This window comes from Toxotes jaculatrix, chromosome 23 (assembly GCF_017976425.1).
Source record: "Toxotes jaculatrix isolate fToxJac2 chromosome 23, fToxJac2.pri, whole genome shotgun sequence".
Classification (NCBI taxonomy): Eukaryota; Metazoa; Chordata; class Actinopteri; family Toxotidae; genus Toxotes; species Toxotes jaculatrix.
In genome coordinates, this window is record NC_054416.1 from 14,143,061 (window position 1) to 14,287,239 (window position 144,179).

At 43.2% G+C, this 144,179-nt stretch overlaps 2 protein-coding genes across 5 annotated transcripts; one reads left to right on the forward strand and one right to left on the reverse strand.

The window, feature by feature from the left end:
• Positions 1-12,744: 12,744 nt before the first annotated feature.
• adam19a (ADAM metallopeptidase domain 19a) lies at positions 12,745-116,239 on the reverse strand. 2 transcript variants are annotated; one of them, XM_041031213.1, is made up of 23 exons: positions 116,061-116,239; positions 99,408-99,487; positions 65,182-65,258; positions 47,862-47,943; positions 45,676-45,752; positions 40,240-40,423; positions 36,692-36,757; positions 36,010-36,081; positions 35,466-35,632; positions 34,181-34,265; positions 31,621-31,763; positions 31,312-31,489; positions 29,401-29,490; positions 28,373-28,568; positions 27,919-28,027; positions 26,618-26,822; positions 23,035-23,112; positions 20,330-20,438; positions 19,802-19,943; positions 17,781-17,883; positions 17,024-17,275; positions 16,195-16,403; positions 12,745-13,638 (listed from the first exon to the last, which is right to left on the reverse strand). In XM_041031213.1, the coding sequence occupies exons 1-23, from the start codon at positions 116,188-116,190 to the stop codon at positions 13,587-13,589; spliced, it is 2,886 nt and encodes a 961-aa protein (XP_040887147.1). In that variant the 5' UTR covers positions 116,191-116,239; the 3' UTR covers positions 12,745-13,586. The 2 variants fall into 2 exon arrangements, with proteins under 2 accessions (XP_040887147.1, XP_040887146.1); XM_041031212.1 differs by having other exon boundaries at positions 17,772-17,883.
• Positions 116,240-127,316: 11,077 nt separating this feature from the next.
• On the forward strand, positions 127,317-130,537 carry rwdd (RWD domain containing 4). Of its 3 annotated transcripts, none has more exons than XM_041031191.1 (8): positions 127,317-127,496; positions 128,210-128,290; positions 128,430-128,539; positions 128,675-128,825; positions 129,041-129,152; positions 129,588-129,637; positions 129,764-129,766; positions 129,847-130,537. In XM_041031191.1, the coding sequence occupies exons 1-8, from the start codon at positions 127,473-127,475 to the stop codon at positions 129,877-129,879; spliced, it is 564 nt and encodes a 187-aa protein (XP_040887125.1). In that variant the 5' UTR covers positions 127,317-127,472; the 3' UTR covers positions 129,880-130,537. The 3 variants fall into 3 exon arrangements, with proteins under 3 accessions (XP_040887125.1, XP_040887126.1, XP_040887127.1); XM_041031192.1 differs by having other exon boundaries at positions 129,044-129,152; XM_041031193.1 differs by lacking the exon at positions 129,764-129,766.
• Positions 130,538-144,179: the final 13,642 nt, after the last annotated feature.

Below are 144,179 nucleotides of genomic sequence, written 5' to 3' on the forward strand. Positions count from 1 at the left end.
TAATATGCCTTTACATAACTACGTCTATTCGCAAATGTTTGGAGATACTGAAAATATGAAAACGTGGACAGTTGTTTTTTTAAGCTTCATTGAGCAATAATGCAAAAATGACGTCCACATGAAATCAGACTGTGACAGGCTTCTTTTATATAAAAACAAATCAGCTGTCATCACAGGGTTGCTGCAACAAAGCAGAGCCTGTCTTCTCCACTGAGATGCTGCAGACTTCACACACAGGGAGTGACACAACTACACCTGAGCGACCAATAAAACGGGGGACTCTGTCTGTGTGTAGGGACACTGAAATGAGAAGAGCTGGACCACCTTTGGGACAAACATGCTTACACGCCTATTAGCCCTGTAGCCCCGATTTGGTAGGTAGCTTATCAGAAAGCACTAGAGCACAAATTCAAAGGATTCCTGAGTCAGTTCCTGTTTGTCTGTTTCCCTTGTATCAAGTTAGCTAGCTTCCTGTTTTATTTTGAAATCACTAACCCTTTGTCTCATTGCAGATTCACTTCCTGCCCTCCTGTGTTTCCTGCCTGTGTGATTCAGTTCCTGCCTCCTTGTGTATTTAAGTCTTGTCCTCCCCTTCTGTCCCAGATTGTCTTCAGTGTTCTAGCCTTTGTTCCCTAGGATAGATCGCTGTGTAATCTGACCTGGTTTTTCCTCCTTGTGGTTGTTGCCGATTTTGCCGACAGGTGTTCCTAATATTTTGTCCCATTTAATGAATTAAGGCTGACAACATATTTGGGACACCTCTCAGCTCATGTGCTTTTGAATCAGAATGAATAGCAAAGGAAGCAGGATCAGGTGAGCTATGATGTCTGATTAACTGACACAACCTAAAACCATAATACAAACTGAATGTTCTCTTCTGAATCTCACACTGACGGCAACCAGCGGCTGAAACTGTCCACATGCAGAGACTTCTGAGCTCCCTTAAACACCCTGTTACAAGAAGATATATATCTATACATAATGTTAAGGTAGGAAAGACATGGAAATGAAAAATGAAATACAAAGCTCAGCGAGTAGCTCCTGAAAAAAAAAAAAAAAAAACCCCACTGAATAACTTTTGATCTTTGGCTTCCTTTTGGTACAGACATCACAGACGGCCAAGTGTTCGCTCCATCCCCAGCTTCAGCTCGAGCTCAGTCAGGCTGAAGCAGGAGTGTGCAAAGCATGCCTCAGTGGTTTGTGCTGGAGAAATGGGAAGTTCGCCGAGGCAGCCCGCAGACGACTGTCCTGCTCAAACCTGGTGTAATGAGGTGAGACGGTGCTTGTTCACACTTCACTGAGGGGGGGGGGGGGGGGGGGGGGGGGCGGGGTATCTTCCTGTTTCCTAACGTTTCCAGCTCCTTTCTTTGTCCTTAGAGGACGGGGTATTTTAAGGCAGTGGTTCTTCAGCTGAGCGGAACTACGTTATGGTCCCAAAGTCCATTTTGGATCAGACTGGGTGATGAGGGGCTGGTCCTGCTTTCCTGACTTTGAGGTAGAAATGAATAAGTAATGCTTTTTTTTTTCCGAGAAGCGTTCACAGATTCTGCTCTGATACCCTGAAGCTGTTTGAATCAAAGCTTCATCACTTCAAACCATCAATATCACAATAAATTAATTAAATAAAATCAACTGATAAACAATATCTTAGCAAATACACTCGCGCACAAGGTGGTGCTCTTATTAATTCTTCCTACTGAAAATAAGCAGCATCATGAATTTGCTAAACAGGAAAATCAAAGTAATCAGTAATATTAAAAGAAGAAATGAATAACTTTAACATCATACTGACACGACTGATATTAGGTTTTGGTTAGAGAGTCATAATGTTGGTTTAGGTTATTGAATTAACCAACACAGAGCAACCAAGCAACACAGAATCAAGACTGAGGGAGATTCAGGATATAACAGAAGGCGAATTAAAAACTGCAATTAGTAGGCTTGAATCAGGCAAATCGCCAGGATCGGATGGCTATATAGCAGAGTGGTATAAGGAATTCAAGAATGAGTTAATTCCTATTTTACTTCCAACATTGAATTGGACCTTAAAGAAGGCACAAACCCCACCTAGCTGGAAGGAGGCGATAATCTCTGCTATACCTAAAGAAGGAAAGGATAAGATGGAATGTGGCTCATATAGACCAATATCTGTTCTTAATATTGACTACAGATTATTTACTTCTATCATGGCCAGACGATTAGAGGAATTCCTACCTACACTGATACATAATGATCAGACCGGTTTCATACGACAACGCCAAACGCAGGACAATATACGAAGGACATTACACATCATGGACCATATACAAAAAAATAAAACTGAGGCAATAAGAATGAGTGTGGATGCTGAAAAAGCATTTGACTCTGTAGATTAGATTTTTCTCTATAAAGTCTTACATACATTTGGTTTACATGAGACCGTTATTAAAACTATACGGGCACTATATGATAGTCCCACTGCCAGAATCAAAATCAACGGATATTTATCAAACATCAATCAAACAATCTGTTAAAATGAATATACTGCCCAGATTGTTATATTTATTTCAGACTTTACCAACAGAGATTAATCAAAACCACTTTAATGAATGGGATAAGATGCTATCAAGGTATATATGGCAAAGTAAGAGACCGAGGGTTCGCCTTAAAACGTTGCAGTTAGCTAAAGAAAAGGGGGGATGGGGCCTACCTTCTCTTAGAGACTATTACTTGGTAGCACAGATGAGAGCAGTAATATGCTGGTGTGATCCAATGTACAGTGCCCAGTGGAAAAACATGGAAGAGGAAATGTTTTCCACTCCTATACAAGCAATTATAGCTGATAGTAATTTACAAAATTATATCAACTCTATAGACAACCCATGGGTGAAATCGACTCTTAAAATATGGGAAATGATTGTTAAAGAATATGAAAAGGAATAACAGCTCTATGCAGGGTGATGAAAGGGAAAACACTGGTTTAGTTTTGAAACGCTTAAAAGGAAGCATCTTCTAGAAAAACAAGATTTCTATCGGTATTATGTGTGATATGAGAATGAAAAATGTAACCAAAGAATGTGAAGATCTAATAGAAATGTTTAGAAAAGTGTATAACTCAAACACTTGTGGCAGAATCATGTCTGTACAAGGGTCTGTTGAATCTTAAAACACACTCATCATCAAATGTTAAAACAAAGCGGGAGAAGGAAGGAGGGATAATTATATCTGAGGAAGAATGGACAACAATATGGAGACACCAGTGGAAATGTACCAGCTCACAGAGATGGAGAGAATTTGGCTGGAAGAGCCTAATAAGATACTTTATTACACCACACCAGAAATCTCACTATGCCAACAATTCCCCTGTCTGTTGGAGAAGCTGTGGAAACCAAAATGCAAACCACTACCATATCCTTTGGGATTGCCCCATTATTAAAGACTATTGGAGGGATATACACACTGCCTTACAGGACATTTTGAAACGTGAAATACCCCTGGAGAGCAGGTTTTTGTTTTTTGGATGTATTCCTCAGGACTGGTCGAAAAGAGACAGTTAGTCAATATTTTGCTGGTAGCCAGTAAAAAGACTCTGACCAGGAAATGGCTGACGCAGGAGAGCCCGAGTCTAAATGTATGGATGGAGATTACAATGGACATTTATCAAATGGAGAAGATAACAGCATTTATCAATCAGAAACTGGAACAATTTGTCTCCTACTGGGAAAACTGGATTAACTATGTAACGCCCCTTAGACCGGACTTTATTTTTACAAATTAATATCTATATTAGTAAAGAAAGATCACTCCCTGCTTGTACATAGTTCAGAGACACAGGAATTTGGGGTGAAAGAGAGAGAAAAAAAAAAAAGTATAAAGCTGACATGGATATGTATGTGCGTTTAAACTACCTGCTTTAATTTAATCATTTTATTTATCTATAAACCCGTTTCTCTTTTTTTTCTTCTTTTTTCTCTTTTTTTTCATTTAATTTTGAATTCTTAATATTTTTTATATTTATTTATTTATTTATTTTTTCTGTTTTTCAAGATGGCAGCTCATACGCTATGTACAATGGATGTCGAATATGCTCTGTAAAAGAAAACCCAATAAAAAATGAATTATAAAAAAAAAAGACTGAGGGAGAAAGCAAATTTCTATCCAGAAAAGTGAACCCTCACTGCAGCCTTCTATTTCCCACTTCCACAGGTAACTTCTCCAGCCAGTGTAAAGGTAAAGCCACACTAACCATGCTTCTCTTAAGGGTACAGGTAAGTTTAAACTCTCCATTTACCAGTTACAGTTTCCAGGTATGAGAATAAGATGTAAAACTACTATTTACCATTTGTTTTAAGAATATACTGTAGCACCAGTGAGCCCTGAGCTCTCAGTGAGAACTACATTTTTATTCTGTGCTTGGTTTTTTTTTTTCCTGACTTTTTTTTTTGCAGCTGCTGGCATCTTGTTCAAAAACAGAGGACATCCTTGTCACTGGACTGAAAATTATATGGCTTTTTGAAAAATAAAAACTATTTTGGCCGTGAATACAGTAGTTAATAGTCCTCGTCTGATCTGTGGACAGTTTTCAGAGTTTTCTCACATGAGATGTGAAAACTTTCTACTGAAACCTGGGGCGATAATATTAATGTCATCCTACAGACAGCCGCTGTGGTATTGATCGCCTGTACTACAGTAAATATGGAGTCGATAAAGTGCGTTGCACTAGAGGTGACACCAGTTGTCGGATTGAACCATGAGCCATTTGAAATAAAAAGACCAATTACAATAACATGCTCTGCACACAGTATATATATCTCTCTGACACCTGTGTGTGTGTGTGTGTACTGACCTTGTCCTGGAAGGGAGACGGGGTGAGGCAGCTTCACTCCCCTGGTGTCGATGGGGCGGTGCGTCCCAGTGGATGCTGTCAGGCATGTGGTGCTGCAGGTTAAGGTGGAAGCAGAACCGCAGGTCGAGGACGTCATTGGCCAGTCCGCCGCTGTAGAAGTCGGCTTCAATGATGTCGTACTGACAGTTCACTTCCTGAAAATACATTAACTGAGATTAAGCTAGGTTATAGCACTAAAGCAGCTTTGATGAGCATCTGCTTGTTAAGAAGCGCTAGAGGACCGTGCTCCATCCGCTTCTCTTTGGTTTGCTAAGCAGCGCTACATAGATTGTAATTTGCATTTTGGAAGTTTGTGGTTTGCATACAAAACAATAGTCTTCCAGGCCATTTTAAGAAAAGGTTAACACGTCACTCAGCAGCCGAAAAACTGATTAATGCAGCCGACACTGAACGTCTGGCGTTATCCGGACAGATTAGAAACTCAACACCTCTAAAACCCACAGTTCTGTGAGAAAGAAGCGAACAAAGGTAATCTAATGAGTCTCTCAGATAAAGATCAAAAGCTTCAATCCAATGTGAGAATGGGACAGAAAGTTAGGAAACTTACGAGAAGCTAATTTCACGGTTCTCTACATGAAGGGGTTCTAATAAGTGACATCAACTGCTGCTCTTCTGTTTGATTGAAATCAAAACCTGCAGGCCCGTGGCTGAGAGATACTCACTTCGGGTACCAAGAATCCACCCTTGATCTTCCTGCCAAGCGGCAACGCCAGAGTCCACACGATGAGGCAGTCCTGGCAAACCATGGTTTCAATCTGGCCAAAAGAACTTGTGGAGGTTCTCTTTGTACTGCTGGAAACACTGCAGACCTGCCGTACAAGACAATCAGAAAACCAGGTAAGAGGAAATGAAGCTACTATACCTAGCTAATATCTTACTAAGATCTGTGTAAGTAAGTGGACGAGTCTTCATGACTCATTCCTCATCCACGTTACACACATTTCTAATAATTATTATTTCATCTTAAACATAAATAATGTTCCAGTCATGAGCGCTGCTGCTATTCCTGCTCCCACAGGTCATTTGTACAGTCGACACAGCACAGCAGTGAGGCAATATTATTCATCTTTGCAGTAAAAAGGCATTTCCATAGCAGTCTACTGCTTCCGCAGTCCCACCAGATCAACTGCAGTGACCAGTCAATAAACGGTCAATAAACCCTATTGATGGGGTGTAACCATCCAGTAAAAGACGTCCTCATAGGATACGTCTATAACATCATGGATCTTGGCTGACTTTGGGTCAGAGGCCACCAGCTTTTCTTTTCACCTCATCATCGATTTGCTGTCATATCGTGTTGGTGTTTTAGGTGGAACTCCACTGATTTTCCACATCAGTGTGTGTTTCCAGATGTTGGGGAGGACTGCTGAATATGTGAACACATGTGATCCTTTTTTTTTTTTTTTTTTAAACTGTCCATCTTGAGTCCTGCAATCTGCAATCTTAGGGATTGCAGTGCTAGAACAAGAACATTTGGTAAGGAAGGAACTGAGGTGTGTAAAAGAAAAAAAAAACACAACACAAAGTATTTGTGTTGTGTTTTTTTTTGTAGTCTTTAGATCTTGTTGTCCTGTCTTGTTAAATGCATCTAATGACTGCCCTTTGGATTGTATTGTTTCAGGAATGATACTGTTGTTCTGATTGTTAGTGCTTAAAGTGCAACACATTTTCCCATCAGAACATGATGCATCCAGCCTCATGTCTGGATGTATTACTGACAGCCCAGGTACCCTCTCTGAATATTTGAAAAAGCAGTCTTCCTTATCATACAACCTGTCAAGTGTGGCCAACTTTTAATACCAGCAGCAGCTGGATTGTAGATGCCCTCAGGAGTTTCCTGGTAAACAAATGTTTACGTTCAGCGTTTTTTTCATCAAACCACACCGTGTGTCTCCCTGAGGTCCGACAAACTTCCTTCTTCATCAAACCTTAGCCCATTATTTTAAACCCACCATTGTTTACATCCATGTTTACTAGCTTGCAGTCTTCTTCACTGCCTTTGCTGGTGCATTGTAGCACATCTGGGTGCACCACCTCCTCCTATTTAGAGGAATAGTGTGAAACAATTGACAGAAGTGTGTGTCCAAAACTCTACAGGGGACCTTTAATTAACCAATTATCAAAATAGTTATAACAAAATAGTTATAATAGCAAGTTAATTTACAAAACCTTTTACTAAAATTGACTAAAAATAAGAGGATGGCCAAATGTGACTAAAATTTAAAGGGAATTTTGTTCTAAAATGAAGAGAAAATCTAAAAATCCATAACAAAATGAACACTATACCAACATGACTTCCTTCATCACTTCTGTATCATTTACCACCTGGTTGGATATATTAAGAGTTTTCAGAATAAAATCTGTTTTTCCCAGTTGTGATTAAAACTCGGATGTTGGACGTGAATTCCGTCAGAAGTGCCAATTATGCTAACTCCCACAGGAAATGAATGAGGCATTAAGTTCATCACAGTAGCCAGTGAATGAAGTAAAAGAGCTTTGACTTCATTCAGCTCTTAGTCTGTCATGACACATGTGTACACACACCGTGACGCTGTGCTCCGGCGCCTGACATGTAGTCGAACATTTCCTCCTCCTCTGGAGCAGAAATGTTTCTTATGACACGAGAACAACAGGATGGAGCTGCTGCTTTTCTCCCTGCAGTGGCTGATTGAGCGACTTTGTTCAGTCTCTGTACATAATTAATCACACGAGCTCGTCTCCCTCTCATTCTGCCTGAGCCCGAATAAGGCTCAACTTTAATGAAATTCACACCAAACAAACGACTGGCGGAGTAGGATGTGCAGTGGCAGACAGGCGCTCCAGCGAGCAAGAAAAAAAAAAATAATAAAAATCTTGTTTCATCATGGTTAACTTATGAAACATACCACTCAAGAGAACACTGTCATTTTCAATACAGACCCTGTACAACATTTTTTTTTATACTCGAGTGTAGTTTGTGTGGAGGCTGAAGCAGTCAGACAAGTGACAGCTCAAGGTGATACACTGTTTAAAGAGCCTGTCTGGAACCATAAGAGGACAGGGGATGAATGGCCTATAGGTAAGAGACTTTTACAGCACATGGTGCGGCACAAACTTCATTATATTATTTTGCAGAGTAAAATAATAAGTAAGAGCTTCACCTTACTGGTGGCACATGCCTGAGAGCACAGCATAGGTTAGAACACCTACAGGATCATTTTTCCAAAAAAGCATTAAAAAAAAAAAAAAGGCTCATGAGCTGAAATGAACACGGAACACCAGCTAATTCTAGGAACAAAGGGAATTTTCACGACTAAGGAAAAAGCTGAGCTCATGCCTCTCCTGCCACTGTAGCTAACTCCTACATGGAACTAATCACTACAGATCCTCCTAGTTCAGATAGTTATCAGATAGTTAAAAAAAAAAAAAAAAAAAAAAAAAAAAGCCTTGGGATGGACTGAAATCTGAATTATCAAACCACCTCCTGGACACATTCTAACCACATGCTGAAAAGGTGTAAATGCATTTTAATGTCTAGGACACACATACATATATATATATATATATATATATATGTATATATGTATGTATGTATGTGTGTGTATATATATATATATATATATATATATATATATATATATGTTATATTATATGTTATATATATATATAACCCTCAAGGGCAAAACACACATCATACCCACGCTCATTGATTTCTCTGTCAGCCTGTACAGGTGGTGATTTGATGAGTGGCATCACTCCCCCCCCCCCCCCCCCCCCCCCCCATACTTCCACCTGGACAAGTGCAGTTCCACCTGAACTTGCACATATTGGTCCTCAGTTTAGAATAATGTACAGGTAATGAATAGAACAGGAGCTAGGTTACCTCGTGATGATAATGACGTGTCAGCTTTGAGTCCTCACTGAAAGTCCTCCAGGATGCTCTCCATCTGTGCCAGGAAGTAGAACTGCAGCAGGTGGTGGTCGGAGCGGTACTGTCGGACCTGTAGTCGGTGCCATTAGTCATGGGACCCAATTAGCCTTCTTCCACCAGGATGTCCTGCTCAAAGGAGAACTCCCCCTGGACCACAGAGAGAAAGGGATAAAATCCCAGGACGTTTTATTTCTACATCCAAGACAAAGGCTCATTTCATTGTTAATATATTAGCTTTCACTGCCTCTTAAGATGAAAGTTCACCTGTCCCCTTGTTGTATGTTAGTTGTATGTAGATAATGGACATTTCATGAACAGGTAACTATTTGCCATATGACGATCATCATCTTGAAGGCAGTTTAGCCTCCATTTTAACTGCCACTTCATCACAGCGCACAGCAAACTATTAAATCCTGCCCTGGCAGCTTTGGCTTCTCTTTGGAAGCAATTTATTTCCAATTGATAAAGACAGAATGAGGAATGAAGTCAGACTGAGATGAGGCTTGGCAAAAAGAGAACGTGTAACTACAGGTATGTTAACGCTGTTTCATGTGAATGAAAAGCTTGCAGAAAGATTTACTTTGGACTCGAGCTGAGGCAGAGTCAAGATCCGATCCCTCGGAAGCAGCAGAACCAGGTCTTTGTACATGGAGCGCCACACTGAAATCAAAGAACAAATGCAAACTGGCTTCACTCACATCAAGTAGTAGAAACACCTCAAAGATTTCAATCAGTTAAGATGGAAAAAAAAAAGAGCTCGAAAAAGAACAGAAGAATCTTAGAATCACAAGAATCTGGCATGTTGCCCAGCGGGCAGTGTCTCTCTTAAAGTATCCTAAAATATATCAGGAAATAGTTTAGGATTAAGAAAATAGAGAGGCTATGATTTTGATTAAAATAAAAAAAAAAATGTGACAAGTGCAAAATGATCTTCACACTCTATTACAAAATTTGCGCCATTATAATGATATAATAAGCTTATTGATAATTCACCAACTAGTAAGTTCATTTAAAATATAGATACAGATTATCTACACTGTGTTTTGGAAGTTTGTGCGACAATACAACCCAAACTCCATTCAAAAATATGTCAGTTGAAAGACACAACATACGGCCTTAGTTAATAGTAGTTACCTGAAAAAACACGTTGTTAATGTATTATTGTTGTTGCATCAATGCCTCTCAGTTTTCAAACTTTTAACTTTTTTTTTTTTTTTTTTGGAAGGAAGTTCGTCAGTGACAAACCAAACCTGCTCTTAATGCACTCTGTCGGAAATGAGATACCTGCGAGAGGCAGCTCTCCTTTTCGCGTTGCGCCATCTGTCCTAACATAATGTACAGGCGACGAACATGATAATGTACCAAAGGACAGGTCCAAAACCTGTCGAATATTGTGTTTTTATTTTACACTTTAACATATATCAGCTTTTACTCTGCTCACTGCCGTTAATTGCTCCTGCTTGTTAATTGAAGAATGTTTGTTCGACGTCAGCTCAACCCAAACTCCGTTACAAAATAGGTCAATTTAAGTTTGTCAAGGTCAACTGAACCAACGGTTTAAAGCGTTTTGAATTAAGTACTTCACATTGTTTAACTGCGCCGAACTGACGGACTACTTAGTGGCTGATATTAATTTACCAAAGTAGTCGAAATTATGTTTTCTTTATTAGGTTTTGCTAATTTTAAATTACGCAGTAAAATACAAACATCTTACCGTCGCAGCGGAAGGCGGGGCATTCTACTGTAACTGGCTCGTGCACTGCTCGCGCCCTGATTACGCACACCTGATGCGTGAGTTCATTAAGAGGCTGATGTTTAGCTAATCTGTCCCAGTCCTTCCTGTTTTACGTTCAGCTATAACGTAAAGTAGTGCACGTCCTGTGTTGAAACTCGGGGTCATATTTATAATTATAATAATAATAATAACTATTATTATTACACTATTATTATTACACGCTAAATCGTGCTGGGTAAATAATTACTTATGTGTTGGTCTAAAATGACAGGAATTAGCCAAGGAATAGTTGGTGGTGACACTGCAGGCTGCATCCTTGTAGCAAAGGAGATGAAAAAGTCTGTAGCAGTTAGTTTTGTCTTTAGTTTGATCTGTAGCTCTGAAGCAGAAACAGAACAACTGTGTGTTTCAATGGACTCTCTGTTTGGAACGCGCCATCTTTCATTGCTCACAAGGCCTCCTGCGTGACAGCCGAGTTTGTTAGCTGAACTCATTTCCGTCTGAGGCGTACATAAAAGCCATTAGTCAGCTGAGTCAATGAGGGATTACACCATTAACACCAGTTATGCAAGAGAGGCTCCAACATACCCACAGTGATATAAAAGAGCACAAAGATTCCTCACAGAATAATGGAGCACACACTGAATAACGTTATACTGAGATACTGAAGCAAAAAAAAAAAATGGCAAATGGTGCAGCTGGTCTCCTTGCAAAAAAAGCTTGACTCTCTGTGGATGACATGAAGTCCCCCTGCTTATTCTTGACATTTACAGGCCAAATTTCTCTGAGATGTGCGGTGGATATATTCATGCCCCACAGATGATGAAGGTTCCTGATGACCTTGGACCTTTTCATTTTGTGCTTTTATCGGACCGAAATGTCCGTCTCCGCGCAGGAAATATTTTCATGACATTTTACGGAACACATTCATGTTCCTGAGAGGATAAAACCCTCCTCTTCGGACGCTTCATGAACTTTCCTTTGGTGCCACCCTCTGAACATATTGACCTTGACCACACGATATTGCATTCGCATACTTCAAAACCACGCTTTAACTTCCATTTCAATTCATTCCAAAGACCAAAGGAAGAAACTGCAATGGGCCTTGCTTGAAGAAGCTTTCGTGAAGAGGCTAGCAAAACAGCGGACGAGCCCAAAGTCACTGCCTCAGTATTGCTGAACATAGATTTTGTCACACAACATAAGAACATCACCTGGTGGTGGTGTGTATATAGGGTTACAACTAAGTAACTGAGTGACTGGTGTTTTTATAAACCCCTCACTTTATTTTTTGTGGCTCACCGACTGAAGGCTAGCCCGAGGAAAGACATTAGCGTGTTTATTCTCCTCCCTCGGGCCCCGGGGCTGCACAGGACTTGATTTATAGACACTGGTTCAGGAAAAAACTCAAGCTCTTTTAATGTAGATCACGTCTGCTGTCTGGCGCAGAATCCACCCCAACAGGTTTGTTTGGGCGCCGGGGCGCCCTGCTAATGGGCTAGGAAAACGTCTACATCGATATATATCTCCCCACGAGGCCATTCCTCCTCACTGTCCGATAGCGTTCCACTCGAACCGTGGACTCTCCAAATGCATTAGTCTCCAGGGAGAAGAGAGCTGCCTCTCGCAGATATCTCATTTCCAACAGAGTGGAATCCATTTAGAGCAGGTGAGAGTGGAGACTACCCATGATGCAAAGCCTTCATACTTGCTCATCAGCAGAGAAGTATAAGATCGTCATGGCAATGCTGTGAGATGAAATGATTCGGATTCTTTGTTTTGCAAAGGAACACTAGCAGTAAGACATGAGGAAGGACTGACTTGATTGTACAACTATGTTCATATATTTACCATTGCCTCTATACAAAGGGAGTGCAGCTGAACCCTGTTTGCAGAGGCAGGGTATTTGACAGGCAGTTACCACCAGACACTTGACCTCTGTGTAGTGCATGTGCAGAAGCCGGGGGCAGGTGTTGCTCAGTGCTCACACATCATGGACAAACCTCCTGAATTTCAGCCTGAGGCAGAAACACCAGTTATTGTGTACAAAACCAAAGCTGACATTCTGTGCATAAAAAAAAAAACATAAAACCTTGGCACAAAGCACTCTGTAGTCTCAAAAAATTTGGGGACTCAAACGAAACAGATAAAAAAAAACAAAAAACAAAAGGGATGAAGACATTGGGATGAAAAAAAATGTGTGGACAGTTTTGTAAAAATCTTTTTATGTAACAATTTAAAAGTCATAACGCACAGCAAAAGACATTCAAATCAACATGGGCGACTGGGGTGTGTCCTGCAAGCCCCAAGCATCGAGTCCTCCGCCATGTAAACAGTGTTGAAAAGAAGCTGCTATGTGATTGGCTCTCCTTCCTCCTGATAGGCCTCTGCATTGCCAGGTTGTATTATAGACATTCCTCATACAACACAATAAATTAGAAAAACCTACAGATACGGAGGAGCTGACGTGGTAAACTTATCATAAGGAGATTTTCAAGCGTTTGGGACACACCCCATGAAGAAACCTCTTTGGCACATAACACAAATCATAAAACGTGACGTCAAACAAACTGTAAACAAAACAGCAGTCATTACAAAATGCATTTTTTTTTTATACATAGATTTAACATTTAAAAAAAACAAACAAACAAACAAACAAAAAAAAGCAATCTTTAAAAAAAACAAAACTGATTTGGCAAATGTGACCGTCCTCCAGCGATGACACTTGTCTCAGTCTGCAAGGCCTCCGTGCAAAACCGCGTCATTGGGGTTAATGTTAGGGCGCCGGGAGGAGGAGGAGGGTGGAGGGTCAAAATTGAAAGGGTGGGGTGGTGTTGGGGTAAGGTTTCATTTTGAAGTCTAAACTGGTATGAGTCCTGTTTGTTCTTTCGTGTCTCTGGTTTTTTCGCTTTGTGGTCCGTCCCTCCTCCTCCTCCGCTGTGTGCGACAGCTCTGTGGTTTACCAGCCAAAGTCTCTTTAGTGCAAATAGGCTGTCAGTCGCTGCCTCCTCAGAGGGTGCAGAGGGGGGCGGGTGGATGGGGTGGAGAGGAGAAGGTCATTTTCGCGGTGGAGGCGAGGCTGTGTTTGGTTTGGCACCTGGGACCGGTCTGGAAGGAGAAGGGTGGGAGAAGCAAAGCAGAGATTCAAGCTTAAGGTTAAACTCATGCAGCATACTGAAGAAAAAGACTGGAAATATTCTATATTTCTCTGAATGTCAACAAATCCCATGTGCAGAGCCAAACCAACAATCAGTGGCTAACAACTAATGTGTGTGTGTGTGTGTGTGTATATCTTCTTCCACTGAGCTCCATTGTTGTCCAAAAGCTATTAGAGAGCCACACTGATGCACTGTTCCTTCATCTCTTTGAACACACACACACCAAACAACAACATGACATGATGCTAAATCAAGATGGTGAACATGGTGAAGCAGTTTTGAAAATTAGCATGCTGACGTTTGTTAATGAACACCCCAAAAAAAAAGTCTAGAATCTCAGTAATGAAGGCTGCACTGACTGACTTCTGCTGCAGCTGGTTCTTTGATATGAACGTTTCATTTTATTTTAATGAGTCAAACATTTCTGTTTGTCAGATGAACTGGCATTCATTCTTTGTGAGCTTTGACTACAAACAAATATGACTATATTAAATGGACAGGATTTGTAATTACATAACATTTTAGTGACAGTGACTGACAGGTCTGTAGGCTGTAGGTCTGAAGAAACTTTACAGAGTAAGGTCAAGACTTTACGATATTACAGAGAGAAACCCAACAGTTCCTAATAATATGAATTCTCATTGTTGACAGTAGGTAATGTGGAGTAATATAATACTGAGGTGTCTGTCTGTGCTGCCTCAGACGTCCCACCCCGCTCAGAATAAAAACCACGCAGGAGTTTCTTGGCATAAAAGTAGCTTCTATCATGAGAACGGGTTTTTTTTTTTTTTATCAGCAGCACAGATACTGACTTTGAGCCTGTTCTGCTGCACAGTTCCTCACACAGCTGAACCCTCCTTTGAACACAGAGACAGCTCGGGCTCTGTAAAAGTCTGATCCAGACCCCTCGCTCTCTCCCCCCCAGCCAGAGCCCTGCCACTAAGTGTGAGATCTGACGCGGGGGAATCTGCTCTTGGTATTGATGGATTGACGGATACTGGATGTAGAGTAAATGTTTTGATCCGTGTGCCAGATTTACAGGAGGAGAGGAACCGCGGAACCTGAAGAACAACCACCGCGAGGTTTTTCCGAAAGCACGGCGTCTGCGTCTGAAGGAATGAAGAGTGACTGCTGATGAAGAACTGGGCCAGAAAACAGCAGGAAATTGAAAGGTAGGAACATTGTGAGGCCGTATTTCTCACTTTCTTTTATAGGTGGGTCATAAAAAAAAAAAACGGGGTGGGGGGGGGGGGGGGGGGGGGGGGGCCTTTCAAACTGGGCCGGGATCTCAAGATGCCGGCACAACTACAAACAATGGCTCGCTTTTTTTTTTTTTTTTTGGAACACAACATTTCTCATTAGACGTCGCTTAGATCGTATCAAAGTAACATTCCCTCTGAGGTCAGTCTAAAGTCAGAGCCGTAACAAAGAGAGCTGAGTGATGCTTTTCCAGCAGAAAACGCTGTGCTGTGGTTTACACCTACAGAACATGGAGCTGTAAAGCACAGCGTTCACTGCAGTACGTACAGTAGCAGTGACCTTGTGGGGGTGGAGGATGTGATGCTGTTGGCTTGTGTGTGTACGTGCATGTGTGTGTGTGTGTGTGTATATAAAATCAAAATCTCAAAGGAAAGAACGTTTAGTCCTAAATCAAGACTGAGGACAGGATTTATCAGATCGACAAATCCACACAAGACACTCTCCATGCTGCTCTCTACAGTAATTATTATAATTATTCCATCACATTTTCCACTGCTTCTCGGCTGAATATAAAAATAATACCTAATGATATAATCCATTAAATGAATGCGACCTGGAGCCAGATAAGCAGCAGAAAATGGACCGTGAGCCTCCGGAGATTGTGTAGCTGCAGCAGCGTCTGATGGTGTCCACCAAAATGTGGCACCTGCAACGGCATGGGTGGGCGTAGTGTGGTTGCAGGGCTGCTGCAGGACTGTAATATTTTCTAAGCCCCACATCCACCTGCAGGCTCTGAATCTAAGTTTTTTTAATGCTTTTTTTTGATAGTTCACAGTAGAGAGATAACAGGAAGTGAAAAGAGAGATACCACCACGAGTGGGGGGGGGGGGGGTGGGCTCACTTTTAGTTTGGAGTTTTTTATTGATCTCTTATTTTTGATCTCTAATTAAATCCGTCGTCTTGACCGCGACAATAGATTGAATCAAATTTAGTTTGGAGTCCAGACTGAGGGGCACAGTGGACACAGTCCCCTCGTAGACTTTATTGAAGATTTGGGGAAGAAAAAAAAAAAAAAATCCATTTAAAGTTTTCAATTTAGATGAAGTTGAGGCATCATATCAGTCAATTACTGGACCATTTGTCAAGCCTCGAGGAGCTGAACTAATTCATCCTACGCTTTTGTAAGAAAATACCCACAGTACAGGAGACACTGTGTATCTTGTCTTATGTGAATAATCAGTGCAGCAGCTAAGACCACACCACAGTATGTCCTCTCTTATGTCAGTGCCAGTGTGCGTTTGCTCACCTGAGAGCTCTGAGAGGGGGAATGGCTGAGACTTTGCCCACAGGTTTGGGTCCCACCGCTGGGGGCATCATGACCAGCAGGCCCGAGGAGGGTTTGGAAACCGCGGTCAGGGCTGGACTCACCGTTGGGGAGGCTCCTCTGGCCGGACTGAGAGGCAGAGGCCTCTGAGGAGGGAAGGGGGACGGTCTGGGCTGCAGCTCAGACACCAACTTAAAAAAAGAAATGCAAAAAAAGACAGTTATCCCTCATCTTTCAATGTGGGAACACAACACTAAATCCCTGGCACATGGACACAGCAGGGAGGAGTCAGTCTGGACTGGATCCAGGATGTCTCCTGAATCTGTTCAGCTAGCTGATAAGAGGATCTCCTGTCCCCCTGTCTCCACACACGTAGTAGATTAAATGTATTACCGCTACAGCACAGCATGAAATATTGGGATATTTGACACAAGAAAAAAAAAACTTGATCTAATTTAAAGGCATTTTACACTTCACAGAGATGCACTGATGAGAGCCGTTTCAGAGGATTAATCAATAAAAAAGCAATCAGATAAAAAAAAACAAAAAAAAAACATAGTGCTAGTTTTATTTATTATTTCTTCCGAGTTGAGAAGAAATCTCTGTAATTCATATTAGAAGCCCTCTGACGCCGAGTCCAACCGTTTTCTCATTAGCTCTGTGTGTTTGGCAATCACATTTACAAATGATGCATTTCGCTGCAGTCGTGCAGCTGAGTGAAGTTCTCTCAGAGCCAAATGTGGTATAACTTTTAGGCTACAGCCATGTTTCATTACAGCTCACAAAAGGGCGGGTCACACCAGGACCTTACCAGTGGCGATCGTGTTGGGTTGAGGGGCAGAGGCTTCTTGGGCGGGCTGAGTCTCTGTGGCGTGGCGGGGGATTTGGGCGGGCCCGTCGGGGGTTTGCTGGCCGGCAGGGGCGGCCGGGCCGCCCTGACGTCCCGGGGACCGCCCTGGGGAGACGGCGCGGGTCTCAGAGGTCGCACAATGTTGACGGGGTGGGTGCCGTTGGACGCTAGGCCTGGTCTGAGAGGCAGCACCTCTTTGCTGGTGTGAGGAAGCTGAGATCGGAACAAAGACAAACAACAACTTAAACAGTCCCTCAAAATAACTGAACACTGAGCTACATTTCGTGTATGGAAGATGCTTTATGAATGATATTTATTAGATTTATTCTGTGATTCTCTTCCCCTTTGCCTTCCTCTCTTGCTCCCTCTGTATCTCTTCTGTGACAAACGTTCCCTAACCCTGAGCTTCCGACCCGTCCGATGAAATAAATATGCCATAAAAAGGAGGAAATAACAGCATGATGAAGTGATGCTGAAGGCACCGTGAAGCGGTGCGGATGAGTGCTGTGGACGTGGGAGAGGAGGCCGACTCTTAAGTGGTCACAAAAAAATATAACAAGCTGCTGTAAAATGAGGTCATTTCGTATGAAGGTCAACCTCACGGATGGTCCATTATTCACTAAAACAAAGCAAGAGAAACAGTCGCCGCCCTCCCCTCCCGTTTCCTCCCTCACTTCCCTTTTTCCCTTTCTCTACCACGCACACTAACCCCGCTCACCCCCTTGTGGCCGCCGGCTTTGTTGATCGGTCCGACCACCTTCAGGTGAAAGGCGGGATTCAGATGGCCGTTCTTCCCTTTCTCCGCCGACGACGCCTCCGTCCTGAGCAGAGAAACGAGGACAGACAGAAAATAAAAAGCGGAGCCAGAGAGACACCTTAAAGCTGTCCTGCTCCATCACTCTTCTCAATCTGGCATTGATTTTTTTTTTTTTTTTTTTTGGCCCCCAGGTGGGAAAAGATAGAGGAAGAAAAGTCAACGCGAGGCTTCTTATCCAGCATGATGTGTGAGAGGAAACGAGGAGGTGAAGGATCAACCAAATGTTTCAGCCCCGTGTACGGGGAGCTGATGTCTGATGGGGCTGTCAAGTTGAGCTGAAAGGACTACGCTCTCAGCAGCTCTTTACACACTTACACACACACACACACTGGCGAGCATATAACTGTATCAGCTAATAAGCATTGAGTGCTAACCACTCAGTGTTCTGCTGTTTATATATGAGCCTTTACTCACCCTCAAGTTAAACCTTAAAGCCCCATATTTTTTAATACGCATTATAAATGAACACGTCACACATCACACATTGCTGTATTTCTGGAAGTGAAACCAAAAAAATTGAGCTAAAAGAAGCTAAAAAGCACATTTCACATTAGCTACACGTTATTATTATTTGATCCCATATAGATGTAAAAATATGGACTAGCGCAGCTTTAAAAGTTGGTAGGGTAACTTTAAGTTGGGTCCTGTATGTTCCATCCTTCGTACATTTTGCAGACACATGCAACAGCATGCTAACTACAGTCTCAGAGGATTGAATTAGACCGCAGAGCTGTACTTCTAAACTCAGCGTATGTACATACTGCAGCCTCTTAGCTGATTAGAAGCCTTTCCAGGCTCTCTGGATGTATATATATATATGCTTAGAAAGGCCTTAGAAAGCCGCCTGCCATCCTGCTGTTGAACTGTAAATGAACTCAGACCATTGGCCACGGAACAAAAACCAAAGAAGCAGAGGGGTTTGTGTTGCAGCTGCTGCCTTTAAGAGTCTTTTTAATCATTGTAGCTGCTCAATTTTCCATGTCGTTAGCCGTTCATTCGGTCGTCTCCCCACAGCAGTTACCGTAAAATCCTGCTGAGGCCCAATATCACTCGTATTTAGCCTTTCTCTCCGTCTTCATTCGGAAGGTCGGGGGCCTTTAAAACGCTGCCGTAATGCTGGATCCTCTCCAGACACATTTCTATCCTGTAAATCACCGTGGAAAACCGGAGTGGAGTATTTTCGGAGGCACTAACTCAGCCGGCGTTATGACGAGGCCGTCTCTGCGGGTGAGGTATACGGCGGAGCTCATAAAGGAGGCTCTGGAGGTTTATGAGGACATGCATTTTGTTTGGTTGTGATGGAGGCGTGCTGCCGCGCGAAACGCAGCCATTTATGCTGATGTAGAAAGTTGGGGTGCACGCATCGATCTGCTGGCAGACACGCCAATGTGCACTTCCTTCCTTTCTTCTTTCCTCCCTCCCTTTTATTTCTTTATTTCTTCCTCCATTCAAGACATTTTTTATTAGTTCATCTTGCTGCCACATTTTTCCTGCTTCCTTCTTTTCCCACGCCTTGCTTCCTTCCTTGCTTTTCCTGAATGACTTCCTTCCTTCTATGCATGATTCATTTCCTAGCTTCCTACCCCTTTGGTCTCCTTTCCTTCTCACACAGTGTGATGAGTGAAGTCTCTGCTCCATTGCACATGTGAGAAGTGGGAACCAGTGATTTAATTAATTTATTTTTTTTTTTTTGGGTGGGGGTATTTTTGCTTGAATAATGAGTGAAGCTATTAACTGATCATCAAAGTTGTTGCAGCTTCAGCTCTACTTTTTTGTGTTTTGCATTATTTTGTAGCTCAAACTTCTCATGGACAGAATAAAGCAAACATAGGAGGTTTTGGGGTCAGGGTCTTGGCTTAAATTGTTAGCAGACAGAGAGACAAACAGATAGACAAACGGATGGACAGGACATGGCACAGTACTTGTTGTTCTTGTTCTTCTCTCTCTGGGAAAGCCACTTATGGTAATAGGATGTCTTGACCCTGTAGCAGCAGAAGAGCAGCAGCACTGCAGGCAGGAGCACCAGGAAGGCAAACAGCAGGCCCACCACAAGCCCAACCTGACCTGTGGACACACACACACACACACACACTGAGCACAGTTACCTGTACAATGAGTCACATCCTGTTTATCCCTGCGCTGGGGATGTGATGTGTTTACACGAGTCGTTGTTGGTTTCTAACCAGTGTCTGGCCCCGTCCATGTCCCACTCACTTCGTTCTTACTTCTACACACTAATGCCAGTAATATGAACTCCACAGATGCAGATTACAGTCAATTACAGCTGCCTGGAACCTGCTGCATTACATCCAACCGTCTGTTGGATGCATTAGCTGGTCAGTCAATAACTAGCAATGCAATGCTATGCTACTCTAGTCGAAGACGTGCCTGTGAAACATGGAGATGAAGGGACTGTGTGTGTGTGTGTGTGTGTGTGTGACTGAACTCACTATCGTACTGGACAGGTCCACTGTCCACACTGCCGCCGAGTCCCGGCTTCTCACAGAAGGGTGGGGCCCAGCCTCGATTACAGTGGCAGTTCCCGTTGCTGTTACACACCTGCGTGCGCACATACACAAACACACACACACACACACACAAACAAGGCATTTGTTAATGTGATTCGCTGTATAATCTTGTGTGCATGTGCCTGGAGGTGTAGCAGTCAAATTAGAAGCGCTAACGTCTTGTTTACTACCGACCGGTGCGGCGTGTGTTTTAATGAGATTTTCCCCTCCTCTCCCTTTTTAGATATTCACCTTAGAAACGGAGCAGACTGCAAAAACACGGAGATATCTCAAATCTGCAAAGGTGTTTCCATGATCTGTGCATCTTTCTACATCTGATTTTACTTCTTACCATTATTTTGTTTCTGAATGTTTAAGTGATGGTATATATCTCTGTGTGTGTGTACTTCCTTCCTTTTAGAGTCAAAGACCTTCCAGTGACTTCTCTACGCTTGGAGGTAAATTACCTTTAAAAGTTTTTAATTGACTTGTCTTAAATTTGTGAAAAAAAACTTTTTATCTAGAGATTAGCATTTAAACTTGATTAATATCTCCAGACATCTTGTGTAATTCACCAACTCCAAATGGTGGAGAAAATACTGCCATGCTCCAATTACATCCAGATGTAATTATCCCATCGGTGATTAACATGCCTATTTACCCCATTAGCGCTCGGTCGACATGAAGGGCGCTCTGGGTTTGTTTGCAGATTCTTATCGTCTACCTTTATTTCAGACTCAGGAGGCCCAGCGTGGTTTCTCTGCTGTTTGTGAAGAGTATATTTAAAAGGGCATTTCTACATCATATAAAGATAAGAAGGGAAAAGCTGTATGAAATGAAACGCCACGACCCGGATTTAAAACGCTCCGTTATTGATATATAACATATCCTTCAGCCTGATATGTTTCCAGGATCTCTGATATGTTTTAAGCTTCTTTAATAAAAAATCTCCTGTCTACTTTTTGTAAAAGATGCAGACCAGTTGCTCCCTCAGAAGTGAGCGATACTTCCCTTTGTTATTATTCCTGTTTATATGCATGAACATCCCATGCTCTCCAGAACCAGGAGGATCAGAAAAATGAATGAATGAAATGATGACGCTAAATTAAAATAAATAAATAAACTAATACAGGAGGAGACTCTAAGCTGGAGGAAGGGAAAACTGTCTATTTAGAATAATCCTGACTCAAAGCCATTTCCATTATCCATCCACTGTTACACTGAGAGGAGGGAACCCAAAAAAAAAAAAAAAAAAAAAAAGGGACAAGCGGCATAAAACAACAAAGTGAAGAGAAGAAGGAGAAGGGGATTAAAGGAGGAGAGGATATGTCTGGTGTTTTTTTTGTTTTTTTTTCCCCCCTCTCACTCATAATATTTCAAATCCTAATCAAATAGCAATGCCTAGCGAGCGGTAAGCCCCGTTCCCTGTGCAGTAGATGGGGTAAACAGACTGACTCTTCTAAAGGTGTGAAATTTCAGTTGAGGGCAGGGTTTGCTTCAGATGCTCGGGGGACAAAGCAGAGAGGTTCAGAACACGTGAACCAGGCCATGCCGGCTGGGGGTCATATCGTATGGATGAAAACTGTGTAGTTCACTGGAACTACACTGTCCAACCCCTGGGACACTTTGGCCTTGTTAGCGTCATCACAAATTATTACAGATCATAAGATCGTTTGAAAGCTCCTCACCACAAGGTTCCAGTGAACGACATGCACCCAAGCCTTAGCAACAATAAACATGCTGCCATGGACAAAAAGCCCCCCCCCCCCCCCTGAAGTCAGTCTGCAGTGTTTATCCCAGAGGATGTTAAAGGAGGCCAAAGCTGTAAAACACTGGTAAGGTCCAGCTCCCTCTGGATGGACTGCTCTTTAGGAGACAGTTTGTATTTCACTGCTAATGGAGGAGACATTACTTCATGTTCCGAGATTAAATTTCCCGTCACTGACCAAATCAATATGTGAATTTCATTTTCGAGTCAGATAGCCAGGGCGGGATACTTTTCACAGCAGTGAATATTTTAGGCTTCTATCCACACATTAATCCTCTCCTGTTTGGCTCATCCAGCTCAGATTCTCTGGGATCATTTAAATAGTTTTCACAAACAAGTCTCGCTCAGAGCTGTTTTAAGACCTGATACGATTTCAAACCCTGATGGTAAATCACTGTGGCTTCCTCATATTTATGTTTGATGATCAACACCAGATCAATACACACTGTCTCAATTTCAGACACTCCAGAGGTCAGAGTTCCCAGATGAACGACCCCTATCTACATCCACATCTCCTCTTAAGGTAACAAGTGTTAAAGCCCCCAACCGCTCCACTCCAGAGTTCGGTTACTGACTCATAAACTATGTATGATTCTTGCTTTATCTGCCTCAGGCTTGCTTGTACTGCTCCAATAAATAGTTCATCACTTCAGTTGCTGTTGCATTCCAGCCATCTATTTTCCTGCCTTTTTTCCGACAGGGCTTGGTGACACTGCTGCAAAGCGCTACCTTTCGCCCAAGGACACAGTGTGACAATAAGATTAGGGAGCCGTGCCCGGCAGCTAAGTGAGTCGAGTCTGTTGCATGACTCTGTATGCTCACGAGTGTGTGTGTGTGTGTGTGTGTGTGTGTATGTGTGTGTGTGTGTGTGTGTGAATACCCCGTGGCCGTGACAGCGTGCGATGCAGGTCTCCAGCTCGGTAAAAGAGGCATTTTGGCATCTGCGGTCTCTGCACACCTGTGGCAACACAAGCAGAATGATCACATACTGTGTTAAAGATTACAGTGCACGCTCACACACACACACATATGCGGATTTTGATCGGACCTTCTGCCAGTGCCCTTGGGCTTTGGAACAACCTGGCTGCCTGAGGAGACTGGCCAAGCAGCATCACTATCCTGTTTTAAATCACTTCTGAAATCACTACTTTTATAGACTGGTTTTACAGCTTGTAATGATGTTTTATTGAGCTGCTTTTACCAAACAGGTTTGGTCTTGACCGCTGCTCTAATGCTCATTTTAATAACCATTTACATTAATGCTCCAGTGATGTGTCTCTTCATAAGGAGCTTTGTGTGTCATGTAACTCATCTACCCTTATAGTATAGCAAGTATAGGCAGTCTGGGAACAGGTAGGAGTAGAGTCAGTGGTGTATAGGGTGGGTCACTTACACTGATCTGGGACCAGAGACATTTCAGCTGTGTGAGAGATGGAGAGTTCAAAACTTGCTGAACTCAAAGTCTAAGTTTGTTTGCAGCCTTTTCTTAAACATGATGCAATGCAATGGAAAAAATAGTTTCATAATGCAATTACCCAGACAAGCTATGTGCTAATTAGCGAGCTTCAGAGATAAGGTGTATCTCTGCTAGCTGTTTTGTCCTAAGTCTAACTTAGCATAAAGACTGGAAGCAGTCTTGCTTGCTAAGCTAGGCTTGCTTGCTTGCTTTATTGATTGCTGCTGCATGTCAAAATAATCAATTACAAATCATTGGTATGTAGCACCTATTAACATTACATTAAAATGTATCTTTTAAATTATTGTTGAAGGCTTGCAAACTGTAGGTCATTATTCTTTTATGTAGCACTCTAGCGCTGAGCTGTATTAGTGCTAATATTAGCATTTGCATTCATATGCAAATGCTAATATTTTTTGCATTCCCCCCCCCCCCCGTTGTGGTTGCTTTGCTATTGTTAGCCAGGGAATCAATTTAGCGGAGGTGAACGGCGTGACTGTGCGATTAGGAGGCTGCAGCTTTGTGCTACGTGTGCGTTTTATTGCCGAGAAAAAGGCCAGTTCAATATGATGACTCAAAATTCATCAGGCTGGATGTGCAGACAATATTCTCTGCTGCTTATTTATAATATATTACTCATGCAGCACTATTCAGTCCTTTCAGCGCGGGCCCCGCACAATAGCTGAAATGGAATTCAAGCAGCTGGAATGTGGCTGCAGAGGGAAAGCAATATAGACAGATAGAGAAATAGAATTTTACTGGTGGAATGGAGAGGGGCTGCAAATATTACTTGACGTGTGTGCATTTATATATATATATATATATATATATAATGTTATTTTTTTCACATGCATAATTCAGCTGTTATTTTGTGTGTGTGTGTGTGTGTCTGCTGGTGGATTTAGCGTCTGAATCCCAGCCCAGTAAGAGTATCAGGAAAAGGTGACTCAAACAAACACCTGACACAGAATAAACCACCTCCCACTGACATTTAGTTTTGTGTGAAGTGGGCTGATATAAACCCTGATCATTTACTCAGCAGGAGGATATTAATGACAAATAGCACTGGGAAAAGTGACAACTAACTACTATCTTTAGATGGAATAAAATCTAAGAGCCAGTATAGGAGAGATCTGAGGGTGATACCACGTGATGGCAAGTTGTAGTTGTTGCCGTGAGGCTAATGTCTGAATCCACAATGCTGTTGGGGAAACAAAGCTCATTTTCAGAACCAGATCCTTTCCAATCCTGTTGAATCCACATAGATTAATCTTGCAACATTTTTAATTAACTTATATATAAAGTCATTTAAAGATTGTTTTTTTTTATTAAGGGCAGCAAAGGTCCACCTCCTGAATATTATGTGCCATATTTTTGTCTAAAAAATATCTGGTTCTTTAGCTGCTAAATGTTCCATTAATATCACCAGCTAGTCTCTAATGGTGTCTGTCTGCTGTTTGCTCCTGGGCAGGTAGCGGACAGTGAGTTTATCAGAGTTTTTTTTTGTTTTTTTTCTGACTTAAAACAGCAGCCTAATGCAGCTGGAAATGGAACCCAAGCATAAAAATTGCACAATGTAAAAAAAAAAAACCAAAACAAGAGGATAAAGAAGGCTTTGTAAGAGCTGAGGGGAACTGCAGAGTGTGTAGCTGTGGGTTTATCTACGAGCAGAACATTTCCCGCGACGTGCTGCTGTTTTATCCACTGTTAAACCAAAATTGATTAAAGCAGCTTTAACAAACACCACTTCAATTTTAAAGAGCGAGTTTAGATTAGTCATCAGCGGATAGCTAAGAAGGCAGAACCACTTTAGAGAGGCAGCTGAATAAATGTTTACAGCCTGCAGCTGTAACCTGAAAAAACGAGATGAACAACACTCATCGAATCTAACGAACTTATTTACAGCTCGTGTTTCACAGGCTACTTGACCCAAAATATTGGTGGTCCTGATTTAGAACCCTTACGCTGAAAAGCTGAAACACTTCCATAATAGGTCTAAAAGATGAACTGGGAGATTCATCCAACTGCAGAGTGCAGGGTTCTCTTCTTTACCAAGTTCTCTTCGGTCTAGTGCAGACAGCTGCTTGCAGAAAACACGTCTGCTCGACATTAGCCGATTCTTATTATTTTGGCAAGTTAAGATGGGGAACGCACATTTTAACAAATTCTGCAGTTATATATTTGTTGGGTGTCTGTACCAGTCCTGGTCTGCTGCTGCTGACAGCAGGGAGATTAAATCAAACTGTGGGGTGGCGAAGGATTTTAACTTTATTCATTTCCCTTTTCCATGATGCAAGAATCCACTGAGTTTTTGTCATTTGTCTGGCGACCTCCCCGCAGGCTTACATGTGACGAGGGTGTGATGTTTGTGTATTCACTCATTCATTCAGTAGCTGCTTGTTTTTAACTGCTAAAACTAGAAACTCATTGCACCACCCAGATATCCTGGCACACCTGGAACCGTAGCCCCAGCTTCTATTTGTCTCCTCACCCGTGAGCTATGGTACAAACAGCAACCACCGTAAAAAAGAAAAACAAAATAGTTACGCCAACAAAGTGAAGCAAAGATCCAAAAGAAGAACGCTAAGTACTACATCGGTGTTCAGACAGAAGGGTAGAAACCCTGCTCCGGTCTGGTGTTTGTTTTCTGGCTCTAGAACACGGATTTAAATCCTTTGTGACTTAAAAACTGTTGCACCGTCAGTTTCCTTCTCCCTGCACCTCGTTCTGTTGCAGGTCAGCTCTAAACACCAGGCAGGCAGGTGTGCATGTTCTCGGCAGGTGGCCAGATACATTTGTTGAGAGTCGGTGTTCAAAAAGCCCTGTTTAACCTTATGGACACTCCATAAATAATAAAAGTCCAAGTTTCCTCACTTAGAAAAACAGGGCCTCTGTGCTAACACACTAACTAAAGTCCAGTTCATATAGATGGGTGGACTATTAAATTAAATTTTGGAATTAGGTCATGAAAATTAAATTAATCAATGACATCTCTTAACAGACCAACCTTGCCCTCTCCACACTTGGTGCCGGTCATGACGAGGCCGGGGTCGGGCAGGTCGCCCTGCCCATCCTGGGTGCTGTAGACGTAGGTGCCGCGGCACTTCACCTCGATGCTGTCCGTCTTGATGGTGGTGTCGATGGACACGGCATTGGTGCCTTTGGGCTTCTTGGCAGCACTGTGGCACTGGATCTTACCACACTTGGCATCGCTGGGAAGAGACAGAAGCAAACACACACAGACACATTTAGCCTTTACGTTCGAAGGACAAGTCAACAGATGCTAAAACGGATGGGATTAGGGACGAGCCAGAGTTTGACTTCTGTCTGTGAATCAGTTGTGATTTACCAGCTGATACCTCTGCTGCAAAGATGACTGTAAGTCAACAAACCTGATCTTGGTGTTGGGTGGTGCGGTGTGTGACTGCAGAGATTCATGCAGTTTAGAGAGAGGTGTTTTTTTTTTACTAATTCAAAAGTTTCTAGATAATTACAGCATAAGGGATTTAATCACTTTTATTAACAAGTCCTGAATTGTCTTTTTTGAAATTTCCCCCCGATGATGTAGCAAAAATAATTCATTGCATATAAAATCTCAGTATCCACATAGGTCCATCCTTAGTTGAGAGACTTTTGGATGCTGCAGGAGGAAAGAGTCGTTCTTTATTTTTATTTTGTCAGCGTCTACGTCTTCCTCATTAATATGCAGATTCAAATGGATAAACACACACACACACACACACACACACACTCACACAGTGTGCCATGAGGAAAAAAACAAGTGAGGAGGATTACAGAGTGATGGGCAGATAGCGGCTGGTGTGTAGATTATTCTGCGTCTTTAAAAACAGGCAGACAGAGCATTTCCATATCCTCTAATCAGCTCTGTGACTCACTGTGGCCAGAAAACACTCTAATGACTCCTGTGGGACTTCATAATGGATTTGGGCAGTGGTGGATCATACAAGGCCGCCGTCAGCCACCTTAATCCACGAGCTCATTTACATAGCTAAGTCGCTAATTTAAATCCATTAATTAGCTCTGGCACTGTTGCATGGAAACTGTCTCTGAGAGGTGTGTGGTGACAGTGTACAGAGGGCCTGGCTCTGTGAGAGTGTGTGAGTGTGTGAACTGTATCAGGAACATGTATCTGCTGTCTAGAATCCTTATCACCTGCACTACAGCCCACGTATCTACCCTATAGTAGTAACGGCTACTCAATGCTCATGGGTTGGAGGGTCAGCTTGTTGACAGGCTGCTGTGATGGTCCTGAGTTGATGTCTGTTGTGATTTGTCAGCATCTCTCACCTTTTCTCACACTTCATGTAGTTGCCGTGTTCGTCTTTCCCGCAGTTTCCAAAAGCGTTTCCCGCTGCGTTGACGTCTTGGAAGCAGGCATCGTGGGCCGGTCGAGCTCCTGAAAGCACAACATATTCCCATCAGGCCCTCTGGACTCGACCTGTTTACTTGTATTACTGCTGCTAAACCATGTTAGCAATGATCTCCTCCACAGACAGCGAATTGGTATTGTTCCTGCCTCACGAAGCGCTTGGCAACAGGTACAGTTAATGCCAGTCTCAGCCACCTGTTTGTCCACTGCAGAGATGATGAGGGGAGAGGACAGTGCTCAGCTGACAGACCCTCAGAGATGTGTGGCTAATATCAGATTTTAAGAACGTTTAACCTCGAGCGTAACACTGATCTGAGCGAGTGGGTTCAGATTAAGGTTGTGTGCGTTTTGCGGTCGTAGACTTTTCATTACCGTAGCCCCAGAGCTGCAGGCACTGCTGTTCGTGGGTGAGGCACATGCCGTTGTAGCAGTAGGCCAGCCCGTACTGACAGGACGAGCCGTCCAGCAGGTAGACGTTGGCGGGACAGTAAGGAGAGGCCCCGGTGCAGTACTCCGGCAGGTCGCACGCCCCCGCTGGCCCCCGGCACATGGTACCTGCCTGCTTCAGCTGGCACAGACAGGAAACAAGCAAGGAGAGGGATAGAGGGAGAGGAGACCACAAGACATCTGAAACAACATGACCATCACTAATGTGGTAAAGCTCAGAGGGAAGACGCAGAGTGAACCCTGTCTTGTAGGCAGACTAACTGAAACCAACTTAAAGCTGAATAATAGATGCTTTGTTTCCACTTGGGAACAGCAGAACAGGAGGAAAACCCAACATCTGGTGTTGTAAAATTGTAATTGGGTGCATCCAGCAGCATTAGCATTCTTTAGGAGTCGCGTTTGTTTCCCCCCCCGATCCATTTAAGTCCAATATTCACTCTCCTTTTAGCTCTGCTTTGGTCTCCACCGACTCCTGAGAGAAATCTTCAGCTCTTTATCTGCTAAATGCTCCACTATGTTCACCCTCTGGTCTCTCACTGTGTTTGCTGCTGAGCAGGTAGTGGACAGTGGCTTTTATCAGAGCAGTTGTAGCTGTTCTTGTACAGACAGTACATAAGTCTTCGCCATCTTCAGCCTTTGTCTGTGCCGTCAGGCTAAAGCTCCGCAGAGTTCGGGTTCACGCTGCTGTGTGTGTGTGTGTGTTACAATGGGATGTCAGGATCTGAACAGCGAGATGAGAGCAGAGATTAAAAGTGTTGGTGTGATGTGAAGGCGACGAGCCCCCCCCGCCCGCTGTGATGGGAGCTGACACGCTGAGGGTACAGTGTGCCAACACCCTGACATGATGACTGACACTGAACTAACGATACTGAGATACTACTGCAAACGAGGTGAGCTGCCTCCTACGCCGCCCTGCCTGCACGTGTGTGTGTGTGTGTGTGTGTGTTTCTTACTTTGCAGCCCTCGCAGCACACTCCATGGGCACACTGTGCATCCTCCTTCAAGGTGCAGTTATTGGCATTGCAGCAGTCATTGGTGCATTCCTGCAAAGACACAAACTCGATATATCAACTCAGTCATGGGCCTAAACCTACACACCCACAGTCCCAGCCCTCAGTCCTCAGACCTCAGTCCCAGTCCACCTATAGCCCAAAATCCACTGCTTTCTGATAAGTCACCATTTAACAAGGGTTAATAAATTGTTGGGTTGCCAGTTTGTGAAAATCTATCCCCCTTTTGAGTCGTTAAGTCATTTAAGAGTCAAGAGAAGAGAGAAAAAAAAACCTCCCACTTTCTAATAAGCCATTACTAAGTCATTAATAAAGCGTAAGAAACTCAAGTTGGCATTAAAAGGTTTATAAGACAGTATAAAAGGCTAACACACACTGTGTCAGCAGTTTGTAGTGAGCCATCAGCATGATTCAGCGAGGCATCTGTAATCACACGCACTTAGGAATGTTAATAAGTAAGTCCTCAAATCGAAGACGGGGTGTGAACTCCCCCAGGTGCAACTCATTTTTTTCCTTTCAAAGTGTCCTGTAAATAAACATTAACATTTCTTCTCATCAGACACTCGTGAGTCGCGGTTCCAAAAGCGACAGATGACTGACAAGTCACCATTTCAACAGATGCTGGCAGGAAAATAAAGAAATAAAAGTCCATATATATATATATATATATATATATATATATATATATATATATATGCGACTTTGCCGCCGTTCTTGTATCACACGAGTGACAACATCTCCCGTTGCCATGGCACCCTTCTCTGAGCCACGGTTACGGTCAAAACAAATGTGGGAGTTGACTCAAGCTAGAGGTATAAAAAAAAAAACAAAACAAAACAAAAACTGCCAATTATACTGGCAGGAAAGAACGGAGAGGGGATTATGGGTGAACACAACAACAACAACAACAACAACAAAAAGCACTGACTTGTTTGTAGTGTGATGTTCATTTGAACATCAAGACGGAGCCTGTGCTTTAATTCTAAAACTGAAATGTCATGTTCCACACTCCCATTTTCTCTATAACGCTGTCTTATTCTTTTCAAAATAAAACCTTTGTCCTTCCTGAATGTACTGTAAGACACTGGTGCTTGTAAAAGATTTGATTTTGAAATAATTCTGACTGATTCTTTCTCCTAACAAAAAAAAAAAAAGAGGATTGCCCTTAGTTTGCCAATCAGGAACTCCACATCCATGTTTGTTATGTCTGTCACACATCTGTCTCCGGTGTGTGTGTGTGTGTGTGGGGGGGGGGGGGGGGGCAGTCCATGATGAGTCCATTAAGCATCATTCTGCAGCTCGTCTCATTTGCAATGCTAAGACCAAGTGGCTCGTCGGCAGCCGGAGCTCTGACTTGTCAGCCCGGCTCTGAGTGGGAGTCATAACAAACAGCCCCGTCAGCGGCGCTGCTGCTGTCAGCTACCAATTTGCTTCCTCTGTTTTCAATTTGCTCTGCTGCTTGAACCAGAGGAGGTTTACTTAACCTCTGGGTCTATTGAGCGCAAACACTTCATTCTGATTCGAGGGAAACTTTCAGCCGCGTTGCACGAACGTGACGCACAGCGCATTAATGATGAGGCCGCGACGATGCTTTTCCCTCAGTGACATCAATATAGATCGAATTTTATATATATATGTATACACACACACACACACACACACAAAGCTGGATGAGGAGATTGATATCAGTGTCTCACAGTTCGAGGTTATGAGCGTGAGACAAAACCAAAACCTCTGATCAGCATCCATCAGGCAACCTGAGACATTGCACAGGAGTGCTGGGTGGATGGATACACTGTTGTTTGTCAAGAAATAGTTCCAGGAAGTAACAAATTATTAAGAACAAATACTCACGTCAGGTTCTCCGCAGTCGCACTCTTCACCCTCCTCCACGAAGCCGTTACCGCACTTCTTGCCCCCCACCAGGTCCTTCATGTTGGGCATGTTGTAGAGACACATGCCCCCTCCCTTCTGGAAGTAGCTGTCCAGGTCCCGTTTACTGCAGCGACTGAAGACTCGCGGGAATGGATGCCTGCACGCAGACATTTTCATACCATAATAAGAAGCTTGTGTTTTTTTTTTTTTTTTATATATATAACATCTCAATTTGAGCAGGTTGACGCTGAAGCCTGTGGCGCAGCAGCAGCAGCAGCAGAGGCTCACCCAGTTGCGGCAGCCATCACGCAGCCTCCCTGCTCGGCGGTGGCCTCCACACAGCAGCCCTCGTGGTCGTGGCTCATGCCGAAGTTGTGGCCGATCTCGTGGGCCATGGTGGCGGCGGCGCCGATGGACAGCTCGGAGTGGTCCTGTGGTGGGGCAGTGAATCAGATGATGATGATGACTGAAAGGTATGGCTGATAAAGATTATCTAATACCGCAGCTGTCACCTTAAGACCCCCTGTGGTGTACTGTATTTTTTAGCTGGATGCGTGTCACGGTCTGCAGGTCATTTAGGTCCATTTCATTTACAAAGTGTGTTATCGCATTTGCATTTAAGGGAGGATCACACAGGTTAATTAGACGAAAGCATGTTGACCGATGCTGATTACGTGTTGCCTGAGGTCATGCAATTTGAAGGAGGGCCGTAGCAACAATAAGGACGGTTGACATCCCATAATAGAAGCTGCACCACAGAGACATCCAAGGAAAAAAATAATCCTGTAAAGTTTGGAGAGGTATCATGTTTTCCTTGTTCACCATCTTAAATTAACATGCTAATATTTGCTAACTAGGACTAAACAGAGGGTTAAGTTAATCCTGAATGTTAGCAGAACACATTTCATGGGAATTCATACAACACTTCATCCTCAGGGGACCATGACTGACCTTACAAAACCTCACAGCTGTCCATTCGATACTTATTTATCCTTTGCTACTTATTTGTAACATGTGGATAAAGTGTGTGTGTCAGTATGTGTTTTCGATGAGGTGAGATGATGTCAGGTTTAAAGCTTGTGAAGTAAGAAACAGCTACAGTGTCCTAGTTCCAAAGGTAAAAAAGTCAGACTCACAGGATAGAGCTACACACACACACACACACACACTGCGCAGTAACAGTATTCAGATGTATTTAGCTCCTCTAGCTCCTCTTTGATCCGCTGAAAGCTGTCATTCACTCTTAGCTCTGCCTCTGAATTATGCATACTGTATAAAATAGGAATGTGTTCACTGTCTGGAAATGCTGATGCTCTGCACTGAAATCCTTCCCGTGTCATTTAGCGCGCCGGAGGGGGGGCCAAACCACGGAGGTAACGCGGGGTGAGGTGGTGATGTGCGGCTCGGTCAGCCACAGGACATTTGGATTCTACAGAGGCCACGTCTGGCCCCGCAGGAAGGCTGACAGCCTATTAGAAGCAAATCAAGCATTGAAAGGCTATCGATCTCTGCGGCCGCATCCATTCACGTACATGAAGCCATACAGTTGCACAGGCTGAATAATACCACAGAGTGGGTGTTTTACAGCTGCAGGAAGCCAGGCAAGATTTGAATGTTAATATTCTAAACTACCAAGAGGGGCTGCAGGAGAGGGAAGTACTGCACCAGGACTCTGGTGCTCTACTAAGTGGGTTCAACTGTCCTGATTTAAAAAAAAAAAAACTTTCAAAACTAAGGTGGAAGAAAAACTAGACTGCAAAAGGAGCAATTAAAGAAAGTCAATAATCTTATTTTAGAATAATAGATTTTTTTTTTTTCCAAATAATGTTCTTGCATTAGATAACACTAGATATAAATCTGATATAACTGGCAGGTAAGACAAGGTAACTGGAATTGATTTATCTTATTTAATCTGTGGCTGTAACACTGATGATCCCAAAGAATATTAAGAGTTTCAGACTAGTCTCAAAACCAAAACTGAACAGCGCAGTGAGCTTCTTTTTTTTAAAAAGTTCTGCCCAGACTCCAGCAGGACCAGGAGTCGTGAACTGTGGAGTCCATGGCTCAATTCAATTTTTTTTTTTCCCCCTCCTCTATTATTTCAGCTTCTTTACCATCCCATCCACCAGGAAACTGCCTGCAATCTGAGATGTGAATAAGAAAAATGAAACTGAATATTAAAATAAACACTCTGAAGCATCACATGGGACCAAATTAGACACAGCGAGCTCTGCTGCTCTCAGTAAATGATCCTTACCCCCTGTGTCACATGCAGTGTGGGAGCACAACACACGTTAGCGGATGTGTGATGCACACATGCAGTGTTCAGGTTGTGTTGATTTTAAATGTCAGCCATTTCTCCCATAACATCAAATATTCATAACTACTCATGACTTTCAGGAAACTTTAACATACTGACTGTAGCCTGCAGCCTTATACAGGTGTTAGCATAGCTGCACGCTATGCTAAAATGTTAAAATCTGTCTTATAATTGGTATTTAGTGTGTGATGAAGATCGCGCCCATTGTCAGAATTATTAATCAAATTATTAATCATGTGTTCCTCCCACCCCAGTGTTTCTGGACAGTGTACAAAGCTACAGCGCCACCAGTGGAGTCCAATGAAGCTGCTTTTTCATCGGCATCGCAGGATTTTTACATCCTGTAAGTATATAACTTGCTTATTTAAGTTTGTAGAAGCGATGATCTGATTTCTATATTTTTGGAGGACGCTCTGCATACAAAGGCCGGGCAATCAATAAGAGATGGATTCAAGCTGGGAGAAGGGACGGAGTTCTTACGACTGAGAACAAAACAGAGCTGAGGAGGGGAAATGTATTCCCACATACCACGTTGATGCCTCCAGAGTTTTCCAGGCTGCACATCCCCTCCAGCGGTGCCATCCCGATAGTCGTCCCCTTGAAAATCACACCGCTGTCACAAACAAACACATAAAAGAGAAATCACTTAACCTTAATCTCCTCCCTGTTCACTTCACTCCGCAAGTGGATGCACATTGATTGCAGATGCCGTGCGCAGCGGCAGAGGCGAATAAGCCTGTCTAAGATGCGGGAGAGGAACTTCAATCCACCACGCGGTCTCTCTGCGGTTGTCACACATCCAAAAACAAAAAAAAATCAAGCCCTGTCTGATGGATCGAAACAAAATAGGCCCTGTGGTATCAGCACAACTAATTATAGAGCGAGAGGGGCCAACAATTTACTGCTTACAGATGAATCTACATATGTGTGTGTGTGCTGTGTGCCGGCATGCGGAGTCGTTGGGGCCAATTACAACCCAAGATCTTCAGCTTAATAAAATCCCTGTTCAACTAATCATTTGTCAATTTATACATGAAATACGAAAAATTATCTGACCCAAAGCTGGGAGTGTGTGTGTGTGTGTGTGTGTGTGTGTGTGTCAGCGGAGCCACACAGAGGCTCCTCAGGGGAGAGGAGGTTGCACGTAGGAGGGTGTGGAGCTAATCAGCTTTTCTTATTAGCTGAGGTACGACGATGATTAGGAACCCGTGCGTTAACATCAGGAGGGCGGAGGAGTCTGCAGTTTCCTCTCACCAAACTGAAACCAAACCACTGATTGGCTCCTCCTGAGGTGAGGGTGGAGAACGACTCTCCCGAGCTTATCGAAAAAAGAGGGAACGGACACTTAAAGGTGGTCTTATATGCACGGTTTTGGAGATCGTTCCTTCAGGTAATATAACGGCAAATAATAATAATAATAAGCAACAATCCATCAGACAGGCTGTCAACAAGCCTCCTGTGGGAGAAATACACTCTTTTCCCGTGTAATGAGGGATCATCAGTGACATTTCAGCTGGTTTCACTTCCAGCTCCACCTCCTGATGAAGTGCTTTAGCTAATCTGGGTAATCTTCCGCATATCTCATAATGTTTTACTACAAAATAAAAGCATATCGGTCATAAATCAGCTATTTATTGTTATGTTGCAGCTGAAATGCAAACCTCTGCGATGATGTGACGAGCTAAAACCTAGCACAGGTTACATTAGCCACCATAAGCTAATAGTCATATCAGACCTAAGTCTCACGCTCGTTCACATGTTTCTGTCGCAACACGTCTGCAAACGCATGCGTGCACATGTGTCTGTCGCTCACGTGAGCAGCTGTGCGTTGTCATGCTTCTTGCGCGATTTCAGCTTCTGTCTCCACTGCAGGAAGGACCAGAGGGTGGCGTTGGGCTCCTCTGTGACGATGCACTGGTCCCTGTCGGTCCAAACCTCCAGGCCAATCAGAGGCACGCGGATGTTCAAAGCCCTGTAGAACTGAACACACAGAAAACAAATATGTTTCTGCACACACACACACACTCAGGTTTGTCCACAGTCTTGTCATCATAAGCTCCTGTAACACAGTCTGGTCACACAAGGCAATTTTTCTCCCCCCCCCTCAAAGGACTGTTGAAGGACAGTATTGATTAAATCCTGATGAGGCTTCAACAGCAGACATTCGCGTGCGCTTTTCATTCACCAATCATTTATTTTGGGACATCAAAGACAACAAACTTCAAATTACATTAGTAATAGATGACATCAAGATATGTGGTGACTGTACAACAATACGTATCCCTTTTGCCGAATGGAGCTGTTTTGATCTCTGGGGAGTAATTGCAGTCGGCAGCAGGAGAATCCATCAGCCTTACCTTATCCACGTAATTGGCAATTTCCATTATCCTCGCCTTGGTCTTTTCATAGTCCTTATTCTGCCGTTTAAACTGCAGGACAGGGGGGGAGAAGGGGAGATAGGGAGATTTGTGGGGTTGTGGGGGGGAGGAGGGGGGTAGAGGGGGTGTATTAGTGGCATGGATGTGATCTGCAGTCAGAAAAAAGTAAATAAAATGCTGGGGAGCAGTTCTTTCTAAAGTTCCCTGCTGATGACTAATGACCCATGAAAAACAACACCATAGCCCAACCAGCCCTGCTTTACCACTCCTACCACGGCCCATTGTCATAATTATACCAATTACAAAAAAGGGAAAAGACCAGACTCTTCATATTGGTCACCGTGTGCTGTTGCTGTTAGCGTTAATGTAGCAGGCAGAGCCCTAAAGTGACTTTTATGAAGACATAGCATCTCATCACTGCAGCTTAGTGTCTATTTAAAAGCCCTTCCACCTTTAGATTCCACCTAAATACACTCCCTCATTAAGCAGACAAATCCTTCTGGCTCATCTCCACAGGCCTGTTGCCTTTTTTTTTTTTTTTTTTTTGGTCAGCTCTGAGCGCTGAGTATGAGAGAGCTCCATTAACTGGGGTGAGATAATAGTTTAAGATGTGGACAGGACTATAGGGTGGAGTAGGTTGGAGAGCGACCAGTCAGCTTACCAGTGTGTTGTCAGCCACGATGTACAGCTCCATGTACTTGGTTGTACCCCACGTGTTCCTTTTAACCTGGCAAAGGGCAAAGGAGAAGAGAAAGACGGCTGTCAATGCTTCCTCCGTCGTTTCTGGTTTACCCTACGTTTCTGAAGCCTGCCCCGTGAAGTTCTGGCATTTCTACTTTGTAAGTATTTGAGAAAGTAAAATACCCGTACATGTCAGTGGAGTTACAGAGGTTAAAAAAAAAAAAAAAAGGAAACCATAACTGATTTTATGACCTAAGAAAATAGGCTGAAAGCTTGTAACTGCACAGACTGAAAGTGCTCCATAAAGAGGTGAAAGGCCTAATATGCATGAGCAGCCTCCAAGCCATCCACGCTGCTGGGTTTACCAGGTTTTATGATTCCTTATATCCCTCCATCATTAAGTCTCCACCCTCCTAATACTTGATTACAGCCATTAGGGAAAGACTCTGCTGTAATTAAATCTCATTGATTTATGTGTGTGTGTGTGTGTGTGTGTGTGTGTGTGTGTGTGTGTGTGTGTGTGTGTGTGTGTGTGTGTGTGGCTTGGCCCGGACCAAGAGTTTGGAGAGTAGGTGGGTGGGTGGGTGAGTGGGTGGGGGGGATCTGTGGTGCTGTGTGATGACAGCCCGTGGAATCTCAGCACACACACACACACACACACACACACGTAATGCATTCACACGTCGCATCATTCATTTGGGAAGCAAACAGTGGCAAAAGCCTTGGGGCTGGTCTGGGGTCTGCTGTGGCAGGCATTTCTGCATAACTACCCAGGATTAATAGGGAGGAGTGGCTGCGGTGGGAAGCGGGAGAGCCAAGGGCTACAGTGCAGGAGGGAGGAAGATAAAGGAGTAAAGTGGGAGACGGGGGGCAAAGAAAGATGAAAACAGTTTAAAGTGATTGAGAAGGTAAAGTAATAAATATGGGAATAAATATGAGAAGGAAAAAGCAAAGGAGTGAGAGTCAGTCCCTGCAGCAGAGACAGATGAAGGCAGAGGGGCCTGCTGAGGAGTATCATCCATAACTGCACTGTTTAGTTCTACTCCTTTATAAAGGCACAGGAAATTGACTCATAGCCATGGGCTTCAGAGACGCCCCCCCCCCCCCTCCCCCCCCAATACACACACATACACCCCACCAAATATTTCATTTATGTGAAATAAAGGTCAGTGCGCTAGCATCTGCAAACTCTTGTTTATTTTCCCAATGCAAATCGTATTCATTCAACTTAGATTCACTCCATATTGGTCATCCAACCCCCCACCCCCCTCTTCCCCCCCGCCTCCCACCCCTCTGCAGTGGCTCTATGCCACCCCCCCCCCCCCCCCCCCTCCCCCCAGGAGGGCACAGTTTGAGAACCACTGGCCTAAACCAGCCTGAAAAGCTGAGTCAAAGCCATAATTCCCTTCATTTCCAGTCAACGCGAAACCTAAATTGGCACCGAGAACTGTTCAGCATTGCGTATCGGTTTTTTCCCTGCAGAGCCAAAATGGTCTCTTGTGATTGGTGATTTCATTTTGCAACCAAAAAGAAAATGATGACTCAGTCCATCGAGCTAAAGGAAGTAAAGGAATCATTTTTTTTTTTGTCTTTAAAACTAAAAACAAAACAACAACACAGTTGTTGAAAGGTACCTCAGAAAGGTAAGCTTAGTACGTTCTAATTCAGTCGGCCAGCTTACACGTGAATAAAGAGCATCTGATGACTTTATGGGAAAGTACAATCTCAACCAGGAGGTGGATGCTGGTGTAAAGGCTTTATTCCAGGATGTTTTCTTTCTAACTTTAACCTTTCTAAGTTTTTTTTTTTTTTAGTTCTGGGGTTCTGGGTTTATCTTATCTCACTGGTTTAAATAGTGGTGTAGTGGTCCATGGAGAAGTGGGTATACTCAATTTTCACATTTTTTTTTTCAAAAGTAGTCTAAAAAAAAGCCGTTTTAGAAAACAGTGACATGTAAGACTACTCTATTAAGTTTACCCCAAAATCCGTCATTTCTACTTGCTCACTATTATAAAATGATCATGACTTGATTAGGAGCAGTTTGTAGTTACTACTGGTCACACAAGCAGCCTGGATGAATGTAAAATGTATTTATCATGAGGTAAACATGGTGTTTCTGTTATTTTTGAACATTTATTTAAATAACATACTTCAAATCTGAAGTTGACAATGCATCCTTGTTCATATTTCATCTTAAATAAAACACACAAATCATTCTCTTCCAAACATCAAAACCAATCAGATAAACTCAAAAGTGCACTGCCAGAAAACTGAAATAAATTATTTGGTTTTCAATAGCTGAACACTATTTTAGCAATGTCTCCCTTTCTTTTCATTGTTATCTGTCCCTTTACAAAATAAGACAGCCTGATCAGACCTCAATATTGTTTTAGGCCGAATCTTAAACTATTTGTCCCAATTCTTGTTTTTAACTTACTTAAAAATCAACTACCAGCCTAGCTACTTTAAAATTAAACTAGATCATGTAGGTTAGTTAGGGCTAAGTAACTTGGCTAACGTTATAATTTAGACCTTTACGATAACAAACGAGCTTCATAGACATTGAGATAATCGGTTTCATCTAACATTACAGTCTGGTATGAAATTCTTGCAAACTGGGTTGATTAAACACTTACTGAAAACCAACAATGGCGCGGTTCCCCCTCATTATCCCAATTTAGCTAGCTTCAGACTAATGTTAGGATAACGTTTGCCTTTCATAACGTTAGCCGACTCGACAGTTTAACTATTGGCGACAAAATCTCTTCTCCTCTAAATGTGCAGTCATATTGCCAGTAAAACAATGATTCGTTTGGAAACCACCTTAAAACTTACCTCAGAATATCTTCCATTAACTGGGGTGGAACACCGCCGCCTGTTGTCTGCCTGAGGTGTTAGCGACCCTACTCTGCCTCTAATTGGCCCATCAGTCCTCATGTCTAAAGTTAACCAATCTAATCAGTGAAGGCAGCGAGTACCAGCCAATTAGAGGCAGAGGAGGGTGGGTCATGACTTCACCATCCTTGAGTAAAAAATGGGCAACCTGGCTCACAGATATTATTGAATGGTGCGCATCAGGGGGATTTAGAAGGGGGTATACGCAATGCTGACTGAAAGATAAGTAGATATACGCCGTGTACCGGCGTATACCCTGGACTACACCACTGGGTTTAAAGTGGGACAGTCTAAGTTCTGGAAAAGCAGATAACATTTTCTTTTTACAAAGTGAAGGTTGAATTCATAAACTCCAGGGCTTTCACTGCTCCGTCCTTACGTTGTCTGAGCAGTAGCCCGTGTTTTAGAATTCACTGAGTGGTTATTAAAAATCACTGCTGTTTCTTCTTGCTGTGGTATTGCAGTTGGAAATCATTTTTCATATGTTTGGGGAAAAAACAGTTTGGGAAATATACTTGCTTGTCTTTGGACCCGCAGAATGAAATTGTTATTGATTTTCTCATCTGTAAGTGGATTTCCTAACCTGGTCTTATTTAAAAAAAAAAAAAAAAAAAAGCTGTGTGGAAGACTCACCCTGAAGTGAAACGGTCTGAGCAGGTCAGAGATGTGGTTGGACTGTGTGGTGTGGTGGCCGTGGGCGCAGTTTCCACCTTTAATTGGCAGTTCCTCAGCGTTCAGCAGTGAGTGGTGAAGAGGATCCACGCCGCTGATTGGCTCCAGGTAGTAGGTGTCACTAGAATTCAAGGATATCAGGCCCCTGTGTAGAGAGAGAAAAGAAAAGGATAAGCTTCTGAAGCCACCAGGATTGGTATGACATATTTCTATAATCATATTATATCATTTTTAATAATATTAAAGCTAAATGATACTTTTGTCAATATTCTTCTTCTTCTTATGTCTTTTTCCTAAAGCCCCATTGCAGGATGCAGCGAGTGAACTACCTCTGCAGAGCCCAGGGAGATGAAGATTACAGCTCATCCCTCTTCCACTGGTCTCACACTCCCCCCACTGACCCCACTGATGGACCGAGGTCTGTGTACTGTGCGTTTCCCATAGAACACACCGGTAAACCGTAAACACTGCTGAAATACATCTTTTAGACTCCACGAAAGCTGTTTGCTTTCATTTCACTGAAAACTCTAAAGATCCTCTTCCTGCGGTATCAAACCGCCCCGTCAAACACGTACAGATGATCCTTTCCTCTCCTGCGGAAAAAGCCGCGATGATGAACAGTGGAGCCTGAAGACTTTTGCTGTCCCAGACAACACCCAACAGTAAAAAAAAAAAAAAATTTAAAGCAAAGAGAGTCATTGTGCTACAGCGACTGTCTGGGGGGTGGGGTGAGTGGATGTGGCAGAGACGGAGGCAGAGATGGAGCCTCTCTCGTTTCATCCAGACAGACTCTCAGACACATACTTGTCCCTCTGTTCTTATGAGGATCTACTGACTACAGTTCCACTGTCTCACAGTATCACAGCTGACTTGCAGCTCTTCGCTTTCACTCCAAAAAACTCCAGAGACTCATTGGATCGTGACCTCTGACCCCCAACTCCGGTTTAGCTAGTCAACCTACGAGAATCCACAAGAAATGTCTGAGCTCCTCTAGAAAGTGATGTCCATTACATCGTCCGTCCTCCAGAGGACAAGTTTTATCTTCTCAGGGTTAAATGCTCAGTGCATACATTCATCTTATGTGTTCATATTAAAGAACTGATTGATATCTGTCTCAAAAATCCGAATATTATCAGTCTAAGCATTTTATAATTGGTAAATCTACTACAAACTTTAAAACTACATCGAAAGGACATTTGCATAATTCATCTGTAAATGCTTCATTATATTTCAAAATAGCAGAGAGCAGTCATGAGGACATCTTTTACTGTCTTTTCTATTCCTACTTAAATCATAAAATAAAGTGCTACCACCGAGGCAAACTAATTCGAAAGGAATCTATCTGTCCATCTCCGTCCTGACCCTGGGAAATAACGATTCACGCAGGCTCTGCTCGCCGTGGTTCAATATGCATTTGAAGTCTGTATGAAAACTATTTCACCTTGTCTGTGAACGTTTTGTCGCCGTTGCTATTTATTTCACACACACAATAGGCACAAAGAGAATCCAATTGGGTTTTTTTTTTTTTGTGTGTGTGAAAGGAGTTGTGCTGGTTATTCTGCTCATCCTGCGCCGCATGACCATATGAGCACAGCTGAGCTCTGAGCCATGCTTTGTGAGAAAATAGAGTTTTTTTTAAGTAATTATACGTCCAAGGCTGTTTAACAATATACCCTAAAACCATGTAATTCATCCTGAGTCAATACAAAATAGCTCGTTACGGCATGAAAGTTGCCGACAGGAAAAAAAAAAATGAGCTGGGGGGGTTGGGGGGTGAAAATGAAAACACGCAGGACTGCTGGAGGACTGGAGATAAGAACAGAGAAGGTCAATGCTAAAACCTCCACAAAAAAAAGTTCTGATCCCCAAACTTTGTTATCCTGTGCAGTGGAGGCCTCCGGTTAACTGCACATTTTTTTTTATTTTGCAATCACAAGATTTTTCTTTTGCATTATCATCAGTTCGTGCAGGATCGGCCAATTACAAGGAAAAGCCTCAAACTCCACAGAGTAAAATGATGGGTGGGTGTTTCATCCAGCACTGCAGCTGGAGCGCAGCAAATAGCCTTATCAAGGTACGTCCTCAGCTCCTTTATCCTTATGCACAAATCCCACCAGAAAACAGTGTCATTTTCTCAACCCCCTTCATTAAAACGCAGGAAATAGTCTGTGCCATAATCAGGATCATCTAATGAGAGCAATGGGGGACAGACAGAGGAGTCAATGTCTTTCACTGTTTGCGAAAGACATTGTTGATTCATAGTTTATGACAGCGCTGTTGCCTAGCAGAGAAAACATCCGTGCTGACCTATGACAGGACGCTTTCATTCTGGCTCGAGAGAAAACAACAAGCGTCACACATTCCTCTTTCCCTGCTTAATCACACCAAATCCCTGTCATTTTTCCTGCTGATTTTATTTGTCTCCTGCCACACCTCTGTGACATTCTCATTTCATGTTCAGGGTGGCCGTTCCTCTGCCTGCTAAAATAACATTTCCGTTGGTAAGAGATTTAGCGGAGGCTTTTGTCCGGGACTGATTTATGAGGAGGGATAATAGCAGAGTAAACACTGTTTCTGTGTGATCATCAGAAATTACAAGGAAAGCAAAGGTCAGCTAGCACTTTAAAATGACTCTGTTCATCCTTTATGAGTCTGTGAAGAACACACAGAATGAGACGAGAGGCAGAACAGATGATTTTGCTCTTTCTAGAACAAACTGAGGGAGCTGTTTAGTGGGAGAAGAACAGCAAGAGTCTTACTGTCGTAGGATTTAAAGCTTATTCTACTGTTGATGTTAATGAAAGATTAATCTCCCAAACTCTAACTTGTATTTTGGGCTTAGTGATTTGGACTCTCAATCAAAAGCATGTGGGATTTATCAGTGTAAGGCTGAATATCATTACAAAGCTAATAAACATTACAAAAGTAGCATGTGCAGTGCTAATATCCAGACGTTTTTGAACGTCCTCTAACAGCTTAGAGTACTTTTTCTTACTGCTTTCTGTTCTAGGAAATCTGACTTTGAGCATGAAAGTTTATTTTGGACCTCAGGAACTTTAGTTTGCCTCCGGAGGGCGCTGTGTGAACTCACATAAACGTCCTCAACTGATGTCACTCAAGTCATTGTGGGTTTGAGTCCGACTACAAGTCTGACCAGACCTCTGTAGCGCGCTACAGGCTACATTAGCATGCTACTAGCATGACCCCACCGCAATCTTGGACTGAATTAGCCGCAGTCACGTTGCACTGCATTTTGGACCTCAGGAACTTTAGTTTGCCTCCAGAGGGCGCTGCGTGAACTCAGATAAACGTCCTCAACTGATGTCACTCAAGTCATTGTGGGTTGAGTCTGACCACAAGTCTGACCAGACCTCTGTAGCACGCTACAGGCTACATTAGCATGCTACTAGCATGACCCCACTGCAATCTTGGACTGAATTAGCCGCAGTCACGTTGCACTGTGGGTAATGTAGGCCAGATTTTGACAAAGAAGAGGACGATCCCTGTGGATGTGCTGCATCGGTTTTAATCCTCCCACTAAATTAGTGTTGTCTTTTAGCTCAGTGTTTACTTACGGGCCTGTTCCAGAGCTTTCTATCGCATCACCGTATCTGAAAAGCAAGCTAAGACATGAAACCAAGGGAATCAGGTTTCCATTTCTCTTTAAACATCTGTGTTTTATTCACGCAGAGTTTTTGTAAGGCTGCGTGACCATAACACAGCCGTACATAAAGAAACAGAATGGCTTAATACAGTGTAATCACTGTTTGTTTTTCAGTCCACGAACATAACTGGCATCAGTCGGCCCACGTTTGGGCGGCTCTCTGAATGACTGGACATTTAGAAAGCATTTACATTCTGCTGGCTTCCAGATCTCTCTATTCTCCACCCCCCCCACCCCACGTCTGCTCTGTTCTCATCAAAGCTGCTGTCAACAGGCAGCATCTGGCTACCTTCCCAGATCAGGACAGAGGGACTTGACGAGTGCTGACAGACGTGTCAGCACCGAAGCAGCCACAATCCGAAAAGAGAAATATAAAGATTTTCTTCCAACTTAATGCAAAACTTCCTCAAACTCTTTATCTGTTTAGATTTACTGAACGGGCGTTTGAATTAATTCCTACTAAAGCCCCCACTGAGCTGTAATTTGATGTCTCTTTTATTGGATCAAATTCATGACTATATATCTACATAAATATATATATATATTTTTTGAGAAGCACATCCTGCCAGGAGAAAGCTTCAGTCTGAGTCTCTGTCTGAGGGTTTTAAGACTTTTAAAAACCGCTGCCTGGATCCCCCCCCCCCCCGAAGAGGATCAGATCACTCAGTTTTGTGACAACCTGAAGAAGAGGGAAAAGAAGGAGAGCTGTAACAGAGCAGGCTCAACTTTCTGTGTTTGTGTTCAAAACGTGTTAAGGGGCGAACTCCAGGCTCAGTGGCAAACATTAAAGCTGTGCAGTGAGACTTTCAGAATCCCTGAATCCAGGTGAGCCAGGTGAGGGGCTGCGGTTAAGTAAACGAAGACTGCAGCAGCTAAAACACGTGAGCGTTCCTCCAACGGTATTTCCACACGGTGTGTGTCAGTTTTGCAATCATGTTGATTGAACACACATTTGTTTCAGGATGTGCACTATGGGCAGCAGTGGTTAGCACCGTCTCCCCACAGCAAGAAGGTTCTGGGGTCGAAATCCACCGGCCTGGGTGTTAGTGGTCCAGCCCCCCCCCCTCCCCCCTTTCAGTCCAAAGACCATGCGGATTAGGTTCACTGTACTTCCCCCACCCAGTGTTTCAGTTTATCTCCAATCCCATTAATTTGCAATTAATTAATCAAATTACCACAAAGAAGTAATTACAACCACAAAATAGGGTCTTGGGCCCTGAGGACAGTTGCCCTCTTTGCTCAGTAGGTAATCCAGCCTTGATTAGTATGGACTTTTTACTTAGACCGTATCCACAGTTTTTTTTTTTGGTCCTTTCAGTGCAGAGAGCAGTGCATGTAAACAAGCTGCTGATTATCATCCATGTTTGTTATGGTGCATGTGACAGTTCATTACTTACCAGTGGTTCAGTGTGTTTTCTTGTGTATTTACACATTGATAAGGTTTATGCTCCTTCCTGACTTTGTTCCAGGCGTAACCAGTAATGGTAGCTGGCAGCTCTGGAGCTAGCCGAATCCAAAAGGACTGTATTTCTTAATAACTTTGTTATGGATGATAGTGCATTCATCAAACGTGTGCATTCATATTCATGAGACATCAGCGAGGCTTTGCCCGCAATAACAGTAAAACACTTTGAATCTGAATGACCTCAGTAAACCTGCTGTAATTTGTCTGGGTCAAATTAGAGCAGCTTTACTCAAACTGAACCCCCCCAAAAAAATACTGCTGACTGTACCTGACCCCTGAGCATGTGCTGAGAGCTACCCAGGACTCTGGATGTCCTTTCACACGGCCGTGGTAGAAGCAGTGATCCTGAAAGAGAAAAGAGTCGACATCATTACTTGATATTTCATCTGGGGAGGGGGGGAAGCTTTAAAAAGCCATGTGGACGTTTGCGCCTCCGGCGCATCCCGACGATGAATCGATCCGCTGGATCGACTCCGTGGTGTAAGCATCACCTAAAGCGAGCCAGGTGCTCCTGTTTCACGACCACAGCCGCCGGTAGAAATCAGCGCCTCTCTGCATCTCAACAACGAGCGTGAGGAATCAATAAAGAATGAAGCGTTCGAACGAAGGCTAGAACTGAGCCGCTCCAACATCCTGATGATGAGGACTGGACATGAATTTATCAGACTTGTAACAAAAAAAAAAGAAAAAAAAAAAGAAGAAGAAGCATAATTTGAAGAACTTTAATAAGAGGGAGACAGGCTGCCTGAGGGGGGTGACGGACACGTGGAATCAGAGCTGGAGTGACTCACTGCCTGAGTCTTGTTATCATTACAGAGCCAATGTTTCCACACTGCCCTGATAAGCAACATCAACATGTTAAAGGAGTGAGACACGCTGCTGTCTTTATGAGAGATGAGGAATATTTAACTTCTACTCTCTTCTTTTGGAGCCACATTACAACAAAATAAAAGAGGCCAGCTTACACTACCATATACAGTAATCCCCACGGTCTTTCATTGCACTAACCACAAAGACCTCCTGCACACACTGTTGAAACATCAGTGTTGAATTGGTTCTGATTAGGTTGATATCAGCATGTGTGGAGCAGAAATTCAAAAGTGTTGCCACCTAAAAAGTTGTGGGACACCTGCTGTCTGTTAGCTAAGCCATGCTAGTTAGAGTTAGCTCTAAAGCTGACTCATCTGACTCACTCTGCTCATTGCAGTTACAAATGTTAAAAAAAAAAAGACGAGAAAAAGAAAAAGACGCCAAGACAAGACATAAGAAATTAACAAGTTCAACTCAACCTTTCAAGAGCAAAGGTACCGCACCTTTCATGATTTCCAAAAGCAGCTCTGCGCGTCGAGCCTAAAGACCGACTGCTGATGCCGAGAAGGGATTTATCAGCACACGGTTTGAATTATGCCCCGCATGTCGATTTGGGACTATTCAAAAGTCGCTGTCAGCTCATCAGAGCGTGAAATGAGCTCTTTCATTTGAACAGCGGCAGCAGGAGAAGCGAGTGCTCCGTTGAAGCCGACGTACAAATCGACCGTCAGCGAGAACGCTCCACAAACCCCCCCACCCACCCACCCCGCCAGCTCCCAGCAATTAGTCTGGTCACATGGATGGGGATGTGACGTGGAGAGATCGGGGGCCCCCAGTTAGGGTCTCGTTTCAGGTGAGGGCCCCACAGTGTCTCACCTCCAAGTTCTATATTTGATACATACAAACAAACTCGGAGGTCTGGTCTCCATCCAGTGTCTCAATAGAAATGTAGTCAAATGTCAAATGTTTCAAAAATCAAATAGGAATCAAACCTGGATTAGAAGTGGATTAGACTTCACACTAAACCCAGTGTCTTTAACCTCTGGGGGGGATAAAAGCTTGTGGAAAGCATGTTCGATAAAGAAGCTACCTCTGAGAACCTGGACCAGAACCTAAGATTCTTTTAAACGTGTCCTTCAGCTGTGAGTGTTACACAGAGGCAGGCAGTGAGTCAGTGTGTAGGTAGAGACTGACAGGGAACTGGCATGAGTGTATTGTGGTCAAACATAGAGTGGTTATAAAGATCCTTGATTCCTTTAGTCAACTTTTTTTTAAAATGAGGCCATAATTGAAAACAGCTGCCACAACATCTGGAGGAAGGACTTTAGTCAGTTTACTTTTTTTTTTTAAATCTATTTGATTATCAACTTTAAGCTTTTTTTTTCCTTCCTTTTTTTATCAGTTTGAAAAAGTTACACAAGCGTACATAATGAGGCACACAGCCGAAGTCCACTGAGGACAAAAGGATGATTTGATCGTTGAATGTATTAGATTTGGGGATTTTTCTTTGTGACCCTTACTGATGTTACTTCCATCTTTCAGTATTTACACACACATAGGTTAAGGTATACTGTAATTTAGAATATTTTAGAATAAAGACATTGGTTTTATAGTTTAGAAATCAACCTGTCGCTTTGTACTTACAGTGTAATTGTGATTGGTCACAGTCACGGGCTGTCCATCTTCCGTGTAGTAGGTCTCTGTGAAGTCTGGACCTAAAAGCTCGCTGGGAAAGGGAAAAAAAAACAGAAGAGAGGGGAGAAAACGGCGGTGAGGTGAGATAAGAGTTCACTTTGTAATTATACCTGTGGAATTTAGGTCTGAGCAGCAGCAGGTAGAAACAGAACAGAACACATTTTAGCCATTTCAGGACTGAAGTTAGACGTTAACGTTTCTGCTCTGCCTTGTTTTGTCATCAGATAAAGTCGAGGTCTAATAAACAGCGTCGGGGCTGGGAGTGACTTGGCAAAACAGTAGGTTTGCTCTCCTTTAGTCAGCTAATGATGTTAGCTGATGACATTAGCTGAATGTCATTAGCTCAGCTAGCTAAGTGACTGACAGCAGCTGACTGCGGGGTTGCTTGGCAATAACAAAGATGGTTTCCTGAATCTTTGTATGCAGAACTCGAATAATCAACACTGATTGCATCATGGGAAATGTAGGCTCCAGATCAGATCAGAGGCTAAGAGTCTGTACATCTTGGCCCCTGCTGCTGCTGTCAGAATGTCAGCAGCTGGTTGAATCTCTGAGATGGAAACACATAAACCAACGAAACACAAATATGATTATAAGAGTGTTCTGCCTCGCTTGCTGATGGATGACGCGACGGAGAAAAAAATCAACAACCACTTGGGTTCAAGAACCTTCGTTCTCGCGTAGAACAAACAGGCAACACGCGGAGAGAGCGGCAACCTCCGCCGTCGCTGCCATGCGAGCTCAGAGTAACAACGGCGACTGTCTGATGTGCCAGACTTCACTCTGTCTCCTACTACAACTACGCCTGCCGGATTCTGTGCTTTGAAGAAAATGCAAAGTCAGACAAAGCTTCAGAAATATTCATAGCCTCTTCCTTTGCTTGCTGATGCCCCCCCCCCCCCCCCCCCCCCCCCCCCCACCGGTATCATTTTCAGACATCGCCAAGCTTGATTGCAAAAAAAGCATAATCTCCTCCAAATTAACTGTCGGATCAGCAGGACCGGAGTCTTTCATGTTGAAAGAGTTGGGTGTTGATAACAAAAAGAGACAGAGAAGGAGAAAAAAATAAAATAAAACATATATATATATATATATATATATATATATATATATCCAAATGCCTTCAATGCACTGAATTTGATTAATCTGTTAGTTACTTATCTCGTGCAAATTCTTATCTTGTGGAGCTAAACTTGTCTTTGCTGCTCTGCCGAGAGAAAGCTTGTGGAGTGCTGCTCAAGATAAAGAAAAGAGACTATTGTTTGATGTCTTTGTTATGTTCTGCCCAGCTCCTGCTCTTACAGCTTGCTTTGAAATTGTCAGTTTTTTTTCCTGGGCTTCCTGTTTTATTTTGAATTTGTTTTTAATGCGTGTTTACGGTTGCTTTTACTTCCTGGCCTTGCGATTGCCTGCCCCGCCCTGATTAGTTTTACCTGTCCCCAATTATCCTTGCCTTTGTTGAGTATTTAATCTCTGTGTTCCCCCTCACTGTTTGTGCGTCTTCAACAGTCTTCTGTTGTTTGTTGTTTTGTTGTCTGTTCCTGTTTTTCTTGCCTCTCTTTGCTCCTCATCCGCCTGGTTCCCCACCTCCTACCCGTAAACCTGGTTTTTCATTATTAAAGTATGTCCACTGCATCAGCCTGTCTCTGTGTCCCCTTCCCCCTGTCTCCTAAAAGGTCACCTCACAACAAAAATGCATTGGCTCCATATTAGCCTGCTGGGGGGGAAAAAAAAAATTTGTCATGTCTGGGAATGAAGGAGTTGGTTGTCAAATGCCAAGACGTCCCTGGACAAACGCTTCAGTGTCACAGATGTATGGATCAGTACCACGAGGATGCCTGGCCTTATTGGGCTGAATCACTGACCAGGCAGGAGAAGCACACTACAGCAGCAGATCCCTGAGTGCACAAATGGGCAAATGGAAGAGAGGGACATAAAAAAGATGTGCCCAGTCTCCATTTGGTCCCCGGGGGGCCCTATTGTATTATTCATTGAGGGGGGATCGTAATGGAACATAATCCAGCTTTTTACTCCAGACAATTTGCTCTGCTATATAAAAAAGACTGTCTTCCGTGGCAGTCTGCTAAAGTTAATTCGATTGAAGCCCGTCCACAGACAGTCGTGTGAGAAATTCAGCTCCATCTTATCCGAGCCAGTATTTACACAGCATTTTCATTAAAAGGCAGAAGGAAGAAAAAGCTGATTGCTTTTCATGGCGGGTCACTGTTTTGGGTTTTTTTTCCAAGCTGTCAGGATGGCGGTAGAAACGGCAGATCACAGTCAAATATCTCCTATGGCTTAATTAAAAAGCCGGCAAAGAGGGGGCGATTAACTCCTCCGTGAAACCTTGAGGCTTCATGAACGCAGGATGAAATGTGCACCCGCGGCGATCACCTGCTCGCGTGACAAACGACCTTTTGCGCTGAGGCAAAACAACGCAGCGCCGATCGGTGCGTGTGAAATGTGTAGCAACCGAGCTTGATTGAAGCTGTCAGGCTGTCAGGTTATGGTCAGGCCAGTTTTCAGTACTGTAGCTGGGGCTCAGCTGCAGGACTAAAGCCTTATACGTATAAATAAACATAAACATGAAACATTACTATTGCAATTTATCATCCAGCCACTTATTAAATAGCAAACCGTGTTTCCATGATTGAAATTCATGGAAACAGAGGAGGAAATTGTTGTCTGACAAAGACTTATTGTTCTAATCAATAAAGGATGTGTGATGCTTGGTGACAGTTGGATTTCCATTGTTTATGTATTGTTATTACAGCTTGGATTGTATTTTTGTGGCTCTAGCCGTTTGCTCCATCAGTTGTGATAGCACTGTATAATTACTTCGGCAAGTACAATATAATCATCGCCATCGTTTGAACTGACCAAAGGTCCAAAGTAAAACCGGACTTGTAATAAACCGATTTCTTTTAATATTTACAGTCCTTCACTTGTGACCTGATGCGTTACTGTACGAGGGGGGGGGGGGGGGCGACTGATACAGAAGATGACCAGTCCAAGATTGTGACCCATGATTATTTAGCCTGGAGGGTACCGGTGCTGTACTCTGAGGAAGAGCTGGGAGAAATGGTGAACAAAGGCCTCAGTGCTGAAACATTTTCTTTTTTCTTGTGCTGTTTTTTCTGAGCTGCTGTTGCAGTTTTATATACATCACTGCCTGAGTTTCTCCGTATTTCATTTTGGGAAATGAAATACAGAGAGAACAAAAGTGACAAAACCAAAATGAAACTGATATTGTGTATTGATGTGTTGATGTTATTTCTGGGGCAACACAACAAACTATTCCTCAAGTCCACATCGCAGAGTCCTAACACACCTGGAAGAACTCGCTTCTCCTTGAGCGAGCTGACTTTCACAGCCGCTCTCCAGAAAATGCGAGGGCTTGAATTGATTTTGGTGGTGAATTCCTCTTTGTTTTCTCTTCTAGATTCCAACTCCGACCTCTGTAAGAGTGGCTGCGTGGATTAATCGTCTACCGTGAAAAGAGTGAGTGGATGCGGAACAACTCATCAGCAGCCTGATGCTGAATAATTACGCAAACACACCTATCTTTATTCCTCTCCCTCAGAGTGTAGTTGGGGGTCAAACCGCTGGCGCTACTTCCAAGAATAAAAGTAATGGGCTCTTTTCCAGGCAAAAGGAAAGCAGACGAGCAGCCTGACTTTGGTGTGTTGATATAATTTGCTCTAATGAGCAGGCTGAGAGGATCAGCAGCAGGACACAGATATGTGTGTGTGTATGCCTGGATGTTACTGTAGAGGTTCTGGGTTTTTATAGTTACACATGATCTTTTCTCCTTTTGGCTTCCGGTTGGTTAGCAAAGCTTCTATTATCTTGGTTAAACAAGCTATCAGAGAAAGCACAAGGCGAGGAGGAGAAGAGAAGTAAATACAAGTGATAGAGGTATAATGAGTGAAAGGAGGGATGTCACTGTCAGAGGTAAGGAATAAAGCAACAGGGAGCTTGTTTGTCAGATCTCATGCTGCTGCAGAAAGCCCCCCCTACCCTTCCCACATGGTGATAAGATGTTGTTTGTGTGTGTGTGATCCTTCAAGGAAAATACTGTTTTCAAACAAGAACCGCAACTACAGACACCTGTATGGTAAAGGTTCAGTCAGGTTTTGGTATTCTTGCTTAAAAAGAGACTTTAAGTGAGACTACACAACTTGTGAAACCAGTAAAAACACAGTCGTCCTCTTATGAATGAACTCAGAAGCAATAAAGTAGCCGGTTAAAACATGAACACACGACGATAACGTTCAATGTAACAAACCCCACCAGTGAGGAAGACGGCACGAGCAATTTATGACCTTTAAGACCTGTTGAGAGCGAAACAGGTTCTGAGAAATACGTCTTTGGATGCTACGCCCACAATCAAACTCCCGATCCGATTTCATCGGTTTACACAGCGGCACGGAGCTTGTTGCCAGTAGTTACCAACAGTCAATTGTTAAAAAGGATTTAAATATTAGAGATAGCTGTTTGGCAAATACTTGTAAACTCTGATTCTGAGTCCAGCAGGTCGTCCTCTGGGGAAGAGCTGTATAGTCCATATTTGGAAATGAAGTTGGTATTGTGAGACACGGTAACTATGGATAAAAACTGCAAAAATAAAAATGGAGGTTGTTTATAAAAACAGTTTTTCTTCAGCGTTACCTGCTGACCCAGCATCCCTTGCTCTATTAAAAGCCGCTGCCTGTGGGTTGCGCTCGGGCCTGTTCTCATCAGAAACTGACAGGAAGGGTGGGACGCCACAAATGCTGCAGAAGGTAGACTCAAATGTCAACAGTCAACAGCGCACAGACCTCACCTTTGTCTGTTTCCAAACCCGATATATAAACAGGCTTCTGCCGTGGCCGGATTTTTCGTGAGCAAACACAGCCACATGAAACCAGTGTTTCAGAGCTGCGTAAATAAACTCATCACATGAAAATGACTAAAAGTGAATGACTAGAATATTCTGTTGTCTGAATGTCTGTTATTCAACAGGGGACGCCTGAGGCTGGATGGGACTAATAGGAAAACAGGGAATACCACAGTCAGTGAATGGCTCCATTGAAGTAAAGCTTGTCATTATTGTACTGAGCGAGCAGAATGGAACTATTTTAAATATAGTAAACGCTCGAAGGTGTAGCTGCTCTCAAATGAAGCTTTCTGGATGGTTACAAATAACAGTATCATGCTTTAAAGGTGTAAAAGTTGCTTGTGTTGCCTGGCTTCAGCCTGAAAGGTGTCTTCGTCCGGGGGGGGGGGGGGGGGGGGGGGGCATGTGCTGACTTTTGCCTCCTTATCTGTACGGTTGCACACCGATGCTCTTTATAGCTCCGGAGAGAATGGATTTTAAAGGATGGAGAAGGAGGATGTGTGTCTTTGATAGTATCCATGGTGATATCCCGGGGATCAGGCTACATTTTCCGGTTCGCCGATAAACGCACGCGAAGATCGGTTAAACATTCACGGCTGAACAGCAGAGATCACAATCTCCAGGGAGGCATCAATTATCGCTGCTGTCAGGTGGAAACCGTGTTTTGCTTTTCAGTAACGAAGGCTTCATGTTCAGCGTCATGATAAAGTGTTTCTAGCTTAATTCATATCATTGCGCGGAAAGGGTTGTAGAAATTTCAACTGAGAAAGGGCCAAATTCATTATGGAACTGTCTCTCAAATGACGACCTGGTGGCTCAATCACACTTGTGTTGATTTCCTTATTGTTTTCTCCTCCGCTCGATTTGTCGTAGTCACATTTCTCCTTTCTGATTCTCTGATGTTCACTAACTTTTATGAGGAGCCAGGACTTTAATAAGAAAAATGATGCGTGGAAACATGTTGCTAGGGAACTGAAATACTTGGTCGAGTGCCAATGTAGTGGAAATGTGAGGGGGAGAAAAAAAAAAAATGTGTAAGTGTAAATGACCTAGAGTCGTCTTAAAAGTTTCCTCTGTCAAGGACACACCCATAAAAAAGGGAGTTTAAAAAAAAAAAGTATCCTATGAAATTAACATATACAGAAGAGCATAATTACTATGCATGAGACACTACAGTGCACACAGTGACTCATGCCAGAGGATAACACAAGGTTGTTTGCCACAATCCACATTCAACAAGGACAAATTATACAAAACATATAAAAACAAGTCAAGACACACGAGACAAGTCAAGGCAGTCCCAAAGATCTACAGGGTGGTAGCTGAAAGACGTCCCCGTGTCCGTCCTCTGTATGCACATAGGTACAGAATAAACCACTTTGTCTACTGTAATGAAGGCAAAATATTTGTAACACACCTCCTAAGGCAGCTGGACACGTGTGTGTCTGTCAACAGGTGAAGCTTACAGACCTTAAAAAAGACGATAGCAACACACACACACACACACAAAGAATCAGGGTCGGGAGTACTATGAAAAACATATAGACATGACACCCCTGACATTTACAGTTTCGTTTTTTTTTTTTTTTTTTTGGTGGAGTGAAAGTACTTGCTCTTGAATGTCAACATATGGCGAGAGAAAAAGAGCAGGAGGGAGAGAGCTTGGATGAATTGACAGAGCAGGAAGTAGGAAGCAGCACACAAGCATCTGCAATGTTCAGTGTTTTTGCTGTCCTTCATGCTGCACTGAGACCACACAGTGTTTCTCTCCATCAAGACGGGCACTGTGTCAGATAAGGTTCTGGCAGAGCCGTGGCTTGGCTGAGACGCTAAACAGGAACATGTCAAATTAAGCGGGAGTAGGAAAAAAGAAACGCTGACACACCAGTGTTTCCGATGGGACGGTCATTAAGTGATGCTTGTGATGCACAACAAATGCATCACTCCTCCAGAATAAGCAGTTGGAGGATGGGATTTGCCAATCCTGGCTACGAAATATATAAATATAAAATCCTCATGGCAGTCCATCCAGTAATTTCTGAGATTTTCCATTACCAGTGCTTAAATGAAGATTTCTTGCTCTGGACCAACCAGACCTTTCTGTCCTTATGCTTCGGTTTATCATCAGGTGGGATGGAAGGTAGCGACTGGAAAGATTCCCAGGTTTAGAATGGGCCAGCGAACAACTCACGATGCGCAGATGCCAGTTTTAAAGTGCTGCATTTCTCTGATGACTGGACTCATCAAGGTTATTTACTGTAAGCCTACAGTTAGAGGCCCCACAGTGGCTTTGGTTCACCAGGATTTCCACCCATTACCCAGTTCGCCACCGCAAGCACCACTGATTTTCAAGGAATTTCATCTACTTAATCATCACCACCCTTAGCCCCAATTCAAATACATAAAAAAAAACCCCAAATGCACATAAACACACACAATAGATTTGATGAGGTCATTCTCACTTAATCTATATTTGAGATTAGATCTAGAAGCGCACCAGATTCATAAGAGACGGCTTGAACGGGAACAGATGTTTTCAGCGAACCACAGAATCACAAAGGAAGTGAGAACTGAAGGGCGTTGTTCCTTCTTTTCATCAAAAACGGATTTTCACTTGCAGCTGAGTTGAATCCGCCTTGCTTATTTGCAGGAAGTGTCAACGTGCATTCTCCTTGCACACGTTATAGAACATCATCTTTATCATCCTGTGCTTCAGGGACCAGCCTGAGAAGTAATGCCTGACTTCTCTGAAACACAGCCGTTGTGTCAGTCTGGTGAAGGTGTGACAGTATCTCAGCAGGGGTGAGGTTTACCACGAACCCTGACTTAGTTTCGGAGGCCTGTAGTGTAACCTGGTGTCGAGCTGTGATTGGCTGAGACACATGAAGCGGTTACAATATACCTTTGACCTTTTTGTTTATTAAAGCACAAACAGAAAATTACTGCTTCTATCCTCATGTGCATTGAGAGTGTCACTAAGCAACAGGTTTATTTTGTATAAAAGGCTGACAAACATTTAATGATGACTTTTAATACAACAAGTGATAACAGACTATATATATATGTGTGTGCATGTGTGAAAATAAGTGAACACATCATGTATTTATGAGCACTGCTTCTTGTAAATTTAGAGGATGTAGTTTGTGGTGCTGTTGAACTGTGTTGCATTTATACAGAGAGGTGTTGCTGTTGTTTAGCCGTTGTTTAGCATCATAGCCGTCATGAAGGAGGCTTTATCATAGGACTATTGGATTAAACTGGACTTTTGATGTTCCAATATCAATGCTAATGTCAGCATGCTAACATGCTAACATGCTGATGTTTATCAGATATAATGTTCACCAAGCCTGCCATCCTACTTTAGCATGTTAGCATTCTAACATTTTATAATTAGCATTAAACACATAGCACAGCTCTTTAGGTGTGCAGGTATTTGGTCATAAACCAAAGCACTGGACTAATTAAAAGTTGGACCAGATAATTGCATAGGAGGAATAATTAGGGTTTATTATATGACTTATTTAATTTTGCTGTCAACTGTTGCAGCAAACACAAGCTTCAGGTACTAATGGTGATAATGAAGCATACCTTAGCACAGCTCAGGCTGCTGCTAAAAATAATTGTCCTCTTTTTCTTTGCGGTTGTCATGAGTAGAGTTAGTCACGATGGCTGTTCAATCACTATGCTGCTTTCTGCAGAGCTGAGGACTGTATCAGTCTGAGGTGTCAGTTTACCCTGACAGTGCTCTGAAATTAAGAGCTATGCATTTAGCATTTATGAGGAGAAAAGGGATGGAGCTATGTCACGGCCTAGCATCTTCTTGAGGGGGACGAAGCCACAGAGGGAGAAAGACTTAAAGCTTCAGGAAGAATGTATTCACGCCTTCTCTAGCTCTTCCTGTTGATGTCTGTCCTTCGGGCTGAGTGTTTCGGATTTTCTTCTTCCTCCCGTTTTCGAAGTGATCCTGTACTTTTCAGTGCAGCTGAGGTTTCACAACAACTTTAAGTCATGATGACGGCTGACAGGATTTTTATGGTGTACTTTGGAGCTGCAGATTACAGTTGTGGGGAGAGGACAGTTTGTCTTTTCCTGCTGTGTCCTTTGTTTGGGCCTTAGGGATTGAGGGGGAAGGAAGACGTACAGCAATGGGTTTTTCAAATGGTTTTAGACGCACCCCGTATTTTCTGAACATTTTTTTCTTTCTAAACCAAAACTCACTTTGAAAACCTTTAGGTCGACCCATCTGACAGTATATTATTATGCTGAGTGAGTGCTCCATAGTCATTGCTACATTATTACATGGGTACTCAGTTTCATGACTGCATCTTGCACATTCGTGACGCTATCATGGCGACAAAAAACTGTCCACGGACAGACATATAAACACCTGCCAAAGAAATCAAAGCCACTTCTGTGGTACTTCCTGCTACAGTAGGTGTCTCAGTAGGACCATATTTTGCCATAATGACACACACACAGACTCACAAGGTGAAAACAATACCAGCCAGTGCTGTCGCGGCTGGTAATCATCAGCAGGGCATCCAGACGGTGTCTGGAATGCACATAAACGCCAAGTGGCGCAACCCGTGAGCCGTTCTTGCACTCCATTCCACACTGCACGCGCTCTGTGACACGTTATTCGGGGTAAAATGACAGAATCGTGGAAATATTTCATGTAATTGTTGGGACAGTATGATGATATGTCGTTTTTTCTCATTGTGCGGCTCGGAAAATCTCTCAGGCCCGTGTAAAACCACCTAGAGGTGGCTGATGGCGTGTGAGAGTTTCCACTTCTGCAGTGAAATACAAGCTTTTCTTGTATTTGTATTTTCCGTCTTTATTCCGAATTTGCAGCCCTTGCAGTTTTCTCCAATAAGGACATATTTTTTGCTGCCGTCCTCGTGTTTTCAGGGGACGCCCAGACAAGGCTGTCTGCATATAGGAATCTTTTTTTTTTTTTTTTTTTTTTTTCTTGGTCCCCCTACAGTGGGTCCTGGTGATGCAGACAGCCCCAGAGTTATTGCTGCCAACCCATTAATATAAATGTTAAACTATGTGCAGCTCAGACAGCATCCTTTCCTTTGCTGTTTGAAGAACAAGCCCCTTTTGTCAAACAGCAGCAAATGCTTCATTATTAGCGTTTAGCATTTTTAGTATTTAGGGATTTATTGTAGTTCAGAAAGTATTCTGGCATTTCAGATGTTGCTTATGACAGATTAGAGGTGTGCAGCCGCTCGGGTTCATGTCGTCACGATTTTCTATATTAAGTGTTTGATGCTTTTCTTCTACACGTCTGGAAAGGAGCCTATATTTGCATCACCTTCATTATCAATGTGAATATTTTATATACTGGCAAAACATCTGCAGTATACCTGATCCGCGCTTCGCAGTAGTTGTCTCTTATTCAAGCATTTCTTGGGCAAACCACTTCTCTTTGGCTTCCACTGAATTTTTCTTTTTTTTTTTTTTTCACTTTGATGACTTGTGAGACCTGATTCTCTGAATCTGAACAGGAAGTTGTAAATCATGTTCTCTGTTTCTATGGTATTTAAGGCAGATTCATAACTTTGCGGGGCCCCTGTTTCAGTCAGCAAGTCCAACTATAAGTTCATCCCTGATGCTAAAACCTATCCATATGATTACAATCTTTAATTAGGACACGCTTTAAATGGGCACCTGCAGATTATACACCCACAAACTGGTCATAGAGTGAGCTAAATCTCACCCAAAGGTGATCACAAGCAGCAGATGTCAGTTTACACAATGCGACCCATCCCCACTTCCAGCGTAGACAGGAAGTTAAGACAAAATTAAGAGTAGGAGCATTTGTAAGCTCAGTAACAATGTACTTGTGTCTTTGGATCTGAGTGACCACAGCAATTCTCTGCACCACCACAAGAGGTCGCCTGTCAGGAAAATACGATAATATACACACAATGTATGTGATAATGTACCTGTGTTGGACAGAGGTTCAATAGAGCAGGTTTGGTATGGTCTAAAAACGTAATGGTACAGTCCACAACACTCTACCTTAATGTTAAACTGTAGGCAAACAGAGACTTTTGAGAATCACCAAAAATTTGCTGTATATAACAGCAAAGTTTTACATTGTGTGTGAATGGAAATGTGTCAGTGTGATTGCTCTCCCCTTAATGTCTTTTTGCTCCGCTGCAGAAACAGAGTATTTATCGGCCAGCTGAAACAACACGACAAGCCCCCGAGAGCCTGGACAGCTGTTAGTTATGTCTACAAATGAACTACTGCCAAGAGCCGGAGCTGGCAGAGAGACATCGGTAGATAACAGGAAGGGGAAAGAGAGAGAGAGAGAGAGAGAAATAGAGACCGAAAAAATGACCCATTGCCCTACTGACAGAAAGAGGACATGAGGAAACGCACAAAAGATGTGTGTCCTCTTCCTGCTCACACTCTTCCTCATGTGCACCCCGACCGAACTAGTTTAAGAACAACCCCTTCCTGAAGACCCCCCTGAAGTCCCACTTCACTGGCTAACCCCCCTCGCCCCCCAATGCCTCTGGGAGCGTTCACAACTCCAGCAGTGTTGAGAAAGGCTGATAAACATCTGACAGACAACAACACATGTCACAGCTACCATGACCTAAATTAAATTAAGGCCAACTATAAATTGTGTTTGTTTTCTTTTTGGCCATGAGGAACCGAAAGACTCAGAACACAGGAGGACAGAGAGGAGACGTACATGCCGTCTGCAGGAAGGGCTGAGGGATGCTGGGAGAAGACGACTGTAGCAGGCAGGTTTCCAGGTGCTACAGCTGCATCAGTACTAACACCGCTAGCCCTTTTATTCTGCACTGTGTGGCAAACATAAATACTTTCATCATAATTCCAGTTTTCACAGGCCTGAGTTTGAGTTAAACTAAGTTAATGGAGGGGAGGGGGAAAAAAAATCAATGGAAGATATGCGGTTAATGTAATTATGCAGCTCTCCCTGGTCCTCCAGGATACATCTGGAAAAACAAGAGCCGGCATCTGAGGCCGCGATGAGGGGCCCACGATTAAACACCACAGCAGACAGCTTAACTCGATCAATGAAACACATGACTGCTATTATACAGGAGGCGAGTGGCAGAGAGGAACGCTAAATGTTCTCTCATTCCGTGTATTGGTGTGATGGTGTACTGTATCTGTTTATTAAAGCTGCACTAAGTCAATCATTTCTATAGTAACAATAGATCAAATAACTATGAGTCATGTTTAAGTTGTTTCTCACTCAGCTCTCCAAAGATTTTAGGCTCTTTTAGCTCATAGTTTTGGTTTTTACGGCGCAATTCTTTTGTTTGTTTGTTTGGAAATCCACATCGTAGCTACAGTGGAACTACCGCTATCGGCTTGCTTCAGGTGTCCGTGTGGCTTAACGAGGACAGTGAAACCGGCGTTAAGGGGCAATGTGACGCTTCACGGATAACCTCAACCTGACAACACAACAGCGGTCACGTTGATTCGGCTCTGACAACCAGGAACCTTTGTGTTCGCCACACCGGCTCTAATTGGCCCCCGGTGCCCGTTCATGGGCCCCCATCTGTGAAGGGTGCTGTCGGCTCCCAGAGCCCCTCTCACCGGATCAAGGTCAATTGTTTCTTTTGAAGACTAAATGACAGCTTGGGGAAAATATATATATATATATATATATATATGTTTGAACCAAGGGCCAAGTGTGAGCCTTTTTGTACCTCGTTGTGCGACCGTGGATGAGGACTTTCACGTTTGGCATGTTTTATTTCAAATAAAAATAACACCGTTCACAACAGTGATCAATCAGACGCGTGTGCAAAGTGCATACTGCAAACACCGTACAATATATACAACATACAACAGTGCAAATGAGCAGGTAGCAGCACTGTGCAGGAACAGGTCTTACTGAGGACTCTGTAAAAAAAAAAAAAAAACAGAGACAACCCCTTTAAGCTGGTGAGAGCAGGCCTTAAGTACCCTTTCTCTTAGACCGTCAGGCCCAGGCCCAGGGGCTTTGTTGGATAATGGGTTCAGAGTCCAAAAGAAGGCCAGCTAAGATCCACACAGGATTTCTCAAATCGAAACAAGAGACACTCGTGCAGGAACTTGATCTAAGAAATGCCACGCAGTGATATTTCAAAAGCCGAAAATATCAGATAAGAGAGACATCAGCTGAATGTGGCTCACACTTTCTAGTCTCAGTTCAAACACACTCAAGGTTATTTTCATGGTAACAATTAGCCTAAAATGCTGGGGGTGTTTTATGATTCTCCAACTCTGCTAAATGAATGGAATAAACACAGAAAACTCTTAGAGCTAAAGTCATTTCTGCTTCTAATGATTTCAAGAACCTCCTGACAGTGTGTAGTTGTGCTGTGTAGCTTTTGATCTTGCTGTCTGAGGATTGTGGTAAAGGTGTGCGGCGGGTGGTTTGCGTCACCCCATCAGTCATCCTTGGACTTGAGGAGGTGAAGTGAAATGAGAGATGGCAACGAAGCCCTGCAGGACCGAGCCTCGGGCCGTGGTCTGTCTCAGGCGTTCGGTTTCAGAAGGTCACGCTTTGACAGATGAGGCCACGCTGTCTTTAGGGATACAAACACAATGGCGGACAGGACTGTGCCATGTACGCATCAGATGTCAGAGTGTGTGTGTGTGTGTGTATATGTGTGTTTAAGCTACGCAACCATGCAGAAATGTGGAGTAAATATATAATGTTTCAAGGCTGCACAGCTGCTCTAACAGGACTTCCTCAGCACATGCCAAACAGGAAACACTACACAGTCTGCAGGGTATACAGGTCTGGCAGGCTCAGGCGCACATCACCCAACGCCAACCACCTGTTTTCTGTCTCCGCCTCTTCCACATCCCGACTTGCTGCTTGACCTCCAGGACTACCTTTCACTGCAGGTTTACTCTGCTTCCTGTGAGCGAGTGAGCGAGCGTCTCTAACCCTCTGCACCGTCTCTTGTCTTTCCCACACTCCACAGAGTCATCTCACCCCTCCGGCTCCACCACTCACTCCCATCATCCTGCCAGCTGAAGTTGCTCCAAATCTGACCAGTTTTCCTTGGGACTTTCCTTTGCATGAAAAAAAAAGAAAAAAGAAAAGGCGGGCGCAGCTGGCTCGGAGCTGCCACTCATCGTGTGAGCTGACATCCCGAGTTGGATTAGAGCAGATTAACAGAACAAAGCTCATTATTGATTTGAATCACTATTAAAGTGGAGACACTGTGGGGACTGCGGCCAAGCTCGAGCAAACTAGTTCCTGGGGGGGCAGGGGGGGATCGATGAAGGAAGTGGGATGCTAAAAGCTGTTGCCAGGAGAGTGCTTAAAAACTCTTTCTTTGTGAAGTCAGTCCTCTCCGAGGACTCCAGTCCTAATTAACACCTTGTCAGGTCTGCCGCCTGGAGTGCCGCAACGCGTTTAGCTCAACTGGAGGCATTTGAAATGAAAAAAAAAAAAGGGGGGGGGTCCGCCTCATCGTCATGTACAGCCCATTTCATTACGTATATCATCCCGGCGGTTGGCGGCGTAATCAGGGCTTTCATTAACATAAAAGAGAGCTTACACTTCATCTGCTAACCCTCAATGCAAACATTTGCAATTAAAATTTAATGTGGTCTTTAAGTGCAATGCCAACATCCCGCACTGTGTGTGTGAGTGAGAGAGATATACAGAGGCGAGGAGAGAAAGCTGCTGAGCACCACCCCAGCCAATGTAAACTAATTGAATGATATGGCAGATTGTTTTGACGCTATTAATATTTAATATATGATGATTACCCTGTTGGCTCTTCTTTAGTAATGTACATGTTTGTTTAATTCTTTTTCCTTGCTTGTACAAGCTCAATACACACACACACACACACACACACACTGTTGTGTTAGCACAGTTACCTGTAACATCAGCAAGTGTGCAAGTGATTGTTTTGGTGCGTTCTTCACTAGATCCCTTCAAGCAGCGATCCTGACATTTCAGTGATCTTTACCCTCGTGTGGGTTGGAGCTGTTAGCGGAAAGACCTGACTAACAGTGCTGCTGCATGCCCCCCGTTGCCCTGCTCCACACACTGGGATACCACAAGCAAACAAACAAACAAGCAAGCAAGCAAGCAAACCCAGCCCAGAGTCAAGACAGACCAGACGTGATTCACGGCTAAACTGTTTTGGATATTTGAGCGAGGACAGACATGTCCAACTGTGCGTCTGCTGGCATTCCAGGCCCACACACACACACACAGAGGCTTCCCCACTCTCATGCTCAGTCATGATGTGTGTGTCAACCCGCGTAGTCTTTCTCATTCCTCCGCTCTTAGATTCAAAGTCAAGTCAGAAATAGAAGCGAATACAATTCAAACTTATCCAGTCAAATCATTTTTACCTGGGCACAATCTTTTCTCCTCTAACGTTTTATGAAAAGTGACTTCCTGTTATCACAGGAAACAAGTTTCCTGTGATAACAGGAAACTTGTTTTGATAATGAGACCCTGATTTCATTATAACGAGATCTGTTTTTTCTTAATTACTGGCTACTTTGTAGTGATAAACTGATACCAGATGTATTTCCTCCCCCCTTTCATAAGTGTCAAAGCAATGATCTCAGCCTTCAAACGCTGCGCTGTTTCCCTGGCCACGTTCCAGTCCCGTTCCCAGTGGAAGAGGCCCAGTAGATAAAATAAACTCCAGTAACGTTCCCAGTAACTCCTCCTCCAACGGAGCGGCTGCTTCCCCAGAATGTGTCCCTCTTTCTCTGACCTACATTCGCTGGTCCAGACAGAACTTTTGTGCGTGCACTTGAGCTGGAGCTCAACAGCTCGTTTAAAATAAACACAGGCTCCGCCAGCTCGCGGTCCTGTTTCACACACAGTGCGACTCCCCGGCCCCAGACCCAGTGCACCGTCACCGTTCAGCCCTCTATACGTTTCCTCCGTCTCATTCGTCACCAGCTGTCGGTGTTCGCCTTTGCCGCCGTTGTCTCGGGGCTTCTTGTTTCTCCCTAACTGTCTGTGTCAGTTCCTGCGTTTGTTCTCCTCTTACTCCAAGCCATCAATCTGTTTCCAAGCAACTGAAATCCTATGCATCCATTGTGTGTGTGTGTGTGTGTGTGTGTGTGTGTGTGTGTGTGTACGCTTGCCTTTGACTGAAACGCTGAAATGTGCCTGGGCGTGCGCCCCACTGAAGCATCTCACACTCGCTCGTCGCCTCTGAAGTAACACACCTGCAGTGCAACGCCTTCCCGCCTTCCCTCATAACAAACATCATCAGCATCACATTTGAATATAACAGCCATGTGTGTGTGCTTTAAAAACACACACACACACACACACACACAGATGACAGCAGACAGCTGCAAGGGCTGCATTCCTCTTCCAAATGTAGAAATGTATGATCCTAAATTCCGAAGCTTTCATACCAAGAATCTCAGTTCTTCGACTGTATTTATATCAATAACAGACAAACTGACTTGATAAGACAGAGATTTAACATTATGTTAATACTTAAAGTGAATAATAATAAGCTCATCACACAGAGGCGCAAGGCTGTATAAGGAAACTGATGGAAAAAGGTAACGTCGGGCACATTGACTTCAAACTACAAGTGAATTATCTTATGAAATAATTCATAAGTAGACAATCATTCTACTTCAGTTTGATCTTTGTCGACATTTTGGAACAGTCGCCCAAATACTCTAAATAGCAGGTTGTTTCTATGACAACAGGTGAGATGAACCCAGCCGACCCACCCAGGGTGAGAAACAAAACAATCAGCACTTTCCGACGTATGAACTGAAGTGTATCTCAAATACATACAAATTGACAGACACAGGCTACAAGGAGGGGAAACATTTCCTGCTCCCATCACAAAGCAGCAAATAACTAGCTCAAGCTATGACTCACGAGCATGTCACATCTATGTCTCTTGAGGTAAATATGAAAAGCTCCAGCTGCCTTTTGGTTGAAACGGTCACGGTCATGCTGACTGTCACAACCATCTCACTGGAACATAAGCTTTCTCTTTCAGCCACAGTGATTCACAGAGCTTCCTGTACTGACCCCCACAAAACTGAGAGTGTTCCCAGCAAGTTTTTTTTTTTTTTTAAAAGGACTGCTCAAAGCTTTTTAGGATTATTGGGCTAACAACCACAACCACAAGCACGTCCATATCCTAAGGCTAGCCATTCAGTCTTTAATAAGTGTTGAAGGTGTGGAGACATTAAATAACCTTGTGTGGTGAAGCAAACAAACCAAAAATCAAGACAGAAATAAGATTTTTCCTATCTCCTATCTATTATCACGTCACTCTACATCCTGTCTCCTGGTTCATTCTACAGCTCTCGTGGGGGAAGACAGCAAAAGGGTTTTAAAAGGCAGGAAAGATGGCAGACGGCAGAGGGAATACTCACTGATTACGTTCAACTTGTAGCACCATTTGGAGGTCGCTGGATGAGAGCGCTATTTCCCCTCTGACTGGGTAGTCTACCTGTCCGGGGGGGGGGGGAGTTAAGAGGAGAGAACAAATCAGGTGCGTTGCGGCAGAAGAGCTCAACAGGAACACTTTGCTTAAAGTGCATTGTGACAGTCAACAAGTTGCCAGTATATCTGAAGTGACAATGCATATTACATGTTCAAAGTGTAGTTTTATAATTCAGTGCAATGGAAATGTATTTGTAACACAAACACTGTGGCCCAAAGCAAATACTTCAGACTGCATGTCCTTTGTATGTACTCTTATTTACTTTAAGGCTGCAGTGCTCATTATAGGTCACACCATGAAAGATTCTGCAGTCATGCCGGCAGCTCTGACAGCTAAATGCTAAATCATGCTTAGCAGGTATAATGTTTAGTACGTTCATCTCAGTTTAGCAGTGCTGGAGTTTTTTATGTGCTAGGACAGCCTCTTGTTTCACATCTGACCGAGGCTGACGGTAAAAAAGGAAACAACACAGGAGATATCTTTCACTCGAACTTCGTCCGTATGGTTTTCATTACGAGAAACACGTATGAGCTCATGTTTTTTTACGTCTATAAATAAACCTCACACTCATTTCTCTCACTGCTGGCAAGCACCTGTATGTGAAACTGACATACCAGCTAATTCCATGATCTGGTAACTCCGCAGAAAAGAACTGCTTCAGGCAAATAAACAATATTTGTATCATCACATTTTGATTGACTTGAGGGAATCATATCTGAAAGTTGTTGAAATCCCACCAGCAAGGGGCTGAAGACTTTGAATGTACTCTGCGCCGACAGGAAGAGAAATTGCACGCTAAGAGCAATCTGCAATGAAATTACACACAGGTAAAAACTAGCTCTGTGCAAAATCCAGTGTTACCGACCTGAACACAATGATCTGTGTGTGTCGCATTCTGTTTTTTTTTTCCACAGACAATATGGGTTCGCTTCAAGGAAGACTATACTGCACCGCAGCTGACAAGGAGTCTGAAACAACATCAGCTCTTTACACAAGCACCGTGAAATCATTACACTTGTCTCGACGGAGAGAAATCCTTTGCCAAAAATTCTGAGGGGAAGAAGAGCGACTGTGTGTCTCTGTCAGAATGATCTAAAGAAGACACTGCATGCCTGCTAGTCCTACAACGGAGTCAAAGAGACAGTGTTGTCTCTTTGTCTCTAGTGTTGTGACATGCTAGGAGCTCGGAGTTGGGGTGGTGTCTTTGATGCCTTTACGGGCCCGAGACCGTCGGTGAACGGGCCGAACTGTACCTACGCTGTGTGTTCTGTCAATCACCAACCGCCAGTGTCTCATCACATTTTAATGCCAGTACTTCTCATATTTTCTGCTTCTTAGAGTCAGTGTCAGGTGGGGGCCACAGACTACAAGTTTGAAATCTGGGGGGTGTGGAATTACCAGGCCCCTGTAGCTCGCCCGTCACATCTGCTTAGGGCTAGAGGCTCCAGGCTACGTGAGCTGCTGCTAACATAACACGTCCATATCTCCGACTGAAATGTCGACGGTTGAGTTGCATTGTGGGTGCATTGAGTGGAGAGAAATAATTTACGACATTACACTAAAACCATAAAGCAGGATTAACAGAGATGCTCTCCTCCATCCCTCAGGTCGCATCTGTCTATCTCCCATCTCTGAGCAAAGCACCAAACAAAACAAACCACCGTGAGCTCAAGACTGTTCCATTCCCCCCAGCGTTAAATGTGTCATCCCAACATCAAGCGACACATGCTCAGCAGACGCACTCTTCCACATTTCTTGCTTCATTTTCAGCTGTTTAGTTGTGAAATTTCTCCAGCTCCAGCTGAAAGACTGAGAATCGGTCACGGCAGGGTCGCAGCGGGTGGAGGGGGGGGGGGGGGGGTGAAAAGGAGGGCAAACTGAGAAGGAAGAGAGAGAGATGGTGAAGGCTGGTAGCAAGGTGCTTTTCAGACCTGGAATTAACATGCGTCTCGGGTGATCCAGTCTCAAGTGGACAGCTTTAAATGGAGGTGTGAATGCACCCAAGATGCACTGAGGACGCATTTGACATCCGATTACTCAAGTCTACATTTGGAGGCGGACAGGGACGCATTTGGTCACATACAAATGGGTCCTGGGGCCACACTGAAGGACTGCCTGCTCAACTGACGTCCTCTGTGCATGTACGAGTGTGTGTCAAACATCTTGGGCAATTTTGCCTGGAAACACTCCAACGAATAGACCCGGCCATTGCTGCCTGCGGTTAAAAACAACAAACACAATTGATGTACGTGTTTATTTGCATATAAAGCGGGGAAGTGAGATGTAATCACAAGCGGTCACTGGAGACGCAAGAGTGAACTGATGTACTTAGAGCTGTCCACCTGTGATTGGATCACTCAAAATGCATGTTAATGCCAGGACCTCAGAGTGTAAGAATTTACATAAAGGAAGCAGGAAGTTAAGGAAGTAGGAACTGCCGACCGCTGGAAAGGTCACCACCATTATTCCCTTAGCAAATTCTGTGTTTACGCCTATTCTTAATGGCCATCCTCAAAAATGGGGTAAAAAGCCTGAGGTCTGAGGCTCCCCGTGGCTTGCATCCCACTGCCTTTTTCACCAGGCCTTGGAGGTTAGGCCTTTCACGCTCTTCCCTCAAAGCACAACTGTCACACAACCTAGCTACTTTGAAACATAGTGTAGAGTTACGGAATCTCTCGGAGGGGGTTAAGAAACATAGCTGTTCGTCAGATTTCACTTCGTCTGCATGATTTTCTACTGGCTCAAACATATCTAATATAAAATGCTTTGCCCTGTGGAAAAGGAACTCCATTTCCTTTTCCACTTCACTGCCTTTCTTCATATCTGCAGGCTAACATCTCAGGGTCAATTCTTCAAAAAAAAAAATGGCTCAGAGGCTCTGCTTACTGAGTTTGGTACGGGGTATCCGCACATTTACTGATCAAACGGTTTCCAAATCCTCACATTCCCTCCGTCGCATTTGTCGATCTTTCACAGCAGCCACTGGTGTTTGTGCTCTGAGTGATTTGGGGGCTGCTTCTTCCTGATTTCTCCAGGTTATGGTTACACAGCTTTAATCTTCACCCCGCAACCCCCACCGGCTTAAAGAGCAAATAAATGTATAATGTAAAGCCGCGTCAAGTATACGCAAATTTAAACTGTGTAGTGACATGTTTGATCATGTTTCAGTGTCAGTCAATTTGGATTTTTTTTTCTTTTCTTTTTTTTTCTCTTTCAGTGCACCACATCCTAGAGGGTGAGACTGAAAATGAAAAATGGGCAGGGGGAAATTAAGAAGTATGGAGAGTCTGAGGAGTTACTTGCTAAAGAAGTTAGAAAAGTCCTGTTCAAGAGGCCGCCCTTGATGAAAAGAGACAGTTGGAGAGGCACGAGCAGACACTGAAAGAGAAACAGAAAGCAAGACAACAAAGACAAAGGAAAAAGGCAAAATCGATGGAAAGAAACAACAGGAAAACAGAAAAGAGGATGCCAAAGAGACAGCAGCAGCAGCAGCAGCGAAAACGGAGGAGGACAGCTGTTGAATTTGGTCGTGCTGCTGATGCTCGTCTGCTTGGGGCTGGGAGGATGGACATGGAGAGGGATGAAGACGGCGGCATCCATGCATCAGATGGAGCTCCAAGCCTGGGCTCTCTCTCTCTCTCTCTCTCTCTCTCTCTCTCTCTGCGCTCTAGTGATGCAGAGCTAACATACACTGTGCCAGAGGAGGGCTTATTAGACGGATCAAAGCTTGTCTAATCTACATGCTAAGAATATGATGAGAGGGCCCTGACAACCCCCCCCCCTTTTCCCTCCTGAGAGGCAGGGATCATCATACAGGGTTATGAACAGTAAAACACACAAAGATGCGATGATGTATGCGCGCGTCAGATCTTTGACGGGACTGTGGGCTGCCACAGCGACGATAAATACGCTCTATTATAGCTCACCTTATACATTACATGATGGAAGGCAGTGCTTATTTAGTGGCAGTTAATGTGTGCTCATTAAATGACACAAGAACGCACTTAGCTGCAATTTAGCACAATGGCTGCCCCAAAATGGGCACGAGCCCACGGATAATTCCGGTTAATTCCAATTTGGGTCTTATTTTCGTATGTTAGGCCATCAGTTCTGTTGGCTACGACTGTACTGACCAGAGGCAAGAATTCAGACGATCAGACATGTTGGAAACAAGGCAACAGTTTATCCAGATTCTAAACTGAAAGTGAGTTCTCCTAATAATAATAACTCTAATGACGCTAGGTCAAATTTAGGACTTAAAACGGCCACAAATCTTACAGAATGATTTTGGTAAAACAAGGTTCTGGATCTCAGTCACTAGCATGGTTCCACTAGCATGGTTCCACGTCAGGTATAATGTGGTAGCTCATATCTACAAATTGTTCAGCAAACCAAACAGGTCTTGGTGTTGAGATCATTGGCAGTTTTCTTTGGTTACAGAAAATCAGCCAATCAGAGCTTTGTAGGTGGAGTTAACACTGAGAACACTATCTAACTACATAGCTAGCTTGCTACCTGTCTATATCTAACTTTTTAAACTTTTCTCTCTGCCTTTGGTGGTGACATGCAGTGGATGCCAGTTAAATTCAATGTACAATCTTTTGTATTGTATTTTATCAAACCAACAAAAGTTCAGAGTGGGAACTAAAGTTCAGTTGTTCTAACCTTGAATCACACTCAGCTGTGTTAAATTGTATTAACCTACAGTACGTGTGGAGTTTTGCCATGTCTGTTTGCCGTATCACAGATCTGCTAAAACCCAAAATTGGAAAGTAAATACAAGAAAAAGGGCCCCACAATGGAGCTTTCCATTTTCAGTGATGACTGGCTGACTGACTCACTGTGGACCATTCACCTCTTCCCTCCTCTTTTCTTTTTTTTTTTTTCCCTTATCTGAGTGAAACTAGGCCATGAAATTGTTGAAAGAGCCGCAGCCGTCTCCGGTGCAATTTCTCCCGATCAGTCAAGCAGCGTGGAGAAGGGCTCCGGGAAAGGTGTGAGCGGATGGAGCTTTTGCAGGCAAGAGGCAATCACGTCTGAGACCCGAGAGGGGCTTGGAGAGCGAGGGGACGGTTGGCGGACGACGAGGAGGACGGAGTGATGCTGAGGACAGCGGAGGAGGCGTGAGTGGCGAGGAAGCGCCGGCTGCCGCGGGTTGAGGAGGATGAAGTCGATTTGTTGCAGAAGAAAGGCTGCCCTGAATAATTGCTTCCCCCGGTACTGGGGCGAGAGGAGTGTGTGTGTTGGTACGCGACTCGCTAAATGACATGAAGAGCCTCTATAATTAATCTATGTCAAATGTACGTCAAAGCTGCTAAAATTATACAAGTCTTATTCTGAGAGGCAGAGGAGAGGAGCATGGAGAGGTGGAGGCTGGAGGGGTTGAGGGGGAGGGCGGATGGTTATGTGCACGTACAGCGAGGTACTTATTACTGTTCCCTTCAATCCCCCACTGAGCCAAAGTGGGGTGTCAACCGCTTCCAGTGATCCTGTCAGGCCGAAATAGCGATGGGAGGAAGGTATCAGCAGTTCTACAGAATACCCATCACTTCCACTTTGGTGTCTTCAAATGCTCGAAGACACAGAGACTCGCTTGGCTTACGGGAACTAGAAGAAAGAGTGATACATTTACGAATTCAATATCTTTATCTAAGGATTAATCAGCACGTATTGGAAATTGATATAATACCCATCAGAGAAAAAGGCCACAGAGATACGAAATGAAGCTCTGCGGGAAATTTGTCATAAAAATCAATACAAGGGTGGAAAATTCGACCGGTGTTTCTACGTGAGTGAGTTCCTGTGCCTCGGACATTAGCGTGTGCATGTGTGTCAGCGTGAGCGGTGTGTCCCTCTTTTCCTAGCCAGCCACGTTCCCCGATTACACACCTGCTTCAAGCTATCCACATCCGAAACTGGAAGAAATCTCAGACAATGCTGCCTTAAAGTGGCTTTAATCAATCATTTTTTCTAAACAACTATGTATCAAATGATTATCACCGTTAAAGGCCATTGAAACATCTTACCACAGTGGGGTTTTTTTTTTTTTTAGATTTTTCACATATGGAACAAAACCTGGATGTTCTGGATTCACTGTGGCTTCATATCGTAGGTCTAACTATTCTAAGAGGAAGTAAAACCATAAAGTCTTGTTGTTATTGAAGCTGATATGAATCAAATTCAATTTTGTATTGTAAACTACAAACACTCCTGTTATCTGCACAGCTCCCCTCTCATGGCCACCTACTAATGATGTCATTTGTTTACCGTATCTACGGCGACGTATGATAACCCGCTGGTTGATATTATAATGTTTAAAAAGGCCTCGCCGCGTTCCCTCAGATGAGCGGAAACGTCGAGCTTCGTTATCCAACAAACAGCCAGCGGATATCAGTTTCTATAACGTGTTAAATAGCTCGCGAGTTGCTCCGACGCCGGCTCGTTTGGGAGCGTGTTGATGTTTGTCACAGGATCTCCCCGGCTCTGATGCTGCCTCATGCTGCTAAAAGACACGGTATCCAGGCTAATCACATGCACCGCAGCACGCCCGGATCTACTCTATGAATTCACATTGTAGAATTTCCCATGCGACAAATGACAACCAAAAAAAAAAACTAATGGCCTGCTTAATTGCTACCAAATCCATCTAAGAAGAAGGGATTCAGAAAAGCATGTTATTGTGATTGCACAGCGAGATAATCGTGTCAAACAAAAAGGCTCAGAAAGAGGAATTTTCTTATTAAAACATGGGCAAGGCTGTATTTTTGGAGGCCTCTCTGTTTTGATTCCAATGCCAACAAGCATACAGCTGTTATTATTCCCAATGAAAACTTAAGCAACATTTGTAATGAATATTAATTTGGGTCTCTGGTGCAAAAACAAGTGACGGCTCAGGCATTTTCCAGCCTGTGCTACTTTGTCTGTCACACAGATGGCTTCAATGCAAGGGACTGAAAAGTAGCAGAGGTAGAAGTAGAAGAAGAAGAAGAAGCCGTAATCAGAGAGGGAAGAAAAGGCGAGTTCAGGGACAGGCGAGGAATTTATCGCTGATTAAATCCTCACAACCGAAGATTAGAATACATTCCGAGAGGAGAAAGCTTTCTTTCTATGAGTCCATTCCTCTGCCTCTGCACTGACCGTGACTGCCAACGTAACTAGCAAGCCCAGTCCACGTAAGTGAAACCTGCGGCAGGACACGCGATTGCACCTGCGCCGCTTGGGCGATCGACTTATCTGCGGCCCCTTCAATCTTGGACGGAACAATGTATAATCAAAGGTAGTTCTAGGAGAAAGAATAAGATGTGAAAGGGCTTTTGTGATTTTGCTCCCCTACCTGAACGGCAATACAAGCCACCTACAGCGAGGGGGGGGGGGCGGGGGGCGGTGATGGGGGGGGCAACTACAGGAGAAAGAGTCATCACAATAAACATGAATCTTTATCCACTACAACTCTACTACATAATAATACTTCATATTAATCAGATTAATATAGAGATAACCGATAAAGTTTGTCAGTTTCAAATTTGAATTAAATAATAATTTAATTATCATCTTTCAGAGTTAATAATCATGAATTCAATCATCTATTTCATTTACTTAGAAACACCATTCGCTTATTTATATATATGCTTCCCAGCATGCAATGCGTGATGTGAAAGCAATGACATGATGCAGGCTGTTGTGTGTCTGTTTCGAAGTGTCTCACCACCAACCATGATGAAGACACGTGTACATAAGACACTTCCTGTTTCCTTCTAGTGTAGGTTACTTGAGTTTATAGGGGACATACTGAAGAACAACCTGACTGAGCTTGTTCTGACTGAGGTCGAGAAAAGGTCCAACATAATAAATGATTAAAACAAAGAAAACCTTTATTAGTGCTATATATACTGGATAATTGAGAGGTAAACAACTTAAGGGTTGTACCAGCATGTTCATACGAACCCACCTGAGACTCTGTGTCTCTCTGTCGGTCTGTCCCTGCCTCTCTGCTGCCTAATGGCACCATTATGAAACAGGAGTAGGAGAGAAGCAGCACCCATTAACTGAACTAAAGCTAATATATGCTTAATTAGATTCCCAAAGACACAGATCTCTAATGTTTTGCTGTCAATCTGTCCAGAAGGTTATGAAGCCTGCCAGAAACGTACTTAATATCTTCACATAGTGTTTGTTGCAATTATGTCTTTTTTTTTTTTTTTTAAATAAAGTAAGTCTCCATTTATTTCCAATATGTTAAACAAAAGCAGCCATTTTCCATGCTGTAAGAACCTCACAGTTATATAGAGTAATATTATATTATAGAAATATTACTGTTAAAAAAAATAAGTATTTTGGTATGAGAGCCAAGAATCCTATGTAATAAATACACACACAGCATTTGTAACAATTTATAATAATTAGCAAAAACGCTTTCAGTGCATATGATTATATCATTTAAAAGTCTATAGTTAGGTTTACGATGATATACTGAGAGGGGTAACTCTGCTTCACCCCAGGAAGGGGTGTCTAGACCCCCGCCCCCCCCCCCCCGTACCCTCGTGTAATTTCTGCATCAATCACACTCACATTTACAACTGCAAGCAATTTTAAGCCTATTTATTGCATCTGCATGTCTTTGAATCTGTAAGACATGGAAAAATCAACATATAACGGACCCAAATACTCCACAGCTGGAGTCCAAACCGCACACAGAACTACCCCAACGAGGCCTCAGAAGGACGTTAACTGTACAAGCTTTCGAGTACATGGGGAAACAACGATTATCAAAGGTTTTAGCCCATAGCCTTTTTGAATAGTGCCCCATAAATGAAATTAAAATTCTGCTTTTTTTGTCATCGTAGAATAAATACTATATTTTTATTCACCGCATTCCTTCCACAACAAACATGGCCACCTTTGAGGATACGTAAAGTTAGATTTTGCAAATAGCACACCAACAAGTTTACTCTCTAAACTAATCTGCCATCAGATATTCAAACCGCCGTCACTGCCGAGGCATTTACATGACATCAAACACAGCTATCAGCTAAGTCTGAATTCCATCAAATGAGGAGCTGTTTCATTCATCATCACGAGTGAGCTGGGATATCATGGGCTTCAGAAGTCCTCAGCAGCAATTATTCAAAGAAAAACACGAATCTAGAAGTCAAGGCGTTGTACGTCCCCTGAATCCCACAAAGGACAAAGATGAAAGACCGACCTCCGTTAATCATTAGCATATTATCTAACATTCTTTACCAGAAAAGGACAATTCACTCATGTTGTGGCCGGATGTGTGATTCGCAGCTCCAATCGTGCCCATTGCTTTATAAGAGTTCAAGCCTCAATCGTCAAAACAACTTCCGACTTCAAAATGGGGGGAAAAGTATAATTTTATACAAAATAATTTCCATATAAATCAAATCCGCCAGAGTTTTTCTTGCCTCCTCCCTTGGATATTCTTCTCCATCTGTGGCTCAGCACGTCATATTTCACTGGGCAAATTCACAGCGTGGTACCTCTTTTAAGGAAAATGAAAATGCCTCTTTACACTATTAATGGCTGTGAGAAAACAATTCCACCTCCAAAAGAGCAACAAATACACCCAGCGGAGCTGCCTGAGCACAAAGTAAACAGACACTTTCGAGTTTGCAGTCATGTATGATTCGTGGCCAGTCATCTGGACCAGCGTCAGACTGTATTTCAGGCCACAGAGCTTCACTGCTTCATGGTGCTTAGAAGACGTGATGGAGGCACCATGGTAAATGAAGCTCTTACAGAAGTGAATGGTGTATAAAATATATACGATGGTGTACACTGTACTTCCATAAAGACTACAGCTGATCACCATGAAAAAAGAAGTTTACATGCGCTCCTTAAGAGTAATTTATCAAGCCAAGAAGTGAGTTGCTCCCCCACTCAAAGTGCTTAGCATCTCGCCTCACTCTTCAGCAGCATGAAATGTTTTTGGAACAGGACGTGGGTGGCTGGATGAATGCTGATATACATATCAACTTTGGTTTGCTTTATCTTTTCGCTGAAAAGCTCCCGTGTTTACCTGTTTAATATTCACCTGGAGTCAGACACCGTAAACACCACTCCTCCGAAAGCCATTTAAAAAAATAAAAAAATAAAAAAATAAGAGCCTGTTAGGAAAACTGAAGCCCTCTTCCCACAATGTGGACTCCGCACAATGTCCGAGCAATCAGGTCCTGACTAGTGCTGCGCGATTAATCTAATCGCAATCGTGATGTCACGCTGTGCGATTACGTAACCGCATAAAAGACTGCGATTTGCGATTTAATGTCAACCAATGTGGAGTAACTGACACCACATCCACGATCAAGTGTGAACGGGATCTACATTAGAAGTGCTTTAGAAAAACTGAAAATGTATGTACGAGGCAGGATGAAGATGTCTCCTGCCAATCCTTCGCTATAAAAGATCTTGTTCCTTAAGGGAAACAGTTTCCATGACATCTACAGCACAGTGGATACTTTCCTCGAGAAGTCAGAACTTATATAACACAATCTATCTGCAGTTTATAATACAGAGCTGACCCACATGATGTGGACACGGCTTTCATTCCTTTCAGGATCAAGGGTTCAAGGCGAGAGGTGCCATATGAAAATTTTTGAAACGCTCTGAGGTGCTCTCTGCTAGCGCTGAATATAGCAAAAAAGAAAAGCTGCTGGATTTGAAAAAAAAAAAAAAAAAAAAAGAACGAGATGAAAGGATACTGCGAGAAAGCATATAAAAAAAATGCAAAATGAGGGCTTAGAGATCCTGGATGAGCGAAGAAGGTAAAGATGGCCATACATCCATTCCTTCCACCTGCTGTCCCTTCCGGCTTCAGTTCACAGGTGAGCCTTTCCACTTTCATTTCTAAATGAGTTGCCGCAGGGCTGTAAAGAGAGATTCAGAGGGTAGCTGAGGCCCCTGGGGGATTTGATCTAGCGTGGGGTAATGAGCACTGGCGTGGTTAAGGAGTCAGCTGAGCCCTTATCGGAGAGTGGCAGGCTCAATTCCCAGGTGCTGACATCGTGGCGCGGGAGAACCCGGCTCACGGATTGCGTTTGGGGATCAGGAGGAAGTCCATCCCCAGTTCCATTCCAGTCACTTTGTGCCACGTCCAGATGGATGGCACACGCAACCCTCAGCTCGCTAATTGTACTTGACGTCCGAGCGGGCACTGACCAGCAATTATACCCTTGCGCAAGTATCAAGTACACACATGTGCGCCCGCTTGGAAGACGAAGAGAGGACGGAAATGGATTTAGTGTTTCATTTTAGACATGCTGCAGACGCACACTCACATTCAGACACATGAAAGCAAGCACTCCTCTCTCTGTCTGATTTTTACAGCTCCTTTCACAAGACAGGACTTGGATTAATGTTACTGAAAGACGTCTTGTAATGTCTTTTTTTTTTTTTTTTTTTGGGCAGTGTTTGAGTCATTCTGGAGAACCTTTGGTAAGGCATAAAGGAGCTCTTGCAATTTCTCTCAAATGACTACTTGCAGCCTAGATGGAAAGGAAGGTAATGATTAGCATTACGGGAATCCTGTGAAACTAATGTCATTCGAAAGGGATTTAAATATATACGGTCAACGAGGACAATGCGATATCTGTGAGTTGAAATTCAGCAGGAGTCATGTTTGAACAATGGAGGTGTGTTTCTCCCCCATGTGTTTAGCTCCACTCCGGTGCATAAGATTTTAAAATACATGACTGTAACTGCAATCAAGAAGTTTCATGAAGTTTCATTTGTTGAGGTCCAACTACTTACATGCAACGCTGGTCTGGGGCCTGAATGCTTTCTCATATGTCATATGAGTCATTGTAAGTGAGCGTGTTTCCAAAAAACATTACAGGAAATTCAGTATGAATTCTGATACGGGGGGGGGCGGGGGGAGCACTCCATGCAGCAAAACCCAGCAGTCATGTATCCTGGCTCTGCCATCCAAAAAAAAAAAAAAAAAAAAAAAAAAAAAAATCCCTCAGCACAGAAGTAGCTGTCACTGCTCTGAGTTTAAAGTCTTGGCTCTCCTGCAACCTTATTTACATTTTTTTGTCATAGATTCATAGGCAGGATATGTGTTGGTGTTCGTTCAAATATCCTCTGAATCATTGGTGTACTTGTTGGTAAGCATGCTGTTCTTTTGCAGATGTTTGTAGGTTTAGAAATATGACCAGTTATGGAAAAAGAAGAAAAAAAAAGCATCGGTATTAAGGGTTTCATTGCGAATTGCAGCCTAAGATGTTGTCACAGGCCAAAAATAAGCACACGGAAGTAAACAAGAGTTGTTTTCTTCTAAAAAATTACATTTTTCCATTATGAATGAAATGAATGCGGATATGTTAACATACAAATCTTAGCATTTCGCTTAAAGCAACACTCTCACAGCCTCACAGAGCTGCTACTACGGCTGGAGACTCTTAAGTCAAGTCAGCTTTATTTACATAGCCCAAAAATCACTTCACATAAATGAACCTTAAAGGGATTTATAAATCTGCACAGTGTGGGTCACCCACAGTCTGGATAAGGAAAAAATGATAAAAAAAAAAAAAAATCAGCTAGTTCCAGGTCTTCAAAATGTTATTCTCCTATGGTAGTTCATTAATACAAACAAAACAAGACACTCACAGCGAACTCGCGACGCCGACATTTTATAGATCAAATGATTAATCAGTCAAATTGGAGAAAATAATCAGCAGATTAAGTGATGAATGGATATAATCATTAGTTGGACGTGGTCCTTTGAGGAGAAATGTTCATTACTCCTTCACGCTGAGCTCCTTCCTGCCTCTGTTTCTGACCCTGACTGAGCACAAAGACTTATTCATCTCCAGGCAGACACACACACACACAGAAAGAGAGAGTGAATGAGAGAGAGAGAGAGAGAGAGAGAGAGAGAGAGAGAGAGAATAAACACTAACTTATGGATGCCATCTCCAGATGCATCAGCTATGGTACATTAGACATTTCACTACAGACAACGCCCCAATTCTGTTGTTGGTTAATACACATCCATATATCAGACTGCAACACAAGACGGCCATCCACCATCTATTTACATTACATTACATTACTCAGTAACAGACGGACAAAAGAAAAGAGAGCCATGTTTTTCATGCTTTTGTTTGCTCCACCGCCACCCGCCCCCACCCTGCTCCGTCTGCAACACCGCATGCATCACTCTCTAATGTTAATAGCCTGTTTGGGTATTCTCCGTCTGCCAGGACCTTATAAGACTTCAAGCCGAGCCTTGAGATTGTTATGGCCTTCTTTTTTTTTTTTATTATTATTTGTCTGCGCTCCATCTTGCTTTCTGCTCGTCACGTTATTATTCAGACTTAGAGGCGGGGGACCACATTGTCGCCGCTTTCATTATTTTACTGTTTTGTATAGATTTTTTTTTTTGCTACGGAGACTGAAAAAAAAAAAAAGTAGGTCAGCCAACTTTAATATTCATGTTAATAGTAAATCACATTCTGAGGCTGGGGTGGGACGTTAAACTAGGTGGCAGGTACAATGGTAACAAGTTACAACAAAGAAGAAGAAGAAGAAAGAGAAAGAACATGATGTATAGCACTCTTCAGGAGGGACTTTTTTTTATTCTTTTTTTTTTTATTTTTCATTTCTGTGCTGTAACCTTGTTTTATTCCCCGGGCCGGCCGCAAACCTCTCCCTGCTGTAACTTTCATACATAAACACTGGGCCTCTACTTCAAGACACAGAAAGGAAACAAAGACGGAGAAAGAAGAAGTGAGAGTAGCCAAAAGAAAGAAAAAAAAAACAAAACGAGTTGTAGGACATGAGAGTAAAGAAGAAAGGAAGAAAAAGAGAGAAAGAGGACATTTCTTGGCTCGTACTCCTCCCCTTGTGTGCAGACCATTTTAATGAGAGCCACATTTAGGTCAGTGGTGGTTGGCTTTTTCCCTCTTTTTCTCCTCTTCTTCTCTCTCTCCTCTTTGCCCCCCCCTCACCCCATCCCCTTTCTCCCCACCGACCCAACCCCCCACCTCCTGAGAGGACGATAAAAACCAGCGCTGTGCGGTTTGGCTATGAAATTACAGTGATTTCACCCGAGCGACAGAGAAAGAAAAGACGAAGAAGAAGCAGCAGCAGCAGCGTTTTGAGTGCAAACTGAAAGTAGGTTTGTTGTTGGGTTTAATGCTGCTGCTGCTGTTGGTGCAGTATCTGTGTGTGTGAGTGCATGTGCGTGTTTGTGTGTATGTGTGTGTCTGTTGAGGGTCAGAATAACTATCATTCCCTTGTGTAGAAAAGTAGACGTGTGGACAAGACACTCCAGTTTCCGCTTCAGAAAATGCTCCGAGGTTCAACGTACACTTTGAGAGCGAGCAGGAGAAGAAGCACCAGAGGACAACCACTGCCCAAATGTCTTTCCTCTTCCTGCTGCTACGGACTAGTAAGAAAAAGAAAAAACAGAAAACAACATATTGTACAGTGGAACCATTTTTCAAAAAAAAAAAAAAAAAAAAGGATGGCGTGAGGCAAGGAAATGGTTATTTGCCCGTGAATGTACCCTAGGAGGTTATAGTCTGGACCCGATGGGTACATCCATTCTGCCGCTCGGCCGATGCCCTGCTAATAATAGATGAGCACGGATAGGAGGGGAACATGTGGAGGGCTCCCCCTGATTGGAGAAGTGTGTTGTGAAAGTGTGTTTTCTAAAGCACGACTGAGTCAGAGAGAAAGCAGAGAGATGGGGTGGAAAACAAAAGGGACAAGTTCTTCAGTCGTTTTGTTAGAGCTTTCGAAATACACCAGAGTAACCACTAACAATGCCTCTATATTTACACTGATGGCCTTTTCCCATAGTGATATGATGCCAGAGCCAGAAAACCTCTTCAATACCATGCCGCCATGCCATTTTCCTGGTAAACATTTCATTTCATGTCATCACAACTTCACAACTCAACCTCTTCTATCACTCAAAACTAGAATGGAGGATGGTCAAAGTAAGAAGCAACAATGAATACTGCATTATCTGTATATTTTCTGATGTTTAAATGTCAGTATTATTTTCTCAGACCTAACAAAGGTCCTCAAAGAGTCACCAAGAACATTACGCAACTGTTTTCACAGGCCGAGCAGGACTAACCATGATTACTAATCTGACCTTTATGTGTAAAATTGGCGGAATGCCACTTTAACACAGCTCAGATCGCTTCACGTTCCTTTACTGTGATCCACCCACCGAGAACAGAGCGAACATCTGGACCAGCTGCTGAAGAAGGTGGATTCATCTTCACACGTTCTTGCATCTTATTCTGTCTGTTTAATTTTTTTTTTTTTTTGTATTCATCACTTGCCGTTTTCAGTTTGATGTGTTATGCTGCAGGTTTCTCATTTCCAAACCAGCCGGCGGGGGAAAAAAAGGGGAAACCGAGAAGTCCGACGGCGACAAAAGCCCAGGTGAGAGGCGGGCCGGGTGAAACAACAGGAACGCGTGGAGGTAAATGGGCAATGAAAAGAAAGAAAAAGGAGACATGGAAGAGAGTTAAAAGGCCTGATTATTAAAAAGAAGAAGAGGGAAAAAAGAAAGCCCACACAAAGCTAAGCGTGGAATACAGTGCACTGAAGAGACAGAGACATCCAAGTCAAAAGCTTACCAGGAATGTGTGTGTGGATGTGATGTGGAGTCTAATTGCCTTGTAATGGAGGCAGGTGTTGTGTGCTAATTAAACACACATGACAGCCCTTCACACGTATACACAAACACACACACACACACACACACACAGGCCTGGCCTTTGTCGAGCAGCTAAATGAGGGAAACTCAAATCGCTGTTTGGCTGCAGAGCCTTGGCCCTGGACGTGTCAAATAGGCCTGACTGTGTTAGCACCAGGGATAAAAGGGAATGAGTCATGACCGTGTATGTATGTGTGTGTATGTGAGTGTTTGTTTGCTTTACTATACTTGTAAGACCCTTTTTACGGGCTACATGTAATTGTCGAAGGAGGAGTGTCTTTCTCTTTTATAAGGATCCTGTGTAATTACTTGGTTTTAATGATTTTCTTTCCAGAGAGTACAAATGGCCGCACTGTTTTTTTTTTTTTCGGGTGTCGTGTTACATCTGCAGCTTCTCGGCTAATGAGCCACTGTTCAGATGAACACCCATACCGGACCGGACTTAGACTAGACTTACAGCAGAGATAATAATACAATACAATGTAGATTTTTTTTTTTTTTTTTTTTACTTATTTCTGGGAACTGTTTGACTGAAGAATAACGGAAAAACATACCTCTGGAAATTGTGAGTGGGTTACTTCGTAAAGGAAAGGACATGGTTCTAACCACCAAGGTGATGCAATTACAATGTTCAGTTAAAGTAAGAGGAAGATTTTTTTTAAAAAAATGAATAAATAAATTCAGATGCAGTCCACGCTCAACCACAAACCCTGGCCTCCACACCTTTTCTTTCCAGTTTCAGCACTTAAATAGGGACTTGTCTTCCTACAGTGGCAGTTAACATTGGTATTGGGCTCTGTTTACTATTAAACAGATATTGGGAAAACAGGTAGCGAAAGGCAGGTCTGAGGAGACGGAGAAGTAGACAGGGGGGCCAAGGGGAACTGGGAAGCAGGCTAGGACAGATGGTGGGATGGGATTTATTCACAATAAGAAAAATGTAGAATAACCCCTTTAATTCTCAAACTCATGCAACAACTGGAGAACTGAAATTGAGTTCTAAATGAAAAGAAAACATGAGCACTGAAAGTGAGGCAAAAAGAAGCAACTAAAAACCATAACGAACCTCGTCGAGCACTCGGAGATGAGACGGAATGACACAGATGAGGCTCTTTTCTCTCTGGACTGTCGTTAATTAGCCTCGTCTAACACCGACAAGCATTTTTTATCAAATCACACTGGTACCGACGGCAGCTAATCACACAGAGCGTCACCAAACTCTACAGTCGTGCGACGTATCACTGATCCTCTGACCCTGAAACTTCACTGTGGGCTTAATTTCAAATCCTAATCTTTTAGAACATGTTAAAGGTAAAGCCTAAGCCTGTCCTAAATATAATTCCTTAAACTAATTTGGGGGAAATGGTAAAGTATCCCCACTGGAGGACTTTCATCATCCTAGTCCTAGTGAGCAGAGGAAAACCAAGACAGATTTCCAGTGAACACACTCCTGAACCCTGAGCCCTGATCAGATGTATGAGTGGAGCCGACAGTGGATTAGAACATAAAAGCCTGTGAAACGGAACGCAGAATAAAGGTGTTTCTTCCGAAAGCGGCTCCGGCTGCTCCCCGCGCGCTGACGGCGGGCGGAGAGCTGGTGAGGTGACAAATTAAAACATGTCCTCTGTGTGTTTTCCCCCTGCAGGACTGCATGGTGATTTGTTACCGTGCTGCAAGCGCTGAGCTCCCGAAAAAAAGCCACTAATCCCCAAAACATACCTCGAGAGTTTGGAGAGAAGCGCTGGAGGTGGTGGGGGGCGTGTGAAGAGGAGGAATGGACGCCTACGGATACGGATAAAGTAATAACAAGCGTATAATCTTACAACTTCTCAACATGTAAAGCTCTGTCCCTCTGTGCAGGTGAAAAGGTCAATGAAAACATGATGGTTAATATTGATCAAACTGGCCTTACGTTTCTCTAACCTCCAATTTATAATCAGTACAACAACACAACTACTTTTTTTTTGTTTGTTTGTTTGTTTGTTTGTTTAGCAAAATCCTTAAAAATGTGAGTGGAGCATAAAATCTCGAAACACCGATGGTTTATTTGTTGCAGGCTTAATTCGAACCCATTTTCCCACTCGCTTGGGATTTAGCGACCCACTGTGCTCCCACATATGGCTAATCATGGTGGTTATTAAATATTTAACACCTCATTAACCTTCAGCCACATGACTGACAGTAACACGGCTAGGTGGCAGTGATTAGCACGAAAACACACAAATCATCCCACACAGTACGTTTACAAAGCAGATTCACCTACCGCCTTAATAATTCTCCATTAGCAACATTTATGTCTTAATACACTAGTTGCTTCATCATCATGCAGCAGAGAAGACTATGGCTTTATTGCTCTGTTGGGAGTCGGGAGTTTTAATGTTAAAAATACCACCTGTTGCAGATTATTGAAGAGGAGAAGATTCTCCATGTATTTTTCTCAAACTGTAAATTAGCATTTGAATGATTTCTTTTCATGATATCCTTAATCTTCCTCATCAAATAAACAACAAATCTACAGGATATTTACAAAGATACAGGTTATGTTGTAGCCATCGACTTGGCTGAGAAAATAGGTCCAATAGGACAACAAGCCAAGAGTTTTGTCCGATTAGCTGGTACTTAATTCGGAGGTAGCTTGCAAAACCCATAATGTTGCTAATTGCCCTTTAATTGAACCAGGAAGCAAATCTGATGGACGATTTTGTCCAGTAAATAAATCTAATTAACCTGTGGGTTTGATTTCAGACAGTCAGACTGTTTCTTGCGTTGCCGGACCTATTTTTTTTAGTGATGTTGCCATGTTGCCGAAATCTCAGCAATTTGTTTTTTTGAATTCATTTTCATTCCAACTGCTGGAACAGATAGTCCAAGCTACATGCATTTTCCTTATTTCAGAGATGTGCAAACCACACCCAGCAGTGATGTCAGAGTGTCCTGAAGTACACCTTTACATCACTGGGGCAAGTTACGCTTTAAACTTTATTTCTGAGAACTCATGTTTTGTTTCTGTCACTTTAGTATGGCAGATGGATCTAAATACAAGGATATCTATAAGCCTCAGCTACTGTTGCTATGGAGATGAGGCTGTCAGTCACAGAATACTGTCTAAGCAGAAAGTCATCTGGATATTTACTAAACACCAAGTCTTTGCTCTTAAATCCTGGTTTCTGAAAACATTTCAATAGAGGGATGTTTTTAAAAGGAAACAATTGCTCCATCTTTGCACAGTCAAGTACAAACAGCCTTGAACTGAAGCCACACTCCACTGGCAGCACTTCTCATTAATTGATGTGTAGGCTGAAGGGCAGTGTATTAGCAATAATTACTTAACAATCAATGAATAATAATAATAATAAAAAAAGAAGAAAACAGTAAAACTGCATGTTTCCTAGTCTTTACACCACATGAGCCCTGTGTTGAGAGTGTTCGTCACCGGCCTTAAACTGAGTCATAGTTTTTAGTTTGTTAGCACTAATTTAGCTGTTGATGGCAGCACTGTGACTACCTAACCCCCTTCAGGCACATTAAGAGCTGTGGGAAAAGTTGTTTCTCTCACTCCAAAATACAGTTGTGTAGTTTTATTGCCAACCAAGGCAGAGTATTTACAAGCCTGCCTTAGTCTGTGGCAGGGCATTAATCACAGACCAGCATTAGGCTGCTGGGGGGGGGGTTGCATAGGGGTTTGAAAGATTCAGGTTTCACGGGTCCACATAGCAATGTAAACAATGCAAGGGACTTGGTTTAGTGCAAGCCGCTGCAAATGAATCTCCAGTATGTAGCAGACTGCAGATCTAACCCAGACTACCTGGACTAAGTGAGGTAGGCATATATTTACTGGCATTTTTTGCTTGTAAACATAATTATTGCAACCAGGAGATCAACATTTTATTCAAACTACTGTAACTGGGTCACATTTTAAGCATAAGGTTTCTCGTGTTTATTATATCTAATTAATTTATTCTCAGTCTCAGGTACCATGTCATCGTCATACCTTACTATCAGTCCAAATGCATAAATTCTCCAAGCTCATGTTGTTTGTTCTTGTCATCTGTAACTGTTACACTTAGAGAAAACTGACTTTAAATGCCTCTGATCAACTTCACATGTCACGTCTAAGTTTTTGTGTAAAGTTCTTCTCAAGTTTAAGTCACAACTACAGCTTTAAACCAGTGATTTGTAAATCACGGTTGCATCATTGCTTTTTTTTTTTTTAGCATTTGTGGGGGGAAACATCTAATTACACTAATCTAACCGGTAACTGATCACAGTAATCACTGTTCAGTGTCTTATGGTAAGAGACCTTGCAATTCTTTTTTCAGTGGACACTGCTCTGCTTTCTTGGAGATGCTCTGTGTTTATGTCAGAATAAGTGTGTTTTAAAATGGGGCAGGCAGCAGCTAACACACACACACACACTGTCAAAGAATACAGTCACTAAATATGTACCTCGCACTCTGACATGGCTGGAAATAAAGACTTCAATTCTCCTCAAAGGGGCTTTCATCTGCAAATGCAATGATGTACACGAAGATTACATCATCATGCCTCAGTTCAGCTGAATGGATGACGATCTGGTGTGTCACCCTGCTGTTCATTCAGATGAAATTGATTAAGCAGAGATGTGATCGATTAAATGACTGAGCCAGCTTGGATGAAAATGGAGCCATCTTGCATTAGCGCACATCCAGAACTATAGAGAATAACACACCAAGAGCGTGTCAATAATGAAACACAGTAAAGTGCCTTTGACCGAGTTAAATATGAAATACATGTATTATGGAACACATGTGGGCCAGTGGATGACCCCCACTCAGTGAGTTCCCCACCACCCCCCCCCCCCCCCCACACGTGAATACAGAGCACGGTCGACCCGCGTCCAACTTTCTGTCACTGACTCGGGGCTTTGACAGAGTGCCGTCCCCGAAATTAAATACAGCGTTCTTCGGGTTCTCACAGACTTCCAGCCAAATGTGCTGCTTCCATCTCTCAGCTTCTCAGCTCATTTCTTCGCGATGATAGATTCTCTGTTGCTTGCCTTTCACCGAGCCTCGCCGTGAAGCCATTTGCCGACCCGCGCGCTTTTTTCCGTAGGCGCACGGCCCGTCTCTCCCCGCATCAGACGATTCACACACAAAATCATTTTCAGTCAGTCAAAAGCAGACCTGGCGCACGCACACATACACACACACGCATAAGCAAAGGCTGCTGTAATGAAATTGAAATGAAAGTACTATTACGGTATCAATCTTTATCTAATCCATTCTGTGGAAAGAGAGGCCGATTGTAATTACCTCCACCTCAGTTTGCTCTAACAAGGGCCAGCATTCACATCACTCTTCCTTATCTTTACTTCTGTTTTTTTTTCTTCCCATTCTGCATTCTACAGTTGAATACCAGCCACACAATACCAATGGCAATCAATTTCCTATCATACAAAAGACCTTAGGGGGCTCTCCATTTCATTCTCAAACAATGCAATCCAAGAATATGGCTTGAATTAAGATGGAGCACTGGACCATCTGCGGTGCTCTGGATGAGGAGCAAGTCAGTGCATAATTTCTGGGCCAAAAAAAAACAAAAAACAACTGCTAACAAGATATTTGAAGAGAGGCACCATCTTTTCTCTCTCTGCTTCCGGTTCTCAGTAAGATACGAGAACAAAAAAACTAAAGAAAAAAGAAAAAGAAAAAAAAAAAAAAAACAGACCCGGTCGACGCCCAAAGGCTGGAGCCCAGCACACGTGCGCTTTGACTGTTTCTCAATTTTAAGGAAAGTGACTAGAGAGCAGAATTTGGATGAAACGAGGACCCTGGGGTGACAGACTCCGAGCTCTCTGCGGTTGGCTGACTTCTCGGAAAAAGGGATATGAGAGATCTCCCTTCTGTTGGACTCTGTTATCTTCAGGTCCTGGGAACGCTCTCTCTCTCTCTTTACCAAAGCTGTTCTGTGTTAGCGCTGCTCCAACACTGGATGATGAACATGTCAACACTGCTTACTGCTTTATCAACGAGTGCAACTCTGTCTCCTACAAAATACATTTCTATACTAATGCACTTAGGCAAATACTCTTAGGAGGAACTCTAATTGCTCCTGGATTGAACTACACTGGCAACGTCTTTTCCAATCCAGTACAGTGAGACGTTCTAAAGGGCAACACACACCAGAGAGGTGTCTTGATGCAACAGGTCTAATGATTCTCCGGTCCAGATTGTTGTTAAAGTCGGTGGATCCTGCATCCCATCATCTCTCGACTTGAAAAATGATGCTTTTGTTGCCTGAGGCACAAATTGTAGAGAAAATGTTTTGCAGATGCATTCAGTATTAACATTTGGGTTGGCGGCGAACAGTCTTCAGACACGTTTGACGTAAACATTTCCTCATTATGCTGATAAAAAAAAAAAAAATGAAACCCTGGCAGCATTTTGTAACATCATGTATTTGTTGTACCTGAACGTTGGCTTTAAGGCGACAGCGTCGTTTTTGTGATATCACCGAGAAAATCTCTAATCCGAAAGGCAGCGTGGACAGAGATGAATGGGCAGGATGAGTCAGACGGCGGTCCATTATAAATTTGAATTTGGTCTGCACTTACAGTGTTTTAATGTGCTGCTTTTTTTGTTTTCACGCAGCAGCCTGCACCTTTATCTGGAAGGACAAGATAGACTGTTTGAGAAGGTTCTTATCCTGAGAAACTGAAGCTGATTTCTGTTGGTTGTCAGGGTGAATGTGAAAAAAAAAAAAAAAAAAAAAAAAGTGCTTATTGTTTGTGAGTGTGTTTTGTGTTGGGATATGCTGGTGTCATTCTCCATGTCGTCTTCTGTGTGTGTGTGTGTGTGTGTTTTTTTTTTTTTATGAGTCATGGTTGTGTGCGCTGCTTACTATTCAAACGAGACATTTCCTTTGAAAACAAGTCATATCCCATTTGTGCTCCTTGAAATATCCCTAAACCCCAGTAGACTGACATCTCCCTGCTCATTGTCAAAGATGTCTCTGTATTCTAAAGAGAGCCTGATCAAAAGAGGCTCCTATTGGAACAGCACAGCTGTAGACTCTCCCTCCATGCCGTTCGAAAAAGCCGACCCTGCTGTGATCAAAACAAGACTCCCAACGGATCCATACATGCTCTCTTTTACTGCCATGGTACATCTGTTAATGTCTCTCTCCCCCTACCTTTCTCCACCCAAAACACTTCATTATATATAAATTGTAAATCCTTTTATCCTCCAAGCTGGCTCAGATGTGAATGACAGGTACATAAGCAGCAGCAAAAATAAATAGCCGTGATTGCCTTTAAAAGCTTAGTTTAACACCTTGAAGGCATTCTTTTTTTTTACTTTCGACACGCTATATTTAAATGTACCTACCGCATCTTTCTTTTTGATCACAGGAACATGATATATTTAGCTACATATTTAGCTAAATAACGGCTTGTAGTACTTTTAACTTTCCCAATCGACCATTGCAGTCTTATCAGATCAGATCAAATTCCTCGATCAGTCGATCTGAGAAGAAACAACAGTGAAACCACAAAAACAGACCAGTTGGATTGATCATGAACAGCAACTGCCATGTCTCCCCGCCTGGTAGCGTCTCCTGTTTGTTTACGAGGCATCTCAAAGTAAAGCAAATCTCTCATTTGTTGTATCATCTGACTTTTTAAGCTGCTCTGTGGAGAAACTGTCCAGAGATAGAAGATAAAAAGGGACAAAACTGCTTTAAGGGTCTAATGGAAAATGACAAGATGCAATGTGGATTAGATTTGCTACGTCTGTTGACATTAAACAGGCGCTGCGTGGTAGCCCTAACAAGTCGGATCAAAGGACTGCTACTTCATATATGCCATTACAAAGCTACAACACAATGCAAGTGATAAGGGAAAGAACTGGAACACTTAAATCCTTTATTTCCACTTGTGTAGACAGTCTGATTACCGGGGTCACCGTCATGGTACGTATGGGATTGGCCATTCCCTATAGTCCTCACTTGCTAACCCCATATGATCCGGAGTGTAGCCTGAGATCTTCAGAACTCATCACCGTCCAATCAACAGTCTGAGACACCAAAGTAAGAAAGAAGTAAGAAAACTCTCACATTCGAGAACATCCAGTCCTCCGATGTTTGGCAATGGCTTCAGTGATTAGCTGATTATCAGAATAGCCAGTCCTCACTCTCCCATTGTAAATCTACCTGGACATTTATTGAGGAGACTGCTGGAGAAAACAATCTAGTTTGCAGTAATGCTGACAGGATGGCCCATAAACGACAGTATATGTCACCATCTGGAGTGGTGTGGAGAGTAAAACCTACACTATGATTACAACAGTCAATCTTATATGTTGTGTGATTTTTCTACAAAATTCAGTTAGAGCTGAGGGCTCCTGAGGCCCCCCCACCCTTCCTCAGGAGCCCTCTGGACCCAATTTTTGAGAATCACTGATCTCTTTTACAGCATCCCCTCTTTTGAGAATTAGAGCCAAAAGCTCAACCTCCAGCAAGACCAACAATCACAAGAGATTTTTAAACGATCGGGTCTCAATGTTTCAAAAAAAAAAAAAAAAAAACACCAGAGGAGCATTTTTGGACAAGCGGACTCCAAAGAAAACAGCTGCGTTGTTCCTAAACTCATGACCAGACCTTATGCAGACTAAGAGAGGAATACAAAACTCCATTTGTTGGCTTATCTGATAAACATGTGGTGACAAATGTTTGGTACTGAACAGCGGTGAGCTGTCATTTCTGAAATGCATCTGCCTCTGTCAGATTTACTGATGAGCACAGTGCAGATGGATGATTCTAAACTCGAGTCCAAGGACAGTGGCCTGTATTCATTTTCCCACAAAAGGGTATTGATTCAGCGTAGATACGGCCTCATCATGTTCATTACCTGTAAACCTACTGGGAAAATAACAAATAAATCATACGAATGCCCCAAAATGTTTATCGACAACTATCAAATTATAGCAGAAATTTGTGGTCTCCAGAGGATGATTCCTCACCTTTCATTATAATACTAACATTAATCATGTATCCAAAAGAGCTCTTATAGATCTGTAGTTACAACCAGAATAACCGAAAAACAAAGTTTGCCTATGGGAGTGTAGTTAGGTAGGTAAAAAGTTAGGCACGTTGGACAATGGACTTTAACCAAAGTTTTAACCTGTGACCTCTCTTTTAACTTCATCATTTAGCAATAAAGAGCTATGTCGGGATTTGGTATGCTTGAGACGAACCAGGCTATATGAGGCACTGTCCGAACACATCTAGAGATAAGGTGGAGCGAGGAGACTGTCATCAGGGAGGAGACGTTTGAAGAATGACAAAACTCTCCTAAAACAACGCACACAGCAGCTGTAGCAGTATTCCTATGAAATCTGCTATGGACATTCATCATCCCCAGGGACTGTATCCCAGTGATTTCCACAGATCTTTCCTCTAATACCACTGTCAGAGCAAAACCTCCACCTCCACAGAGAAATATTAAGATCTGACAAACAGATTTAGAATATCATTTGCGGAGCACACTCCTCCTCCCAAGGAGATGAACCATACCCCACTGACCCCACTACCTCTCGTGCAGCGCCACCCTCAGGACCAAACACCCAGTGTATGGTGTAATAAAAACGCCAGCCTGTTAGGGACACCGGCAGACCGTTACACTTCAGCTGAAAAGTAAACTGTCAGTTTTAGCACCACGGAATCATTTGCTCATCTGGCCACTGCCGTCATGTGATTCGAGTCCAGATGGAGGTTTAGTGAAGACGGTTTGCCAATTTTTATTTCTCGACAACAGGCATGTGGGGAAGGCACCAGATGTACACGAGGGACGAGCAGTCCCAGGACTGCTTTAACATCTCATTGTCAATCAGGCAGGAAAGCAAACAGGGTTTCAGCACAGCTGTGTCTCTTGCGGTTGGCGTTGGGGAAACACTCCGGGACACTTCCATCTAATTTTGTTCATTGCGGTACGTCCACGCCATACAAATTAGAAACTTCGAGAGACAGAAAACGTTTATTCTCGACTACTGCAGCGACAGGCACCGCTCTCTAATCAGACTGAGGAAGAGAAACTCAGCAGCAATAAGTAGTTAAAGAGATAATCTGCGGAATTGTTTCAACCCATCGAGTTAAAACCACGCTGGTTTTGTATTTCAATCAGCTGCCAATCAGACAGCGTAGGCGGCAATGTGATGTCTTCTCGCTTTGATCTTCTTTGTCTGCTCTTCCCCTAAATAGATCTTTCTTGATGGCAGACACAGGCGGTGGCATTAATAATGTCTGCAATTATATTTAGGTATGCTATTTCCAGTGAAACTGGTGCTCAGTGGGTCACTGGCGTGGCTTCCTGTCACACCTGAAACAGTGCTTTTCCTCAAAGTCTCTGGCTCTGGCATCTCTGAACTATGGAATTATGTGTTTTTTTAACTGTTTTCACAAGTTCATCCGGTTGGGGCTGTTTTCAAATTCCAAACACAACAAAAAAGTTTCCATTGGTTATTTATCTTATCGCCTAGCGCTGCCCTGGGGTGCTGCTTCAAAAAGTTGTCAAAGACAAGATTTTTAACACAACACTCCCGAGATATTGTGGGTTGTTATTATTTCCACTGCAGTCACGATCAGGACCCGGTAAAGGTGGCACCGAATTTAAGCAAGGTAATGCTTTAAAATAATCTTTCCAGACCATGTTGCACTTCCATAAAAGCTCAACAAAAAGGATAAAAACATTAACATTTTGGTTGAGATTTGCTTTTGACCTCAGCATACTGGCTAAAATTTCCAAGACCTTATTTTACTCTGACTACTTTTTGCATTGCCACTGAAACTGGAGGCTTGGCCTAAATTACAAGCTCTTACAATTAATATAAAGACAGCTGAATTTGTGCCCCACAGCCCCTAACATGAATCAGTGTCTACAGCTCCGTGTTTCCTCCCTATATTCCATATTTACTCCCCCAGGTCATCAGGCTATGACTAAGATTGTACCTTAATTCAAGATGTGTAGCTCAATAATACGGAAAAACACACTTTCAGCTTGCATTCTAAATTGGATATTTCAAGGAAATTAATATTTAATAAACCCAGAATTCTAATTTACCTTTTATTGCAGAGCCGCGGCTGCACGCGGCTCCATAATAAGACGGTAAAATAATCTTGACATTTCCTCAAGCGATATTGGATCCTTTCACACAGCATGAATAGATGCACAGTAATCAATTATCGGCTGTGTTATTCGACCAAAAGCAGGAATCTGGGTTCTATCACACTGTGCAGTGAAGAGTCGCTGCCTGCCTTTTTAAAAATTTCCTCCTCCTCCTCCTCCAGTCGTTGTCCAAGGTTCTTCAAAAGCTTTAAGCCGCAACCAACAATCAAACAAACGTCCACTGTCCCTGACACGAGCAGTAAATGAATTTAGATTTGTATAACACAATTTGAAGCTTTGAAGTGCTGCAGACTTTTTTTTTTTTTTTTTTTTTTGGTCTAGAAATGTAATTCCTCCCCCTGAATATTTTCCAGTGCTCTTCAGCCCCCACACAGCCTACGTTATTGTGCTGCAATCTTTCAAATGAAGAGTGACAGTTGGATTTGAATGCAGAGGATGACATTTCCACTTTTATTTGTGTTTTTTTTTTTTTTTGGGAATCGTATCGGCCGGGGACAATTTGAGGATTTAGGGTTGGGGGGGTGGATGGGGGGCATGGGCGAACATACATGCTCGCACGCTGTATGACACACACCCTGCTGCTTTCACACTGCTGACACTGCAGCCTGACCTTGGATGGTACAGAGAGGGGAAGGGGGGGGGGGCAGGAGGGAGTGTTGAAAGCTCACTGTGGGTGTTTCCACACCTCTGCTTCTGTCCTCACCTGCCTTTAACCCCCCCCCCCCCCCCCCCGCCCCACACACACCTGGCTGTCCTCACAGGGGTTATTTCATCTTTTTAAATATGTTTGTAATGTTAGTCTGATTCAGATGTTTGTGAACAGGTGTGATGAAACACGGCACATTACGGAGCCCCTAATCCACTGTTTGCATGCTATCTGCCAAACATGGCGGAGATGTTGGAACCTGGCCGCGGAGATTTGCTCCCATTCAGACAGAAGAGCATTAGTGATGCTGGGTGATGCAGGTCTGGCTCACAAGACACTGATTCAGTTCATCCCCAGTGGTGTTGGATGGGGTCAAGGGTCAGGGCTCTGTGCAGACTCGGTCAAGTTCTTCCACAGCAAACTTGGAAAACCTTGTCTTTATGGAGCTGGCACAGTGGCACTGTCATGTCGAAATAGGACACTTAAACTGCTGAAACAAAATTGTCAGTCTATGCTGGAGAGTTCATATTTTTTTCTTCTTTTTTTTTTTTTTGGTTAAATTCAGTATTTCTTTGCACTGCGATTCAATATTCATCCACCAGAATTAGACAGTATGCCTGGCAGCAAGGAGAGGGATTTGAAATCCCGTTTAGACGTTCATGTTGGGAAATAAACTGGTAATGCTTTACTTTATGGATCCCTGAAAATAACTATTTCATCTGGTAGAAATGATAGGGAAAACAGAAGAAGAAAAAGTTCACTATTCACCATTATTACCATTATTACCATTATTAGCTGTGTCCATTTGATTTATAGACGAATTTCCTTGAAAGAACTCCTTTAATTAACATTTATAGAAAATACAGTGGAAATGAGGTGAGGTTGGATATGGATATGGGGGGGGGGGGGGGGGGGGGGGGTGACGCTGTTGTCCTACAGCTGTTGCAGAGGCTTCATCACCAGGACAAGAATGAATTCCAGAGGAAATCATATTTTTGCCCGTTTAAAGTGTTTAAATGTATTGGCACCAAATATCCAATCCAACATACCGCTTTGAGCTGAAACCTAAACCACGGCACAAAGCAGTGTGGGAAGGTGGGCTTGGCACGAATACAGATGGCAGCTTATTGCTGAGTTCGCTCAACACACACACACACACACAGAGCAGAAAAGCACGAGAGCGTACAAATTCCAGATGTACACAAAGGAGGACGGAGGAAAGAAAAAAAAAAAAAAAAAAAAAAAGCGAACGTAGCAACAATGAACAGACCGTGGCGCAGCTCCTTCCTGTCAGCCACGGACCAGGACAATGTGACGAGCAGCATTCACAGCAAGCAAACATGTCATTTGGTTCTGTCTACATAAAGACGTCAGCCTGCTTTTGTTTCCACTGTAGCAGGTTTGCACGTCGGGGGAAATCATTTTTCAAGTTTTCATTCTGCTTATAGAAAACAAGGACGTTTCTCTTTGAAGCTCTGAGGCTGACGAGTCAGGTCGGATGACAAAAAAAAAAAAAAATCAGATGAAAAAGAACAAAGATATCTTTAGACCATTTAATATGTTGTTTAAAAATAAAATTTAAAAGGTGGTATTTTTAACAACCGAAGACCTTTGAGTCTTAAAAAAAAAAAAAATCTGTCAGATTTGTTTTGACAGAGGATGATTTTTTTTGTGTGTGTGTGTGTGTGTTGTTCTGGAACAAAACCTCCTGTAAACTCACTTTCTCTCATCTCTGTTTGCTCCTCGCCAACATCTCAGGTCGGGCGGCCAGTTGGGTCCAAAGGCCCATGAAGTTGGAGGTAGCAGTCCCCCCTTCAGCTCGCCTCTACTGTTAACTCTCTGACTCTAGTTTCCACAATGCCACAGCTGTTTAACTCTGTTGCAAGAAGGAAGAGGAAAGTTTGGGAAGTGAAACTACTCTTTCCTTACAAAACATTAAGCGAAACTAACCAATAAGATTGTAGAGAAAAAGAAGAAGAAGAATGTTGAGTTAATATTTACAGTGTTCCCGTTGTATTAGATAATGCACAGCAGAGACGGGCCATTTATTCAGACAGACGTGTAACACTGTGTGAAAAATGCAGCCGGCGAAAGCATCAGCGCAGCGGGGGTCCCAACACAGGGATCAATGGCACAAACAGGGGTCTGGGATTCCTCGGATCGGCTTTCGTTGCAACACAATCGGAGACGTCCTGAGCCGATCCTAAGGATTGGTGGGGGGGGGGTGGTGGTGGGGAACCAATTGATCAGTGTCAGCAAAAATAAAGCCGATCAAAATCTGATCCTTTCTTTGCTACTGTGTTTTGTCCACCCGAGTCTGCTGGGGTTGCAGCGTGGCTCTCCTCCGCCGTGCAACCATTCAACTCCAGAGTCAGAGAAAAAAAAAATTACAGCGCAAAAGTGTGAAAAATGATTTTATTTACCTTGAGTGACTCTGAGTTCAGACAAAATGTACACGCTCACTAAGCGACGACACTAATTATCATTAGCAAAAGAGCAATTATGCGCTCTCGTATTTTTTTGGGGGGGGGGCTGGTGCTGACCGTCGCACTCGCCGGTTAAAATGACAAACGCTGCCTGCAGCAGATCATATCAGCCATCATTAATTAATGTTAATTCCACCAGTAAGCTGATAACAGGCGAAATTAAATTTGTCTGTTTCCTGCTTAAAGAGCTCAGTTAGAGCTTCATGAGGGGACTCTCTCCGCTCCGTCCAACAGAGTGATACATCACCTCTCTAGCTATGAGACTGACAGGCCTGGGCTGGGTTCAGTGTGAGCCTCAGCCAATGTACTAGCAGTGAAGAGGGAGTTGAGCCTGAAGGCAGAACTCTCAGTTTACTAGTTAATCTATGTTAATCTATGCTCCCACCCTTTGGACATCTAGAGGCAGGTCAGAACCACCATTCCTTCCAAACTGAGAGGTAGTGCAGGGATCTGGTTCAGATGCCTCCCTTTAGAGGCTGTGGGGTGTGGGGATTGTTCAGATAACGGACCACATTAATGGACTGACTAATCATCATCATCGGTACCAGTACCCGTGTCCACCGCCAACTGAAAATCTTTTATTTCAAGAACAAGGAAAGCAGCTGAATGACTGCTCAGAGCTATTTCTAATCTGAAGGAGGAAAAACGTTCTGGTGGGGGACGACCGAGGTGACATACAATAATCATCCCAAATGACGACCTTCGCCTTCAAAACCACCTGTTGAGAACAGATGTCTTCAAATGTGTTTCACTCTGTACGAGGCAAAAATCCATTATGGCTTAACGGCAAGGAGTACTGTGATAAACTGTGGCCAGAGACAGGAAATATTCAAAATGCATTTCCTTTTTGCCTGTTGGGATGTGAAGCTGCCATATATGTTGCACATGGGTTCAGCTGACCTTCCTGAATAAATATAGGTTTAAAAAAAAAGGAAAAAAAAGCCAAAACAACCTAGGGACAGTGAAAGAGCATGCAGGGTCAAAGAAATGTTTGCTGAAACGATATATTAAACATGCAGAAATGCATGCGTGCACACTCCTCAGACTCTGCCATCTCCTTTGGTGCACTTTTACTCCTTTGGTAGCTTTGGGGCTTTCAAATGCAACTTTAACTTTTAACATCTTCATTTGACAGCTGTGAAACTTCCCTTACAAATGTGGCTGGATACAGGCCAGGGAAATACAATCAAAATAATGCCAGCTGATTGGTGACATATATCAACCAGGAGCTAATCAATACTAACCCAGTTATCTAATGGAAGCCTTTAGCTTTAATTGATTCAAAGGAAACAATTTCTTTCTTGGATTTTAATTGACTGGGTTTCAATGGGCAGCTTTCTAAAATCATATCAGCTGAATCCTAGCGAGCATCGTCAGTGTGACTTGGTGTGCATGCAAAAGCTCCTCTGCACAAAGGCTACTATAGACAACCCCCCCCCCCCCCTCCTCCTCCTCCTCCTCGCAGTGCCCACACAAGGCCTTGATCCATATGTGCACTCCCTAATCTTGCCAATGTGAATGTCACTGACATCTCCAGGAGGCTCGCGAGGTGAGCGATAATCTAATCGCCGGGGAGAAGAAGGAAGCAAAGATGCGGGGCAGGTGGGAAGGCGGCGTACGGCTGTGAGAGGAGCGGGAGATAAAAAATGAGGCAGAGGAGGACAGAGGCCACAGTGAGTCTTTGAACTCTCCCGACAAATAATTGAAGGACATGAGACAGAGTATAAAGCTACACCGACAAATGATGACAGATGAAACCCCTGACACTGAGCAGCTTCTGTCGTGCAGGGGGGGGGGGGGAAATAAAAGGATGAAGGTATGAAAGAAGGCGAATGCGACCAGAACAGATGTCCCGTTAATGACTCTGTCACAACTTTTTGATCATTTGCTTTCCGGACATGCAATTAGTAAGATCGGAACCCCAAACTGGAGGGGCGGGGTTCACAAGTTTTCAATTCAGATCTTCCTCTAAGCCAACAGATGATCAGACATTATTCAGTCGTGTAGATGTTAAAACATTCTCATCATGCAAAGGAGAAGTCCCACCATCAACCAACCTGTAATCCTCAACCTCGCTTCCTCATTGCTTTTCTAATCCCATTGATTTCTGCTGTACTAACACTATCCTCTTCATTTCCTCTACTGCTGGCACTGACCCGCCGAGCATCAATATTCGCTGGTTAGCACGCCGGTTAGCGTGAGGGCTCTGGTATGCAGATGGATGTATGGGTCTGAATCATCCTGCGTGGTTATGTCTCTCAGCAGGGCTCCACTTTCCCCATTATTGCGAGCATTAAGATGCACAAGAGGCAGTCAGACGCCTCGAGTGATCGCCGTCAATTACATGGTACCCGTCGGGGGAGCTGACCGGATGAGACCGGCGGCTGCTCTCAGGGTGTCATGCCTACAGCTTTGGCTACAGTCTCTCCGTTCCCTCTCCAACCCCGCCCCAACTTGTCCTCTCTTACCAAGGCAAACCATTAGGCCAAGCGGGGGACATCTGTACAGCAAGGCACTGAGCCATGTTTCCGATGCTTAGCTGGACAAGGCCCCGCCAACTCCATGTCAACAATAACAGATATCACTGACGTAACGAGTTGCCAGTCTCTCAGCTCTGGACACAAGCTTTTCAACCACAGTTATCCATCTGTACATCTGCTCCAAATGCTTCAGACATTTGTCTCAACAATTAGGAAGGAGAAGCTAATCTTATTCAAAGAGGTCTCTGGAAAGTATGTACTGAAGGAGAGAGGAGGGCAGGAGAGGACCCTAATCCCTAATCCGACCTTGTACCCCTCTTTCCTGCAAGACACACCTATGAAGCATGGTGCACCCGCGAGGCCTGGCATAATGCAAACCCCCCCCCCCACCCTCCTACCATCAGGCTCCACAGCAACCTCCTCCCTCAAGCTGTGAGGATCCTCAACAGCTTACATGTCCATGCCAGCACCCGTCAATCCCCCCCCCCCCCCGCCCAAACTGGAGCACCCGGGCCAACTCAACCCCCACCACACAGCCCATACCACCGACCTGCATCCACTACATGGACAGCACTGACTGTACATGTCACTTTAACCCTATGTGTCTTCCAGTCCACAGTTTCTTAATAAGACAGGGATTAAAAAACAAAACAAAAAAACACAAAGCTAATTACTCTGACGTTTTTTAAACTTCATTATTGAGCAGTGTCACAGGTTTGGCAAATTTTGACCCTCTGAAGCAACAATTTTGTGCGTGCATTACACAAACAAATACGTCTCATCATGCAGCCCCATGATGTCACGTCACTGTCAGGACTGTGCTACACTGACCAGACTGTGCTGAAGCAGCTCCACCTTCACTATTTTCCAAGGTGCTGCTGCACTTCACAGACAGTTTTACAAACTAAGCCTTCCACTGTAAAAGTCCTGTTGTTAATCTCTTTGAAACATGCTGCGCTAAGTTAAAACTTCCTGCTTCTTCTGACTGCTGCTGGTGAATTAGCAACGCTGGCTGCTAGATCCCCTACCCTTCTCATCATTTTTCTAAAGGGCACACCGCCTCCCACCTGCGTGTGGAGGACCAGGGAGGAGGCAGTGGAGGACGGGGGGGTGCGGTCTGTGGGGGCAACCTTCCATATCAATAATCACCCCACAGAGTCAAGCATACCCTTAGGATACAAGTACAGAACCACAAGAACAGATGTCCTCCATTCGGCCATAAAACCAGACCGTGACTGAGGTGGGCTGGGACAAGAAAAAAAAAAAAAGCATCTTGCAACAAAGGTCGTCTGCGATGATTAATAATTTAAGCCACCAAAGCCATACACATTCTAAGAGATGGTGTAATTAGACACTTGTTTTTCATTATTTATGCCCATAACAAGACTCACTTTAGTAAGTGATAAATGATTTCTATGCCCCCATGACCTTCACACCATAGGTGCCACCACTGGAGAGGCTCTATCAATAGGAAACACTTTAAACTTGTTGGATGTAATAAGCACTGCAGGCTCTCGGGTTCCAAAAACAGATTTTAGACTCTTCCTTCTTGTAACCAGCAGGATATATGGGTTTAATCATAGCAGTTACCCCCCTGACCAAAGGCAGGGCAGTTATAGTATTTAAGCTTTTGCTTTTGATGTGGTGGAAACAAAGGTCAGAGAAAGGTTGATGAGATTTCTGACCTGCGTCAAGGTTTCAGCCTCCCTCTTGATCCGTCCTTGAGAAAGCCACTTCGCCGTGACCGTCCTTCCCCTCCGCAGCCCTGGAGGACACAAAGCAGAAGGGGTGATTAATAAGACATGGGGCTGCTTGCATAGACGGGTAATGTCACATGTGACGGGAGGTCAACACAGATGGGAAACACTCACAGATGAGAGGTTAGAAAGAGGAGGGAAATCAACAAGGTAGGCCGTACGGTGTAGCGTCATTATGGTACTGAGAATAAAGCAAACAGGGTCACAATGGAAGTGAAACTATTCAGGCACTACATGATAGCTGTTCCCCTTCTGAGTGGATGCACGTCTGACACCAGGCTAAAGTTAGCCTGGACCTCCAGTCTTAAATCGCAAATCAAATCTCAGTCATCACAAATGTCGACACACATGCACAAGCCTGATTTCCAGCCCTGCATTTATCCATCCCATCCTCTGGACCTGTTTAAAGCTAAAGCAATCAGAAAAACTGTCGACAGCTATTTTGATAATCAGTTATTTAATTTTTTTTTTTTTTGGAGCAAAAATCTTGACAAAAATGCCAAACGTTTTCCAGTTCCAGCTTCTTAAATTAGAGAAAGTAATAGCTGTGTTAGACCTGTTCCTGTTCTGTAAAGAACAGAAAAGAAGCTTAATTTTACAGATAAAATTGCAGCAGAGAAAAGTTGTGAATGCAACACCTTTTAGTTGCTATGGTGAGATTATTTCCACACCCAGCAGTTGCAGATCAGCAATATTAATATTTGGAGAGGTGTTTGTGTCCATCATAAGTCCATAAGTCTAAATGATGCCAGTGAGAGTGACCAAAAAACAGTGGAGTTGTGGTCCAGACGGCTAAACGATGAGTATAAAATAAAAACTCTACATTTCATTGCTTCTGGGTGGCCTCAGGTCCCTTTTCAGGACAGTTAAGCTCCCTTATGCTCCCCTGTATTTCAAACACTGATCTGGCTCCTACTGTTTTTTTTTTTTTCATTGTTGTCATCATGCCTGCACATGACAGTAGCCTATCACCAACTATCTATCTTCATAAAAGCTAATTAAAAAACGAGATAAATATGCCACAATCACTGGAGGAGGAGGATTTTCTCAGGCTGTGTGTTTCAGCATGCAGCAGTGCAGTTCAGTGGACTAATGGCTCCCATTTTCACTGAGCAAGGATCTCAACAGGATGACTAGATTAAGCTGGAGTGAATCATGAGCTCACTTCAAATTGACAAAAACACTTCTCGGGATGTTGCGTTTAAAAGCAGGCAGCAAAACAACCTTTTGTAAAGATCCTTTCCGTGTTTACCAAAAGAATAACAGAGTAGGTTTTTAAAGCAGGAGTCAACAGGAAACGTCCAGAATAAACCGTCTGAATTGACCTTCCCAGAGCTAATGAAGAGAAGAGACTACAAACATGGCTGACTGATTAGTTCGTAGCCTCGGAGTCAAGTTCAGAAAACCACATTTATTTTTCAGCATAGTCTCCTCCTACATTTACACCTTAGTCCAGTGGTGGTGGAGCATTATCGTTCAAAATGCTCCTTCATGTTTATTGACTCTATTGGTTGAATATGTCCATACTGGACACAATTAAGTGGCTCTGACAGTCAATGTCTCCACATCGGAGAACACACAACTGAACTCCCTACTGAGCACGGCTGCTCTCTTAGCCATTTACTCTTTTAGCTAGCATCTAAAGTGGGCTAAGAGCCCATTGGGAAAGTCCATCGCAATGCGTTAACAATAGCGCCCAGTAAGGGAGCCACACAGGTCACCACAGGCTTCTGCCATGGTCTCTGTTTGGACAGTAACACATTAAGCTGTCTCATCGTCATCGACCACGCTGTGGGATCTGCATGGCTAAATAACACCTTCACAAAGGCTCCACGCGGGGAGCGTGGTAGGCCTGAGAACCTGCCGTGATACGCGCTCGATGTCAAAACGGCAACCTGAGGTGAATTCGACTTTTAAATGTCCATAGCCTGTTCTCCTCAAGTTCAGGAAGATCAAATGCTTCACCCCCCCACCCCACGCAAAGCAAAGGTCACCATTAATCGCTGATAACACTGAAAGGAATCCATAAAATGTCAGCAGCACTTGGCCTGGAATTGTTACAGACAGGGAGGAGTGTAGCGGGGGGCGGGGGTGGGGGGGCATTTCTCTGACATTTGAGATTTTCAGAAAAGGGGGCAAGAAAAAAATAATGAGTGGAGCAGAGTGGAATGGTGTTGAGCTGTGATGGAAGCCCTCTGTTGTGTTACTACTGTTGCTACTACTACTACAGCAACTGCTACTGTTAATGCAAACTCAACAAGTCCTGCTACCGCTTCACAATAATCTTATCCACTAGCAAACAACCAAAAGGGTCTTATCATAAAGCAGCCACAGAAGGTGTTGACTTAGCCACAGAGATTAGCCGCCGCCTGCCTGCCAGCTGCTCATTCAATAAAAAAGGCTTCTACATCCAGATCTGGATTTTTTTTTTTTTTCCTGTGCTTTTTTTTTTTTTTTTTTTTTTTTTGTCAGCAAAACAAACAGCACAGGAGCAATGAAAAAAAAAAACAAAACAGCAACATATTTGACATTTCCTTTTTATTTTTAACTTCGCCACTGTCACCACCTTCCAAAGATTTTATATAGTATATATAACGGATATAACATCCCTATCTCTGACCAGACCGTCGGCGGTCGGGCTGCATCGTGGGTAACCTGGCCACCAGATTTGCTGTGAACTCCGTTTCCCAACATGTCACCATGGTGAGCGAGACCTCTCCCCATCCTGTTCCTGCGCACTTGAGTTATCCAGAACATTACAAGCTCTGATTGCGGTTGCTCACAGCGCAGCTATAACAACTTAATGGAATTTCACCATTTGTAAACGTACTTATCTCCAGCAGAGCTCCACTCTTCTCCCACAAATGCAATCCTCCCCCAAAGCCCCCCCCCCACCCTCCCACCTCCGCATGTAGCCTTAAGAACACAGATGCCCACTCAATCCACTTGAATTCACATGGAAAATGACAGTTATTGCAGTGTCCACTTTGAGCTTATACAAGTATTCTAATGGCATATATATAGTATTGATCTGAAACAAGGAAAAAAGGAGCTTTGTTTAAACACTGTGGTTTGTATTGTACTTGTATTTGTACTGTGGAGTATTCAGTACATGTTATACCGGATCCTGGAAATAAAGAGTCCAAGCTAAGCCACCTGAAGCATTTGACACACTTTAAAACCTTTCCCAGCTTCAGACCATTTCACATCAACAGTTTGAGGTAGTGGCCGAAACGTGGCCCAGAAAACACAAGCGTCTGTATTTCAATATTCTTTCACTGCCAAAATCAACAAATGACACATCGGTCTGGAGCCTCTGGCATCACTGCATCGCTTCCACAGCTCCCACTGAATGATCGACTACGCCGTGCGGTGCTTAATGAAGGGCAGGTAGATGTGATATACAACCTCCAAGTAAACAAATCACTGCTGTGTCTTCACCTCACTTCTTCTGGCTGCAACACTTCCAACAAAGTCTCCAGTGAAGCTTTTCAATTACAAAATCACTTTGTGTGACTATGTGTGTGACTGTGTGTGTGCTGGATAAACCAGCCTCCTTCCTAATTCTGCAGCGGAAAAATAAGGCAGAGGTGGATGGACGGGTGGACGAAGACATGGACGTGCGGATGGAAGAGGATAAGGAAAGGCGAAAAGAATGAGAGGGTCCGCTCCTCTAACCGAGATCCTAAACCTCATTCCCCAGTTTAGCAGAGAGCTCATTGGATACACCATCTCATCCGACCTCGGGGCATCCGTTCACAGTCAGAAGCAGAGATAGAGCTCCCTTTTGGTAAATGAGCCTTTAAATGCTTCTTTTCATGTTTTCTCATGTCATGTTCCTCACCCTCCTCTCCGTCTCGTCTCCTGTTACGGCTCTGTTAATACAGCTGGATAGTTTTACATCTGGCTGCGTGGAAAGCGGCGGCTGCCGGCAGCTTCAAAGTTTCACAGCATCCTGACCTCTTCGACCACTTTGAGGCAGGAGAATGATGAGTTGGACAAAGTTTGAGAAGAGAGTCAGTTCAACGTGTCTTCTTAAAAAAAAAAAAAAAAAAAAAAAAATGGCTGCCCCTGGGTCCAAAGAAAATCCATTTATGTTTAAGAAGGTGTTATACTCCATACAGTGAGTTTTCCAGCTCTCTCTACAAGTCGGTAACTTCATGAAAAATCTCATGATGGAAGGGGGGTAAAAAGGTGAAGCTTGGCCTCTCGCAGCCCCCCCCCCCCCCCCCCCCCCACCCCCGCCCGAAGCACAGCAGCCCACTTTCCTGGATTTAAAATCCACATTTAGAAGTGGAGCACTGCTTGGAAACCAGTTTAAAGTCAAAACATTGACAAAACCGGAGGGCTCAGAGAAATTGTACTCCATGATGTAATCTACATTGGGCTTCGGGGAGCCGTTAAGGAAAGTGTGCCACTAACTAGGCACAACCTCTTTTGCTATTTCACAGCCATTCTGAACTGAAGCCAAGAAGAGAAACGACGGTCCCCTAACTCCTCCTTCTCCATCTTACCATACAGCACTCAATGCGGTAGTGTTTCTGCACTGTGACTCCCAGAATTCACCTGTCCGACAAACAGCTCGGCCGGCGCCACAACGCGTCCGTGAACTTTTCTGCACAACGAGTTTCTGGGATTACATGAAGAGACATATTGTATCTTGGTTACAATTCTTTATTCCAGGTTTTCCTTATTAAATATTTGTGTATTAAGGTTAAGCTAAAAAATGGCCGACGTGTATCAGGTTTTAGAATCCAACATCAGTCGGCCATGACCTCGTCTGTCTGTCCCCACATTTCCCTGCCTCTTCTCTGTGAAATGAACTATTTCAAAAACAAAATAAAAACTGCTTTCTCTCTCTGCGTCAGGTAATTTGTCCCTGCTATGCCACAATTTATTTCCATTAAGGCTCATGAATGAAATGATAAGAAAATGATGTAAATTCCATGCAAGCCCGTGATTTGAGATGCTATGACGCAGCGTGCTCTTTGTTCATCAGGAGGCATTTCGCTCTCTGTAGGCTACTTTAATTCCGTGCAATTAGATGAGATGATTTGAAATTTAGCATTTTTGGGGGGGGGAACAAAAAAAAAAAGCAAAGTGGAAAATAATCCACAAAATGTAGAATGTTTTTATTTCCTTACTAATGTCAAATCAAGGTTTAGTGATTCTTCAAGGAGCTTTTCTCCCTATTTTAACAAATACAGCCAAAAGATTTGAACTAATGAATCGCCTGGGGGATAATGTGTCTTGTCTTTGGTGTTCTTAAGTAGACAAGGTAGTTCTGTGATTTATCCACTGGAGTATACTACATAATGCATACAGAGTTTTTCACTCAGAGGCAGAAGAATGGAAGCTCTAATTTTAAAATTAGATGAAATGAAACTTTAATGACCCCCATGAGAAAAGTGGGTCATTGCAGCACTAAAGAAATATATAATATAGATAATATAGATAAGAACATGCCTTATAGAGAACAGAAGAGAGGTAAGTACAGTAGAACATGAGAGAACAGCAGCAAATATATACATAAAACCAAGGGTCAGGACAGAGGAGAGATGACATGTGCTTTCACTGCTGTAGATGGTCACAGCACATTTTCTTATTAATTCATAATTGTGGAATTTATGGATTTTTTTCCACCTCTGGTAGATGAGACACCTCAGAGACCTGTGAGAAAATGGTGACACTTCTAATAATGCAACAATTCTTTGAAGGCCATTATTTCTATACTGAGGCTTTCACATTCTTTCAATCTGGTTGTCCCTAATTCAGAGGCCAAACCAGACGAGAGAACATAAAAATATTTGGAAGCCATTTCCATCTCCAAATTTCTATCTCTAATTGTAATGCTTTAGCTCTAAATGGGCTAAATTCAATTCATTAACATAGCTGCATGCTAATGCTCACGAATACTGTGAGGGACAAGTTGTGTTTTTAAACTTACATTGTCCAGACCACAGAAAAACAACAGTTTGGGCTTGTAAGGCATTCACCAATAACAAAGGTCATTCCTGCAGCGCTCCACTCCCTGAGGAGAAAGCTTCCCATCATTGCTTTGTACTGACCGAATGGACCTGGACAGCGCCGGCTGTTGCGTGTAACGTCTAGTTTTAGGGAGCATGAAATGGGCTGACAGAGCAGCTGGTGCAGCCTGGACTGCTCTGCTGCTCCACTCTGACAGCCTCTCTCTCACACTTGCAAATCAACGAACGAATCGGTTTGGCAGCGAAGCAGCTGTTTCGCCAAATTTGCACGGACACATTTCTTCTCTCGCTTTACCTCCAGTAGTGGTGAAACTTTTGGTTTTATCTGTCAAGGTTTTCTCACATCTGTCTATCTGAGGTTTCGGGCCTATATCACAACACAGCTGGTGAAGAACAGAAGTTCATTTATGGTGTATTTAAAACTTTAAATTAAAAAAAATCAAACAGCAATATATCTTTTCAGCGAGTGTCCTTTCCAAGTCCTTGCTATTCTGGAAAATCAATAAAATATGCTGTCAACAACGTCTATAAACTATTTATTTATTTACTTTGGATCAAAATGCTCCAGTTCCATTAACCCTAATTTTACTGGGGGTTAAGGCTCAGATTTTAGAATGAGATGGATGCAAAGCTAAGGACAAAAGTTTGTTTTCCAGCCTTATCAGCCATGTTAAAGTGAGTGTAAATTAAAAAAAAAAAACAGTCACACTACTACCACCATCTCTAAAAATGTATGAGGACAGAAAATGCCAGCACAGAATATAACCCGCTGGCAGGTGCAGTCTAATTGGTATCAGCCCTGAAACAGCCATACTGTTCAAGTGCTATAATTTCCATTACTGCCAGTGTATATTCAGGCTGTATGAACCCATCCTGTCCAAACAATCTGTCCTTGTTTTACATTCTCTTTGTTCAGTCATTCAAGGACTGACGCCCCGTCCTTCTCCATGCCTCATGCGCACACCTCTTATATTCATTGTATTCATCTTTTTATTTACTCTCTCTCTTTCCCGTCCGTGGACCCTTAGGGGACTCTCGGCCAACATCAAGAGAGAAAGCAGGAGGATTCAAGATCACGTCCGGCACTTGCCCAGTGAGATATAACTGCAGGGTGCCTGGGTTTGGGGGGTGGGGGGGTGGTGGGGGGGTGCTGGACAATGAAAGGTGTGATCTATATCTGACAGCTACTCCAGCAGCTGGAAGATAGAGAGAGGCAGGACGTGGGAGAGGGGGTGGGCAGAGAAAGGAGGAATAATACACGGCAAATACTTTATCTTCTTGAGGAATGACTGTGAGGATTCACTTTGTAAAGGTGAACGGAGAGGTGCTTTGGAAGGAGACAGAAAAGGGGAAGAGATAAAGTGGGTAATTTCAATGGCAGGATGGGGAGGGGTGGGTGGGGGGGGGGGCAATCAGCTGCCTTACGTTATCGGATTCAAACCCACCTCTGTCTGGCCTATTACCATCTATCCCAGTGTTTTCTCTGATGAGAGACGCTGCCTGTAATGACAGCTCTGGCCTCTTTGCACTGATACTGTTTTACTGTTCCATATCAATGCATGCCCAGTCTTACTGAAGAGCCTCTTCTTCTTCTTCTTCTTCTTCTTCTTCTTCTTCTTCTTTTCTCCCCTGTGGTTCATGCCCAGTGTGGAGCTTCAGAGAACTGAGATGGCACAGCATCAGCTTTCCTTGTCATCTGTAGCCAGACTGAATGTGAATGGTTAATATTTCTTTTGTTTGTTTTTTTTTTTCTTTTTCTTCTTCTTCTTTAACCCACTTCGGGGACTTTTTGTAGAAACTGGGTATGGTGGTGCAAAGTTTGTAGGACGGCAACACAAAGAGAAAGTTAGATGTCAGCATCCCCCCCCCACCAAACTAAAACTGTACACTGAGAAAACTTATTTAAATGTATTCACAACTCCTCTGCAGTACAAACATAAAGCAGTCACAGTGGGCAGCAGTGTGACGAGTGGTGTAGCCACCTTTCTCACCGGGTGTCTCATCCCTCCTGTCCTAGCTATCCGTCTAGCTACTGTCCAAGTCTTTCATAACATCGCTGTGCCATTCACCTTATGTGTGTCTTTATATCTGATGTTTGAAACAGATATTTAAATTCGTTTTCACAGAAGTCTAACTCTGCTTTTTAGTGGATTCTGTTATTACTGACCAAACTTCAGCGTTTGAATTACCCTCATGAATTATACATTATCAGTGTGCATGAATACTCATCTAAAAGGCGAGATATCTAAAAGCCATAAACACAATGAGAGCCAGAAAAAAAAAAAAAGAAGCCGTGATACTCAGCTGGTTGATTAGGATCAGGATGATTAGGCTTTAATATCAGGATTAATGAAAGCAGCAGACTATTCTCGTTACGGCTGCCAATGATAGTCCTCTAAACTCCTCTAAATTCGTCTCAAATTCGTCTGTTTGATTTATGACGGTTGAGATGTCGATCTTGCTAAAAGTTTCATGTATTATTTTCACCTCCACTCTCCTGCCGGCCTCCTTTTTCTCCACACTTAAGAGAAGCTTCACCCACGCGAGGCCCAGACTTTTGTATTTCTCACCTACACACGTACTGTAAATGAAATGCCTCAAAACAGGAAGATGAAAAACTTCTAGTCCCGACTTTAACTTAAATCCAGGTAAGAACTCACTGCAAGCTTAATTTATACTCTCACTGCCTTTGACTGAAACTCCAGGAGTCATTATCCAATCATTATACACCTTGCAACTCTTCCATGTCTCACAAGCGTGTCAATTGTCCCCCTGCATGGACCGGGGTGGGACATACAGTGACAGAGTACAGAATAAGGTACTATTATGCCACTGCAGCCCACATCAAACTGTAAGAGCACCATACAAATCAATAGTTCTCTGTCTACATCACTTATGCTATCATAAGGATGTTTTCTACAAGCACCATTCTAATGTAAAAGCAGAGGGACTGTTTAACTATTCCAAAGAGCAACACGCTCACATTCACTTTGCTGGGCACCTCAGTAACAATGCACTCTGTCTCTGTCTGTGATTTCATCATAAAAAATTCATATTAAAGACTGTACTGTATGTTGTTCACTTTCTATCTGAGGGGGGGGGGGGGGGGGGGGTCCAAAAGCACACTGGGTTTGAGGCAGCTTCAACTTGCGTTGAAGAGAGTTTAAAACCACCAGAGCCAAACTGAACTTACAGATTTTGCTTAAAAAAAAAAAGAAGAAAAAAAGGAAAAAGAAAGAACTGATATAGTTTGACCACATCATTCCTTCTGCACTGATGTTAGGGCACTGGGTGCTACATCACTGAGAATAAACACCAACAAGTCAGTACTCCTGTGGCCTTAAAGGCGCTGACCTACGCTGCGCCTGTCAATGAGGATGCCAGATTTTAAAGCAAGTAATGGGACACTCCTGCAAGTCCTGGGTGCCTGCTGTCTGTAGCGCTCTCCCCATAATGTTCCACTTTTCTTTGCTACTGGCAGAACATGCGCGGACATGATCTCAGGCAATAGACTGCTGTCAAGTCCACATAGATGAGAGGGGAGCACCCTTGAGGAGCGCATACATAAAGTGGGACAGTCTTAAATGTCTTAGCAAAGGTCGTTGCTCCTGTCTTTATGCCGTCTCCTCTACAAACTCGCACTCGCTCCATTTATAGTGTGTCGGTCATGAGGATCCAGGACAAGACAATTCATTAAAAACATGTGGACAAACCAAACAAAGATGAGATATTTGGTCTTATGAGTCTGTCCAACAGTATGTCTCAGTTTTACAAGACAAAGGACTTAAAGGTGGAGGAGGAAGTGGGTGGTTTATCAGTCCCCACCTCTGAGAAAGACTGATACATTGCTAGTTTTCAGTGGGTAGCGTCTCCCACAGTGGATGGGACCTTCCCAAACTATCAGTGGACCTACACCTTTTTAGAACCCAGGAATTAGGAACACAAGGGTTTAATCAGGGCAAGAGCAGGACATTTAACTACAATCCATGTGTGAGTGCAGCAAAGTAACAACTGCAGAGCTTAATCAAAGGACACTAGATTTAAAAGTATCCTGTGGGGCTGTGTGACAGATGCTGGCAGTAGCTAGTGCTCTCCATATAAGTGTTGGGAGTGTGCAGCCCAATCCCCCCCAATAAACAGCTTACTCTTATATTTCCTATATCCTAAATCCCCACAGACTTCATCTCCCAACCTCACTCTTTATCACTCTCTCCCCCTCAGTTCAAGTATTCCTAAGCTCGTCCCCCCGTCTTAATGAGACGCCCTGTGAAGGAGTCCCCCCCCTCTCTCTCTCCTCTCTCCTAGTTTTTCCCACAGGACTGAAGTGATGATCCCATCAGTCTGAGTGCTCTCAAAGGGGAGAGTGGTTCCCTATCTCTACACCGATGATTGTTAGAGGCTCTGTTCACCTTCGCTCATGCCTGGTGCCTTTACAATGCAAGCGTGAGACAGAATAATAACCAGATCCTGTGATACATGGCCAATTATTCCCCTGCTATTTCCTGTGAGGTAAAGCTGTAACATTTACATATACATAACTGTGGGTTCTTGCTTGTCTTCATCACTAAGTGAGACGACCCAACAGATGTCCTGAACCAGGATGTTGCGTCTCAAGCGAAGTCTCAAGTTTCTCAAGTCTCAGTCTCTGATGGCTGAGAAGGCAGAAATGCTTCATAAATATGAAGATGAATATTGGAGGTCCTGATTCAGAGAGTCTCCTGACTCTTCCCAAAATCTAAATCAGCAGGCTTTCACCTAAATTTGTAACTACACACAACCAGACAACAGGACGCAAACAGCATTCCTCTGTGCTGAGCTACGGCTTCGCTGATGTTGTCATCACATGCATGCATCAGGGAGGAAGATATAATCAAACCACTCACGTCTGCAGGAGGGAAGGATCGCTTCCACCGCATGAAGTGTCAGGGAATGCACTCTGCTCAGAGGTGATTCCATGTCTGAGGTGACCGATGTGAGCTGAGGGGCTTTTACTGAATTTAAAGGCAAACCCACGAAAATTGTATTAAACTGTACATGAGATGAGAAAAAGATGAGATGAAAAAAAACTCCACTTATTCTGTCTAAAAAGAAAAAAAAAAGATCATATGTATTGTCCCAACCAACCTGACAAAGAGGTTTTGTGGATGTGCACGTGACTTTTCTAACCCACCTTACAAACTTAATTGCCACATCTACAGTAGGCGTCTTGATTAAGAGCACGTCAGTCTATCAGCCTGGTCTGACATTTAAAGTGCAGCTTAACGCGGTTTTCTGTTGAACACATCACCTCAATGTAAAATCCGGGGATGGTTCTCTTTACAGTACAGCTCCACACAAGAGTTACGTATGTAACTAGGTCTCTGTGAGTTCTGAGTGACCACAACACACAGTAAATTCTACTTGGATTTTTCTGTTTTCAGATATAAACTGCATTGATGACACATTTACTCAATTTTATCTGGAAAAAAAAAAGCCATTGCGATAAATACTATAATACTATATATAAGCCTTTACAAACTGAAAACTGTGTCAAGTTCCTCTTTAAAAAAACATCTGAAATTAATATTTAAAAAACTGTTTTATATGCGACACTCACTGCAAAAAAAACACTTAGGGAACTGTTTACTAGATAGAGCTATGAAACTGAACGACTTTGATATCCTTTTTTCTATTATGTAATAATTTAAATAGCATCTGACACTTGCTCTGAAGAGGCAGCTCAGTCATCCGTTGTGTAAGAGCGGCTCTTTTCTCAGTTCATCATAAAAGGGGTTACAAACTTCACATGTTGTTGCAGAACTACATTACACTCCAATCCTGGCGCGGAGACTGATAGCATTAGATTGTAATACGAAGCTCTCACAAAAAAAAAAAAAACCCCGGCGCTCTCTGGCAGCCCCTCACCTACACGCCGCAGACCCGCAAATCACAAACATAACACTTGGAAAATGAATAATGACTACAAGAAGCCCACACACAGCAGACCAAAAAGGGACCTCGCGCAGTATTTGCCGTGGGTGTTCGCAAATAACAACCACGCAATCTTGTTAGATTTCAAACAGAATATTCTCCGGAGGGGTGCGACCTCTCTCCGTCACGCCGGCGTGGTGTTTTTGCGGTTGGAAAATGAGGCGGTGTGGGAAAAAAAAAGGTGAGCCGGGCATTGTCGAGGGAACGTGTTGCTAATGAAAGTTTGCCTGTTTAGAGGTCGGGACACAACAGTTCTGCAGACTGCGCAGCCAGTCCCCGCTTCAGCGCCACCGCCCCCCCCCTTGAAAATAACAGCCCACGCTTTCAAGAGCTCTCAAATCATCCCATACAGATTCCTCTGGGCTCTGAGAACAGGCCTTGCATTGCAAAAGCATGTGGAGCACAGGCTCCTGGGCAGGCTGCAGCTCTGTGCCTGAGTAAATGGGCCGTGTTGCAGGCAGATATTGTGGAGAAAACTGCTGAGCACAGAGTTTATTTGAATCCCCGGCAGAGCAAAAAGTGCATTAGGAGTTTGGAGGGCTTTTTCAGCCTCCCGGTGACGTGTCTGAGACTGAAAGCGTGTGAGAAAACTGACAAGGAGAGCGACCGAGGAAGGGTGCAGAGCATGCTGGGAACAGGGAAAGAAATCACACACACTATGGATGGCATCAGGATCATGACGTAGCTGTTAATCACATCATATAACACGGTCGTGACGCCAAACGACAGCGTCACAGCATCAGGTCACGAACAGCAGCTCAGTCTAAAGGGTCCCCGAGATGAGGTTGTGGTGTCAGGACCATCGCACAGAGCCACCTGGTCTGAATCTTTCATGGTATGCATTTACGACGTCACTGGATTTGCACGGATGCAAAATCCTCTCAGGCTGCGCCTGTGACTGACTTGAGAATGCCACTCAAGATGAACTCAAACAGCACCCACACATTTGTCTAACCGGGGCCAAAATGAACACTCAAAGTGAATTAAAACTCTCGTCAGCTCCGCGGGGGTAAAACCACGCTTCCCGCTGAGATGTGCAGTGTTTACCTCGCGGCAAGAGATGGCTTCTGTAAAACGTTTCAAAAAGAAAATGCGTCGGTAGCTGGATAATTTGTGGGCGAGGCAGGAGTAGTCAGCGCGTGCTTGACCAAAACGCAGCCACGCACAAAGAAAAGCGGTGGGCTGCCACAAAGAAATGGGAATTTTGTATGAGCTCAGTTTCTGTGAGAGTCACAGAGATGTGCTTGATAAGATCAGAAAGTTCCAGATTTTAAAATACATTAGCTAAAGCCTTAGAGAGAGGAACAAAATGTGAATAGTGATGTTTTTTTTTTTTAAGAGTCCTTGAGTCAATCCTCCTCTCAGCTATCTTTGCTCAGTACTCATCCACGTACTGAATGCAAGAGGAGTTAGAACCCCTGGATCAGCATGAGTGGATTACTGGTCAGTGTGTGCCTGCAGAAACTTTTCTTTTCGCTCACACACTGCCAACAACGAGAAAGTACACTTACAAGTCTCACCTTTACATCTGCAGGAAGGTTCGCTAACCTTTTAAGATGACGTCACCGAGATTTGATGCAGATCTGGTTTCAATTTTTTTTGATACACAGACAGATTGGTTGTCAAAGCTAATTTTTGGCCACTTGAGGGCAGCACAACAGGCGAGGCATTTGACCTTTTATCCTCTGATAAAGTTGTTACAATCATGTTAGCATACAGTTGAGGTGTCCAGCAGACACAGCTAATTTATTTGGAGGCCTTTCAGCTCTGTTTTGGTCTCACATCATACAGATTTTTATCGTCCATATGTGACATACTTATGGCAGCCATTTTTCATCATCATATAAATGTGTGTTTGTCATCACTTAGAAGAGCATTGGATCGTCATGATGCAAAGGTCTTTTTTAGCACAGGTGTACTATTCCTTCCTTTATAATTCCGAATTTCTGATCTCCTCTGGTGCGCTTCTTTAACTCTCAAAGTTGAGAGGAATGACTGATGAAGATGACTTGGACAAACCACAATTATCTCAAAATAATGACACACTGGCACGTTTAAGTAGTCCTCACAAGAAAACAATGTTTGATATGTCAGAGCAACCCTGCCGTTATATCGTTAGCTCCACATAGCAGGCTTAAAAAATCTATGCACGGGCACCATTTGTTAGCGCAACATAATGAGATAATTAAGCCAGAATCTGGAGGCAGCGGGTCCTAAAAACTCACCATCGACTACATCTGATCTCAGCTTCCATTTATTACGATGCACGGGAGCCCAACAGCAGATAAAAATGTTTTTATCCTGGAATTACCCTGAACTATCAAATCCTCTGCTGTTCGTTATAAAAAAAAAAAAAAAAAAAAAGTTGTGCTCAGGGGACCATACAGTAAGCTACCTGAGCACAAGAGGAATGAGACTGAAATGACATTTTGCATAATACACTCTGCACTGCCTTCCTCTCCCATTACAACCATGAAGCTGTAGCCTATTAACAAGCGTGCTCAAGTGTATGAGCTTATATTGAAATTACATTTCCCAAATATATATTTATTAACACTTTTTGTTTGTGCTACAGACACAATTTTACATAATAATAATAATAATAATAATATATCTGATCTGTCTTTATGTTACGAAAAAATAAGATTTACTGATACATAGTTATCTGATTTTACTCTGAATATCAATAACAGCCTCAAAAAGCCAGTATGGGTCTGGCTCTGGTCACAAGGGAGGTTGGCCATTGTTTCCTCTCCTGGAGCTGAAGAGGAGACGATAAAGCAGAGCTGCAGCTTACAGTTATTTCCATTACTGATTAATATTCTAAATACAGTGATCCAAAAAAGCAGCAAATCCTCATGTTTGAGGAGCTGGAACAGGTGAAGGCACTTGACATTTCTGAGTAATAAATGACTTCAGCTATTCAGGGACTGTCAAAAATTATTTTCTTATTTAGTTAACCGACTGCCTGCGTCGAAATAAAACATACAACTCACACCGACCGTATCGTTTCAGCGTTTGGGAGGCACATTACTGAGCCTGTGCCAGCTCTGTAAGCTCTGACCTCTGACCTTCCGCTGAGGTGAGGCGAGAAAGACGACCCCGTCGAACACGCGCACACAGTGTGCGCGTGTTTTCATTGTACACGCTGACTATCACAAAACAATGTTAACAACTGTCCACGGCTGTCACTAACTGCACCTTCAAATATACTAAATCAATTACAGGATATTTTAACGTAAACCACATTTGTGTTCTCTCCCTGAACACTCAACCAAAGTCTGTCCAGAAGTCAAACACACACACACACAGACACACACACACGGGTGGTTAACTACATTAACTCGAAACATGGTTTTTGAATGGGGTTTTTTGTTTGAGTCTGGCTTTGCCCTGAGGGGGTAGCTCAGCCCACATGACTCCACAGCCTGATGCATCTTCATACCACTGTCACACAGCTCGACCTTCCTCCGGCTGGCTGAGGGAAGGGAGGTGTTCAACACGTTCAATTCAAGTTTTTTTAGTTCATTTCGTGCCATTTCATACCCAGATGTCTGCCAGGGCTCCAAGCCAAGATGCTCCATTTACATTAAAGAACAAAGGGTTTTTACATTGTTTCGAAAAAGTCCATAAAAATACATTTTCTGTGACATAAGTGGCTAAGGTCTGGGCTCCTCTACTGTACCGCTCTGCTGTACTTTCCAGCTTTTCTCTGAACTCCTGCCTTTTATGGACAACACACAAAGAGAACAGGGCTGATTCTATAGTTTGCTTGGAAAAAAATCTAACATTGACACTACAGGAATTAGTCGTCAGACCTGAATACATTTTAAACGACTGACCTTAAGCTACATGAAACTGGGGGGGGGGACTTCTATTATAAATGAGTTTGTCTGTTTGTTTTTTTGAAAAGATGTTTGTTAACAGAGCCGCTCGCGCCGATACGTGCTTGCCATCGAAGATACGCTCGACCGAAACACGTTTGAAAAATCCTTCAGTTTAATACTCCCTCGCACACAGAGAAATAAAACACATTAAAAAATACATGACTGTTTGTTCTTGGTAAAACTAGTACCTTCCGTTAATTTCGGCATGAGAGGCACAACTCAATAATGACAACTTTTAGAAACGTTTCACCTCATTTGCCCCCTCAAACCAAGCCCCAACCAATCTGAGGAGGGGACAGATGTAAAAGTAACCCCACACGGTAATGAAAGTAGAGATGTACAACACTGTTATTCAGTAGTTATATCTAAACGTTATAGAGGCAGCATTCGGAATTCTGTTAAAATGAGTCCAAGCTACTGAAGAAAAGGTCTTGTAGGTCATGTTTTCCCTTACGCTTATGACTGGTAAGCAAAGAGGAATTAAACTGCCAGATATTTAAATGGAATTTGGCACGCGCAGCCGTCTACTCCATGTAACCGTTAATTACTCCAAGAAAAGTTTTAGTACTAGCACAACAGCACATTTCCAGCTTAACCTAAAACACAATATATTGAATGACAATATATTAAATGACACTGTCTCTTCATATTCTACTATCTATTGTGCGCCAATGTTTCAACACGCAACTGGTAGATATCATAAAGAAGTTCAACACCATGCCAGCTCCTTTCTTTACCTTCTTTTCCGGTGTCTCCGCTGGCTGTTTCCAGAGCGCCGTTCAGCAGCAAAAAAGAAAGACAAAGGAGCAAACGTCCACATTTTGCCGGTGATATTTGGGCATTTTTCTGCCTGTGTTTACTGTACATCCCTGTGACCCTCGGTACCGCCGACCGTCCTCCCTTTCCTCGCCGTCGTTCAACTCTGCCTCCGTCTCCGACTCCTCCGAGCGTCAAACCCGGGCTAAAATCCGCCACTTCCTTTCTGTACTATCAAAATACAAGTATGTCTTAAAACACGAGGAGGCCACAACAAAGAGCAGTGAACAGTCAACATTTTAGCATTTAGACGATCATGTGAAATTAATGCTTAATTTAGAAATGTTGCTTATAAATATAAGTTTATATCAGGTTTATATCAACATGAACAGAGACCAGCTTCTGCTGGCTGACAGAATTCCATACAGGGTAGCGCAGGTATACACAGCTGGAGTCAAGTGGACTTTTTGCATGAAATATTTAGAAACAAATCCTTTCTTAAAATGCAAATGCTGTAAAAATTTGTTATTTGTGTCATAATAATAATTGTATTCTGCATTCTAGCATATAGAATGTCGGCATCGGCATTTTTCTTTATTTTGTTTATTCATCAGCCTTCAAGTTTCTTTTTCCAATAAAATATACAGCCCATGAATATAAAGCTGCTCGGTAGCAAAGTGTCAAAGCGCAGACTTCACAGCTTCGGAATTTAAAAAGTGCAGACTTTTCAGGAAATCAGGAAAAACATGAACAGAAGAACTAAAAGTAAGATCGCTAGACACAGGCTTTTTTTATTCAGGCATAAAGTCAACAGTTTTTGTGTACACAAAGTAAATGTGAAGCTTCACAGTCTGCGGTTCTGCTGTTGTTGGGTTCTCTTTAACCTTACTACAAAAAGCCAAAGAGGGTAAACACCTGTTTCCTGGCCTGATTATCAGAAAGCTAAAAAAAATACCATCAATTGCAGAATTAACATGTCCTGTTGTTTAATTACACGCTACCCGTTTTATTTAAGCCCTCTGAAAAATGACTTTGACTTTATTTTGAAGTCAAAATCAACTGTCATCCGGTCGAGGCATTTAACTTGACGCCTCTTGGCTTTCAACAAAACAAGGCATGGATTAGTCTGATGCTAAATTCGGGTTTTGTTTCCAAATGGAGCCAAACTCGTTAGATGCAGAAAGTGTGAAATAAGCTGTAAGAGCTGTGTATAAAAGGAGTATTAATTATTTGTAGTGTTAATTAATTATGTTCACATGTCCATTACAAGCATGAGGGTAATATAGCATTTTTAAAAAAGTTTATTTAAGCATATTTAAGTGTTAAGTATGAAGATGGAGACAGGATGCGGTTAGCCTAGCTTAGCATAAAGACTGGAAGCAGGGGGAAACTGCTAGCCTGGCTTCTTTGTAAAGTTCAAAAATACATCTACTGACACCTTTAAAACTTATTAATGCACGTGTTGCACGTGTTTGACAGATTTATTTATTTATTTTTTTTTTTATGTGGCTGTGCAGAGACCAAAACCAAAATCTCTTCCAAAAACTTCAGCATCAGGCAAACACCCAAACTGCCACATGAGACTCTTAACTCATAGCTTGATACACAAAATCAGCTGCAGCTCTGCTTTAATTCCAAACATGCAAATCGTTGCATGCTGAAACTCTCTGGGAAGGTATGTTGTCTGGTGTCGTTCGGGGGGATAGATAGCATGATGTAAGTTGTGGGTGGTTAAATATCAGAAACGCTGCACTGCCTCCCTCTGCTCTGATGCGTATGAATTATTGCTTATCAATCTGCATAAAGTTAGGAAGATGATGCAGAATGAATAATGCATGGCAGGGGCGCCACTTGCATTTCCATTTTCAAATCGGTTGCCATTTACTCACATCCAAAGATCCTATTGAATATTTTAGATTGTTGAATAGGGGGAACTTTATTGAAACAGTAACAGCTCTGCGTGAAGTGTAAAGAGATTTCTAATGTTTAACATTAGCCATTCATAGTCCCCCAAAATAGATTTATTTCAACTCTTGTGCAAACACAACTTGTGTGAATACATCGCTTGTTTATTGCTACAGCAGCGTGATGACATCATGCTCCCTCTCACAGGAAATACTGCACGAAACAAGATGCGTTTCATACAGTTCAACAACTAGTGGATTAGTTTGAACTAACTCCTTCTTTGCAGCCATGTTTATTAGCTTCAGTTGTACACTGAATCTTTCTACTGCCTTGGAGAAGGGTTGTTGCACTATAATAACTACCTCTCTTTTTCTTTTGCCTGTGTGACCTCTAGATTTCAAGGATCTGTTCAATACGAACTCAGACATTGAGCTTTACGCCTGTAGCAACACTGAATAGAAACATTTTGTGCGCTTTGTGTTATATTTCTAGTTCCCGGGGGGGGGGGGGGGTTTCCCCCCTTCTACCCGCTCAGTGCAAAATCAAACAATCACTTCGCTCACATCAGCTTATTGGCTGCGTTGCCCTCTGGCTTTGCCATATCTGGCCCAGGACAAAGTGACATCCACGGCTCGGTCTCTAGTTCAGAAAAAGCTGTGCATGATCTGTGTCCTCCAGAGGACTCAGATCACGCGCTAGCGAGCTGCTTACTCTATGATGTGGTGGATGTTTAGCACTCAGAGCATGCATGGCAGGCCAGGATGAAGCCCGTGAAGTCATTGTCTATCCCCCCCCCCCCCCGCTACAGTTGGTGTCATGCTCACTCTCTTTGACTTTGGAATTATAGTGAGGATTTAGACTTAGCCGGCAAGAGGGGGGGGTTGCCGGATAAGATGGATTTATTTCACCTCATTTGGAAAACGTGTCCTCTCTGCCGGTTGAAAGTGGACGCTGCGATCGTTCACTGAGCCCTGAGGCACAGAAATGGCTTGTTTCTTTGTCCTGGCTGAGCTTTGTTTTGGGGGGGAGGGGGTGTACTGTCACCTCCACTTGTTACAGTGAAAGGTCAAAAGCTTTAGACTCAGACACATTCAAATCCATTATCTCATTCACACTGCCCGGGGAGAGAAAAGCACTGTGTCAACCAAAGGCATCAGAGAGGGGAGAAGATAAGATTTACTTGGCCTTTCGAGGCCATACGCCTCAGAATATACCTCTAGATGTGTTGTGACTTTACCCATTTTTCCAGTTGTTGCTGAAATAAACTTTTATCAATAACAAAGATTTTTAAAAACACAGTCATGGAGTCTTAAATCCTAAATTTCATCTTAGTTTTTGAGTCAGCTAGCAGCTGAATACTCTCCTGACATTATTTCTTCCTATAGTGAAAATCAAATATTGTTCATAAAGTTCGTACTACCACTGTTGTCATTGTGTTCCCACAAATGTGTTGCATTTGTAGTTTGCTTTGCTTTCACCTTCTGTGCAGTTCATCCCAGAAACCAGCTCCATGGGGTTAAAGTCTATCTATCTATCTATAACCAAAACAACGAGATAAAAGATGCTAAAAAGCTGAAGGCAGGTGCAGAGTTGTGATAATTCTCTGTCGGTTTGTTGTTGTGATCGAGGCCTTTTCCATTAAATAGTCATTTGATCCAAATGCATATTGATCAGCACAGCTTTAAGTTATTGTGATGATTCTGATCTGAGCTTTTGGGGGCAAGATATAAATAAAATGAATAAAAAGAGTCGTGGGCTTTACAGAGGCGCTACTGACCTCAGACACATTCCCATTTATTCTCATCTGACTGTTGCTGGCAGGAGGCATCAGTGTCCATATAATATGATGAGTTTTATTGATTAACTCTGAGTCATAAATGTAGTTGAAAGAACACGGTGGATAATCAGAGGCGTTTCGAATTTACACAGATACCACAGGGGTTTTTTTTTTTTTTTTGGTTTTTTTTTTTTTCTTTATTGGAAAGTTGAAAGCAGAGGCAGGAAACATAGGGAGAGAGTGAGGGAGGAGACATCCAACCAAGGTGCCTCCTAGGTGGAATCAAACCAGGGATGCTGGGATTATACAGTAGACCACTCGACCACCCAGAGATAATATTGATTTAGAACTGGAGTGCAGGGAATCTCCAAAGATGTCTTCCTACTCAAAGTCTGCTGGTCATAGAATAAAAACTGTTTTATTCTAAGCCTATGTGTGTGTATGTGTATGTTTTTGGGTGAGTGTGTGTATACAATTCCTAATGTTTTGCCATGTAATTCTTATTTCTTACTGCAGATTCCTCTCAACATCAGATTCCTCTCAGCGTCTTGCTCACACCGTGCAGCAGGATGCTGTAATGAATGAATAAATGCCAAAGGCCTTCACAAGCTTCACAACCTTGGTTAGTGTTGTTTGATATGCAGGAGGGCATCTAGACAATTCAGATGACAAATGTGGATATTTTCTTCAGATTTACTGTGAAACAATAGTCAAGTTGTATTGTGGGTAACTGGAGTTTGCTGAACATGGAAGGAAGGATGTGAAACTTAAAACCTTCAACAAGTTTGGTTATGTTGATTAAGGTCAGTCTTTCGAGGGGTTTTTACCCCATGGGACCCAAAAACAACTTGCCAACATTTTATATAAAAATAAAATGTTTTCCTGTTCGGTGTCAGGCTTGTCTTCATTGAGGTCCCATCACTTTAATTTCTGATCCTGTTTAAGTTGCAAGCTATGTTATCACACACTTACAGCTTCTTAAGGATAAGCCAGAGTCCAGATCCATGCCCACCTTGTTGTGTGGTTCAACATTCAAAGCCAGAAGAATCAGGGCACAGAGAGTCTTCACAGCTGCCCTGAGAGATAATTTGTCATCCAAACCTTTCAATTACAGGGCAAAGGTGTGAAAGACCAGCTGGCTATTTAACCTTAAGGTCCAGGATGATGTTCCTGAGGGGGGCTGGCGGCAAAAACCTTCCATCAAATTCTGGTTTATTAGAACTTGGGTCTTATTTTCAAAGTTTTCTCCTTCCGTCATATGATCACATACGATCACTCAGCTAGATTATCCAAACCTCTTCACCTGGATGTCAAACTGAAAGTGAGAACCCTGTTTCAACCCTGGTTCCTAAAAATTATGTTTACACAGCAGAGTACTAATTTGCAACAGCTAATACCTTTGGAAGAAACGTAATGCCGTCCGGATCAATGTAATGAGGAAAGTCTTCTCTTCCAGATGACGTTGGCTTATCTGGGGATTTGTTTAAAACCTGTCTGATCATCTGACTGCTCATATTTCGCTAGGAAAAACGGGCTAAACTACAAAAACAAGACCTAAGTTATGATGAGTCCGGTTTTTAGATACAGACTGACATTTATCCTGCATTGCATGTCCGATCAGAATACACTGAAAGTATAAAGGAGCTTCAGGACTCCATGGTGGCAGCCCCGGTGGCTTCCATCTTAAGTAGTCTGTGCTTGAAATCGGTGATGAAGAGGCTATTAAGCTTCACAGGGCTCTTTAAATGGGCTCATTTGGGTCACAGTTTGATGAGCATAAATCTCTTTGTGAATATGACTTAATGAAGGATTGAAAAAAAAAAAAATCACCAGACTAACCTTGCAGCTCAGGCATGCTGAATCTTGATCGGTGTTTTTGCTCAAGTACACTCGAGTGGACACTTTGATTGCTCAGTTAACCGCTCACCTCTCTTGTTTTACTGGCCTTGAGGTCCTCATCTGGTCAAAGCACTGTTCAATATTTCTGCTCTCTTCAGTTGATTTTTTTTTTGTACACATATAATTATTCCTGTAATGACATTATGAGGCTCATTTAATCGACTCCTGCTCCTGCAGTTTTGCATGTACTTGACAGCATCCTGGTGCTTGAAAGATCACAGCAAGCCTTTTTGTGGTTAAAGTGTTTCGGCGTTGGCCAGAAATATTCATTCACCTTTGGCTGCCTTTCATGTTTCATATTTCCTTTTTTAGTCTCTTTTATGCTGCTACCATTTCTCTTCAAAACAGGTAGACTCCAATGGTGGACTTCACCACTCAGTCACTGCCAACTCAAGTAAGAGGCCATTTGTGCACAGAAACAAAGTTACAAAATGTTTCAAAGGTTTTTTTTTTTTTTTAATTTACTGCTGTGGTTCAGATGCAGAGAGGTGAGATAGAAAAGGAAACGCAGGATGCAGGATGTTGGATTCAAAGCCTTAACAACACACTGCTGTCACATGGTTTTCACCCCAACCCTTGGATTTATCTGAGTGGCTCGTAGTAGAATTTCCTCTTCAGTTATTGTTCAATACAGGCTCCTTAATAGCTCTGCAAAAAGCTCTCTCAACACTGAGCTGGATTAAGCTGATTTGGGGGTGCTACTGGGTTTTAATAATGATAATAACAATGTATTCACTCACAGGACCATTTGATGAGGGAGTCAGACCGCTAGGTAAATCCACGGAACAAGCCTAACTTTGGTTGGTCTACCTTTTGGTTAAAACAAAGCAGTCCGTGTTGATGTCTTGTCCTGTGGGGACTGCGGACATATGACCCTAGCATGTAAAGTCAGCGCCTCTTGCTTCCTCCTCCTGTTTTACCTCCAGCTAGCTGCTAACTGAGTGTGAATGGAGTTCAGCAGAGTTCCCTGGTAAACAGCTCGGGGACTCCCAGTGAAACAGATGCTGCTTATCTTGTGTCACACAAACCAGCTCAGAGCAGTGTCATCTGTAAATGACAGGGTGTCTATTTACCCCACAGGCTTCCTGACAGCTTCATGCTCTTTTCCCATCTATCCCTTCTTAATGAAACCGGTTGTGCTCCATCCATTCCAGTGCAATCTTGGAAGACAAGTATTAGGCTTTATAAAATACATGCGCATTTGTCTCATGAGCAAATAAACAGCTGGTCCCATTTTTCTCTGAGTGCTTTAGTCTTGTTTGTATTGTTGTGCCTGTTTCTTTTTGTTTCTTGTGTTATATTCTCTTTGATGAAGGGCTTCAGGCTTTCCTCTGCAGTTTGCTTGTTTCAGGAGCAAAATGGACTTTAAAGATGAAAAGCTGTGAGGAAGAAAAGGGATTGCATGGGATACTTCTGCTGCTTCTTTGGGTTGAAGATTGTGATTTTTACTTTTCTACCACTTTTTCAAAGCTTTTTCAAATACGTTTAAACTTAGGGGGATCAAGAAAGAAAGCTAATATAAAGTATATACAACACCCTGGCTGTTTGCTAAAAAAGACTAAAGGCCAAAACCTCCGTTAGCATCCACTAGAGGTACAAAACGCTTCACACCCTATAATAATTAAAGCGTTGGATGGACTGCTTTCTTGATTTTACTCTTCTTAAGAGTTGTGAATGGCTATAGGGTCATTCAGCTGTGCATGTCCGGCCCTGTTCTGCAGACAGTCAGAGAGGAGGACAAGGACAAGTTTTTGTGAATAAGCTAATCTAGGTCTTTCGAACTTTGGACAGATCCTGGCTAGCTGTTTCCTCCTGCTACTAGTCTTTATGCTAAGTTAGGCTGCGTACATGCTGACTCTTAAACTGTTCCTTTAGTAAAACAACAGTATTGGCCCCATATGCTAGCAAACTCATATATTGTACCAGTATCAGTGAATCCTAATAGTTAGGACAACAAGGTTGTTTACAAGTGCACTGTTTCTCAGCCATTGTTGCCAGCAGGAATAAAACATCCTAACAGTGGGTGTAACCTGTTTGAACCATCTCATCACACAGTTGCCAGTTCAAACCCACAAACACAAAGCTGTTAGCCGAGCGTAGCCTGGAGAAAACGCTCCCTCTCTCACCAAATAACTTATTTATACATACCATATGGTTTCACTGTGTTATGTGTATTTGCTTTGTTGCCTCTAAGGAGAAATCAAATGTGCGAGTGACACCCTGCGTGTGAAAGACAGAGTCAAACATTTCCTTCCTCTCTGCTAATGTTATTAGCAGACTTGTCTGGGGAGTGTGACACACTTCTCACAGCACAGGCCCAGTTTTATCAATCAGGGCTTAGCTGGATCCCCAAATGACAGAAACTCTGCCTAAAGTTTACCCCCCCCCCCTCTGCTAAAACACAAGAACAAAGCTCTCCTGCTCGCTCTTTTCTCCACTGCAGAGCACAAAAATGCAGAGTTATTCTGAGGCATCCTGGTGAGAGAGATGTTTATTTGGATTATCGCATCTCAAGAGGAAGCACGCCTCCCTCAGCCAATTTAGAATTTGCCCCATAGGCCAGAAATCTTTTGCAGAGTGGATAAGTTAATTAAGAACAGTGAAGGGATGATAACCGCCTTGTATTCTGCTCCTGCTGTACAATAATTGCATTTCATGCTCGGTATTTGTGGCAGGGGGTCATTGTGTGTCAGGGAACCGCACTCCAAGAAGATAAAAAACACCTCATTATTGTACAAAGCCAGGGTGGAACTGAGCCAATTGACTGACAAATCTCTGAAATGTCTGAAGCAGATGGGCACAATGGAATTATTAACTTTGGCTACTGTTTTTCTTTGAAGGAAATGGCACAAGAAAAGCTGACTGAGAAAATCAAGACTGTCTGTATTCAAGCGTAGCAGAATTAGGCTTATGTTGGCTTACAAATGTGTACAAATTTCCTAAATATAAAAACAGCTTGAGTGGGTGAAATTTTAGAAGAAATACCATTTGAACAATTCACAATCAATATATTTCTGTGATTCACTCCTGGCATCAAAACCCTCAAATACAAAGAAACGTCAGTACAAAATATTAGTCATCAGCAAGTACAAAAACCTCTGTTTTCTAGAAGACAGCTATTATTATGAAAATCAAGGTGTAGTAACTCCTCAGCTTTCACTGGTATTGGCAGTGGAAATACATTTGTATGGAGGGGATGGAGGACGGAAGCTATTCTGTCTCACTATCTTCTTCAGAAAACGAAAAAAACAAACAAAAGGAACACTGCCTTTCTCTTCAATTACCTCTTCCAGGGAGTCCAGTCTGACTGAAAGTGACATAAAAGCTCGCTCCATATCTTCGCTCATGTAAATGTTAATACTGAGGAGTAAAGCGAGGCCGCTCGGGCTTGCTGAGGTTGAATTGGTCTGACCAAACCAATCGATCTCAGCTGTAAGGAAGGAGGGGTGGGGTGCGGTGGGGTGGGGTGGTGGGTCTGCAGTGATTAGACTCAACTGGTCATGCTTTTCTGTCCAGAAAGATTCACAGTAATAGAGACGTTAAATAAGATCACTCACGAGCCATCTGAAACTCTGGACATGGATCCATATGTGCTGCATTTCTGGATTATCTACCAAAAGACCTATGATGAGAAGGAGCTTTTATCTTGCATTCATAAGTTAGTCAGGCATATGCATATACATATACATATTCATATACATATACATATACATATACATATACATATACATATACATATACATACATATATGAAAGACTTGTGACACTACTGAACCTCCACCCCATGTAAATACATATCATATCACAGTATGATGCTTAATATCAGTAAACAATCAGTTCTGACCTCTGAATCCTTGGATTTATTCACACTACCGGTAGTTTGGGTCAGTACTCATAATTATCTACCCTCCTCCTCACATCTCATGTTAATTACTGAACAGATATCTCACAATTACAATTCAGGAACATCTAAATGAAAAATACCATTACAGAAAATAGAAACATTCTATTTTTAAGATGTCAAACATTTTTTGACATCTTATACCCATAAACCCTTCGGTTATAAACCCTTGAGGAAAATTTATGACAATGTGCAATAAAAAATAACTTGTACTGATGGACCAACAAAGCTTCTGTGAGCATGAAAATATTCAGCTGAGATGGAAACATGTGAAATCAGGCAGCCCAGTCTTCCAAACTCTGTGCACGTTCTCAAAATTAAGCTCTAGACGCCCTCTTGTGTCCCTTTTAAGCCAGAGGATGGTGTCTGCTCACCCCCACAGATTCAGTGCAGATCCAACTAATTCCTTGGCAGCAGTAAACTTACACCTTTTCGGCTTGGTTTGTCATCTGACAGCAAAATGTAGAGCATGCATGAGTAATAAGAAGAAGAGGAAGACGATTATGAGGGAGATTACAAAGATTAATCATTAATAGCATTGTGCGTGGATGTATAACATTTGTATTGATGTTCCATCAGAGGATATTTTAATGTTTGCCACAGACAGAGACTGAAAGTCAGAAAACAGATGAATGGCTTCAGTCTTTGATGTGATCAGCAACCTCCTCTCTCTTCATTCTCTCTTCATCCTCCTCCTCCTCCGCCGTGGCTGCCTTCTTCACCTGAGGGGGGGAGTCAGTCAGAGGATCAACATAATCACAGCTCAAATGCTGCGTGTCATTTTCAGCCACATCACTGCTTCCCCCACACTGCTGTCAGCAATTAACATTACACTCATCATCATCATTCCATGTACTGTTGGTTTAGTGTGTCAAGGCTGATGCACTTTTACTCTGTGACACTAATTAAGCGTACCCACTGTAACTTTATATGAATTTTGCATCAGACATCTTTGTCAGACTGGTTTGGATGCAGTTAACACACAGTTTATATATGTAGTGTTATTGTACTAGTACATCTTCCATGAGAATCTTACTTTGTTCTGCTACAACCTGCCTCATATTTTCTCCCCTTACAGATGTTTTTTTAAAGGAAACAATACAACATATAAAAAAAGAAAGAAATAAAGAAAACAAGCTCTGAGAAGAGAGGGGGAAAGGGGGAACATCCTGCAGTCCAGGTACTATGACAATTGAAACAGGGTAAACATGTCCAAAGGAGCATGAGCAAGAAGGTGAAAGTCAGTGGATGATCTGGAAAGGACAAGGTGAAACAGGCTGGAACCTATAGCAGTACAATGGGAAACTGCTGCACAGACTAGTGGAAGAAACAATTGGGAATGCTCTGAGAGCTACTGCTGGGTGAATGGAGGATGAGAGGATATGGAATGACTGATATTTTGTGATATTATTTTGTTTATTTGTTTGTTTGGTTTTGACTTATTTATTTGTAGGACAGTATGTACATTCGTCACCTGCACAGAGTTCACATACCAGGCATACAACCCCTATACCTTTATTTAAAAATAAAAGCATTGATTTCAAAATAAAGGCACAGGCAAACGTCAATTTATTCATTGTTCATTTATTATTTTCCGTATTTAATTAGTAGATATTTAAACGTGTAGCTTGTTGATTTTGCCTTCACATGTAAAAATCACAGAGCTCCCATTAAATTCCAAATTATTATTTGTCATAATAATGTGAGCGTACGTGCGGTTCAGTTGACGTAGAGTGTCCGAACTGCGCATGCGTGTGCTAGCATGGTGGCACTAGCTGTACCAGCTGGGGAAGTTATGAATTTATTCACATAGTAAAGTTTTAATGGCAGAAATGGGCCGTTGACTGTGGATTTTTTATAAGTTTGGAACTCTGAACATAAAGTATATTACAAAGAGACAGAGGCAGAACCATGACAGCTAACGAGGATCAAGAGGTATGACTGAATGATGATGCTTTTGCAAGGTAGCTGCTGTTAGCGGCTAACAGCTAACTTCATGCTGCTAGCAGGGCTGTTAGCATTTGAGTCAGGGTCGCCTATCTCAGTTGACAGCATTTCTGCTCGTTAGACAGCAAAACAAGTTAACGTGTCAGCTTTTATTCAGTATGCCAAAGGCGGCCGGGCCGGGGTCTGAAGTGTGTTTTATCGGTTGTGAAGCCCTGACTCGTGCTGTTCATATCGGAGAAAATATCACACCAAACTCCATCCAAAATCTGCTAAAATTAGAATGTGTTTAATTATAGTTGGGAATACATGCCACAGAAATTACATATGAAGATGTTTTCTCAATAGAAAACATACACAAAGCCATTCGGTGTATTTTGTTATTCATCAAACAACAATATTATACCAATACAATATCAACGTTTTACAGAAGCCATCTTCCTCCGTAAACAGTAGCAAGTGGCTTTAGCGAGTTAAAGGTTGAATTTGATGGATGTCATTTTATGCCTGGAGGATAACATGTATGCCGAATTTAAAAAATAAGTCATCATGTTCATGTGTAAGGTCTTGTTTGTATCCTGCATACTCTTCAACTCTTCTATTTATGAATGATATTTGGTGCGTGGAAGCTAAAAGGGCAAACCGTTGTTTATCTAATAAACTATTCAGACTAACCTATAACTGCTCCTCTTATTCAATCACAGATGGAGCTGGAGGCTCTTCGCTCCATCTATGAGGGGGATGAGGGTTTCAAGGAAATCAGCCCAGTGTCCTTTCAGTTTAGGGTGAGTACTGTCCTCTGTTCAGTAAAATAAACCTGTGTCTCACCCAGTTTCAACTGGATAGACATAAAAACTCTCAAGATTCTTCCTCGCTTTAAACCTTTAACAAACTATTGGCATTGATTTTGTTGTTATATAAAAGATAGGAGACCTTGATGACACCAAAGCTTTCATCCTGGACATCCAGTGGCCAGAGACATACCCCGAGACGGCCCCACAAATGTCCCTTGATGCCTTTTTCAACAACAGAATGTATGTTGCAAGAACAGTGTACTGTCAGTTCACAAACATAGGTTTAAGGAGCGACTATTCAACTGTAAACAGTTTACACTTATAGTTTTAGTGAGTGTCAATCCTGTGTTTTCCATTGTGATGCTTCGCTAACAGCTCTGCAGAGACAAAGCAGTTGATCCTGTCAAAACTGGAGGAGCAGGTGGAGGCTAACCTGGGGACAGCGATGATGTACACGCTATTTGAGTGGGCCAAGGAAAACCAGGAGGCCCTCATGGAGAACCATAAGCCTGTAGTGACTGCTGTGGTAAGTACATTTCACCATTACAGATTTCAAAGCACCTGTAGCTGATGTATGTGCTGGGATTTTTGAATTCAGTGTATTTTCATTCCCCATTGAGCTGCACAACAGAGCTTTGCTTTTTGCGAACCATCGTTCTCGTTGCTTCTCAGTTTAGTGTTTGAGAGTCACAGCGTTTCAGGAGAATAACTGCTGACTGTTTCTCTTTGCTGTTGTTGTAGCAGACGTTGACCTCCAGCAATGAGGCGACGATCACCTGCTCGACAGCCAAGAAGAAGGAGAAGAAAGAACAGCTGACTAAAGCTCAGAAAAGAAGGATCATCAACAGAACGGGTACATCAGTCTTGGCCAGTTGGTTGTATTGGTGGATTTATATGTCTCAGCCCGTTAAGTATAAACCTATCAACCCTGAATTTACCCCTAAGTTTACTCCTTAAAAACACTTTTCCCACACAACACCATAACATAGTGTAAATGGTCTGCTCTCCCATCACTGTACAACAAATTCTAGTTTTTTTTCAATATGTGCATAGTTTTCTATACATTTCCTCAAAATTCAGACATATTTGCTCAGTTCAGATATGAGCTTGTGACCCACTTGTGTCTTACGCTTAAGGTTTATAGTTTTCAACCTTCAATTCAAATTGCATTAAGCATTACAATTTCCTATAGAATCTGGAAATATATTAGTTATGACCCCAGCCAGTAGTTTAAAGTCAGCTGTAAGCCTGTGGAGTTGAGCGATAACAGAAGGATTTGTGCTTTCAGATAACAAAGGTGAACTGCCAAGAGGTTGGAACTGGGTGGATGTAATCAAAGTAGGTGCATTTTACCTTTTCACCACTAGATGGTGCACTTAAACATCTTTTAAGACTGAGTCTGTAGCAATATCAGTGACTAACCTTTGTCTTTTCTCTTTGGTCAATGCTCCAACCATCCTCCAGCACGTAAGTGAAAACCACCTTGATTCAAATGGATTTTTAAAAATCTTTAAAACATGTGTTTGACATGTTGTTTTTCTTTGCAGCTGAGTAAAACAGGAGGAAAAGACGACGACTAAAGCCAGAGGGCAGTGATGTGGTGCTGCTTTAATACGAGAAACTGCAGTGAAGTCTGAAATCACTGCAGCCTGTTGATGCCGCTGCTATCCAGAAGCCTTCACATCCAATCTCACGACCCTCTACACTCACAATGGCCGCTTCCACCCACCCGACAACCAAAGCAGGCTGGTTGACGGCAGATTTCAGGATATACATACACACATTTCAGCTAAACTGCGTTTTTATGTGTTTTGTGGTGTTCGTTTTTGGGAAAGCAGCAAAACGTGAAGAGGAACACACCATCAGGCTCCTTTCTTTCACTTAGCTCTCAGATGTTCCCGCTCAGCCATCCATCAAGGGTGGAGTGGTGTGAGATACTCGCTGTCACTGCCATGTTTTCAGTGGGTGAGATTAGGCCCAGCTGTCAAGCACTGGAGCCATAACATTTTTGGATTGCGGGTTTTAAATGGATGTGTCAAAAGCATCAAAGTAGCATCTTGCTGTTACTCTGAGGTTTCGTGACTTCTTTGCGAAAGCAGAGAAAATTTTTAATGGCACACAAAATGTTACTCCTGTTGCTGTTTTCTTATTTTGATAAATGTGTCCTTTTCCCTGTGAACTGGAAAAAGTTAACATTTTTACATATATATATATAAATAAAGCCGCATTTGGTCTGCTGCTTGTCTAAAGATGTCTTTTACCATTTTGCTTTGTGAATTGTGTGAAGAGTTGAATCTGAGTGCTGATTTAACTAGTCTATAGAGGTTTTTTCTATGAACATTATGAACATGAGTTTAGGCACCACAGATCTGAGGTATGAAAGAGGTTGAGTGATTTTGATGTTTAAAAAAAAATCAGAAGAGTGGCATGTTGAAATGGTTTGAAAAAAAAAATCTAGTACTGTTATTCATGCTCACTTTATCCATAAAGTTTTTTGAACAGATGGACACGTAATGTCAAGTTTAGTGGAAAAGTTAAAAAAGAATTAATACAATTGTTTTGTGTTTTTAGTTTTTAATCTGAATTTTTTAGAAATTTATTTTATTTTTCATTTTATTTATTTACTTATTTATGTTTTGGGGTTTCCAATTTATTTCTGCCACATTCCCGGATCCCGACCTATATTTTATGCTGTATCTGTGGGGGGGGAAAGGTCATTTCTGTTTGTCCCACTTAAACTGAAATTATTTCTTATCCAGGAATTACATGGCACTCTTCCGGCGACGTTTTATTTTGAAATTGATAACCGGACGTTGGGCATTTTCACTCTTTCGCACTTGGCAGGTGGACCTACTACAGAAACGGGCTTTTTCTCCAAAATAAGAAGAAAGTAAGTGCTTCTTTACAACATACGTAGTTTTACTTTTCAATAACAATTAATTCTGGCTTCTGTCAATAATTAACTGCAAAAACACAGTTAAAGTAAAATTAAAAAATGAAAATATTCCGATTCTGGACCTAAAGTCCGTTTGGCGAATATTAGATTCCCATTGATTGGATGAATATTGGTAAAAATGTGAACATAAAAATATATGTCACCTTAATTTTCTCATACATACAGTTACAGTTTTGTTAGGCTATTAAATAAAAAATATTATTGATGAACATATTTATGCTGTTATTTGTGTAATTGTTTTATTTTATTGAAACTGAATTTCTGTTCTAATCATTCATTATATATTTTAGGTCTTTCAGGAGGATAAAGAGGCTTTAACACTTCCAGCTATAAAGAATGGCCCAATGTCACTATGTCAGGTGATCTATGTACATAGATTGACTGTATGCCAGAGATGTGCACAACTGCCTCTTGTCCATAAAGCTTGGGTAAAAAGTTACTAGTGTGTAGCAGCAGCAGGGAGCAACACTGATGCCCCTCAGCTCAGCTGATTGTCATTTCATTGTCATAACAAGAGTATTTTGTGTAATAATCATAATTTGGTGTAGCAATAATAAGGATAGAGACAGCAGCAGTAACATAATGTCAATAATGTCTGTGTGTGTATGTTCTTATTTTGCAGAGGACAAACAGAACGGGACATGACACCAAATCGACCGGGGAGTCCAAAACTACAAATCCTCTCAGAGTGACAGACAAAACCCACAACGATTCTTACTCCGAGCACAGAATTCCAGACTTTATGCACCACGGACATCTTTTCAAGGTACGTCATTTATAGACTTGTACATGTCATTCCATCCTTAACATGAAATCATTTATAATAAGTTAAAGTTTCTTAGTCATTTGTCACTAAAACAGTATCTCACATGCATAACATTTTGATTTACAACAGTTCAAAGCTACCAGGGACTTACAAGACCTGTATGAATATGGAAGAACAATTGAGGACTCGTCACAGTTACTAAGGAGCATGGAGGCACTCATGGGAGAAGGTAGTGGTGAAGAGGACAGAAAGACAGACACTGGGACTTGTCTTTTTCCTTGGTCAAACAAGGAGGATGTGGGCACAACAACCAATGGAAGTCAAAGAAACCAGGAGCCTCCATTTTATGTTGAGGAGAGGAGATTCATGGTCTACATATGTGGTGGATATAAAGGTAAGAATCAATAAATCAGACGTGTTAAAGAAATTTATTTCTTAACCAGTGTTTCTGGTGGAGAGGTAGTTGAGAGCATCAACACCGCTCTCATTTCTGTGTGATAAATATGAAGCTGAAGCCAGAAGGCTGTTATCTTATTACCTTATAATACCTCTGAAGCTTGCTAACAGTCCTGCACACAATCCTCTGTAAAACCACGGTTTTATCCCTGTTTTGTATTACTTTCGTATTATTTCACTAATGGGATGCTATGTGAGCTTTAACTGTGCTAGTAGGTGGATTTGTTAGCTTTGGTCAGAGCTAGGCTAGCTGTTTCCAGTGAAAAAGCTCATTATACACTAGCATTGTACTCTACCTGCTCAGCAACAAACAGTACACAGACACAGTTAGCACCTAGCTTGTGAACACAGTGGTGCATATTATATTATGATATTTTTCTCAGTAGTTGGCAGAGACCAAACCAGAGCTAAAAAAAAGGAGACTGAATATTAAATTTACATGAATTAGATGGATAGAAACACAACTTAAAGGCGTGCTAATGTTGCTAACGTTTGTCTGCTGAATGTGTGAACAGCCTGTTTAACAGATTCATAATGTGATAATTTGTGTTATGCTGTGTTGAGTGGACAAAAAAAGTGGACAAAATAGGAATAGGAATACCACACAAAGAACTGTATCCTGGTATCCAAAGTCAAAGTATTGGTATGAAATATATAACAATTGTTTTGTATGTGTTTGTGTGATGCAGACACAGTTGCAGAAAGAAGTGCGCTCATGGAGGACATTTATCCCAGACTGTATCTGTACTGTAAGCAGAGAGGCTATGACTTCAGGATGGTTGACCTCCGCTGGGGTGTTAGAAACCCTGTCTCTGAACGCCATGACACCGTGGAGCTGCATGTGGAGAATCTCCAACGGTGTCAGGAAACCAAGGGTCCCAACATTGTTGTAAGATATCGTCCTGTCGTGTGATGTTTGACAGTGCAAGAGTTTAGATTCTCATCCAACAGCAGCTTTGTGTTTCAGATAATGAATTCATACTTGATTTTCCTTGTTCTGTTGGTCAGTTGTTTGTAGGACAGAAGTATGAGGTTTGGACCCTTCCCTCTACCATCACCACAGAGGCCTTCGAGGCTATAGTGAGAGTGCTGGAGAGGGACCGGCAGCAGATGTCCAAGAGCAACCCAGTGGAAGACTTTCCTGCCTCAGGCTCCTGGTCCAGCATCACCACAGAGAGCAGTTCTGGTAGTTTTGTCCAGGAATCCATTTATGGGAATTATCTGAATTTTGGAGAGCAAGCTACAAATTCAGGACGGCTGGGCCAGTGTTCTCACGTCTCATTTTTAGATGGAGAAGAGACCAGACTTAGTCCAGCTGATAACAGGAGACACAGGGATTTGGACAAAGGCCTGACTTTACTCCAGATGTGGTACAAGCTGGATGAGAATTGCCTTCCTCCTGTCTACCGCTTACTTCCCATCAGGTGAAAACAAACCCACTGGACACAGCTGATAGTACAACATCAGATCATGACATGATATACTCTCCATCATAATAAATTAACACCACTCTTTAATTAGTCAGTCTTTGTTCCAGACTGAATTATCTCTACAACTATTTAGTCTGACTTTGATGCACAATCATATTTCTGGATAATTCCCTATAACGTTGTTGATTCTCTGACTTTTAATTTAAAAAATAATAATTTTTGCCACTTTTTCAGACCAAAATGTAGTGAAAACTATTGGATAAATGACCATGATATTTGGTTCAGACATTCATACTCCTCACAGAATGACTTATAATCATTTTTGTGACCTCTTGAGTTTTCATCTAGTGCAATCGTCATGTCAAAATTTCAATATTATAATAATACTTATCAATACTTGTCAACAAATACCTCCAAAATTAAGGATATTCCCATCAGCCGCCGCTTGACATTGTGATTACTGATAACGTAAGCATGCTAACATGCTATCTTATAATGGCGATGATGGTAAACACTATACCTGGAAAACATCAGCATGTTAGCATTGTCATTGCGTATATTAGAATGCTGATATCATCATTTCAGAGGTGCTTGCGTGGCTTGTAGACTTTCATACTATCACTTTCCATGTGATATTAGATTTCAGGCAACCTGTAAAGTATTCAGTAGTTAAGATCACAGTGGCAAGTGGCTCACTGGGAAATGCAAAGAGGGAAGTAGAAAACAGCCACCATGTTTGCTTAACCCTACATTATAAAAGTTAATGAACCAATAACCAAAAAAAAAAACTAGTCAAGAGATTGACTTCAGCTCTAACTTTGGGTACTGTCCAAGCACAGATATGTTTGCTTGCTCCTGGGTGGCTCTATAGAGCAAGTACTGGAATCCGTAAATAACAACAGTTTCTTCTCTGGAGACTGGGAAGGTGCTGAACAGATGTCATGGCAGCCTATTACATTATTCAATTCAGATTTTTGGTGTAAGGAAATAGGAAAGGCCGTGGGATCCTTCATCCTCTGGGATCATTCAACCATGAATCGTCAGAGCAAATTTCAAAATAAAAACTTGGCATACAGAGGGGACTAATGCTACACTCACATCTGTCGCCCCATGTATCATCCTGTCACAACAATTAGTTGGGTTCAAGCTCTGTAAAAACAATCAATGGGTCAACCGCCCCCTTTCATTATCTCTCTGTGACTTTGATAGCACTCACCATCCAGACATGTTGAGCACGGACAAGCAGCGCAGGAAGCAGGCCAGGAGGGACTGGAGCGCTACCTGCCACACACTGTGGGCAGTTCTACAACGCACTGCAGCTGAGGCAGTGGGGCAAGAGGAGGCATCACTGTTACTCAGGACAGGTAGGTTTGGAAGACGTGTGCTGTCCTTTCGGTTTTATCCACCTCTTGTATCTGCCATCGTAATAATAGAGTATTTTACACATTGGCACAAACAGCAGGATCATTCTTTTGTTTTTTTGTTTTCGGCCTAGTTCTTGACTGGGAGGTGGAGACAGGTCTGCGGTCTGTAGATGAAGCTCCACCTGAGCAACACTGCCACTGCTATAAGAGAGTCATCCCAGATCTTTACTACAACCTGAAGAACCAACATGCCGCTCAGTTTGCTGACGTCCTAAAAGGACAAGCTCAGCTCGATCCAGTGCTTGGCACGGCGCACCGGCAGTTCATGGAGCGGCTCCATAGAAAGGTATTCTGATGTTAGCAGTTCCCTGTTGATGTTGTCTTTGTAGATTTAGTGCTCGTCTTCTCTTAAAAACACTTTTGTTCATTTCTGTGTCTACATCATCAAGCTGCGTCACACCAACATCTACGAACGTAACGTGGGCTGGGGACGCAAAGGTCTGGACCCCAAACACAATCGGCTGCATAGGTTCTACACAGAGCGCATCTCCTACCACTTTCAAAGGACTGTCATCAGCTCCATCGACAAGTACTCACACACATACGGAAACTTTTTATAAACCACTAAATATCACAGTGTTGCACGCAGCTACTGTAACAGCAGCTGCTTGGTGTACTTTCACTTTTCCAGAGTAATGAAGGTATCCAAAACCCAGGGGCCTTTTGATGTGCTGAGGCGAGACGTCATCAGGATGCAAATACAAGAAGAGATACAACGTCATGTTAACTATGGATTCCACCTGTGAGTAGGTCGTTACCTTTATTACCTATTACCAAATGTGTGAGTTGCTAAATTCCAGTTCAACGGCAGTGAGATTTTCCCTCCACCCTTCAGGAGTAAGAGCTGCACGTTGAGGCAGGCTTTCCTAGCTGAAGTGCAGAGGGCGGTGGAGCAGTCCAAAACCAGACCCATCCTCCTGCTGGGACCACCAGGCTGGGGAAAGAGCACCACCATGGCTGCAGTAGCACAATTAGCACCCACTTGGCTCCCTGGGTGAGATGCTGTTAGGAGCTGAGGATCTCATGGTAGCATTGTGTGTTTCGTGTTGGTGGTGTTCAACATACAGGATTCAACATCCCATTGTTTCAGAGCCGTGAAGGTGCTGGTGCAGTTCATTGGCTTCACTGGAGAGAGCAGGAATATTCGTCTGGTCCTGCAGAATCTTTGTGTCCAGCTGGCTGAAGCTTACAGTCCCCACACACAGCTGTCAGAGGTGCTGGACCATCCCTTGCAAACGCATTAAATCTCACCTGACTGATTTTGATAGTAGTTCTAAAGGGGGTTTTCTTGTCTGCTTCAGGGCCTCACTCACTTAATCCGTGAGTTCCACTCTTTGTTGGGCCTGGTGGGAGCAGAGAGGTCTGCGGTGGTCCTGCTGGACGGGCTGGATGAACTGTCCGAAGAACACGGTCCAGACCTCTCCTGGATCTCAGCCCCTCTTCCTCCGAACGTCCATTTCATTCTTTCTGCAACCACCGACTCCCCCTGCGTTCGTGCTCTGCGGGTCAGTGGAACTGAACCGAATTAGCTGACGCTTTTAATTTTCACCGTGGCACCCGAGGATGTGTTGGGATGTGCATACACTACCGTGAGGCAGTGAAAATTCAGTGAAAAAATCTTTTTCTCACCCTCTCCTAGCAGTTGGCCCATCCCACCATCCTGTCCCTCCCTCCTCTCGGTCCTGATGACATCACTGCGGCATTGGATGCCAAGCTCCGCACTGACCAGCGGCGTCTGCAGGAGCAGCAGTGGAAGCTGCTGCTCCAGGCCTGTCTGTCCTGTCCCTGCCCTCTCTACCTGGAAGCAGCTTACTCTGAGTGCCTCCTGTGGACCTCCTACACCTCCCACACCGGCCTCAGCCTTCCAGCAAGCCTGGAAGGCCTCTACCTCAGGCTGCTGGCTCGCCTGGAGACAGAGATGGGGAGGCAGCTGGTGAGACGGGCTGCTTCTCTGATATCCATCTCACGCTGGGGTGTCACTGAAGAGGTGGGGAAAGCTACATTTCACTACGAACTGAATGTACAGACATTCAGACAAAGTCAAGAGAAGACAAGATATAAGAGAATTTATAATGTTGTCATAATTGATTGAAGTGATGGTCAAAATTTCTGTTTTCATGTCCATCATCAGGAGTTACTAGAGCTTCTGGCCAAAGACAGGAAAGTACTCCAGGAAGTGACCATAGCTCACTCCTCCTCCTCCTCCTCCTCCTCCTCCTCCAGCCGCCCCAGGGTGCCGTATGTGTTGTGGGCTCGACTGAAACGAGACCTAGGTCGTCACCTCAGTGAGGTCAGGACAGACGGGACGTGGGTGTACCGCTGGACTCATTCCGAGCTGAGCCGTGTGTGCATAAGTCACTATTTGAACACAGAGGACTCTCGCATGGCTCTGCACGCTGAGTGCGCTGACTACTACAGAGACAAGTCACAAAATGCACACATATTTCAGCCCCTGGCATGGACACTGGATCATGGAGACCATGAAGGCGAAGGCATTGCAAAAAGTTACAGGTTCAATCTGAGAAAGCTTCATGGGTTGCCCTACCACCTGGTCCGCTCAGGCCAAATCCTGCCCTTCCTGTCCGAGTGCATTTTCAACTATGAGTTCCTGCTACATAAGGCCTGGGGTCTGTCCGCCCTGGACGTAGAGGAGGACCTGAAGAAGGCTGTGCTGCCAGACAAGTAGGTCCTATGAGAGGACAGAATTTTTCAGCTGCACAGATCTTGTACATGAATTTTGTCATGAAAATGCCACGCTTAGATCATGACTGACTTCAGGATACAGTTTCTCCAGCTCATGTTATCGACCCATTACAGGCCTGTCTCTGTCACTAAAGGTAGCTTCTCTCCTCAGGGTGCTGGTAGATGTGGAGGTGCTATCGGGTGCTCTGGAAATGTCCCAGGCAGTGCTGCAGCAGGACCCCTGTCAGCTGGCCTCTCAGCTTATGGGTCGACTGGCGCAAATGGTTATGGAGGACCGTCCTGTTGCTAAAGGTGCAGTGACAGAATCTGCATTTTTTTTTTTTTAAATTTATCAAAGTTTTAAGATGGCCACAGTTTAACCACCATAAAGTATTCATGGATTTACCCAGTTGCATGGGTGGTAGCTAACTGCCAGTGGTTAGCTAGTTAGCCTGATCGTTAGCGAGATAATAAGTTCCCACAGGAAGCATTAGCATTAGCCTTCAGTGAATCTAGAGGATATTTAAACACTGTATTTACTGTAAACATTGTATTTTTTTTTTTTTTGCATTATCTGCTAATCTCCAACACTGCGTGTGGGACACAGGTGACCCGCTGAAGTTCAGCTACCTCCATGCTCTTCTGGCTCAGTTACCCCAGTCCTCTCTGCCTGTGTTGCTGCCCTCCTCCACCTGCCTGCTGCCCCCAGGAGGCCTCCAACACACCCTGCTGGCAGGTAACAGCGCATATATATATACTGCTTTGATATACTGAATTAAAAACACCTAGTACTGGTATACTTGTCTATATGTAACTAAATAATCAAATTGATTGATGGTGTGTTTACACAGGTCACTTGACCAGTGTGACCGCCCTGGGAGGGGGCCAGAGAGGACCCCTGGGTGTTACTTGTGAATCAGATGGAAGCCTTAGGTTTTGGGATTTGAGGCAGAGGCGGATCGTCAAGAGCCTGGATGCAGTCGGGGGATTTGTGGCAGATTCCCTCACCCTGGGTCTAGATGATAGGATGCTCATAGTCCACATGGGTCAAAGTCTACAGGTTGGACTTAGTCTTAGGAATGATGGCCAAGAACAAAACACCAAGGACTGTTCAGCACCAAAGAAAGACCCATTCGTTCAGTCATTCTTAGTCATAGTAAAGATGGTGATATGTGATCTCTGGTTGTGTTTCAGGTGAGAGAGGTGGAATCAGGGAAAGTTGTGTATTCAGAGAGTGACTCGATGGACGTTCCCATTGTCACTGTGACTTGCGAAGGGCAGCTCATGGTGGTCTTCTATGATGGAAGCCATCTAGTCAAGGTTAATAAAGCTAATAAAAGTAAAACGAATAATAATAATACAGGTTTATACATGTCATGTCTGAGGTGAATATGCGTCTTTGATGTGTTTGTTAGGTTTTCGATCTGGCCTCCTCCTGCTCCCTGCTGCACTGTGTTCGCATTTCCTTGGAGCGTGGGGCCATCCACAAAGACCGCTCCGTTCTGCTGTCCAACAACTCCGTCAGAGACTACGTCCTCTTCGGCTACAGGTCAGACAGCATCGGTTTAGACCCAGGTCAGGAGGCCAGACTGTCACCAACGCTATTAGGGTGTTCAGTAAGACTGGGTCCAGCTCCCAATAAGCTCCACCAGTCAGAGGGTTTGGACAGGCCGAGTCTGAGAGTCAAAACCTGGGGCACAGAACCCACCAGGTGCTTGTCATTGCATCAGTAATTGACTGAAAGTGACCCCAATGAGAGCATCAGCTTTTTTTTTTTTATCAACTATGAACTTCTGTAAAAGCCCTTAGTGAAAATTACTGTTGTTTTATGCAGCAGACCTGTTTAGATCCCTGTAGGCCGCTATGGATGTCAAACGCCACATCACATTCACAATGCATGAGTCACCTTAAATAATATCACATGTCCCCTTTGTTTACAAGCTGTGAAATCAGGCCCTCCATAGTATCCTGACAAATTTCAACCACTGACTTTGAAAACAGTTGTGAATTATTAAGACCGAGAACTACTCATGTGCCTCACCAGTGTAACGTGGCACAGAAGTGACGGCCTCATTGCCTGAGCTCCTGTGACATCAATAAATGATCCGGACCGGCCAGGGGGGGATAACAGCAAGACAATAAAAGTTTCCAGAATTTCAGTCTGTGGCTAACCCAATTAAAACGGAATTAAAAGCAGCGGTGTGGATGCTTTCAGAGGAAGTGGCACAGAGGCCTCACCTTCACACCTGACAGGAGGAGGTATCAGGTAAACAACAAACTAGGTCACTGGTGTTTGTTGGTAAGGGAAGACGACAGGGACGGTGATAATACGGAATGCCTGAGAGCATCAGCTCATTTACAGTTTGTTCATGGTGTCAGCGTTGAATGAAAGTTCTCACGACTGTGATAAAACCTTCATCTTCAAAAGCACCGGCAGAGGAAACTAAGGAAATCTTTTTTATATCAATCACTTCACAAAAAGTGGTGCTGTAGCACATTATTATTATCAAACGACATTAAAGGTTTGTTTTCATAAGTGGTGTAGAATCCTGCCACTAGCATTGGCTAAATATACATGAATAGATAAATAAGAAAACAACTTTTCTATAGTTTACAGTGCTGTTTGACTTGGGGCGAGCAAATTAAGAATTGCAGCTCTCTCCACCTCTGTGATGTTCGGATGAGAGCGCTGTAAAAGCCAGCTGAAAGCTGAAAGCATCCTTTGTTCAGGGATTTGATGCTTTCTCCTTTCTTTCTGTTGCAGGTCCGGTGGCGAGGCGGCAGTGTTAAGTGCCAGAGGGGGCGCCGTGCTGTCCGTCCTGTCTGCTCAGCACGGTGCCGCCTCCATAGAAGCTGTGGAGATGACTGAAGACTACCTGCTGCTCTTCTGCAGGTATACTACCATCAGGGACGCACTGCAGGGTAGATACATGCAGATTTAGATGTGCATGTGGTTTTACATCCAACAGCTCTCTGTGAATCTGTTTGTGTGGACATTGTGTCTTATATAAAGCACCCATTTGAATGGGTTGCAGGTCCCTGGACTTCATCGTGACAATTACTGACACCTCCCTGTACAGAAACATGCTTCTCTCACCACCCACTGTACTGTAATCTGTGTCAGATACCCGTACAAGAGGGGCGGTGAAATCATCCACATCGAGCTCTTCAGCACCGTCTCCTTCCTGTACCTGCGGTCTATACTGGGCTGCAGCCAGGACCGCATTTCCCAGGTCACTGTCAACCGGGCGGGGACTCACGTTGTGGCCTTTTGCCCCTCCCCTCGCACTGGCATCACTGAGCTGGTCACCTGGAACCTGGAAACAGAGGACCACAAACACATCACACGCTTCCCTGCAGTACTCACCAAAGGTTTGTTTTTACTACAGGGGTTGTGCTCAGAGTGTAGAGTGCAGATACTCCGTTTGGGGGGTTTGAGGGTTTGAGGGTTTTCCACGGGTCTCAGGCTAATCCCCCTGCCACTGCTGCCATCTAGTGGTTACTTATTCTGCCCAGACTCTGCAGCATGTGCTTCACTATATGCGAGTTTCAGAATCAGAATCAGAAAAACTTTATTCATAAACCTTTACAGCACTGTGACAACACTGTGACATGTTCCTCTACCTTCAGGGTTGTGTTTTGACCTGCGCTTCTGCCTGGGGATCTGCAGTGGGGAGAAGTACCTTCGCCTGTGGAATCTGTCCTCCAGGATCAGTGACCAGACTCTTACCTATAACATCCATAAGCTCAGGAGTGACGGCACAGAGGAAGTCATCCCTATGGGGAAAAGCCCGCGGTAAGTATGGCGATGTGGAACTGACAGTAGTTCTCTTCTGGTATAGAAGTACACTTGTCTTTTTTTTTGTAAATTATATCAGAGATAGAAGAAATGTTTGCATTCTGGGACGATGGAGTCCGGCTGCCTCTGCTTGCAGGTACGCGGTGTGTCGCTCCGTCAGAGCCGGGACGGTGTACGTGTGGAACTTGGCCAGACGGCGTTTCGCCTGCAGACCGGTCAGGGTGGAGCACGGCCTCTACAGCGGCACGGATGTGGTGCTTGTCCACAACTTCAAGCTTTATATCCTGACAGACAGGAGCTTGAATAGCAGCACAGGGGCTTCGTCAGATCGATTTCAGGTCAGACTATATTTGATGTGAAGTTTTCGTACAGGCGCTTGATAGGTTAGATTGTTTTTGGGCTACACTTTTTTGGTTTTTTGACTCACTGTACTGACCGTAGCTCCTGTCGTTGTAACCTCTGAGTTCTGTCTCTGACCTCTCAGACTCTTCTGGTGTACGATCTGATTAAGCGGAGCTATGTGAGGAGACTGACTGGGATCTCGGTCGTTCCCTGTCCTCAGCATGAGTACCGTCTTCTGGAGGATGGACGGACTCTTCTGGGCCTGTCAGAGACCAGGTGAGAGTTCGTCTTTCAAATACGGGGAGTATGGAACGTCTGCTATTGTAGGGACACATCACACAGGTTCCGTGTATGACGTGTGTTGACTTATTGTCACAGAGATCATCTGCTCCTGTGGGACCTGGACTCTGGCTCCATTAAACATGAGATTAAACCACCCTGCAGAGGAATGCTCCTGGACAGCGGCCCCGTCCAACAGCCCCACACAACACGACATAGACAAATAACACGTGAGCTGTTTGATCCCATTCTCTGGTAATGCTACTTATAATCTACCCTGTGAATCCAAACTGTATCCTTGACTGACTCATGAGTGCCACTTTGAGTGGGATTTTACACACAGAAACATTTTATCGTGTTGGATCACACTTTAGCTCAGAGGTTTCTCTCTTTCGCACAGTGATGCCGTGGGACGTTCGGGCAGAGTGTCAGTCTGAAAGGAAGATGAGGCCGGAGAGGGAGAAAGAGGAGAAACGGAGGCCTGATGGAGAAAAATACAACTCTATAGACCAGTACCTCCTCAGTGGAGATGAACAAGTACACAGATGATCCAACTGTACCCTGTTTTTTATCTGCAGAACAAGTATTGCCATGTTATTAAAGTTCTCACTTCAGAACTTTGATATTGACTTTCTGACGTTCCACGCCTTTTCTTTCTCAGGTGGTGGTGTGCTCTTACTTTGCTCACCACCTCAGCGTGTTCAGCACGGCGTCTCGGGATCATGTCCACACCCTGCAGGATGAAACGTCTCCGCTGAACCTCCGCACCTCAGCGCTCAGCCGCACCGGCAGTCACCTGGTGCTGACCAGCTACAGCCACGAAGAGAGGACGCCACATGTCACCCTGTGGGACCTGGGGAAGGGAAAGGTGGGGAGGCACTATTTGTTCTTTCAATTTCCAGTGTGGAGTGTATTTGATGGGCTGTGACCTCGGGTTATGTGTTGCACTAATTCTTTTAGGTAATGAAAAGACTGAGGAACGAGCCTGGAGTTTGCTGCGTAGCTATCACGGACAGCGCAGACAGGATAGTCTTTGGGGTCGCGGGAAGCAACAGGTAAATATGCTCAGCTTTCTGAAATGACGTGGTCACGTGTCACCACCTTTACACTGTGTCAGTCTTCAGTTTGAGATTCTGTTCACCGGCTTTATACAAACACACAATATCACAACATACAAATGCAAAGAGTATCTAATACCATTTAGTATTTCAGGTTAAATGAAATTTGGGCTTTTCTGTGCCATTGGGTTCCACTAGCATTTTGCTAACAAGACAAACCCAATCATGAATTCTACACTCCATTTTTAACGTTGAAAATGCTTCTTACTTTTTTTTTTAATAATTAATGTTCTGTTCTGACAGACTGAAACTGTGGGAGCCCTTCAGGAGAAACTATAAGAGCATCAGTGGCTACGGGAACCTGAGGATCGAAGAGTCCTGTGAGGTTTACATGACAGAGGGAGGGACCAGAGCCATTCTGCTGTCAGGTAGGAACCAGAACCTGAAGTTCGTACAAAGCTCCCATGAAGGGGTGGAAAGATTTATCTGGGCCTTCAGTCATATGACTGAGGTGTGCGTTTGTCTTCTCACACTCTGTTGCTAAAAACCAACTGTTTCCTCAAGGCTCTTTCACATTAAGGTGGCGCATTAGCACGTGTTTTCACACTTTGAAATAAATAGAATGAGCACAGACTCTGGCAGACAAGGGGTTGGTTAAAGGAGACTGATAGCAGAATGTGTTACATTA

Coding starts and splice junctions, on each gene's coding strand:
- adam19a (XM_041031212.1), bottom strand. CDS start 116,190: ATGTACAGTAAACACAGGCAGAAAAATGCCCAAATATCACCGGCAAAA. Junction 99,488..116,060: donor CGGAGACACCGGAAAAGAAG/GTAAAGAAAGGA, acceptor TGTGTCCTCCAG/GGCTGCGGAGGGGAAGGACG. Junction 29,491..31,311: donor GCGACTGCGGAGAACCTGAC/GTGAGTATTTGT, acceptor GTGTCTTTGCAG/GAATGCACCAATGACTGCTG.
- rwdd (XM_041031191.1), top strand. CDS start 127,473: ATGACAGCTAACGAGGATCAAGAG. Junction 128,540..128,674: donor GCCTTTTTCAACAACAGAAT/GTATGTTGCAAG, acceptor CTTCGCTAACAG/CTCTGCAGAGACAAAGCAGT. Junction 128,826..129,040: donor AGCCTGTAGTGACTGCTGTG/GTAAGTACATTT, acceptor CTGTTGTTGTAG/CAGACGTTGACCTCCAGCAA.